The 144,179-nt window shown below is 37.0% G+C and overlaps 4 protein-coding genes across 12 annotated transcripts in view; 3 read left to right on the top strand and 1 right to left on the bottom strand.

Moving 5' to 3' along the window:
- LOC127170397 (titin) overlaps positions 1–32,619 on the top strand; it is a 74,295-nt gene extending 41,676 nt beyond the window's left edge. The window contains exons 76-113 of one of the 2 annotated variants that reach the window (XM_051118263.1): positions 1–6,894; positions 7,002–7,298; positions 7,389–7,976; positions 8,065–8,367; positions 8,470–8,766; positions 8,869–9,156; positions 9,304–9,603; positions 9,705–10,007; positions 10,120–10,425; positions 10,507–12,273; positions 12,380–12,673; positions 12,783–13,067; positions 13,182–13,481; positions 13,599–15,665; positions 15,758–16,060; positions 16,148–16,453; positions 16,566–16,856; positions 16,954–17,250; positions 17,340–17,645; positions 17,742–18,044; positions 18,184–18,465; positions 18,574–19,167; positions 19,254–19,541; positions 19,626–19,925; positions 20,036–20,338; positions 20,445–20,747; positions 20,845–21,429; positions 21,524–21,826; positions 21,943–22,242; positions 22,383–22,952; positions 23,036–23,341; positions 23,421–24,011; positions 24,106–29,288; positions 29,379–29,535; positions 29,653–30,149; positions 30,257–30,410; positions 31,029–31,313; positions 31,429–32,619. The exon at positions 1–6,894 is cut by the window's left edge and continues 10,263 nt beyond it. In XM_051118263.1, coding sequence (XP_050974220.1) covers positions 1–6,894; positions 7,002–7,298; positions 7,389–7,976; positions 8,065–8,367; positions 8,470–8,766; positions 8,869–9,156; positions 9,304–9,603; positions 9,705–10,007; positions 10,120–10,425; positions 10,507–12,273; positions 12,380–12,673; positions 12,783–13,067; positions 13,182–13,481; positions 13,599–15,665; positions 15,758–16,060; positions 16,148–16,453; positions 16,566–16,856; positions 16,954–17,250; positions 17,340–17,645; positions 17,742–18,044; positions 18,184–18,465; positions 18,574–19,167; positions 19,254–19,541; positions 19,626–19,925; positions 20,036–20,338; positions 20,445–20,747; positions 20,845–21,429; positions 21,524–21,826; positions 21,943–22,242; positions 22,383–22,952; positions 23,036–23,341; positions 23,421–24,011; positions 24,106–29,288; positions 29,379–29,535; positions 29,653–30,149; positions 30,257–30,410; positions 31,029–31,313; positions 31,429–31,727 — 27,395 coding nt within the window. In that variant the 3' untranslated portion in view covers positions 31,728–32,619. The remainder of the gene's footprint in view (positions 6,895–7,001; positions 7,299–7,388; positions 7,977–8,064; positions 8,368–8,469; positions 8,767–8,868; positions 9,157–9,303; positions 9,604–9,704; positions 10,008–10,119; positions 10,426–10,506; positions 12,274–12,379; positions 12,674–12,782; positions 13,068–13,181; positions 13,482–13,598; positions 15,666–15,757; positions 16,061–16,147; positions 16,454–16,565; positions 16,857–16,953; positions 17,251–17,339; positions 17,646–17,741; positions 18,045–18,183; positions 18,466–18,573; positions 19,168–19,253; positions 19,542–19,625; positions 19,926–20,035; positions 20,339–20,444; positions 20,748–20,844; positions 21,430–21,523; positions 21,827–21,942; positions 22,243–22,382; positions 22,953–23,035; positions 23,342–23,420; positions 24,012–24,105; positions 29,289–29,378; positions 29,536–29,652; positions 30,150–30,256; positions 30,411–31,028; positions 31,314–31,428) is intronic. The other variant, XM_051118264.1, reaches the window with a different exon arrangement.
- A 1,975-nt stretch (positions 32,620–34,594) lies between these two features.
- Positions 34,595–36,171, top strand: fkbp7 (FKBP prolyl isomerase 7). Its single transcript, XM_051118330.1, has 4 exons — positions 34,595–34,836; positions 34,973–35,124; positions 35,624–35,751; positions 35,876–36,171. Exons 1-4 carry the CDS (start codon positions 34,610–34,612, stop codon positions 36,035–36,037), a joined length of 669 nt encoding a protein of 222 aa, XP_050974287.1. The 5' UTR covers positions 34,595–34,609; the 3' UTR covers positions 36,038–36,171.
- Positions 36,172–52,433: 16,262 nt separating this feature from the next.
- Positions 52,434–77,924, top strand: col5a2a (collagen, type V, alpha 2a). The gene is made up of 54 exons (XM_051118292.1): positions 52,434–52,667; positions 63,111–63,332; positions 63,469–63,485; positions 63,579–63,611; positions 63,712–63,744; positions 64,047–64,100; positions 64,209–64,295; positions 64,467–64,544; positions 64,786–64,830; positions 64,915–64,968; positions 66,038–66,091; positions 66,211–66,264; positions 66,348–66,401; positions 67,065–67,118; positions 67,267–67,311; positions 67,458–67,511; positions 67,622–67,666; positions 67,749–67,802; positions 67,949–68,047; positions 68,134–68,178; positions 68,295–68,393; positions 68,544–68,597; positions 68,796–68,903; positions 69,007–69,060; positions 69,158–69,256; positions 69,368–69,421; positions 69,508–69,606; positions 69,675–69,728; positions 69,845–69,898; positions 70,007–70,060; positions 70,156–70,209; positions 70,300–70,344; positions 70,434–70,532; positions 70,821–70,928; positions 71,014–71,067; positions 71,412–71,465; positions 71,540–71,593; positions 71,690–71,743; positions 71,860–71,967; positions 72,057–72,110; positions 72,187–72,240; positions 72,334–72,495; positions 72,570–72,677; positions 73,114–73,221; positions 73,320–73,373; positions 73,459–73,566; positions 73,658–73,711; positions 73,813–73,920; positions 74,063–74,116; positions 74,198–74,305; positions 74,383–74,692; positions 76,332–76,513; positions 76,667–76,909; positions 77,280–77,924. Exons 1-54 carry the CDS (start codon positions 52,574–52,576, stop codon positions 77,424–77,426), a joined length of 4,488 nt encoding a protein of 1,495 aa, XP_050974249.1. The 5' UTR covers positions 52,434–52,573; the 3' UTR covers positions 77,427–77,924.
- A 1,474-nt stretch (positions 77,925–79,398) lies between these two features.
- On the bottom strand, positions 79,399–143,548 carry gulp1a (GULP PTB domain containing engulfment adaptor 1a). 8 transcript variants are annotated; one of them, XM_051118309.1, is made up of 13 exons: positions 106,669–106,870; positions 104,610–104,691; positions 98,363–98,442; positions 90,075–90,136; positions 87,093–87,164; positions 86,489–86,587; positions 84,348–84,485; positions 84,039–84,155; positions 83,864–83,950; positions 83,448–83,672; positions 81,709–81,841; positions 81,460–81,554; positions 79,399–80,203 (listed from the first exon to the last, which is right to left on the bottom strand). In XM_051118309.1, the coding sequence occupies exons 3-13, from the start codon at positions 98,388–98,390 to the stop codon at positions 80,132–80,134; spliced, it is 1,128 nt and encodes a 375-aa protein (XP_050974266.1). In that variant the 5' UTR covers positions 98,391–98,442; positions 104,610–104,691; positions 106,669–106,870; the 3' UTR covers positions 79,399–80,131. The 8 variants fall into 8 exon arrangements, with proteins under 8 accessions (XP_050974266.1, XP_050974267.1, XP_050974270.1 ...); XM_051118310.1 differs by having other exon boundaries at positions 104,610–104,688; XM_051118313.1 differs by lacking the exons at positions 104,610–104,691; positions 106,669–106,870 and adding an exon at positions 143,385–143,548 and having other exon boundaries at positions 81,394–81,554.
- Between the last annotated feature and the right edge of the window lie 631 nt (positions 143,549–144,179).

Below are 144,179 nucleotides of genomic sequence, written 5' to 3'. Positions count from 1 at the left end.
GTCTTAACTTCACCCAGCTTTCAATTGACTCCTGTGATAGAAGGGACTCAGGAAAATACACTGTGACTCTACAGAACAGCAGTGGCTCTGTATCTGAATTTGTTGCTGTTAAAGTGTTGGATACACCTGGAGCACCACTAAACTTTGTAGTTAAGGATATCAAGAAGGACTCTGTTACACTTGTTTGGGAACCACCACTTATTGATGGAGGTGCAAAGATCAAGAATTATATTGTTGACAAGCGTGAATCCACAAGAAAAGCCTATGCAAATGTAACAACCAAGTGCAGCAAAACAACTTATAAGGTGGAAAATCTTGTAGAGGGGGCCATGTATTATTTTAGAGTTATGGCTGAAAATGAATATGGCGTTGGTTTGCCGGTTGAAACAAAAACTGCTTCAAAGGCATCTGAAGTACCTCAGCCAGTTGGAAAGGTGATGCTGACTGATGTGACAAAAGTAAGTGCATCTCTGGCCTGGGAAAAGCCAGAGCATGATGGAGGTAGTAGGATTGCAGGCTACTTGATTGAAATGCAGCCAAAAGGAACTGACAAATGGGGTGTAGCAACAAATGTAAAAACATGTGAAGGAACAGTCACTGGACTGACTGGCGGTCAGGAATACTTGTTCCGCGTTTTGGCGTACAATGAGAAAGGCAAAAGTGAGCCAAAGCAACTTGCTGCTCCAGTTATTACCAATGACCTCGCAATTGAACCAAGCCTAAAGTTGCAGTTCAACACATATAGTGTCAAGTCTGGAAAGGATTTCAGACTTGAAATACCTATTTTTGGACGTCCAAAACCAAAGATCACTTGGTCTAAGGATGGACAGTCACTTAAAGTAACATCTAGAGTTACTACTGCCTTCACACCAACATCCACAATCCTGCAGATTACTGAAGCCTGTAAAGATGACCTTGGAAAGTATACAGTTACCGCAACAAACAGTGTTTGTGCAGTTACAGAAGATATCAGTATCATAATCCTAGATAAACCTGGTCCACCCACAGGACCAATAAAAGTGAATGAAGTGAGCAACAATTCTGTTTCCATCTCATGGGAACCTCCGGAGTATACAGGAGGCTGCCAAGTAAAACATTATATAGTTGAAAAGCGAGACACCACTGAAACTACTTGGCAAGTTGTTGCTGGATCAGTTGCCAGGACATCCCTCAAAATTACCAAGCTGAAAACAGGTGCTGAGTATCAGTTTAGAGTCATTGCTGAGAACAGATATGGTAAGGGTGCTCCTTTGGATTCAAAGTCCATTGTTGTGCAGTATCCTTACAAACCACCTGGGCCACCTGGTACTCCATATGTGAAATCTGCTACCAAGGATCAAATGATAATTGAGTGGAATGAACCAGTCAGTGATGGTGGCAGTTCAGTCATTGGATACCACCTTGAGAGCAAAGAAAGAACAAGTATTCTATGGACAAAACTAAACAAAACACTTATTACTGATACTGTTTTCAAAATTTGCAATCTTGAAGAAGGCATTGGATATGAATTCAGGGTATATGCAGAAAACATTGTTGGTATTGGCAGAGCAAGCAAAGTTTCAGAGAGCTTTGTTGCCCGTGACCCATGTGATCCACCTGGAACACCTGAGGCTGTTTCAATATCAAAGGACCACATTAAGATTCAGTGGACTAAGCCTCAATATGATGGCGGCAGCAAAGTGACTGGATATATTGTTGAGAGAAGAGATTTGCCTGAGGGCCGATGGATGAGGGCAAATTTCACCAATGTAATTGAGACAGAATTTACAATCACAGGCTTAACGGTAAACAATCAATATGAATTTAGAGTAATTGCAAGAAATGCAGTGGGTGTCTTCAGTGAGCCTTCAGACAGCACTGGACCAATTACTGCTACAGATGAAATTGAACCTCCTAGTGTTTCAATGGATCCTAAGTACAAGGATGTCATTGTTGTCAATGCTGGAGACAACATAGTTTTGGATGCAGATATACACGGTAAACCCACACCTGATACTCAGTGGCTAAAAGAAGGAAAGGAAATGGACAAGACATTGCGTATTGAAGTAAGAAGTACACAAAAATATGCTTCTGTTACAATAAAAGATTGTACAAGACTAGATGGTGGACACTATGACCTTGTATTAAGCAACAGTGGTGGAACAAAAACAATTCCAATAACAGTGAAAGTTCTTGACAGACCAGGTCCACCAACTGGACCACTACGAGTGACTGGTGTCATGTCTGACAGATGTCATCTGTCCTGGTCTGAGCCCTTGCAGAATGGTGGAGCTAATATTTCTCATTATATCCTTGAGAAAAGGGAAACTAGCAGACTATCATGGACTGTTGTTGATTCTAAGATTCCTAGTGTGATTTACAAAGTGACCAAGCTTCTGCAAGGTGACGAGTATATCTTTAGAGTTATGGCTGTCAACAAATATGGCATTGGTGAACCTCTGGAATCTGAGGCAATTATTGCACGCAATCCATACAAACCACCAAGTGCGCCATCAACACCAGAAGCAAGTGAGATAACAAAGGACTCAATGACTCTATCATGGAATGCCCCAGAGAGCGATGGTGGAGCAGAAATTACATGTTATCACTTAGAGAAGCGTGATAAAGATGGTGTGAGGTGGACAAAATGCAACCGGCAGAAGCTGACCGATCTGCATTTCAAAGTAACTGGTCTGTCAGAGGGACATTTCTATGAGTTCCGTGTGTCTGCTGAAAATGAAGCTGGTGTGGGAGAATTTAGTGACCTATCTCTGTTTTATAGAGCAATAAATGCCACAACTCCCCCAGGTCCACCTCATCATCCTAAAGTGACAGATCACACAAGCTCATCTGTCTCGCTGTCTTGGGGAAAACCTGCTACTGATGGCGGTGCATATATAAAAGGTTATATTGTTGAGATGAAAGAGATTTCTTCAGAGGAATGGATCATATGCACACCTCCAGCTGGTATTCAAGCAACACGCCTCACAGTTGAAAACCTGAAGGAAAATGTTGAATATAACTTCCGTGTTTGTGCAATTAATTCTGAAGGAGTTGGTGAGCCTGCTGATGTTCATGGATCTGTGACCACATCTGAAAAGGTTGAAGCACCTGAGATTGAACTTGATGCTGACCTCAGGAAAGTTGTCTCTGTTCGTGCAGGAGGATCCCTTCGTCTTTTCATTACAATTAGAGGTCGACCTGAGCCATCTGTCAAATGGGAAAAGGAGGATGGAACTCTGACTGAGCGTGCTCAGATTGAGTCCACCAGTTCATACTCCATGCTTGTAATTGACAATGTCAATAGATTTGACAGTGGAAAATATAACTTGACTCTTGAGAACAAGAGCGGCACAAAATCTGCATTTGTGAATGTCAGGGTGCTTGATACACCAAGTTCTCCACAGAAGTTTGAAGTGAAAGATGTAAAGAAAGATTCAGTAACTCTCTGCTGGGACCCACCACTCACAGATGGTGGAGCTAAAATAACCAATTATGTGGTTGAGAAGCGAGAATCTACAAGAAAAGCTTATACAACGGTCACAAGCAACTGCACACAAACTTCCTTTAAAGTTGATGAACTGCAGGAAGGAGGCATTTTCTACTTCCGTGTATGTGCTGTTAATGAGTATGGCTTTGGTGTGATGGCAGAAACAAAGAATCCTATTAAGGTTGCACAGGTACCTATGCCTCCAGGAAAAGTAACTCTTGTGGATGTCACAAAGAATAGTGTGACACTTACTTGGGTTAAGCCTGTCCACGATGGAGGGAGCAAAATCGTCTGCTACAACGTAGAGATGCAACCCAAGAACAGTGACAAATGGGGTGTAAGCTGCACAGTTAAGGTTCCTGAGGCTACTGTAAGCAACCTCACGCCTGGTGAAACATACTCCTTCAGGGTTATTGCACTGAATGAGAAGGGCAAGAGTGAGCCTCAAGAACTTGGTGTACCTGTTGTAGCTAAAGATATTGAGATTGAACCCTCTGTTCATCTGCTATTCAACACATACAGTGTTAAAGCTGGAGGTGATCTTACTGTGGAAGTTCCTGTGAGAGGCAGGCCTAAGCCAGTTGTCTCTTGGAAGAAGGATAACCTTCCTTTAAGGCAAACAACCTCTCTTTCAATTGTCAACACGGCGGTGTCAAGCAAAATCGTCATCAAAGAAGCTGCTATTGAGCATGTTGGTAAATATGAAATCACTCTTGCTAATACAGCAGGCACCAAGTCCACAGACATTGCCATTGTTGTTCTTGATAAACCTGGGCCACCAGTTTCAGTGAAGGTTGATGCTGTGACATCTGACAGTATTACATTGTCATGGGCCCCTCCAGAATATGATGGTGGATGCTCCATCAACAATTACATTGTTGAGAAGAGAGATACCAACACAACAGAGTGGCAGATTGTTTCAACAAATGTTGCCAGAACCTCAGTCAAAGTACCTCGATTGACACAGGGTTCTGAGTACCAGTTCCGCATCTATGCAGTAAATCGCTATGGAAAGGGTAAGCCAATTGACTCTCCAGGAATTACTGCAGAGTACACATTCAAACAGCCAGGGCCACCTTCTACGCCCCGTGTTGCTCATGCCACCAAGGTCTTCATGCTTGTCACATGGAATGAGCCAGTTAATGATGGTGGTAGCACAGTCCTTGGCTATCATTTAGAACGCAAGGAGAGAAGCAGTATTCTTTGGACAAAGGTGAACAGGACAATAATCAAGGATACTGAATTCAAAGTAACTGGCATTGAGGAAAGTATGATGTATGAATTCCGTGTCTATGCTGAAAATATTGCTGGAATTGGCAAAGCAAGCAAAGCTAGTGAGCCCATAGCTGCACGAGATCCCTGTGATCCTCCTGGTCAGCCTGTGGTTACTAGCATTACCAAATCCTCCGTATCTCTTTCTTGGACCAAGCCTGAGTATGATGGTGGAGCCAAAGTTACTGGCTATCTAATTGAACGTAGAGATCTTCCAGAGGGTCGCTGGGTAAGATGCAATTTCACCAATGTTGTAGAGACTTACTTTGATGTTACTGGCCTAACACTGGATGAGAAGTATGATTTCCGTGTCATCGCAAAGAATGCTGCTGGACTATTCAGTGAGCCATCTGACAACACTGGTCCTATCACAGTTAAAGATAATGTAGATCCACCACGCATTATGATGGATGTCAAGTTCAAGGATGTTGTGGTAGTAAAAGCTGGGGAAACCCTGAAGATTAATGCTGACATTGCAGGGCGCCCTCTGCCAGTTGCATCCTGGTCAAAGGACGGACATGAAATTGAACAGAAGGCAAGAATTCAGATAACTGGAACAGATACTAGTACTATGATAGTTGTTAAAGACTGCAAAAGGAGTGATTCTGGACAGTATACTTTGACTTTAAAGAATGTTGCAGGAAGTGTCACAACACCAGTAAACTGTGTTATTCTGGATAAACCAGGACCTTCAGCAGGACCACTATTAGTAACAGGCCTCACAGCAGAGGAGTGCACATTATCATGGGGACCACCTCAAGAAATTGGTGGCTCTGAAATAACACATTATGTTGTTCAGAAACGAGAGACAAGTCGATTGGCATGGACACTCGTACACGGAGAGGTCAAAACCAGAGCATTGAAGGTCACTAAGCTCCTAAAAGGAAATGAGTACATATTCAGAGTATTAGCTGTCAACAAGTTTGGGCTTGGTGAAGCCCTTGAAAGTGAAGTGGTCAAGGTCACTGAACCATACACTGTCCCAGGAGCTCCAACAAATGTGGAAATTACAAGTGTGACCAGTGAGGAAATGAGGCTAACTTGGGCAAAGCCTGCATCTGATGGAGGCAGTGAAATCCTTGGATATATAATTGAAAGGAGAGAGAAATCTGGTCTTCACTGGGTCCGTGTGAACAGGGACCTTGTGAAAGATCTAACAGCTGTGATATCAAAAATAAGAAGAGGATGTGAGTATGATTTCAGAGTTTATGCTGAAAATGCAGCAGGCTTGAGTCCAGCCAGTGACCCATCTCCTTCAGCAAGGGCAGAGGATGAACTTTTGGTACCATCCCCACCAACTAAACCTAAGATTCTGGATCATACCAAGAATTCTATTACTATTGCCTGGAAAAAGCCATTATCTGATGGTGGTGCACAGATCCTTGGATACAGTGTAGAGTATAAGAAATCTGAGGATGAGGAATGGATTGTGGCTATTCAGATGACAAAAAGCTATGAATTCACAGTTTCTGGTCTTACAGCTGATGTAGAGTATGTGTTTGCTGTTAAAGCAATCAACAAAGTTGGTGTCAGTGAACAGTCGCCTATCTCCGAGCCACAGTCAGCAGCAGATAGAAAGGAGGAACCTGTATTTGACATTGACATTGAGATGCGAAAAACTTTAATTGTCAAGCATGGTAATTCATTTACTTTGACAGCTCCATTTAAAGGAAAGCCAGTGCCTTCAGTTACATGGAATAAAGAGGAGGTCGATCTCAAAGCAAGGGCAAGCATAGAAACAACAGAAACATGTACATCCATTACTATTGAGAAAGCATCAAGAAATGACTCTGGACAATACATTGTTACTTTGGACAATGGTGTTGGAACAGCATCTTTGCCAATGGTGGTCAAAGTTCTTGATACCCCTGGACCACCAACTAATGTGAAAATTACAGAAGTCACAAAAGATTCTGTTACAGTTACTTGGGAACCACCAGAGAATGATGGAGGAGATGCTGTTAAAGCTTATCATGTTGAGAAACGTGAAGCAAGCAAAAAGGCCTGGGTATGTGTAACAAGCAACTGTCACAGTCTGACATACAAGGTTGAAGACTTGCAAGAAGGTGCAATCTACTATTTTAGAGTCACTGCAGAAAATGAGTTTGGAACTGGTGTTCCTGCCGAAACTAAAGATGGAACCAAGATCACAGGTAAAACCATTTCCATTTTTGTTTGTTTAAAAAGGACAAAATAATAGGTTTCAGAATAACTTTATTCATTTTGTGTTTTAAATATGATTTCAACTTTGCACCAACAGAAAAACCAAGTCCACCTGCTAGGCTTGGCGTTACTGCAGTAACAAAGAATAGCGTCACCATTGCATGGTCAAAACCAGAGTATGATGGTGGAAGCCGAATTACCAGCTACCTCATTGATGCCCTCGAAAAGGGCCAACAGAAGTGGGTTAAATGTGCCACTGTTAAAGCCAATACCCACTTAATTAAGAACCTAAGGGAAAATGCAGAATACTTTTTCAGAGTTCGTGCTGAGAATCACGCTGGACTTAGTGAACCCAAAGAAATGATTATTCCTGTGGTTGTGAAAGATCAACTGGGTGAGTCTTAATTCATTCAATTAATTCCATGTTTATCATATTTAAATAATCTATTATTGTTAATGTACTTCCATTTCCTATTATTTACAGATGCTCCTGAGTTTGACATGAAGAATTTCCCACACAACACTGTTTATGTGAGAGCAGGATCAAATCTTAAATTTGAGCTTCCTCTGTCTGGTAAACCAATGCCAAAAGTCACAATGTCAAGAGGCACTGCTCCAGTTAAGTGCGGCAAGAGATTCAGCTTTGAAGTAACCCCTGAAAGTCTTAATATCAACCTCAAGGAAAGCATTGCAAGTGATGCTGGAAGATATGACATTGTTGCCTCGAACACAAGTGGAACTACCAAGATGTTTGTGAACATACTGGTCCTGGATAGACCAGGTCCTCCGGTTGGCCCTGTTGAAGTTAGTGATGTGAGAGAGACAAGCTTGTGCCTCAAATGGCTCCCACCAGTGTATAATGGTGGCAGTCCTGTTACAAACTATGTTGTTCTTAAACGTGAAACAAGCACTCCAGCCTGGACAGAAGTGTCATCCACAATTGCAAGAAGCACTGTTAAAGTCACTAAACTTACAAAGGGAGAAGAATACCAGTTCAGGGTTAAAGCTGAGAATCGCTTTGGCATTAGTGATCACATTGATTCTCAGTCGGTTACAGTGAAGCTTCCATACAGTGAGTACCTAGACAATATACATTTGCAATTGTTTCTAGTTATGTCTTAACATTTGTTAAACCCATGCTCATTTATTGCATTTTGTAGCTATCCCTGGACCACCATCAACACCATGGCTTGGTTTTGTGTCAAGGGAGAGCCTCACCGTTTGCTGGAATGAGCCAGTAGCAGATGGAGGAAACCCAGTGGTTGGATACCATGTCCAAATGAAAGAAAGAAGCAGCATTCTTTGGCAGACAGTGAACAAAACAGCAATCCCTGCAACTCAAATTAGAGTTACAAATATATGTCCTGGAATGATTTACGAATTCAAGGTAGCTGCAGAAAATGCAGCTGGTATTGGAAAGTTCAGCAAGACATCAGAAGAAGTGCTAGCAATTGATGCCTGTGGTAAGCTTAAATAATAATAAAAATTATATGTAAACAATGTCGATATGTTGTCAAGCTTCTCTGAATTGTGTTGCCAAATAACAAATCTTTGTTTTGTTTTAGAACCACCGGCCAATGTGAGAATTTCTGAGGTTACAAAAAATTCAATTAGCCTTGTATGGCAGAAGCCTCCATTTGATGGTGGAAGCAAAATCACTGGCTACATGGTTGAGCGAAGAGATGCTCCAAATGGCAGATGGACAAAGGCTAACTTTACCAATGTCATAGATACTAACTTCACTGTGTCAGGCTTGACTCAGGATCAGGCATATGAATTCAGGATTTTTGCCAGAAATGCAGTTGGCTCGATCAGCAATCCATCTCTAATTGCAGGACCAGTAACTTGTGTTGACATTTCTGGTAAGTTTACTGCTGCTACTTTGCTGGTTATCTCATGTTATCATTGCCCAGCAGTACTATTCACACTTTATTACACACTTTTCTGTTTCCTCCCATTCTTAGGTGCTCCAGTAATTGACCTGCCCCCAGAGTATTTGGATGTTGTGCAATACAAAGCTGGTACATCATTCAAAATCAAAGTGGGAATATTTGCTAAGCCTTTGCCAACTATTGAATGGCTTAAAGACGAAAAGGAGCTAGTGTCAAGTGCACAGCTGTCAGTTGAGAGCACAACTGACTCATCTGCCTTCCTAATTAAGGATGCTACTCGTCTTAATACTGGAACCTATGAGCTCAAAATAAAGAATGTGTTTGGCACTGCATCTGCTTCTATCAGAATACAGATTTTAGGTATGTAATTATTTGTCTCAAATATATATATATATATATATATATATATATATATATATTCATATCATTCGTCATTTTTGTGTCTTTTTCACCTCTATTTCCTCATTGTACATTGTAAATTAAAAAATATTTTTATTCTGTAAATAGACAAACCTGGACCTCCAGCTGGACACATTGAATTCCAATCAGTCTCTGCTGACAAGATAACAATTGCATGGGAACCAGTGGCTGATGAAGGAGGCGCCAAAGTAACTCATTACATTGTAGAAAAACGAGAGACAAGTAGAGTAGTGTGGTCCCCAGTTTCTGAAGCAATAGAAGCACGTACTGTCACTGTCCAAAAGTTGGCCAGAGGAAATGAATATGTATTCCGTGTCAGAGGTGTGAACAAATTTGGAGCTGGAGATCCTCTGGAGTCTGAGCCTGTAATTGCCAAAAATGCATTCGGTAAGGAGACAGTAGCTGAAAATCTAAATTATTAGATTATATAATGTTTGATAAACCAGGTAATGTAAGATTATAAATGAACTATTTATTATTTTTTCTAGTTACTCCCGGACAACCTTGTACACCTGAAGCAACAGATATCACCAGAACATCAATGCAGATTGTTTGGGATAAACCTAGTGTGGATGGTGGCAGCATGGTTTCAGGATACTATCTGGAGAGACGTGACAAGAAGAGCCTACGCTGGGTAAAAGTGTACAAGGACCCCATTAGTGACACCAAAGCAAAGGTGCATCATCTCACAGAAGGAAATGAATATCAGTATCGTGTATCTGCTATCAATAAAGCTGGGGAAGGTCCATACTCAGATGTTTCTGACTTCTACAAAGCTGCTGATCCAGTTGGTGCGTATTACTGTATCATTTTACTGCAATGTTCATTTTACTAAATTCATATTTAATTAAGAGTCTTACTGCCTTGACAAAGTTCTAACCAAGTTTTGTAAATTCTCCTAAGACCCACCATGTGAACCAACTAGGCTCAAGGTCGTGGACTCAACTAAAACATCAATCACACTTGGATGGTCAAAGCCAGAGTATGATGGAGGCAGTGAAATCACCAGCTACGTTGTAGAAAAAAGAATTGGTGAAGAAGGAGAGTGGACAGTGATCAGCCATAAGGGTGAAGTGAGAACCACAGAGTATGTGGCCTCAGATCTTAAACCAGATGTTGACTACTACTTCCGTGTATCTGCTGTTAACTGTGCTGGACGTGGAGACCCAATAGAAATGGAAGAACCAGTACAAGCCAAGGACATTCTTGGTATGTATTCATCTTGAAATGCTTTTAATATCTTTTCCGCTGGTAACAACAGCATAAATCATTGTAATTGTTATTTTGCAGAGGAAGCCCAGGTTGATACGGATGTTGCAATGAGAACTCACTACATTGTGAAAGCTGGTAAAGATGTTGAAATTATGGTGCCCCTGAAAGGCAGGCCCACTCCAAGTGTCTCTTGGAAGAAGGAAGATCAAAACATTGACAATGATCCTCTATATAACATTCACAACACAGACACGTCATCATGTCTCATAATTACACAAGTAACTCGAAATGACACTGGTAAATACACCATTAATATATCAAATGGTGTAGGAGAACCAAAGTCCTTAACTGTGTCTGTTAAAGTACAGGACACTCCAGCTGCTTGTAGGAACTTGATCTTGAAAGACGTCACTCGTGGAAAAGTCACACTTTGCTGGGAGCCTCCTCTACTGGATGGTGGTGCTGAAATTACCAATTATGTTGTGGAGAAGAGAGACTCTTCAAAGCGTACATATGCCTGTGTAACAAATAAGTGCAAGGAAACCACATGCGTAATTGAAGAACTCTCTGAGAAAGCATCATTCTTCTTCCGTGTATTAGCAGAAAATGAAAATGGAGTTGGAGATCCATGTGAAACAGCAGAGCCAGTTAAAGCCACGGAGACGCCAGGACCAGTCAAAGACCTTTCTATGAAAGACTCCACAAAGACTTCAGTAACACTACAATGGAACAAACCAGATTATGATGGTGGTAGCATTATTACAGACTACATAATTGAAAAGAAACTGCAAGGTCAAGAAGAATGGGCCCCTGCTGGCACAAACAAGCACTGTGAACATGAAGTTACGAAGCTCAAGGAACTTACTGAAATGTTTTTCAGAGTTTGTTCCAAGAATGAAAAGGGTACTAGTGACTTTGTTGAAATTGGACCAATTAAAGTAAAGGACTACATTATCGCACCAGAAGCAAACCTTGAAGAGTATCCTGATGGACAAATCAGTGTACGTTTGGGACACAATGTCCACATTGAATTACCATACAAGGGTAAACCAAGACCAACCATTCTTTGGTTAAAGGACAATTTGCCACTGAAGGAGAGTGAAAAAATCCGCTTCAAGAAGACTGAAAACAAAGCCACTCTTATGATCAAAAATGTGGAGAAAGAGAATGAAGGCAAATACACACTTACTCTTGACAACACATTCTTCAGAAAATCTTTTCATATACAGGTTATTACCCTTGGACCGCCCTCTAAACCTGTTGGACCCATCCGTTTGGATGAGGTCAGAGCAGAAAGTATAGCTATATCTTGGGATGAGCCAAATGATAATGGGGGTGGAGAAATCACTTGTTATACTGTTGAGAAACGTGACACTTCTCAGACAGACTGGAAAATGGCTTGTTCAAGTGTGATTGGAACATCATTTAAGGTACCCAATCTGATCAAGGGAATTCAGTACCAGTTCAGAGTCTGTGCCGAAAACAGATATGGTGCAAGTGAACCTTTAGTTTCACAAAATGTCATTGCCAAGCATGAGTTCAGACCACCTGGCCCACCAGGCATGCCAGTGGTTTACAATGTTACAAATGATGGCATGACCATTCAGTGGGATGCACCTATTTTTGATGGAGGTTGTCCAATCCTTGGATTCCATGTTGAAAAGAAGGAGAAGAACAGCATAATGTGGCAAAAGGTCAACATAGTCTTGGTCAAAGAAAGAGAATTCAGGATTCTTGGTCTTATTGAAGGCTTGGAATATCAGTTCAGAGTCTACGCCCAGAATGATGCTGGATACAGTCGCATGAGTGATGTAAGCAAAACCGTTATGGCCGTTTCGCCAGTTGGTAAGTTCAACTTTAAGACTAATTTTTTCACATAGAAATTTTCAAGTTAGAAATATGACAGTTGACAGTGTCTAAATACTAAATAACATATGTATTTTCATTTCAGATCCTCCTGGTACCCCTGACTACGTTGATGTAACAAGTGAATCAGTTAAACTGAAATGGGAAGCACCCAAGCGTGATGGTGGAAGCAAAATTGTTGCCTATAATGTAGAGAAACGACAGGGCCAAGGCCGGTGGTTAAAGACCAACTTTACGACTGTGACTGACACAGAATTTACAGTGACTGGTCTTGCTTGCGGTGAACGCTATGAATTCAGAGTCATAGCAAGAAATGCTATCGGCACAGTGAGCCCACCCTCTCAGTCTTCTGGATATGTCTTAATCAGAGATGAGAGCTGTAAGTACATCCAGTTTATATTCTGTTTGTCGTTGTTCAGTGGTCAGCATTTCATATGCAATTTTATCCTGGTCTGTATATGTTAAGTTCATAATCTTATCTTTTTCAGTTTCTCCAAACATTGAGTTTGGACCGGAATACTTTGAGGGAGTCTCTATTAAAGCTGGAGAAAACATCAGGCTAAAAGTAACAATCACAGGAAGACCAACACCAAAAGTTACCTGGTACAGAGATAATATCGAATTAACCAAGAAAATGGTTGATATCACAACAATTGCTGGATCAAGTACCCTCTTTATCAGAGATGCTGACCGTAGTCACCGCGGTCTTTATACTGTGGAAGCCATAAATCCCTCAGGATCTAAAAAGGAATCAGTGAAAGTTGAAGTCTTTGGTATGAATAATTTTTGTAGCTTATCCCTCTTATTTATTCATTCCACCTTTTAATCACTATAATTTCTTGAGATCCACATTTTTAACCTATGCTTCTTCAATTTCTATCTTTCAGATACACCTGGTGAACCTGTTGGACCAATCACATTCTCAGATATCTCTGAGGGCAAAGTAACACTTTCATGGAATCCACCTGAGAATGATGGCTGTTCTGAGGTCACTCATTACATTGTCGAGAAGCGTGAAACCTCCAAAATTTCATGGACACTTGTTACAGATGAGTGCTTGGCATGCACATACACTGCCACCAAACTGATCAAGACAAACGAGTATCAGTTTCGGGTTTCTGCAGTCAACAGGTTTGGTGTTAGCAGACCACTGGATTCAGCTCCCGTGATTGCACAAATGCAATACAGTAAGATGATACAAAGCTTATATTGAAATATATTATAATATTATAATATATTATAGTATGTAAAACACTGTAAAAATAAAATCTTTCTGCAATTTCTTCCTTTTTTAATCCCTGCAGCTGTTCCAGATTCTCCTGGAACTCCAGATGCAACAGATGTTGATGGAGAGAGTATCACAATAAGCTGGGCACCACCAACACATGATGGTGGAAACCCAATAAAATATTACATTGTGGAAAGACGAGAAAAGAAGACTGGCCGCTGGCTGAAAGTCCTAACAAGAAAGCCCATTGTTGAGGCTGCACACAGAGTGACTCATCTCACTGAGAATGTGGAGTATGAATTCCGTGTGTATGCTGTAAATGATGCTGGAATTGGAGCACCAAGCAACATTTCAATGCCAATTAAATGTGCAGAGCCAACTGAAGAACCTGATGCCCCGTCTATTGTCAATGTGACTGACACTACCAATACATCTGTCAGCTTGGAATGGACCAGACCTGCATCTGATGGTGGTATGGAAATCCATGGCTACATTATTGAGAAGTGCAAGGGATCTGAAGCAGAATGGCACAGAGTCAATGAGGATCTTTGTGCTGTCACAAAATACAATGTTACTGGTTTGGAGACTGGTGCAGAGTACAAGTTCCGTATTTGTGCAGTCAATTCTGTTGGAAAGGGTGAAGCCAAAGAAATACCTGAGCCTGTACAGGCAGTAGACAGGCTCTTGGCACCAGAAATTGACATAGATGCATCCTTCAAACAGACACATATTGTGAAAAGTGGTGGAAGTGTATGTATCCGTATCGCCTTTAAAGGAAAGCCAACACCTACAGTTTCCTGGACGAAAGCAGATGGAGAACTTGGTGTTATGGCAGACATCACCACCACTGAGACATTCACAGCCTTGACACTGGAAAACTGCACTAGAAATGATACTGGAAAATATACTCTCACTCTTGAGAACAGTAGTGGCAATAAATCTATCACTGTTGCAGTCAAAGTGTTGGACACACCTGGTGTACCAAGGGCTCTCTCCATCAAGGAAGTCACAAGAGGAGCTCTCACAGTTGCTTGGGAACCTCCTGCCAATGACGGTGGTGCACGTGTTCATCATTACATTGTCGAGAAGCGTGAGGCAAGCCGTCGTACATGGACAGAGGCAGCACCCAAGACCACTCAAACAAGCTTGAGAGTTTCTGAACTCCTGGAAGGTGTACCTTATTTCTTCAGAGTCATGGCTGAAAATCAGTATGGTCTTGGTGAAGCATATGAAATGCCTGATCCAGTTATTGCCACAGCTGAACCTGCTCCACCAAAGAGGGTTGATATCATTGATACAACTGACACATCAGCAACCCTGGCCTGGCTCAAGCCAGAGCATGATGGAGGAAGCCGTATCACAGGCTATTGTGTGGAATCCAAGGCAAAAGATGCAGATAAATGGGTTGTCTGTGGTACAACGAAAAACCTAAGCCTCGTAATTGAAGGGCTTACGGAGAACAGTGAATATGAATTCCGTGTCAAGGCAAAGAATGATTCTGGGTTTAGTGTGCCAAGAGAAGCTTTCTCCTCAGTCATCATTAAAGAGCCACGAATTGAACCTACTGCCGATCTCAGTGGTATCACCAATCAACTCATTACTAGCAAGATTGGCGAGTCTTTTGAGATTGATGTTCCAATTAGTGGAAGACCAGCTCCAAAGGTATCCTGGAAGCTTGAGGAAATGAGGCTGAAAGAAACTGACAGGGTTTCAATCAAGACTACCAAAAACAGGACCACTCTCACAGTTAAAGAATGCATGAGAGGTGATGGAGGCAGATATTTCCTCACCCTTGAGAATGTCACTGGGTCAAAGACTTTCACTGTCACAGTCAATGTTATTGGCAGACCAAGCCCTCCAGAGGGACCTATTGAGATTTCCTCAATTACATCAGAGTCATGCGTACTGTCATGGAATCCACCTGAGGATGATGGTGGAACAGACATCACAAACTACATTGTTGAGAAGCGTGAATCTGGCTCCACTGCTTGGCAGCTTATTAACTCAAGTGTAAAACATACTTCTTTCCATGTTACACATCTAACTAAATATATGCAGTATACTTTCCGTATCTGTGCTGAAAACCGTTTTGGTGTGAGCAAGCCAACAGAATCTGAGACGATTGTTGCAGAGCATCCATTTGGTATGTAACAGCTAATAAGAAATTTGTATTTTTGAGATACTATATAAATAATCAAACATCAAATATTTAATTACATGTTTTCATTTTCACAGTTCCTCCAGGCCCTCCAACAAGGCCAGAAGTGTTCACTGTAACCGCCAACAGCATGAGCATTCGTTGGGAGGAACCGTACCATGACGGCGGCAGCAAAGTCTCTGGCTACTGGATTGAAAAGAAGGAGCGTAACACAATTCTCTGGGTGAGAGAAAACAAGATTCCCTGCTTTGAATGCTACTACAAGGTGGAAGGCCTTGTTGAGGGTCTTGAATACCAGTTCAGAGTGTATGCAATGAATAGCGCTGGCCTCAGCAAAGCAAGTGAAGCATCAAAGAGAGCTGTGGCACAAAATCCAGTTGGTAAGTACATCACAAAAGAGTAATTCATACCAGTCTAGATCAGTAAAACAATACTTACATTTATTTTTTGATGATACAAATTTACAGATCCTCCAGGAAAACCAGAAGTTACAAATGTATCAAGATCAACAGTGTCAGTCAAATGGTCTGTGCCCCTAAACAATGGCGGAAGCCCAATCACAGGCTACATTGTTGAGCGCAAGCCGTATACTGTCACTGGAGAAGGTCGCTGGCTTAAGTGTAACTACACTAATGTTACTGACACAAATTTCACGATCACTGCACTGGGAGAAGGAGAGGAATATGAATTCCGTGTAATTGCCAAAAATGCAAATGGAGTGTTGAGCCTGCCATCAGTTTCAACAGGACCAGTGACCTGCAAAGCGGAATACAGTATGTATCATACATTGTTCTTTCACTAAAAATGTAAGACAATTTTTTTTGTTTTATTAAAAACAACCTAAATACTCATGACACTTATTTTGCAACTACAATTATTTTGCAGTTCCTCCTAAAGCAGAGCTGGACAGCAAACTGCTTGTGGACACTGTTGTAATTAGAGCTGGATCTGATCTGGTGCTGGATGCTGCTGTTGGTGGTAAACCTGAGCCTAAAGTCAGCTGGTCCAAGGGTACAAAAGAGCTAGAGCTTTGTGAAAAATATGCTCTCCAGTATTCAAGTACCCGTGCTCTGGCAATCATCAAGTTCTGCGACAGAGATGACACTGGAAAGTATGTTCTGACAGTTAAAAATGCAAGTGGAACAAAAACGGCTGAGGTCAATGTTAAAGTGCTTGGTAAGTTTACAGCAGCAACAAAAAATAATGGTACCCAAATAATTGGCCCAAATATGTTGTCAGTTCATTCATACAATAATCTTTCTTCTTTTCCAAGACACACCTGGTCCCTGTCAGGAGATAACAGTCAGCAATGTATCCGAGGAAAAATGCACAGTGTCTTGGAAAGAGCCACTGGAGGATGGTGGTGACCCCATCACACATTACCTTGTTGAAAGAAGGGATACCAATAGACTTAACTGGGTTATCATGGAGGCTGAATGCAAAGCTCTAACATGTGAAATTAAAAGACTTTTCAAGAACAATGAATACATCTTCCGTGTGAGAGGTGTGAACAAGTATGGATCTGGTGTGGCAGTACAGTCTACCCCCATCTTTGCCAGAAACTCGTTCAGTAAGTGCCATGATTAATATTAAAAACATTAGCTGAGGTATTTTACAGTGTTACATGTTACAGTATTCCACCTTCATTTCCAATTACAGCTGTCCCATCACCTCCTGGAGCACCAGAAATCCTTGCAGTTGGAAAAGATTTTGCAACAATCGAGTGGCTGAAGCCTGAGAGTGATGGTGGCAGTGAAGTCACAAACTACTTGATTGAGTACCATGAACGAAAGAGTGTTAGATGGATCAAGGTCAACAGAGATTCGATTCTCAAGGACACATCCTTCAAAGTCACTGGTCTCCATGAAGGCAACATTTACCAGTTCCGTGTTACAGCCATGAATGCAGCTGGTGATAGTGAACCTAGTGAAGTGTCAATGTATGCAGTATGCAGAGAACCAACAGGTATGATTTTCTGAAACAACTTCATTGTTAACGTTTAAATGTATATTTTACTATTGTAACAACTGTTTACCTTCTTATGTTAAATCCTCATTTTAGGCACTCCAAATCCACCTTCAATTCCACGGGTTACAGACACACACAAAGATAGTATAAGCCTTGCCTGGACACGACCAGTTGAAGATGGAGGCGCTGATGTTATTGGCTACGTTCTTGAGATGCGGGAGGCTGGTGCAGACGAATGGACAAAGGTGCATGAAAAGAATCTCAGGGTGACAGAACACACAGTTACAGGTCTTTCTGCTGGCAAAAAATACTGTTTCAGAGTTGCAGCGGTCAACGTAAACGGAATGGGTGACTTCAGTGATCCCTGTGCAGAGACTGAGCCTGTGGAAAGAATTGGTATGTGTACACATATTTCAAATTGTTGTGTGCCGTCAAAGTTTGATATGTACAAATGCAAAAAAAAGAAGTATTGTCCAATGGCTTTGTAAATATCTTCTCTACTAAACTCTCTTGTTTTGTTTATTATTTATTCCAGAAATTCCTGACCTGGAGCTGCCTGATGAACTGACAAAGACAATTTGTCTGAGAGCAGGAAGTTCTCTTCGCCTCCATGTTACTGTTACTGGTAGACCGACCCCAACTGTAACCTGGACCAAACCTGGTGTGGACCTCCAAAATCGTGGCTTTATTGAAGTAACTAATACTGCCACAACACTCATTATTGACAAGGTACACCGCTATGATGCTGGTAGATATACAATTGAAGCTTCAAATTCGGCTGGAAAGAAGGATGCAAGCATTCTTGTGAAAATCTATGGTATGTTTTTTTTTAAACTCACATTAAATCATGGAAATTATTTATAGTGCATATAACAACATGCCGTGAAATGATGTCTAACCAGCATGTTTGTGAATTCTTTCTCAGATACACCTGGTCCAACTGGTCCAATTAAGATGAAAGAGCTTACAAAAGATTCTGCTCATATTACTTGGGATGCTCCTGAGGTTGATGGTGGAGCACCTGTCAATAATTACATCATTGAAAGACGAGAGGCATCAATGAGAGCATACAAAACCATCACATCCAAATGCAGCAAGACATCATACAAAATAACTGGTCTGACAGAAGGAATGCTGTATTATTTCAGAGTCTTACCAGAGAATATCTATGGTGTTGGTGAACCTTGTGAGACACCCGATGTTGTGTTGGTGTGTGAAGTTCCACTGCCACCAGCCAAGCTTGAGGTTGTAGATGTAACCAAAACCACTGTATCACTTGCCTGGGAGAAACCTTTACATGATGGAGGCAGCAGAATCACTGGCTACATTATTGAGGCTTGTAAAGCTGGTACTGACAAGTGGATGAAGGTGGCAACTTTGAAACTTACAGACTTTGAGTTCACTATCACGTCACTTAATGAGAATGAGCAGTACCTCTTCAGGGTACGTGCTGTCAACAGCAGAGGAGTTGGTGAGCCAAAAGAAATTGTAACAGCTGTGACAGTTCAAGAACAAAGAGGTATTTATTATGATAATAACAAAAACTACAAGATGCTGTCATTTATATGTCATGTCTCATTGTTTATGCCTTTTTTCCTCTTTCAGTCATGCCAAAGGTTGATCTATCAACTATTCCACAGAAGATGATAAGCGTTTTGGCAGGCAAACCCCTTGAGCTTGACTTACCAATTATAGGAAGGCCACCACCAGCTTGTGCTTGGTTCTTCAATGACAACAGGATAAAGATTGTGGAGCGAGTGAAGATAAAGTCAACTGGAAAATTCTCTAAATTGACTATTCTTGACACTACCATTGATGACAGTGGAGTGTATACTCTTGAGGTTAAAAACATAATAGGAGTAACTACTGAAAACATCAAAGTCATCATTCTTTGTAAGTACCAACTCCCAGCATTAAATAGATTTTTTAAAATAGTTGAGTTTTAATATTAACCTTAAACCTCTTCTCTCTTTATAGCCAAACCTGATGAGCCTCAAGGACCCATCCGATTTGATGAAGTTGATGCAACATCTGTCACAATAAGCTGGGATCCACCGACGAGAGATGGTGGTGCACCAATTAGCAACTATGTGGTTGAACAACGTGATGCTCATCGCCCAGGATGGGTACCTGTGTCGGAATCAGTTACCAGACCAACATTCAAATTTGACAGATTGACAGAGGGCGATGAATATGTGTTCCGTGTTGCAGCAACCAATCGTTATGGCACTGGGGATTACTTACAGTCAGAAGTCGTAATGTGCAAGAGCTCCAAATGTAAGAAAAATGTTTAAAAAAAAAAAAATAATATTTATGATTTATGATATATATATATATATATATGTATTATGGACCTACTTAATCACAATTTCAAATTGTTGTTACAGCCATTCCCGGACCACCTGGAAGACCCATTGTGTTTGATGTATCACGTGATGGCATGACTGTTGCATGGGAGCCACCAGATGAGGATGGAGGCTTAGAGGTGTCTGGCTACATTATTGAACGCAAGGAGGTCAGATCTGATAGGTGGATCCGTGCTAATAAAAATCCAGTGACAATGACAAGATACAGATCCACAGGATTAATTGAAGGCCTGGAATATGAACACAGAGTTACAGCCATCAATGCTCGTGGTATTGGCAAACCTAGCCTCCTTTCCAAACCAGCAGTAGCAACTGATCCAGTTGGTGAGCAAAATTTTACTATTAATACACTTTTGTGTGTACAAACTGACACAGAATTTTGGTACATTCAATTATTATCACTGATCAAACAATGACAAAATCCCTACAGATCCACCTGGGTCACCTCAAAACCCACGAGTCACAGATACCACAAAATCTTCTGTGTCTTTGGCCTGGAGTCCTCCAGATGAGGAGGGCGGTGCTAAGGTTACAGGCTATCTAATTGAGATGCAAAAGGTTGGTTCAGTAACCTGGATGAAGTGCAACGCCACACCTTCGCTGATCTGTGAATATACTTTGACACAAATGCCGCAAGGAGAAGAATTCAAATTCCGTGTTATGGCTTGCAATGCTGGTGGACCAGGTGAACCAGCTGAAGTACCAGGAGTTGTGACTGTAACAGAGATGCTTGGTAAGAACTTATGACCCTGTCATTTACTCCCTGTAATTATATGTGTGAAATGTTATATGTCTGGAATAATTTAATGATTTGAAATGTGCTGTTTCAGATCCTCCAAGTTATGATCTTGAGGCAAAATACAAAGATGTCCTTGTGGTCAGATCCAAAGGAGTAATCAGACTTTCAGTGCCCATCAAAGGCAAACCTACTCCTACCTGCAAATGGACCAAGGATGGATCAGAGGTGACCAACCGTGCAATGATTGCCTCCAGTGAAGACGTAACAGAGCTTGTAATCAAGCAAGCTGAAAGATCTGATTCTGGCGTTTACCATCTCCATCTGGAAAACAAGTGTGGCAAAAAGATGCTTCCTATAAAGGTCAAGGTTATCGGCCGCCCATTTGCACCTGAAGGCCCTCTTAGATTTGATGATATACAAGCACATTCTGTAAGAGTAAGCTGGAAACCACCAACAGAAGATGGTGGTTCCGAAATTGTTGGCTACATTGTGGAGAGACGTGAAGTAACAAAAGCAGCTTGGTACACTGTTGACTCGCGAGTGGTTGACACATCCCTTGTGGTTAAAGGACTAGAAGAAAATGCTGAATACCACTTCAAGGTGACAGCAGAGAACCAGTTCGGAATAAGCAACTCCCTGAAGTCAGAGACAACTGTTGTACCAAAGACTCCTATTTGTAAGTGCTTGTCAGTGGTCTCATTTCTAGGCATTACATTGTTTGTTATTAAACATAAAATCATTTTCTTTCATTTTTTATTATTAATATTTAGGTGTCCCAGAGGCTTCAGGCACTCCACCAGAAATTATGGATGTTACTAAGAATTCTGCTGCTTTGGCTTGGACTAAACCCAAAGATGATGGTGGATCTCGCATTACTGGTTACTTTATTGAGTACAAAGAAGTCTCGTCTGATAAGTGGATTCGTCATGAGACAAAGATTACCTCAACAATGTATACTCTTAGTCAGCTAACTACTGATGCTGAGTATCAGTTCCGTGTTATTGCCGTGAATGACATTGGAGAGAGTGAACCTGGACCTCTATCAGATTCAGTAATATGCAAAGATCCATTTGGTATGAAAGCACTCTTAATTTTCCTGTCTATTAATAATATGTTCTTTGTTCATTAATTGATTCTGTATTGTTCTTTATTGAATTAAAAATTTTATTTGCACTCTTGATTTATTTAGATAAACCAAGCCAGCCAGGAGAAATTGACACTATGACTGTTACCAAAGACTACATTACAATTAACTGGGAGGCTCCAGCATGTGATGGTGGAAAACCAGTCCTTGGCTACTGGATTGAATACCGGAAGTCTGGAGAGACTGCTTGGAAGAAATGCAATAAGGAGCGCACAAAGGACAAACAGTACACTCAGGGTGGTCTACAAGAGGCAACTGAATATGAATTCAGAGTATTTGCAGAAAATGAAACCGGAATCAGCAGACCACGCAGAACAGCAACTGGCATCAAAACTAAACTGGGTGGTAAGTATGGTTTGAAATAACATTCAAGTATTGTTGTGTGTATTGTGATTAGTTACGAGAATAATATTATCAAATATTTATCCCAATGGATGTTTTAGAAGAGAAATTTATTTGACTTAAAAAAATCTTTTTTATTTTAGTTGGAAATAAACCAGCTCTCAGGAAAGAGATGGATGAAGTCACTGCCAAACTAGGACAAACTGCAACTCTCAAATGTCAGATTATTGGAAGACCTGTTCCAGAAATTAAATGGTACAAGGGTGGAAAGGAAATCAAAGAAGGTCACAAATATGCAGCGACCTCTGATGGCCGCAATCATACACTGACCATTTCAACCGATCAACAGGAAGATGAGGGTCTGTACACTTGCAAGGCTGTGAATGAAGCTGGGGAGTGTGAGACCAGTGGACCTCTGGTCCTTGAAGCAGCACCACAGTTCCCAGTGCCACTGAAAGACAAATACTTTGCAACATGTGGTAGCACAGTGCGCATTCATGTTGTTTACATTGGTCGACCTCAGCCTAAGATCATGTGGCTTTATGGAGCCAAGGCTTTGGAGCCCTCTGAGAATGTAATAATTGAAAATACAGAGCACTACACTCATTTGATTCTCAAAAATGTACAGCGCAGAGTGAACGGAGGAAAATACAGAATCAGAATCAACAACTATTTTGGGGCTGCGGATACTGTAACTCATGTTGAAATTTTAGGTATATGCTTAATAAATTACATAAAAAAATCTGCTGGGTATTAGTGGAAAGTAGACCAATTAACATATTCTGTGTGTTTTCAGATAAACCTGCTATGCCAGAAGGTCCTCTTGTTCTTGATGCACTGTTGAAGAATTCTGTGATCATTAGTTGGAAAGCACCCAAAGATGATGGAGGATCTATGATCACAAATTATATTGTGGAAAAGCGTGAAGACAAGGAAGGAGCAGAGTGGGAACTTGTATCTTCATCTATCACTGGCACTTCATGCAGAATTCCTAACCTTGTCGAAAATGAGGGATACTTCTTCCGTGTTTCAGCACAAAATCGTTACGGCAATAGTGAAGTACTGGAGACTCCTTCTGCTATCCTCATCAAGAGTCAGCTAGGTAAGTGATTAAGAAATGACTACAATTTTGATGTTATTTTTTCAGTGTTGTTACTCAAATTAAAATGTTTGTTTTACAGAGAGGCCAGGAGCTCCAATAAAACCAGTTGTTTCTGCACTTACCAAAAACTCCTGTGTTGTGTCTTGGAAGCCACCTCTCAGTGACGGAGGCTCTAAAATTAAGAACTACTGTCTTGAGAAGCGAGAAAAGAAGGGTGAATGGGCTGCAGTTACAACAGATGAAATCCACCAGACTGTTTATTCTGTCAAGGGCCTGACAGAAGGTGTAGAGTATGAATTCCGGGTGAAATGTGAAAACCTTGGTGGAGAAAGTGATTACAGTGAAGTATCAGACCCTGCCGTTCCAAAGACTGATGTTGAAGTGCGTGCTCCTGCCTTCAAGGAAGACCTCAGAAACATGAGTGTCAAGTTCAAGAGCAACGCAACATTTGTCTGCAAGATAACAGGACAACCCAAGCCTGTAATAAAATGGTTCAAGCGTGGTAAGGAAATTCAAGCTGATGGCACCAAAATCAAGATCCAGGAATTCAAGGGAGGCTACCATCAGCTTGTTATTGCTGATTGTGAAGCAGAAGACTCAACTGTATATCAGATCAGAGCAACAAACCAGGGTGGATCCATTTCTGCTACCGTTTCTCTAGATGTTGAAAGTAAGCTTCCAATATTTTTCTATACTGTATCTGGCTATACATTGAGTTCTGTCTGTAGGAAAAAATGATGCATTAATTTTTACTTTTTTTTCAGTCCCTGCTAAGATTCATCTACCTAAGAATCTGCAAGGAAAGGAGGCTATCCCTGCCCTTCGTGGGGAAGTTGTCAACATCAAAATTCCATTCAGTGGAAAACCAGATCCAGTTATCACTTGGCAGAAAGGACAAGACCTTCTCGATAATGATGGACACTATCAAGTCATTGTCACACGATCCTTCACATCTCTTGTATTCCAGAATGGAGTAGAAAGGAATGATGCTGGTTTCTATATTGTGTGTGCCAAAAACAGATTTGGAATTGACCAGCAAACAGTTGAGCTTGATGTTGCGGATGTGCCTGATCCACCACGTGGCATAAAAGCCAGTGATGTTTCAAGAGACTCTGTAACACTCCACTGGGTAGCACCTGCCAATGATGGTGGAAGTAAAGTCACAAACTATATCATAGAAAAGTGCGCCACCACAGCAGAAAGATGGATTCGCGTTGGCCAGTCTCGTGACTGCCACTATACTGTTGTCAATCTGTTTGGAAAGACAAGTTACCAATTCCGTGTCATAGCTGAAAATAAATTTGGTCAGAGTGCACCGTCTGAGCCAAGTGGACCTGTTGTAACGAAGGAAGACAAATCAAGAGTTCTTAACTATGATGATGAAGTTGATGACACCAGGCCAGTTTCCAAAGGCAAAGCTCCTCATTCAGAGGCTAAGAATGTTCACAACAAGTACATGATTGCTGAAGAGCTTGGCCGTGGACAGTTTGGTATTGTTCACCGGTGCATTGAAACCAGCTCTGAAAAAACTTACATGGCTAAATTTGTTAAAGTTAGAGGTGCAGATCAGGCACTAGTGAAGAAAGAAATTGCAACACTGAATGTGGCACGCCACAAGAACTTCCTGTTACTGCATGAGTCATTTGACTGCCCTGAAGAGCTAGTCATGATTTATGAGTTCATCTCTGGCGTGGACATATTTGAGCGCCTTGGTACAGCCAATTTTGAGCTCAATGAGCGTGAAATTGTTAACTATATCAGACAAGTATGTGAAGCTCTTGAATTCCTTCACAGCAAGAGCTATGGCCACTTTGACATCAGGCCTGAAAATATAGTGTACACCACAAGAAGGGGAACTAATGTCAAGATCATTGAGCTTGGACAATCTAGACACCTTACACCTGGGGACCAAATTAAGGTTCAGTACACGACAGCTGAGTTTGCAGCACCAGAAATTCATCAAAATGAGATGGTTAGCACTGTGACAGATATGTGGTCTGTCGGTGTCCTTGTGTACGTTCTTCTCAGTGGACTTAATCCATTCGCTGCTGAAACCAATCAGCAAATGATTGAGAGCATTTGCAATGCTGAGTACAGTTTTGATGATGAAGCCTTCAAGCATGTAAGTGTTGAGGCATTAGACTTCATGGACCGCCTACTAACCAAAGAGCGCAAACATCGTATGACAGCAGCTGAGGCTTTAAATCATCCTTGGCTGACAATGAGCTCAGAGCAGCTAAGCACTAGGCCCATCAAGATTACACGTCATAAGAGATACTACCAAGCCATGGTTAAGAAAGAATGGAACACTGTTGTCTCATCTGCTCGTGTTGCCAGTGGTGGTGCTATCAGAAGTCAGCGAGGAGTAACACTCTCTAAAGTGAAGATTGCACCATTTGAACATGGACCAGTTGCAGGACAAATTAAACACAGTGTTGCCGATGAAGGTGATGATATCAAGTTCATTTGCAACATTGATAACTACGATAGTACCACAGAAGTGACATGGTACTGTGGAGTAAGACAACTGGAAGAAGGTGCTAAATACGAAATTACTTATGAAGACGGGCTTGCTACCATAACTATCAAGGGAATCAACAGAACTGATGACGGAACATACAGATGTAAAGTTGTCAATGAGTATGGTGAGGACAGTGCCTATGCTGAGCTCTTTGTCAAAGGAGTAAGATCCTATCGTGACTTCTACACTACGCGTGTTGTGAAGAAAGTAAAACGCAGAGTTGACACAGCAAGACTACTCCAAAGACCTCCTGAATTTACTTTGCCATTGTGTAACCGCACCGCTTACATTGGAGAGGATGTGCGCTTTGGTGTCACAATCACCGTGCATCCTGAACCTCGTGTAATGTGGTTGAAAACTGGTCAAAAGATTATGCCAGGAGATGATGACAAGAAATACACTTTTATTAGTGATAAGGGCCTGTATCAGTTAGTTATTCACCATCTTGACCCAGATGATGACGCGGAATACACTGTTGTGGCACGGAATAGATTTGGTGATGACAGTTGCAAGGCTCGTCTCACAGTGGTCCCTCGTCCTGCTCCTGCTGATAACACCTTGAGACCTATGTTCAAACGTGTTCTTGCTAACTTGGAATGCAGAGAAGGCCAGAGTGTACGTTTTGAAATGAGAGTGTCAGGGCATCCTTCATTGAAATGGGAGAAAGATGGCACGCCTTTGGCCTTTGGCCCACAAATTGAAGTTGTGCATGAAGGCTTAGATTACTATGTCTTACATGTAAGAGATACTCTTCCAGAGGATTCTGGCACATACAGAGTCATTGCAACTAACTCAGCTGGGTCAGCAAGTTGCCAAGCCACACTCAAGGTTGAGCGTGTGACACACGTCAAAAAGGAGGAGAGTGAGGAAGAAAAGAAGAAGAAATTCGATCTTGATCAGCAAGAGATGGACAAGAAAGTAAGACTGACTCAGATACTAGCAGGTGCAGATGTCACCCCACTTACTCCAGTTGCACAGCAAGCACTAAGAGAAGCCGCAACCATGTACAAGCCAGCAATCACTACCAAGAAAGTCAAAAGCGAAGCTGAGGAAGCCAAAGAAAAAGAGGAGAAAAAGAAGAGAGCAGAAGAAAAGAGGCTGAGAATGCCATATGTTGTGCCTCCACCTCGTGTAGTTGCTCCCACTGTTCTTGAGGAGGACATGGAAATCAAACACTTTGTACCTTTCTCTGATATGAAGTGGTACAAGAAAATCCGTGATCAATATGAGTTCCCAGAGCCAATGGAAAAGTTCCCCCAGAAAAGACTTAAGCGCATTCGGCTATCAAGGTGGGATCAGTTCTATGAAGTACCCCTGCCAAGAATTAAAGACCAGTACAAGCCCAGATGGCATATTCCTGTTTCACAGGATGACCTTGAAACTGTAAGGCCAGCAAGACACCGCACACCTTCTCCGGAGATGGAGGCTTACTACAGAATCAGGAGACGCTCTCTTGGTGATCTTTCTGATGAGGAACTCCTTCTGCCTGTTAAAGAATACTTGTCAATGAAGAGAACAGAGGAAGAAAGACTTAAACTCGAGGATGAACTTGAGTTAGGCTATTCTGCTTCCCCACCAAGTCTTAGCCCAGTACGCTTTGAACTCTCTGCACTGCGTCACCCATCACCTAAGAGAGCTGCATATGATGAGGAGGAAGGAGAGGAAGTTCCAACATATGACTCCTACCGTATTCCATCTAAATATGAGGCTGGTCCAAGCTATATAGACTTACGTCAGCGTCATGATAAGGCAACATACAGACCTCCAAGACAAAAGCAAAGGTTGTATGAGGAAAAAGAGGATCAGGAACTGCTTAGGTCTGTAACGACAACCACAAAGTTAACTTCCTACAAGAGCAAACTGCAGCACATTGAGTTTGAGGAGAAAACAAAGGTCAAAAGAAAGGAGAAAAGAGTTTCTGTGTCAGCAGTAACTGAGGCAGCAATCATAACTGATATACCTACAACATCATTCGCTCCTGGCTATGTTCCAGCAACTCATCCTAAGAAACCTTCTCCAACTCTGGCAGAAAAAGAAGTGGTTAGAAAACCTTCACCTGAAAAGACACGCCCACGTTCCCCCAGCCTTGAGAAAGCAGCCACTACATCAGACTTATCAACAAAAATTGATTATATGTCAAGGTATGAGTCAAGAAAGAAAGCCTTGAAAACTGAGAGGAAGTTTGAAATTGTGACCCAGGAGCCTTTTACCCTTGACCATGCTCCCAGAGTGACTGTAAGGATGCGCTCTCACCGTGTGCCAATCGGTCAAAACACTAAATTCACACTGAATGTCCAATCTAAGCCAGAAGCACAGATTAAATGGTACCACAATGGAGTGCAGATTGAAGAAAGCAGAAAGTACCGTATGCTTAACATGAGTGGTGTTTTGTCCCTTCAAATCATTGATTGTCAGGAGGAGGACAGTGGCACCTACCGTGTCGTCTGCACAAATGCAAAGGGAGAGGCCTCTGACTATGCCACTCTCGATGTTGCTGCTGGTGGATTTTCTGCATATGCCTCACAACGTAAAGATGAGGAGCCACCAACTCCCTTTGTCCCGGAGATGACAAAAACAGATGTTTATCATGTTTCATCTACAAAAGCAGCATCTGTATCAGAAACACAAGTGGAAGTATCCAAAACTAAAACAGGCAAGGTAGAAGAGACAATTGAGACTGTTGTTCAGGAGAAGCAAGTGACATCTGAAATCAAACTTGAAACTATGGAAGTGACAGCAGTTGAGGAAGTTGTGGTTGAGAAAATTTCTGAGACTAAATTTGAAGCTACAGAAGTGAAAACAGTAGTGGAAGAAGTAGTTGAGGAAAAGAAGCCAACTCGCCCAGCCACAATTGTGACTAAACCACAGTCACTCACAGTATCTGAGGGAGAGTCAGTTAAATTCACATGCGACGTTGATGGTGATCCTGCACCCTCTGTTACATGGATGCGAGAGGCACAAGTAATTGTGACATCTCAGCGTCACCATATTACCTCAACTGAATATAAATCCACCTTTGAGATTACCCAAGTAGAAACATCAGATGGCGGTAATTACACTGTAGTGGTAGAGAACTCTGCAGGTAAACAGGAGGCACAGTTCAGCCTAACTGTTCGTAAACCAACACCTGTACAGAAAGTTGTTGCTTCTCCTCCAAGAGTGAAATCTCCAGAGTCTCCCCGTATAAAGTCACCATTTGGAATTAGATCTCCACAGAGAATTAAATCACCTGAACCAATTAAATCTCCACCACGAGTTAAGTCCCCACCCATGGTAAAATCACCTACTCCAAAGGAAAAAGCATCCAAGCCAACCTTTTCAGCAGAACTAAAAGACATCTCAGCCTCTGCAGACACTATTATAAAGCTTACAGTGAAAGTGTCCGGTGAGCCTAAGCCATCAATATCTTGGATGAAGGATGGAAAAGTAAGAGAGATTTTTTTTTTGTTTACTTTTATGGAGAAAAAAAAAATAATGGATGAATTTACTAACTAATTTTGACATTTTTCCTCACAGAGCCTCTCTCAAGGTGGAAAATATGAAATCTTTGAAGAACATGGTTCAGCACATCTTGAAATCTATGAATCTGATGTCTCTGACAGTGGAGTATACACATGTACAGCGAAAAACTCTGCTGGATCTGTTACTACGAACTGCACTGTTACTGTTCAAGGTACTGTAATGCACAATTGAGTGGACAAACTACATTATGATTTTAGTAGCTATAATTTTGTGTAATTTTGCATGCACAGTGGTACTTTAATAAAGTTACCCTCTCTTTCCTCTACAGCACGAACAACAATAGTTGCCATGGAAAGAAAAGCAGAGTTGTCAGAGCAAATAGTAAAAAAGGAGATTGCCTACGAGGAAGTGCAGTCCTTCACAGAAATTAAAGCATCAAAAACCCAAATGACAGTGAGCCAAGGTCAAACTGCTACACTACAAGCAAACATCCCTGAAGCCTCTGATGTGAAATGGATCCTGAATGGAGCCGAGCTATCAAATTCAGAGAACTACAGATATGGTGTGTCAGGAAATGATCACACCCTGACAATTAAAAGCATCAGCCACCATGACCAGGGAATTCTCACATGTGAGGCCAGAACTGAACATGGTGTAGTCAAGTGCCAGTTTGACATGACTGTCAGTGCAATGCGCCCAAATGCACCAAGTTTCCTAGTGCAACCACGCTCCCAAAATGTAAACGAGGGACAAAATGTCACATTTACATGCGAAATCACTGGTGAACCTTCTCCTGAAATTGAGTGGCTCAAGGATAATACAGTGGTGAGTAGTTTGTCATTATATTTTGGGGGAAGAAAAACATCTGCTTATTTGTGTTTTCCCTCATAGCAGTCTGTTAACTTTATTTAAACTTCTTTTCATCTTTGCAGATATCTATTACATCAAATATGAAATTGAGCCGGTCTAAGAATGTGTACACACTTGAGATTCAGAACACTACCACTGAAGACAGCGGAAAATACACAGTGAAAGCTAAGAACAAATTTGGACAGTGCTCTGCAACAGTATCACTGAACGTCCTCAGTAAGTGTTTGATCTATTCCTAAGGATAACTTAACACACTACTGTAACCTAGTATGAGCATCCTGTCCATAACATAAAAGGCATGATCAAACCAATCATGTATGTCCACGAAGAACACATATTTCTCACCAATCAAGCTAACAAAATCTAACAATACCTTCTACAAATGGACCTACGTTCTTTTGATCTTTTTGACTTTGTTGGACTGCATTTTGACCTACTAAATTTAACTACCACAGTACATAATAAAAAGGCACTAAATAATATGAATGCATTTGCAGTTGGCATAGTGATATCATGTTAACAGCATGAATTTTCAAGGATATCCATGCATCACATAGTTTGCTTCTTTTGACAAAAAATGTTTGAGATTGAAGTCAAAATCAAAAGACTGTATTTTTTTATTAGCATGACCAAATGAATTTCCTTAAAGGTACAATCTGCAAGTGGTGTGAATAGAACATTCTTTATTTTAGTATATCAAAAATGTTCCAGTAGACTTTACATTAAATGTTTTAAACAGGAAACAGAGACCAGTTGCACCATTTGAACTGCCTGTTGTACCTTTTTTATGAAATAAACTGCATCAATGACATGGTATTTGATGTACTCTCACAGCTCTGGTTGAGGAACCTGCCCAAATGATAATTGTGGAGAAAGCCTCTGATGCTACGAGCATGCAGGGCAGTTATTCTGCCAAGCATGTTGTTTCAAAAATGCAAGAGTCATCCTTCAGCAGTTCCAGCATGGCTGAAGTTAAGTTTGAGAGCATGTCAGCGTCTAGCATGTCCTCCATGATGTCTGAAAGAATGATAGCTATGAGCTCCAGCAGTATGATGGCAATGTCCAGTCACTCGCATGTTGAGGGGTCATCCTTCAAAGCCATTTCTCATGGCCGCAAAGGTGAGATGGAAAGTCTGTGCATCTTCACCAAACAGCATTTTACAGTTCCACAAAACTGATATCAGCAGAGCTATATTACCATGATAACAGATTGATTTATTTGTCCTTTAACCAGGTATACCACCAAAGATTGAGGCCGCCCCTCAAGATATCAGTATTGAGTCAGGGAAGGTCCTGACTGTAGCCTGTGCGTTCACTGGAGACCCAACCCCTTGCATAGAATGGTCACGTTCAGGGAAGACACTGTCCAGCAAGGAGGAGAGTGGACGACTGCAGATTGAGACTTCTCAAGATGTCACCACTCTTGTTATAAATAGAGTGAAAGAGACTGATGCTGGTGCATACACCTTAAAACTTTCTAACGAGTTTGGATTTGATACCACTACTGTCAATGTCAGGATTCGATCGATGTAAAAAAAAAATATATAATAGTAATACAATCCTCTCCCCATTTCCCTCATTCAAATCCTTTTTATTTATAGAATGAGAAAAAAAATACTTGATAAAGACCTGGATTTCTGTTCTTGTAAATATGAACTATTTTTATACCAAACTTGACATTAATTTATGCCAAACTAGACTAAAGTCTAAAGCTGTTATAAAATGTGCCATATTGGATAATTATGATCAGAAGTTCAGCACCATTTTGTGACATGTACATAATGTATATAGCCGAAGTTACCGGTTATGGAAAATGTATGAATTGTTATTTATGACAATATTAACAAATGAAACAAATGGAACTAAATGTTTAACAGGAGAAAGTTTCACATGGAACGAATACCCTGTTAAACCTGAAAAACAAAACTATGTGCCTCAACAGTAAGTTGAAGTCTTAAGATTGCCTCAACAGGTAGAGAGGCTCCCTGTTGAAGTTAACTAAAATCAGAGAGACTAAGTTACGCACTGTACATTTGTGTGTGCAGTAATGCAGTACACAAGAATTTATGACTTGAACGTAAGGCCTTGAGTGCTGTTTGCATTACCCTCATGTAAGCAGGGCGACTAGGCCTTGTGTTCAGACTGACGAAGTCATACCGCCATTTTAATGACAAGCTCAATGTGCGAGCGGCCTGCACAATGAGCTAATGATATTGTTTGTGCACAGTTTCTGGCAACGGACTGTTTGAATTCCGATTTTATGAACGTAACATCACCTGGCCATTAATTGTAAAATCAATTCAAGTGCTTCTTTGCAGAAGCTGTGCCAACTCTTGGAGGATTGCTAGGTTATATTTTGTGTGTTTGTGTGTGTGTTAGCGTTAGAATCTCACTTTGTCAGCAGCCAGGGTATCCACCAATGTACCACAGAGACTTCATGTGCTGTGCAAAGAAAACAAAAATACATGGATGTAATACCCTGCACATTGATTTATTAGAACTAATTTATGTAGTTTTACCCATATATTCAGCCTCCTTGAGTTTTATGAATTACTGATTTAATAAAGCATGTTTTCAGCACCATAAAATCTTTGTCTGTGTTCTATCAATGAATTACTTAATTTCATAATTGATGTATGCATTATGTTTACTCAGTCTTTCAGTTTGATCTGATTTTACTCAATATTGTTTAATCAGTGTTTGTTCTGATTTGAAATAGGAGAGCAGCAACAATGCCAATTTCTTGCACTACTTGAAAAAACACTTTGAAGGGTAAATAAACCCATAAAATATGGTTCATCTGATGTCTAGTAACAACTAAAGGAATATTATCGGTCTTATGTTTTACTCAAAAATACTTGACATTGACATCCATCAAACATCATCTTAATTCCTACAACTGCTGGACTTCTTTCTTGCTATGAGGCAACTGATTATATATACACATGTTTGTACAGAATAGCCTGAATCTATTCTAAATCTAAATCTATTCTAAATTCACTGTGAAGCTTATACTGGCAAAGTACCCAAGAGAAAAGGATTACACATTAAGTGATCTAATTTCAGAAATGAGAAAAAAAGCTTGCTGTTTTGCAGAACATCACAGTTATATGCGATATGAGAATAGTTTCATAGTTTTTATTTAGGGAAAATATATTTTCAGAATGACAATTTTATTAATTTGATTTATTTTCCCCTCAAAACTAGTCTGTGGAGTAAAATGCCCACTTGGGCATTAAATCATGATTACTGTATATGTTCTGAATATCACATCCTTTGCTTGTTCCATAAAATGTAATCTATCAAGATGGCTGAATAAATATATATGGACTTTATATTTAAAAATGACCTCAGGTTACCACCATCTTGTTAGTTAGCCAGTCAGTATCAGCTAAAAATCTTGGATAACTAGAAATCTACGGCAACTATTCTAGACACACTTAACTTTTGTTTCACTAAATAAATTACATGGTCCTTAAGGGGACTCTTTTCTAAGGTGACCAGATTTCTGAAATGGAAAAAAAAGGTCAAAATATCACTAAAGTCTCACTTGGAAAAATACACGGATGTAATATCTACAAATTAAAAAAATATATATTTTTGGGTGGGTTCTGTATATTAATATCATAATCAGTAATTAGAGTGATGTTTGAGGATCAAACAATTCAATTCTCCAATTCACCAAAAATCACATTATGAAAAAACTACCGTTTGCTTGTATACAGTGAGGCGTGAATGGGTGTGGGATCATTTTTCACACAATATTAAACATTTCTGAAACGTCCGTCGTTGCAACTCCAATAATATGAAAATAATAAACTAAACAAATACAATGACATTTACAGAACTGCATTTGCGTACTATGTGGCCAGCCTAAAATAAGCATAAAATCAAAAAAAAAAAAAAAAAAAGCCTATCCATTTCCATAAGCATAAATATAAAATGACATTTAACATTTTGTAACTACTGTATAGGCTACAGTAATGAAAGCCGAAAATGTCTAATACAGTTACATATTTGTTAAACACGGTTTTATATATGTTCTCATAATTTACTGTTTTATTTTTGTAATGAGTTTTTGAAAAGTCATAATGTAAAGTTTTGATCTGTTTGCTCTTTTTAATATTTACTGATCCTCAACCATCATTAGAATTAGTAATTACAATATTAATATATTGAACCCACAACAATACAAAACAATAATTTTCCCCGGTTTTTAATTGGTATAAAGTGAGATTTCAATGTCAACTATTCTGACCACTAAAGTAAGAATATTTTCCCCGTTTTCATTAAAAAAGAAAAAGAAGAAAAAAAAGAAATCTGGTCATTTAACAGCCCAAAAGTAAAGTTTGAAATTTGAGTACTGGGCGGCACTGACGCGTCAGCTGTCCAGCCCCCCCTCGCCACGCCGACAGATGTGCAAGATGTCCCAGCGATTTACATTTTACTTTTGTTTGATTTTGTTTTTGCAAACCCTCAACCCCTTCATCGTATTGATTTGGGCAAATGAATCCAATCAAGATGTTAAAATTGAGGTTACGTTTCTGCCAGAAAACTGCAGCCAGAAAGCCAAGAGAGGAGACATGCTGAATGCTCATTACGATGGATATCTAGCTAAAGATGGATCTCAGTTCTACTGCAGGTAAACGCACTTTAAAGAATAAAGTTGTTGTAATAACCATGCAATGTAGGTTATATTTATCTGCTTCGAGAGCTGTAAACAGTGTATTTAGTGTTTAATGAAGTTGCAGATAAGTCTGTTCATATTTATTTTCTAGTCGTTCGACAAACACGGGTCACCCACACTGGTTTGTGTTAGGCGTTGGAGAAGTTATTAAGGGCCTCGATTTAGGGCTGGACGGCATGTGTCCTGGTGAGAAGAGAAAAGTTATCATTCCTCCGTCTCTGGCATACGGCGAGAAAGGAAAAGGTAGGTCTTTCCACTTCATACCTTACACTTACACAGGTGGCGCTGTTTGCATTTTTTTTTATTCCGAATAATGTTGGTTCTTGATGTTGTTGATGCTGTTGCTTTTAATTTAATTTAGATAACAGTTAAGCAGGAAATGAGCAATCTTATTTATTATTTTTAAGATTATTTATTAAAAGCCCAACTGTACTGTGTTTTTGTACTGATTAATTACGTGCTATATAATTAATATTATCTGAAAATATTTGCTTTGCATGTTGCTTAAAAGTAAAATATTCTTTCTCCCCAATATTAGGATATTATAGAAACATTTTCAATTTAGCTTACATTTATTTGTTAAGAGTGTTTCAGTGATTCCAAAGCTGCATAAAAATACCACAGACACAGAAGAGACACCTTTGTAGTTTTCTTAATGGACCCCTAATTTAAAAATTTATTATGCAACAACAAAAAAGTTAAGATTTAAGCCATTAACAATCACCTTTCTGGGCTGGAATAGGTCCTGTACCACCAAATGCAACAGTGGTCTTTGAGGTGGAGCTTTTACACATAACCAGAGGACCACGCAGCATAGAAGCCTTCAAAGAAATTGACGCTGACAACGACAAGGCCCTGACAAAAGAAGAGGTAATAGACATCAGTTAATGCATGTAAATTGATGCATCAGGACTTTTATTTTGCATGCCTCGTTTTTATTTATTCATTATTATTTGTTTTTGAAAATTCACATATTGCCATTTTGGATTTACAGATTAAAGAATACTTGAAAATGGAAGCAAAGAAGTTAAATACACAGAAAGATGAATCCTATTTTGATGATGTTGTGGCGGATGTGTTCCATAAGAATGATCACAATGCTGATGGGACCTTATCACTAAAGGAGTACAATGTTTATGGTCATGATGAACTATAAACACTACTAGAGAGACATTTTTATACAGCTGGTGCACTGGACATTCTCTACAAGACACTCTTCAAATTGTAGAGTTGATTAAGGATTTTGCTTTGATGAACACCACTAAATTTTGAATAAAGTTCATTCAAATACTAACTTGTAGTGATTGCATAATCCATTAACAATAACCAACACTACCAGCTGGAGGTTTTTGGACAGAACGCTTTTTTAAAGAAGTCTCTTCTTTCACCAAGCCTTCAGACCTTAAGAATGCTTTAAATTAATGATAAAGACATTTATAATCTTACAAAAGATTTCTGTTTCTGATAAATGCTGTTCTTCTGAACTTTCTATATATCGAAGAAACCTGAAAAAAATCTACTCAGCTGTTTTCAACATAATAATAAATGTTTTTGAGCAGCAAATCAGAATATTAAAATGATTTATGAAGGATCATTTGATTGCAGTAATGATGTTAAAAATTCAGTTTTGAAATCACAGGAATAAATCAGATTTTAAAATATATTCAAATAGAAATCAGTTATTTTAAATAATACAAATATTTAATAATTTTACTGTTTTTGCTGTACTTTGGATCAAATTAATACAGGTTTGGGGAGCAGAAAAGACTTCTTTAAAAAACATTAAAATCTTACTGTTCAAAAACTTTTGCCTGTAGTGTAATTAGGGCATAAAAATTTGTGCTTTTCAAAATTGTTCAGACCTTTTCTGAAAATGTTTGCATCTTCTCAAATTTAGCATTATCATAAACACACACACACACACACACAAAAAACGTTCTTTTAAGAACTTCACAGATAGGTTCTTCTATGGCATCGTTGCGATAATCCACTTTATTTTTAAGAGTATTAACAAAAAAACAGCACACACTGTTAAACTATCCACACATTTACAATTAGTTATAGACCAGTATAACCTATATCGGTCAACCACTATTTAAAACCAAACAATTCAGGCATATGAACTCATAGATTGAATTTACAGTTTAAATCAGTATCATAATAAATGCCATTTAGGTGTTGAAAAAATTACTTGAACAGCATATTCTAAACAAAATGTTGCCTAAACAAGATTTGCTTAAATAACATATGGTCACCCACTGTGAAATAATAAGTTTCCATGACACAGGGTTCATATGATTCCATAAGGGAAAAAGGCACATTTCATTGACCAAACCTAAAATTGCAAATTAGTTTGACTATAGACATTCAAATCTTGCTATACCCAATAAGAACACCAGGTGGCTGCATAATACAAGGTAGAACAGACTTTTCTTGAACCTGCTTTTAAAAATTAGATGTAATTAAGTGTAATACAGTAATCTTAATAAATAAATAAATAGATAAACAAGTGGTGTGACTTTTTGATTGGCAAATTGGTAATAAAGATAAGGAAGAATCTATTTGGGGAGAATTAAGAGTGTTTTATGATTTACAGACAAACATAATATGCTAAGAACATGTAAACATGCATTTGAACCATTACACATGCATTTCCCAAATAACCAGGTCAAAGAAATTATTAAATGATCAAGCAGAGAGGTTTTTGAGCACAGACTCAAAACTTGGTTTTTGTGTAAAACTCTAACTCTCTCAACTCCCCCGCATGCCAAAAGTGACGTAAACCATGTCCGTGCCAATATTCAGAGCAGATCCAGACAGTGGAGGGAGAGGGGTTAGAAGACGACGTTGAAATGACTGTTTTACTTTCAGTGTAAATTGTACAATTTCAGACAAGTCATAGCGGTTTTGCCAAAGCGTTCAAACAAATCACCACTGGAGCATGCGTTGAATTTTAGCTATAATCTGAAGAGGAAAAAAATGAGCAACTCATCCTTTCCTGAAACCGCAATTTCAACTCTGGCATTGCTAGTACTCTTTATGCGTTTGACTGTTAAAGTTGGGCTTTGACAGACGGATATCTTACAGTACTGGTTAGGCTTAGGATGGATGTCCAGTGTTTCTGCCTTTAGGGCTTGGTGATTACAGGTCTACCAGAAGGAGTGCTGTTTAAAGACCAGTAGGTACAGTTCTCTCCAAAATAATCATTTGTGTTACACTGTACTTCACCCATGTCAAGTTCCCATGACTTAGCTGATGTTTAATTGTTGCAAGAGTTTATGTCATCCCTATACATTTAATTCTGTGTATATGTGTAGAATAATGTGCCTGACTTGTGCCTCAACAACATATAAATGATCCCACAGAATGCCAATAAAACATATTTATAGTTGCATGAATTTGAACAAAGCTCCTTTGTCTGAATCTGAAATGCGTTTATTGTGCTCTGCATTATGGGCTCGATAAAGCAGTCTCAGCATTAAGAGAAAATGAAGCTCTTTATGAAATCTGATGCTTGTCCCTGCCCTTCCATTTATGAAAAAAAACCCATGAGGGCATTTTACAATGATGAACTCGATGGACAGAAAGATTGTGCTCAAAACTACCACCCCTCCCTTACATTCCCAGTCATTATAATATTAGAACATTGCATACAGACTATCATGGTATAGCGATAACCTATTTAACAAAGATCTATGTAGTAAACCACAAATGAACAACGTTTGAGCTTCCTTTGGGCATGTCAGACTTTTTTTAAAAATTATCAGTCCATGCAACAAACACACACACACAAAAAAAGATTGGTCAGAATGTTATAAAAAAAAAAAAAAAAAAATCCGGAGAGCAACTGACACACATATGTTTTTGTGTACAAGTGTAATAAAATGCTAAAACTACAGGCACAGATCAGTATTGCAGTAAGAAATAACACGGCAAAGCATACAGAATAGCCAGAGGAACAGTGACCCTTAAATCCAACAACAGCACAAACAACATCTGCATAAAGTCAAGCCAAATTCCAATCCCAAGAGTTCACATACTGCAGCACTCTACAGCAAATGGCAATACCACAACACTAAAGAGAACATGTTCAATCCATTCAGTCTCTTCAGAATGGATAGTACACCATAAATCCATTTCCAACTTTTTCTATTAACTGGTTTTACAATTTCCATCTGTCCTCTATGTTTGCTGTGTTTATTCTGGTCTTAAAGCATTTCTCTCCTTTTTTGGCATGTTCAGTTTGGATCACCAACGTTGTCCTACAACAGTGTTGTAGCATGGGTTTAAGATTTGTCTGCATCCTGTTGTTTCCTTAAACAACAGCAGCATGTAGGTGTTTGATAGTTTACAAGTGTTTTATTTTTACACATGTAAGCCGTATGTCAAGTCGGCACATTCAGACTTGACAGGTCTGCACTTTATGAGCATGGCAGCAGAAAGAACCCCTGAATAAACACCTAACCAGACGTGTTTACATGGGAGGATGGCCTAGAGAGATGCAAGACGATCTAAATAAATACAACAGTTTTTTCTGCAGTGATACAAATGTGTCTCTTCTTTCAATATCCTTGTTATGGGTAAATATTAATTAGAGAGTGAAAATATAAATTATTTGAAAAGCCCTGCAAAGAAATCCTGTATGGATGCAAGCTTGCGTTTAAAAATAACTTTTAAAGCACATACACTACCAGTCAAAAGTTTTTGAACAGTAAGGTTTTTAATGTTTTTTAAAGAATTATCTTCTGCTCAACAAGCCTGCATTTATTTGATTTGAAAATACAGCAAAATCAGTAATATTGTGAAATATTTTTACTATTTAAAAAAACTGCTTTTTATTTAAATATATTTTAAGATGTAATTTATTCCTGTAATCTACGCTAAATTTTCAGCATCATGACTCCAGTCTTCAGTGTCACATGATCCTTCAGAAATCATTCTAATATGCTGTTCAAAAAAACATTTTTTATTATTATTATCAATGTTTAAAACTGTTGAGTACATTTGTTTCAGAATTCTTTGATGAGTAGAAAGATCCAAAAAAAACAGCATTTATCTGAAATAAAAAGCTTTTGTAACATTATACACTATACTATTCATACTTAGAGTCATAATTTTTTTAGAAAAAAAATTCTAGAAATTAATACTTTTATTTAGCAAGGACGCTTTAAATTAAAATTGATGATAAAGAGATTAATAATGTTACAAAAGATTTCTATTTCAGATAAATGCTGGTCTTCTGAATGTTCCATTCATCAAAGAAACCTAAAAAAATTCTACTGAGCTGTTTTAAACATAATAATAATAATAATAAATGTTTTTTGAGAAGCAAATCAGAATATTAGAATGATTTCTGATGGACCATGTGACTGGAGTAATGATGCTAAAAGTAAATCACATTTTAAAATATGTTCAACTAGAACAGTTATTTTAAATGGTAAAAATATTTTAACATTTCTGTATTTCTACTCTATTTGGATCAAATAAAGGCAGGCTTGGTGACCAAAAAAACAAACAAACAAAAAAAAACATTAAAAATCTTACTGTTCAAAAACTTTTGACTGGTAATGTAAAATACATTCAGTGAAATCTCCACAGAAGAATGTATTGTAAGTCAAACAAGGTTTAGAACAACATGTGAATTCTATGACAAAATGTTCTTTTTAAAATAAAACTAATCCCGTAATGTTTCTAAAATACATATGGTTTAATCCAACAGCAAGCCCTCACTTCTTCCAGAAAACAGTTCAATTAGACAAGCAACACGTAGCCAATGTGGAGAACAGATCTGAGCACTGAGGTCATACATATCCTATTCATCATGGCTTTAGCATTTCCCTTTCACACACAAAACCCCAGCTCCCTTTACAGCAACCCCCCAGACAGAGTCACTGCTTTACATCTGCATTTCTCACTATGCTTCTCAAACCATGGAAAACTGTTGTTTGATTTGTATAAAAAGCTTTAAGATCCTCCAGAACGAAGAGGATGTAAAAAAAAAAAAAAAAATTACATTTTGTGAACGCCAAACAAGTACTTGACATGAGAACGGGAGTTTTTGAATAGATTTTGTTACTTTAGTGAAGAAAACGAACTTGTGCCAAACACAGGCAGTTTTGAGAGAAACTAGAAACATGTGTCTCAGCTCAATTTTGCAATGGTTTCACTAACCAATAGTGCTTTTTATTGGAGGAGGAGGAGGAGACGGAGAGTAATACTTGATCCCAGGATTAGAAATGGCGGCTTAGAGCCATAAACACAAACAGTAAAACATATAATTTCTTGATATGCCAAGTCACAACTTTTCTCTCATAAATGCTAAGTAATTGAGGGAGTATGTAAAGCAAAAAGAAGCTATGCAAATATGCAACGAACAATAGATAAGACATTCAGCTGTTCCAAACCCCTAATCCTGAACCGAGAGAACATAACATGCAGAGCTGCAAGTAGCGACACACATATGCTAACAACGGGCCAAAAAAATAATGCTATGCTTGGCTGTCATTACTCAGCTAACAGCTATTTGAAAGAAAACTTGCTTGGGGCTATCTTTTATCCTCGTTCTGCCATCAATCAGCCACATAAAGAATAATAAAGACACATTTTTGAATGAATCAACTTTCTCTGCACAGACATGCAGTGTTTAAGCATGTAATCATCAATTTCAAGAGCTGTAATCAAAAAATCAGCTGTCAGAATAACACAGTGTGACATCAGCTTGACATTACCAACATTTTGCACAACAGTCTAGTATTTAAAGATGTCAAGATTCTTTTTTTCATATAAGTTTTCTTAAGATAAAACTGCAAATGCCAGTGTTCACCCCGGGAATGTTTACACAAGGCTATCATAGGTTTTTGTGCTTTTAAACTTTCAGCAGCACTGAAGTTATCAATCACACCCCCGCAACGGGACAGGCAAGAGACCATCTACACTAACCACACATTCCTGTAATGGAGGGTGGTGGGGGGAGGGTAAGGGGTGTGACTACTTTTGGAGGTGGACACTGGTACTTTTAACATGACATCAGCAGCATGACTAGGGGTTTTATAAAAGGTTTTAATTTTTGGACCGTTTGTCTGTAGCAACGTGACCGTGAAATCTGAATCCTACCAGTAAAGGCCATTTACTTTTTTATCATTTACTCAGTTAGTTTTACAAAAAATTTGAGCCCAGGAAAAATGAAATGAAATGAAATGAAATGAAATGAAATGAAATGAAATGAAATGAAATGAAATGAAATAAAATAAAATAAAATAAAATAAAATAAAATAAAATAAAATAAAAAAAAAAAATATTGCAGGAAAAATAAACCTCTTAAACATTTTATACACAAAATAAGAATACACACAGCATACACATTACAGCATATAAGCCAAGCTAAATTATTTAATAATGAAATTATTTTATCATTTGAAATTCATTGTTGATTAAATGATTAAATATGATTATATTACAAAATAAAGAAATAATAATAATAATAAAAAAGCATTAGATTGGTGACCTTTTTGGTTGGTCCACATGGAAATGCCATAAATTACTTTTGCTCATGAGCAAACCAGCAAACTCAGGTTCAGAAAATGTGGTTCATGCTCTGAGTTTGACCTGTTAGTCATAACTCTTGTGAGCATTTAAGTGTGTGACACTATTTTGTCTGCCTTGAAAAGCATGCATACTTCTAAAACCACCTGTGTGGGCCTTTATTCTTGAGATCACAGCTGAAAAAGAGCAAAATGTGAATCAGAATATTATTTGACTATTCCATCCCCTCCAGAGTGTATTTCTATACTAAAACCATTTTGAAGCGTCACCCCTGACCTTAGCCCTCCCCTGTTTTATGAAGCTCTGGAAAATCATGCTCTCCGTGGCGGTCCCCTTTTGGAGCCTCCTAGCCAAACTGTCTGGAAAGTAAACAAATGTCTCAGCCCCACATTCAAGTAGACGACCACCATCCTCCCCCCAAGATATCCCAGCAGTGAGTCATATATATCCAGCCGTCTTGCATTTGCTAACATTTTCCAGTAGGTGCAAATCATTTCCCCTGACCAAGAAAAACCAATTTCATTTGTGGTTCCTGAGTTAGAAGCACAAACCTCAAGAGTTCTCCCCCTATTTTTCCTTTCTTCTAACACTGCATGAGTCTACAACAAAAAGTATGGGTACCTCAAGTTTTACTGAATTGATTCTAAAGCTTTCTTACTTTTAAGTGATTTTTAGTTATCATTGACTCCTTACTTATCTTTAACATTTTGTTAGAGATTAAGCCTCATGTTTTAGCGCAGTGGAAATTTGTTTTGGAGGTAGTCATCACTAAACCATGACTGCAGGGCAAAAGCAAATGGAGGGAACACCCTAGCAAGATGGTCAAGACTGATACAGCTTTGGGTTAGGCAAGACATATCATGCCTGAATAAAGATATTATTTTACTCTATTTTATCTGAGGCTGTAGGCTTATGTGTTTCACATTTATGAACTTGAAAACATTATTTTGAAGATTCAAGATTCAAGTCCTTAAATGAGTCCACCAAAAAATGAACATTTGCTAAAAATTAACTCACCCATCCAAGATGTGTGAGTTTGTTACTTCATCAGAACAGATTTGGAGAAAATTAGCCTTATATCAGTTGCTAATTAATGGATCTTCTTCAGTGAATGGGCCCCAGCAGAATGAGTGTCCAAACAGCTGATAGAAACATCACAATAAACAATAAGTAATCTAACTGACTCCAAAAAAAATGTATTTAAATAGACCATTTTCATATTAAGTGTATTATTAATTTGTTACTGTTCCTTGAAAAAATGTACATCCATTAATGTTTTTCTTATTTTCAAGATATATATATATTGGAATTCTTTAAATAACTTTTAAAAATCAGTATATTGTAAGATTTTTTATGGAATGATATTTTCCTTATTGTATTTTCACTACCAAGTTTTTGAACTGTAAGATTTTTAATGTTTTTTAAAGAAGTCTCTTCTGCTCACCAAGCCTGCATTTATTTGATCCAAAGTACAGCAAAAACAGTAAAATAACTGTTTCTATTTGAACATATTTTAAAATGTAATTTATTCCTGTGATTTCAAAGTTGAATTTTTAGCATCATTACTCCAGTCACATGATTCTTCAGAAATCATTCTAATATTCTGATTTGCTGCTCAAAAAAAATTATATTATTATTAATATTAGTATTATTATAACTATTATTAATAATATTATGTTGAAAACAGCTGAGTAGAATTTTTTCAAGTTTCTTTGATTAATAGAAAGTTCAGAAGAACTGCATTTATCTGAAACAGAAATCTCTTGTAACATTATAAATGTCTTTATCATCACTTTATCAGTTTAAAGCATCCTTGCTAAATAAAAGTTAAGTAAAATTCTTTTCTATACTAGACTGGAGTAATGATGCTTAAAATTTGCCTTTGATCAATAAGTTACATTTTAAAATGTATTCAGATAGATAGAAGTTCTTTTAAATAGTAAAAATATTTTAAAATGTTTAATGTTTGTGTTGTATTTTAGATCAAATAAATGCAGGCTTGATGAGCAAAAGAGACTTCTTCAAAAAACATTCAAATCTTACTGTTCAAAAACTTTTGACTGATAGTGTACAGTGCCATGCAAAAGTTTGGAACGCCTTGCAGAATCTGAAAATGTGAATAATTTTAACAAAATAAGAGAGATCATACAAAATGCATGTTATTTAGTACTCTCCTGAGTAAGATATTTTACATAAAAGATGTTTACATATAGTCCACAAAACAAACAAACAAAAAAAGCTGAAATTATTAAAACAACCCCCTTCAAAATAATACTGGTTGTTGTTATCGGGATGGTCTACAATGTTTTTTTGTTTTGTGATGGTTGTTCATGAGTCCCTTGTTTGTTCTGAACAGTTAAACTGAGCACTTTTCTTTAGAAAAATCCTCCAGATTCTTCAGTTTTCTGGCATCTTTTGCATATTTGAACCCTTTCCAGCAGTGACTGTATGATTTTGAGATCCATCTTTTAACACTGAGGACAACTGAGGGACTCAAACACAACTATTAAAAAAGGTTCACAGAAAAACACTCACTGATGCTCCAGAATGAAAACTTTTGAACAGGCTAAGATGTCCAAATTTTTCTTGCTTTGTTGAAATATTTTTTTCATTTAGTACTGTTCTTCAGAAGCAACAGAACATACTTGGATGTTTCCCGGAAGACAAATTAAGTACAAATTACCTTGATCTTCAAATCCAAAAACCTTTCACCACCCGGCTTAATGCATCACGTTTTCTTCTGGAGCATCAGTGAATGTTAGAATCTTTTTTTAACAGTTGTGTTTGAGATCCTCATTTGTCCCCAGTGTGAAAAAATGGATCTCAAAATAATACAGTAACTGTTGGAAAGGGTTCAAATATGCAAAAGATGCTGGAAAACTGAAGAATCTGCAGGACCTGGAGAATTTTTCTGAAGAACAGTGCTCAGTTTAACTGTTTAGAACAAACAAAGGACTCATGAACAACCATCACAAAACAACAAAACTGTCGTAGATCATCCAGGTAACCACACACAGTAAAAAGAACCAAGGGTTCACAAACTTTTTGAGTTATTTTAATAATTTCAGCTTTTTTTTTTGTCTTGTGGACTATATGTAAAATCTTTAATGTAAAATCTCTCTTAATTTGTCAAAATTATTCATCTGGATCACTAAAGATGCATCCAACACCAGGTTAGAGGTTAGAGTTAGTGTTAATATGTAAAGTTGCTGTATTTTCTAATGCTAGAAATAAAACCTATTTCAAGGGAGGAAATTGAATTGATTCTTGACAAGAAACTCAAGAATACGTTTGACATTAAAGACCACGCTTTTTATGTGGAAACATTCTCACATGCCATGCAGAATGTTCATGCATGGAAAATACAGACAACCATATATAACAGGAACTTCCTCAACTACATATGGTGGCAACATGTTTCTGGAAACAAAACTGTCCCAGGAGACCTAGCAGACTGCAGATCATAGGATCAAAGTTATCAGTTATTTATTAATCAGTTAATCATTAATGAGACTAAGGTCATGAATTTTGTCTTCTCATGACATGTTCAAAAATTGTATTTAAGTTCATTTAAATTGTACAAATCTACAAATTCATGAATTCATCTCTTTTTTTTTTGTCTGTAAAAACATGTTTGGTAAACAGTTGTACCTTGAATGGACAGACTGCGTGCTCTGTGTTTCCGTTGCTTATTTGTGTTTTGATTTGATGCAGACCTATCTAGTTAAGATGATTTTAGCAGGAAAACATGGCTCAAGGTTTAACATTAGAGGGATTATCACAGCTTTGCCTGGGGATCTCCACCATGTGCAGAAATAGTTAGTGCCGGCTAACAGAACATAGCATGTGGGAGGTTTCAAGCAGGAAAAGGTCTTTGTTCAACTTACATTTCAGCTGCAGAGATCCTCTGACAGTAGTACATTCCCACTGCTAGGGTAAAAGCGAAAACAGAGCAAATCAGAAAACAGAGCAAAGAAAGCGATAAAACCAGAATGGGCTTTAAGGTTAGGGGTTTGTTCAGTCCAAACAAGAAATTATTTAAATAACATATTACATTTTTTTGTATTATGTTTATTTCTGTCTTTTGTGCACATGACAGAATGTTTGAAAGGAGAGGAGGGATATAAAGAAAGTGGAGGTTTTGGGAAATATTCATTTTTGAGTTGTGGTGCAGCTGTCTACAGCTTCATTTTATATTGGAGTATACGCACTGGCTGGAAAATTTGTTTATAGCTGTATTTGGCAGCTGTTTCCTTGGAGATCTGAACCGGACTAATTATTTCCATTCTCTGTGAGCCTGCAGTGGGTCAAAAGCTACCTTGATTAAAGTTGATCAAACAGCACCACCAGCATGTCTCTGCAAGGTTACGGTTTATTATTTCATGTGCATTTATAGTTTTAACACATTTAACAATGTACAAAAGTGCACTACAGCATGATTTAATAGGTGCTGCTACAGATCCAAAATGCAAGTCAAGACAATGAGAAGACTGTATATAGATGTGCGGGGGATTTTTAAAAAGCAACTCATGTAAGGTCACTGTGAGGTTAGGTGGATTGTGAAGAGGCGTGTCTTTATGCAAAAATAACCATAAAAAGTTGCAAGCCTGAGAACATTGTGGAAACCACTGGCACCAATTGTTTCAAGGATCTAGCTCATTCTGCTTTCGGGAAACACAGCTCAGTTATATCACATTAGAGATTGCTCTCAGATGAGACTATCGAAATCAGTTGACATTTTTTTTCTCAAGAGTTCAATTATAGATATATATGCATATATAAGAGTTTGTGACTGATCTATATCTATATCATCTATATCTACAGTGGCATGCAAAAGTTTAGGAACCCCTCGCAGAATCTGTGAAAATGTGAATAATTTTAACAAAATAAGAGAGATCATACAAAATGCATGTTATTTTTTATTTAGTACGGTCCAGAGTAAGATATTTTACATAAAAGATCAAAGATAAAAGCTGAAATTATTTAAATAACCCCCTTTTAAAAGTTTGGAAACCCTTGGTTCTTAATGCTGTGTGTGGTTACCTGGATGATCAAACTTTTGCATGCCACTGTGTATCTGCATGCATGTATGTATATATTTGTGTGTGATGATAGATATCAATAGAGATGATATTTAATCAGCTTCTGACACAAACTGCTCTACCAGACCCTATCTCAGTTTATTCCACATTTCAAAAGCATGAAAAAAAAAACCTTCAGCTTTCTTAACTCATCGTCCTGTTTTGGAAAAATGTGTCTCTGTAATGGATCTTGGAAGGATATTTCCACTGTCATGGTAATGTAAAATTTCTGTTATCTATGTTTTTCATTTTTAAACGGTGTACAGAGTAAATTTTGCGGAAAACTTTAATTGCAAAGATAACAGTGCGTATAAAATTAGTTCTGTCTCTGGAGTACAGAAACAAACATTTGCGTATTCTATCTTAAAACAAAAAGCTGGAAAGAAGATTTTTATTCTTCTATCATAACTTTAAACTACCATGCCAGTGCCTTGAATTTTCTCTCAAAGAACAAAATCCCAATATCACATTCAGTGTTTCTGTTCTGTCAATTTACTTGGGGAAAGTGAACACAAAAAACAAGCCAGTACAAGTCAGTATCTGGCTATTTTCCAAACAAGACATTCCTTTGAATAAATCAGTCATTGTATTTGAGTGGGTGGTGCAATAAAGAGTTCAGCATTTGTCACCATTTTCAGTGCCTTTCATCACAGTCAATAAAGCATGCATCTCCCGCTAAGCAATGAAAGACCAAAATGGAGTTTTTAAATAGATATTAAATACATTTCAGTTTTCACTGTTTCGCATTTCAATAGAAATATTAAAACAATTGAAAACACTAACTTTGGCCGCCCAGCACTGCCCCTGTTTGCAGCAAGTATTAAGATTGTACGCATTTCACAATCTGTTGCCAACAGTGCTCATCATATTGCATATTACTATATGTAATTCAGATTTCAAAAGCAGTTTGCATGCTTTCATTTTTGTGTATACTGTACTTTTACTTAAAAGTTCTTATTCAAAAGTCAGAAGTCTCTAATGCTCACCATTTGCATCACCAACGCTCATTCAGCTGCATTTATTTAACAGCAAAAACAGTATTTTGTGAAATATTATTATGAAATGAAATAACTGTTTTCAATTTTAATATATTTTAAAATGTAATTTATTCCTGTGTTGGCAGCTATATTTTCTGCAGTCATTATTCCAGTCTTCAGTGTCAAATGATCCTTCAGAATTCATTCTAATATTGTGATTTGGTGCTGAAGAAATATTAATGTTATAAAATGTGAAAAACAGTTGTGCTGCTTAATATTGTTGTTTGTAGATTTTTTCAGCTTTCTTTGATGAACAGTAAGTTCAAACAGCATTTATTTGAAATATAATTTTTTTGTAACAATGTAAATGTGTCACTTTTGATCACTTGAATGCATCATTGCTGAATAAAAATATGTTTAATTAAAGGAGAAGTCCACTTCCAAAACAAAGATTCAAATATAATGTTCTCACCCCCTTGTCATCCATGATGTTCATGTCTTTCTTTCTTCAGTCGTAAAGAAATTATGTTTTTTGAAGAAAACATTTGATCATTTCTCCGATTTTGAACTTCCAAAATGCAGTTAGAATGCGGTTGTAAATGATCCCAGCCAAGAAAGCAGGGTCGGTTATTTTAACAAAAATAATACTATTGATATACTTTTTAATGCCAAACGCTAGTCTTGTTTTACTCTGCCTGGACTATTTTTGTTCCGATTCAGAACAGTTAGGGTATGTCAAAAAACTCCCATCTCATGTTCTCCCTCAACTTCAAAATCATCCTATATCGCTGTTTTTGTTTGATCTTCTTTGCATGTTTATTTTGCAAAGAAAGTGTCGGTACTTCTGCAGCGATGTAGGATGATTTTGAAATGATTTTTGAAGTTGAGGGAGAAAATATGATTGGAGTTTTTCGACATACCCTAACTGTCTTGAACCAGAATACACAGAGTTCAGGGAGAGAAAGGCAAGACGAGCGTCTGAGATTAAAAAGTATTTAAATTGTATTTTTTTAATGAAAATAACCGATCGTTTCGCTAGATAAGACCCTTTTTCCTCAGCTGGGATCATTTGAAGCCACATTTAAACTTCATTTTGGAAGTTCAAAATTGGGGCACCATATCAGTCCATTATATGGAGAAAAATGCAGATATGTTTTCCTCAAAAAACATAATTTCTTTACGACTGAAGAAAGAAAGACATGAACATCTTGGTTGACAAGGGGGTGAGTACATTACATTTGAATCTTTGTTTTGGAAGTGGACTTCTCCTTTAATCAAAAAAAAAAAAAAAAAACATGGTAACCCAAATTTTTGAACAGTGGTATAAAAAATTATTGACACCATGTGGAAAGAAATTGAAAACCACACTTGCTGTACATTGTACAGACACACATCCGTAAGCAGCAGACTTTTGGCGTGTTTGACTATACTGAGCAGATTTCTTCCATGCCAGTGGACCCAAAGCAGCCAGACATGAGTGCAAGCAAGCAATGAAAGCCCTATAACTCATTGCAATGTCTGCCCCTGCAGCTTTTACCTTCCTCTGGGCTACATTCTCTTATGACCCAATACTTGGCAGCCTATTGTAAGAGTGTGGAAAAAAGGCCTCCCATTCCTGTTTTTGGCGTGAGTCTGCTGCTTCTTGCAAGCGATGTTACAGTGGTTTGGAAAGGCTATTGGCCACTCCATAGGGCTGGGCTACATGAACAGAGCTGCCTTGCAGCTCATCCCACCCCCTCCTCACCTCTGCTCCTCTGTGCCGTACAAGCATTGGAGATGGAGAGTAAATCAAGTGCCTGAAGAACATGGCTCACAGCTGTTTCCTCCCCTTTCCCTCAGAAGTTTTTAAAAGACTGAAGAGGATTCAAATAGAACATTAGTCAAGCATTATTTTGAACACTTTAAGTCCTCTGATTCACCTTATTGCAAGACATTCTCATATTTAGAGAACCATAGCTTGTTTTACTCCCAAAAGGTGGAAAATATTTCCAGTACATATGAAGAGCATTTGTTTTACATCTAAAAAACCCTTGAAGTCGGATTACAGACCACCTGACATTTAGAATCAATTTCCTCAGGAATATGCTAGTGAACTAGAAGCTTAGTTTGGCAATGAGTTTAAATTAGTCATACACATGACTAATTCAAATACAACTTCAACGCCGTCCCAGAACTGTGCCGTCTGCCAAAATGGTTCCGATGAGATGAAGGAGTGAAAATAAGAAGCTAATCAGTAGTGAAAATTATTTTTTCATAAAATATATTTTAGCAAATTACTATCTGTTTTCTGACGACTTAAAGTTATAGTTATTTTTAGTAAACAGCACTAGCATATCCATATATGTGACCCTGGACCACAAAACCAGTCATAAGGGTCAATTTTTTGAAATTGAGATTTGTACATGATCTGAAAGCTGAATAAAAAAGCTTTCCATTGAAGTATGCATGTTACAATATTTGGCCAAAATACAACTATTTGAAAATCTGTAATCTGAGGGTGCAAAACATTTAAATACTGAGAAAGTTTAAAGTTTAAAGTTGTTCAAATGAAGTTCTTAGCAATGCATATTACTAATCAAAAATTAAGTTTTGATATAAGAAATTTACAAAATATTTTCTGGAACATGATCTTTATTTAATATCCTAATGATTTCTAATGATCAAAAAAAAAAAATTGACCCATACAATGTATTTTTGGCTATTGCTACAAATATACTTGTGTTACTATAACTGGTTTTGTGGTCCAGGGTCACACATATATCAGGTATATCTGAATATTTGATATTTGTATACATTCGGAACTTGCTTTTGTTAACTTCCTCTAGAATGAGACCACCCTACCCCAATCCCACACACCCTCTCAGCCAAACCCTGCCCCTCCAAAGACATTTCAGCCAAGCTGACGTCAGTAAAAAGCACAGGCTGCTTACCTGACTCTAGATGTGTCACATTTACAGGTGTGATTCCTCAGGACATCTAAATCAGTGAAATCTTTCAGGTAGTAGAGACAATTTAAAACACTTTCAGAAAATATAATCAGATGAAATACAACATATAAAAGATGGCTATAAAAGCCATTTCTCCTTTCTCCACTAAATATATTAATTCATACTTTAACTTGCATTTATTATCATGTCATGATACAATCAAATCATGCTACAAATGACAGCTTTCTTTTACTTTATGGCGCTATATACAATTTTACTGAACTTGAAATCAAATAAAAACCTTTTTCGTGCAATAATTACAGAACAGAGCAAAACCTGACACTCTTCAGCCAAACCACATGCAAGATCTTGGTCATCTTTTACATAAATGTTTGTGTTCATGAGGGAATACATAGCAACATACCCATGTGTCCAGCATGTGAAATACGCTTAATAAAATGTAGAACTGGACAAGTCAGTGGAACTAGAAAATGTCTGACCAGCAAAAGCAATGTTTACAGCCAGATCCTCTTGTTGAGTATTTACCACTGAGATGATGAAGAACGGGAGACAGTGAATTTAAATTCCTGAAAATAAGTAGGTTTTTGACCAAAGTTTACCTTTGGCCATTGTCTTTCCTTTTTGTTTTCCTACTAGGGGTTTAAACCTGTCATCTGCAACTGAAGACAAATGGGATGTAAACCCTTTTCTTGTTCCCTTGTAAAAAAGGAGCCTATGAGCAACAGCAGTAAAGTCAGTGCAGTTAAGACTGTCATAAAGCCAGTTTACTGTCCTTCTTAGCATCTACACCAAGCCAAACAGACTTAATCAGCAAATGATAACCAAAAACAAAGAATTACTGTTACAATACACACTATTAGCAAAGAACAAACTATCTCTAAAGAATAGTCATGAGGAACATGCAGTAATTCAACAGAGCCAGAGTGGATGCTTATGAGAGAGCACTGACAAAAGGGGGAGGAAAATTAGGGTTGGCAGCATTCTTCTTACTTAAGGCTGTTAAAAAAGAGAGCGGGGCTGGGTCTGATTGCTGCTCTGAGCAGGAAAAACCTCAGTCTGTCTTCATGGTGCAGCGATAACCTGGACTCTTTTTTCCTTCCTCTTCCCGGTTACTTTGCACACAACAACAGCTCATGTCTTTGATATGGGCAAGATGATCTTTCAGCCTTATAGGACTGTCCTGTTTCTGGCTTTATCTGTGGCTTTTTTACAATTTGTGAAATGCCAAGACGACGGTGGTAAGTTGCTGTTTATTCATGAAGCTAATTGTGCTGATGTTAAAGCTGATGCTTTTGATTTTTCTGTAAAGACTCGTCCTTTTATTATTACTATTGTTATTTTTTTTTTTTTTTTTAAAAAGGTTTACTTAGGTATACATATATAACTCTAAAGATGACTTGAAAGGATTGAATATAAAGGATGTTGCACACATCTGCATGAGTTTTATGACCAGCAATTATATCTAGTCATGCTTTAAGTTGACGATTTGGCTGTACTTTTGACCAGCAAGTTTCATTAGTTATGCCATGTGGTTACCATACTGTACTGTGGTTAACGGTGATGTCACTTTGAGGTTTGATGGTCAAAGAACAGAGTTTACTCTTAACTCAACATGCACCATTAGGTTTGTTGTCTACCCACATCAGTATCCACATCTCACATCTGCCGAATCGATTTCAGCTAGCACTGCGCTCGCATGTCTCTAAAGGAACACATATTGCATCTTAATGCAGAGCAGATGTGTGAGGATATTATGAGGGAGGCACTGACTCTGAACATGCAGGGAAGAAAAAAAACACCCAGCCTAGAAAACACCTGAGTGCCATTACCTCAGTCATGCCCCGGTTTAGATCATTTCAAACACGTGACGTAGATTTTTCCCTAAATGATGTCATCAGACAAAACACTCCTGGGGAGTGTTCTCTCAGGTTCTGTTGATCTTGAATGTTTAGCCGATTTTGATATATGCGTATCTGAACAACATGTTTTACGTCTGTCTCTTGGATTCAAAGCCTATTGTTGAGGTTTTACAAAAGGGCGCCGCCATGTGGTAAATGATCATTACAACTGGAATAAAAAAAAGTAGAGCTTTTATTTTTCACACCAGTCTGTAGAATCTTGGGCTAAGAAGTAATAATGTTCTTCAGGTGAAAATTACTAGAACTTTAGAACTTTATTCTCTTTTTTTTTTGAGTGCCATTATCACATTACCATTAAACTGCATGTTCGCATTTTAATAGGCCCTATGAACAAGTCATAACTAATCCCATTAATATGATAATCAGTACATTGAAAGTATAATACGTTTTGCACAAAAAAAGTAAGTGAATCTGTGTGCTATTTATCACTTGAAGAAAACGGCTGATGTTAAATAGTTTTGGATTCGAGCTACTTAAAGTCAATAACTGAAAACAGCTGTTTTTTTCTAAATAGTTTGGTTACAATGGTAATATTTATTCAACGTAAAGAGAAGAAAATGACTCTAGAAAAACAAAAGAAAAAAAGCAAATGTGGTTTGGTTGGTGTTTAATACACAATGCCTAAAAGTTGCAAATTCTCTCACCCTGTCCTTTCACACAGACATATGCCAGCACACACCACATAAAGTCCAAGTGAAGTTGTTCTGTTCTTCTTCTGCTCCACGTGACGCATCTTTTCATCTGAGCATTGCCCTAAACACCCTTAATCTTTTGGATAATGTGTAATTTTATGTAAATTTGGTTAAACAAATCAACACAAATTACTTCTCACAGTAACACTGTAATTTCTCTCTGACCCAAATAGAAGATCATCTTCCTAGCATTATACTATTCAGTTTATTTTTATTATAAGGTTGAGCAGTTCTGTTCTACACTACTCTATTTTTAAAAATGAATTTGCGGTATTTGTTTAAAAACGGGTTCCAGTCATTGTTGCCACATAAATGATATTACAACAAATAGGGTGTTTTTACTTTACAGCTAAATATCCAAATATGTGCATTCAACCAAGTCCACAGCTTATGTGCTGATGGAAAACATGTGCTGCATTTTTGAGCTATGACTTGATTACATGCCTCTTTGGTCCTGAAAGAGGGAGGGAAAAAGAGAGCAAGAAAGAGGGACAAGGAGAGAGAGACAATCCTATTCTTTCTATGACACCAAGTTTTAACTGTATAACTTTTACTGTATAATCAACTGCATCTTTGATCACTGGACGTCTCTATGGAATAAACAATTTAGAGGATGGATTTTTAATGTTGAGCGCACTCTTGAGCCTGCTCCATGGGAACTACTTATAAAGTAAATTATGGCAGTCAGCAAATGCAAGCCCGGGGGATGACTTCCAGATGTTAAACTGGTTGCTTTGGCAGTATTTGTAAAATATTAAAACAAATGTTGGCTAAAGCGTGGTTGTGAAGGAAGTCATGTTGCTGATGTAAAGAGCACTGTGTCTTCGAACAGCAAAGGCTGGAGAGCAATTAGGGTTGGAAAATGAGAGCAAACACATAGACATTTTCCCCAACTATAGCTCAACAAAGTTCTATTGTAAATTTCATTCGTCATGTGCAAACTCCTACTAAAAGCAAGCCTTTACTCTCATGTACAGCAGATGTAGTGAAAAACATTCAAATATTCTTTTGGCAGTCTTACAGGATCAGGAAGCAAGGAGGATGAGACATATGCCAAACATGACTGTGTAGAGAATGCAGAGGTTGGCGTGTGGAGAAAATGACGAGAACTCCCCTTGAGATGGTTTATAAGCTTTATAAGTTTGCACAGCTGTTCCAATTGGTCTGGAGATCAGCTGGATTTGGCCTATATAAAATTTTAGTCCTAATTTTTAATCTGTTTGTGTATTAGTGCTTCACTGGTCTCCAAAGTATGTCTTGATAGATTAAGGAAAAAGCTTAGTTTTGCATAGATTAACCCGTTTAGAGCAGTGTCAACAGGTTAATGGATTATTCAGCCAAAAATTAAATTGTGTCATCATTTACTCACACTCTTGTCATTTTCAAAGCTTTCTTGTTTCTGTGGAACACAAAAGAAGAAAGTTTGAATAATGCAGAAGTTGTCAACAAATCATTCAGGCAGGTTTTAAAAATATATATATAATCAAAAGATTTGTTTAAAAGTGCTCAAAGAATGATTTTTTAGAAATTTGAATGATTTTCATATGACTTTAAAAGTCATATTGTCATACTAACTACTTTTTGTGACATTTTTTCCTTTGCAAACAAATTTTGAGTTTGTAATTTTGGAGCTTGACATTCCCACTTCTCAGGCACTTTCCTTACTCTACATGGCCAAAATATTCTTCAAAAACTGTGAGTAAACGGGATGAGTAAATAACGCCGTTATTCTTCTTCAAACTGAACCATATTAGCTCACCTGTCTGGAAAACTCTGGCCTTGCAGAACAAAAATCAGAGACAGATATCTGGAAAAAGGTAACACAATTTTCCACCACTGTAGTGGGTCTCTGCAATACCTTAATTTCCCATCTGGTTAACTATAACATACAGGCACTGAGAAGCTTCGCATGTTCTACTTCACATATAACAGTATCATAATGACATTGTTAATACTGATACTTATTAGTACATAAAGTCTTCTGTGGCTGGCCAGCTTGAAAATATATCAAGAGCAATTTTCGATTTCATGAGGAAAATGTGGTTTTCTGGTCTTTTTGCATCCAGCATTCAGACAGGATAGTTACTGTTCTCAAAACCAAAACTAGTAAGGAGAATGCGATGACATTTAGTCTTCCATAATGACAAGATGAAATGATACAGGTTTTGGATTCAGTCCATAAGATCAATGCAAAGTAGACCAAACTATTCAATATAAATATTCAACATTACTTTTGACTTTTGCCAGTGACTAATAGAACACAGCCCTATAATTATAACTACAGCGTGCTGAAAATGAAACAGATGTCACACAAGCTAGAAAAGGGACTGAGGGCTGAGCAGAAGAGTCGGTTTTTAATTCAAAGTGAGTTTGAATGTATACCAACATATTTAGAGCTTTTTTTCAGAACTTTTTTTATGTGAGAGATCCCTACATAACTACATATACACCCATCATAGCATTTGTTATACAGCTTCAGTTATTGCGCAAAACTGCATCTCGATACAGCTGAGCCCACTCTAGAGAAAAATGAGAAATTCAACATGAGAACACACTGTGCTTTTCAACACAAGCAACTCTCCTGCACTTCATAGGCTCATAACTAGGACATTTGAGTCAGCCCAGTTTATATGGAAACATCTGCACTGTTTATTGAGTCATAGACGCAGTGAGATTAGATTCTAATAGCGTGTGAGAAAAGACCCTGGGATCCTGAGATGCCATGTGGCAGTCACATTTCAGTTTATGAATGCCAGAGATGTATTAGAAAATTACATATTTATTCAGTATTTCTTTGGAATATCCACTGGATACACAAGAATAACTGGAGTTTGAAACAGGGTGGTTCTCTATGAAAATCAAGGACTGATACTAAATTACTGTTACAGTACTTGTTCTATTACATTTGTATATCCAGTAAAGTATTATAAATATTAGGTTATTTATACCAGTTATTCCTCATGCTATTTTTAAATTCAAGATATGTCTGAACTTTTTACATTAAACCAACGTTAAACATTGTTTGTGTATACGACATTAACATACTGTTGTATCCTTCAAATAAACTAGCAATATACTTTATTTAACCAATGGATCAGTACTGTTGAAACATTCCATTTATCAAACTAAAGCAGAAAATGTGTTCCAGGCACAGAACTCCATTCTGGCAGGCGCTTAAAGTTTAAAAACACATTCACGAGAGAGACTTTTTTCCACCTTGTAAGTCAGTTCATTTTTGTATCTTCACAGCAGGAAATCTCTCACACTGGCATTTCCTTTGGAGAGAACGCTGAGTAATGTCTAGGTCTGAGCAATGATATCATAATGCTTTGAGCAAATCTACCTCACCTTATTCAGTTACCTTTTAGTAAGCCACAAAGGAGGCTGTTATTGTCATTACAAATATAGTGGATGCTAAATGATGACTAAATATGATTTCTTTTTTCTAGAGTGTGATGTATTTCCAGATACAGGAGATGACCAGTTAAATGATTAGGAAGATTGAAATTACCTTGATGATAATCACTTAGATCTAGACCAGTGTTCTCAGCAGTCAAACCAGCTGTTGATGACTAATCAGACATATTCAAAACCTCTGTGGGGAAAAACCGTGCAACACTGGAACTCAACCATGAAAACGAGACACAGTATTGACTCTCATCTAATCAACGATGAGTCTGTTGTTTGCTATTTGATCATTTGAGTTTGGAAAGATTCACTCAGTCCCTCGCTTAGTTTGTTTTCTTTAATTTATAAAACCAGACAAGTAAAATCTGTTTCCATAATGGAGTATGTTGTAGAACACTAGTCAGTAACTGTGTATCACAGTTATTTGTTTGATTTTATTGCACATGCTGGATGAGTTTGCAATGCATTATTAAAGCTCTACAATACACAACGAAGCAGTCAAGATTTATCACCTTTGGAAGAACTGACCCTTTTGCTGACCTTCTGACCATTACAAACGTCACGCTTTAAGAAGATATAAGACTCTATAAACTTCAAAGATTTTCTCAGAACGAACAGGGTGTTTGGGGCAGACTGAATTCTTGCTTTCATCGAGTAAGATCATGCATATTGCAACTGATTTAAAGTATCTAAAACAGACAAATGTGGATTTATTCATCACATCTGAAGCACGTCATTTCTGGTTCTCGATTTTATACCCAGAGAAACTTTAAAACAAAATGTGTTTCCAGTCTATTTACACTTGCTTGACAAATGTTAAAGCTGATGGTTGAGGCTGTAACTTAATGAAGGAGAGAAAACGAGAAAAAGGCAAGAGGATGATCTGAAATGCACTACAGTGTGGGGTCACATGGAGTAAATGTTTACATAAATCCTCTCCGCTGATGCCTCAAGGTTCTCCATCCAAAACAGTGTAATATAAGCTAGAATCATGACTGACCAGCTGTGGAAGCTCTGCAAGCTCTCACAACATCCAAACAAAGCAAAGAGGAGGAAACATGCTACAAAGTGAAACATAAGGGAGGGATGTTTCCAATCCCTGGAAAGAGTGAGTGGGGTTGCTCCTCACAGGATGCAGATTTAAAAAAAAAAGTTAAATTCACAGCCTGGAAAATAATATATTTACATTAACTCTCAAGAATGATGAGTCATTAATAACTTCAATTTACTTTTTTATTAAAAATTAAAATTTAATTGACTTTTTAGCTCAAGATGTTCCGCTCCAGAATATCCATAAAAGGAGATCAGGAAAGCAATGAGTAGACCTATGTCAGGTCATGAGATGTTGATCTTAGCCAAGAATGTAACTGGTAATGACCTGCATAAATTAAATATGTTGCCTGACACTCACACAGAGAAACATTTACCCTTCAACATCTGAATGTATATTGAGTTTGTATAAAAGTGCAGAAGTTCAAGTTGTGTAAATATTAAAAAAGCAAGCTAATGAATCCTGGAACATCACTTTGTTATGGATAGACAGCTGTCTAGTCTGCTGGCAGGATAAACAGAATTATAAAAATAACATTTAGGCTTGGTTTCACAGACAGGACTTAGTATAAACCAGGATTAGGCCATAGTTTAATTAGGAGATTTAAGTAATTGTTATAAACGTGACTTATAAAAAACATTACTGGTGTGCGTCTTGAGACAAAACAAAGGCGCTTATCTATTTTAAGATCAGCCAGTGCAAGGTTCTTTTGGCTGAAACAGCTCAGACTTACATTTTAGTCTGGGAGTAGGTTTAAGCCTTGGCTGTGAAACCAGGAGTTAAAGTTTAAATTGTGTGTAAAATGTGTGAATTGATAAAAAACACATGCATATTAAAAAAAACATTAGTCACGCCTTTGAAGTTCTTGTTTTAATTCTACACACCCAGTAACAGCTTATACAGACACAGATGTGGTAGACATTAGTTGTGCCTTATTACACTTACATATATCTGAATGCAAACACAACTCTTACTAAAGATGGCTTTTTCTTTTTTAGTGTTATGACATCTTTCATTAATTTCTTCTTTGCAGCAAAGATTTATACCTACCACATGCCCCTATATACTAAAAACACAAGCTCTCTCCTTCTAGCCAAGAGTATTATAACACCCTGAATTTAATGATATGAATGTAGTGAAATCTTTGGTTTAAAAATAAATAAATAAAAAAAACTTGTAGATAATGTGTACATTGAAGATGCCAATAGAAACTTGTCTTTTTGTAGTTTATGTAACAAAATGTATTTTAAGATGGTTTTTGATATATTTTAGCATTAGAAATGTAGTTACCATACATCTAATCTGACATGGTGTTAATCAAGTCTAATCAAGCGTCCAACTACAGATTAAACAGGTTAAATATTAAAATATGTTTATTAAGAACTGGTGGTAAGAGATTTAGAGCAGTGTGATGTGGCAATGAAATTATGTAGTCCAAAAAAAACTTCCTGAGCCAAGTTTCTCACCGCACATTATTGAAAGCATAAAAAAGAAAAAAAGGTGGAAGACATGTCCAAACCAGAGGAAAACATGTTTCCTTGTTGTACACACAAGTTTGGTCTCCCTAGACTGAAATCAGTGTGACTCCTCATTCGAAGATCCTCATTTGTATCTCAGTAAAAGATAGCCACAAAGACAGAGTCAAGGCTTGAATAATCATAGGTTTCACAGTCACTTTGAGGTCTGTCTGTCTGGAGTGACAGTCTGAATTACAATGTGAACAAATCACTAACATCCCATTTTCACACAGATTCTTCTTCAAAAAGGGGGAGTTGTGTGTGAACTGTGGAGAACTCTATCAGTTAATTACAAGAGAGGTCAGAGGTCTGTGAGACACGTGATTTATTTGTGTCCTTGGCTTTTAAAAAAGCAAGACTGGAGCCCCTTTTAAAGTTTCCCTGGAGTTTGAATGCAACTTATCTTGTTTAACTGTAAAAACAGATGCTTCCTTTATGGAAAAAAAAGAATTTTCCTATATAGTGTGATATAGCAGCATTCAGCAATAAAGTTCTCAAAAACAAGATATAATCAAATGACCATTTCCTATTGTTTGGGGTTCAAATGAATCTCACATTGAATTAGAGACTACTTTCTCACACACAAACACATATATTCGGTGTTGGAGAGACAGACTCGGATGAGTCATTGTTTCCATAAGGTCATTTTCTAACCCATACAGCTTTGTTCCAACAACTAAGTCCCTGAACACAGCAAGTTATGAGTATTTCCACATAAACCAAAGGAAAATACACGTGATTTATATTATAGTTAATCTCGCACGATGCAGCATCATGGTGGAGATGTAAATTGTAAAGAAGAAGCTGCCTATTGTTATCCTAGACCGTTTCTTCGGAAGTCTGAGCATTTGGGAGGGAACCACAGACTTTAGCTGACATGGAGTAATGCTGAGCATGTTCAGTGCGGTCAGGTCAGGCCAGACTGGAAGACTGGTGGAAAATGCACGTCAGAAATCCACAAAGGACCATGTTTTTGCTATCATCATCACTAGGCGATTTTAACCATTGCTCTAGAAAGTGCAGAGTCTGCAATGAATTAGCTAACTGAAGGAAAGAGTGAGCTTTCTCTACACCTTTACTGGTAAGGTTTTTATGGGTGGCTTGTGAACGATAGTTCCCCTCCTATAAATTTAGAATGGCTCATACACATTCTCTGTTATTCACAGGGGAACAGACAGTTCCAGCTGTATTGCCTAAAATTCTTATCACTGACCTATTTTATTACCTTACATGTGAATTCTATCTGGATTACATCTGTTTTTTCATGTGTTGCAGTTTCATATGTTTTCTGTAAATTGCGCAGAATACCATAAACTGTGAAAAATTAAACGTTTTTATTTTGCAATATTGTTAGCATATGCTGCTGTAACTATTCACACCAAAAGCACAAATTTGAGTGCAACATTGCTTTTGTGCAACACACCTATAATGTGCATGCTGACATGGCCTGCTCGAAGGGAAAACAAAGTTTGTGCATCAAGCAACATTTAAACTGGAGCATAACTGCAAAAGCAATTGCCCTCCATGTTCAGTGCATAAAGTAGCTAATTATTCTGCTTCAGCTCTACTCTGGGTTTTCCTGCTTCAGATTTGTTCATCACTCGCTAGTATAAGAAACCCAGTTTGAAACAAAGAAAAAAGAAAACATTTGTCCAAAAACCAGAAATCCTGTTCCTTGCTTGTGCAAACAATTAAAAATTAATAAAGAATGAAATATAGGCTAATAAAAATCAGCAATCCAGGAAAACTGGTACAGTATAAAACTGCATAAAACTAGCATGTTTGCTGGCGGTCCTCTGAGGTCGTCAGCAGCCATGTGTTCAGGAAAAGACATCTCTTTTCTTTGGCATCCTTCCCTACACATTCATTCCCTGAGGTCAAAGGGGTATCAACAATTTCCAATCAACACCCTCCTAATGCATCCGTTTCATTCATTTATGCCATATTTATTCATTAGCTTCTCAGAATTTAATATCTGTATTTCCCCGTTAGCTATAAGGTGTAGCCACATTTGATCTGCGTCCCAGAATCAATATGTGATGAACATTATTTATGAGCACAATGCAAAAACCTGGGGCCAATGAGGGGCCAAAGTTCATATCCTTATCTGCTTTGCTGCTTTTTACTTGCTTTGTCGCTAGTATTGCAAAGTATTAAACATTCTCAAATAGTGGGGTATGAAACATCTTTTTCAGGGTGGTTTCAGGTGAGTACAAAAACCAAAAGATTTCACTGAAGGCAGCTGGATAAAGCTCAAGGATGCCACCTGGTGTACCGGTACTAGAGCAGCAATCTGTATTGCCGAACGTGAACATTGAAACGTTTGCCACAGCTGTTCATTATTTTACAAACTTCATAGCTTGAAAATGTTATTAGGAAATAGTTTATTATAAATAGTATAAAATAGTATTTTAATGATGAACTACAAAGCATATTGCACTAGAGGTCTGCTGGAAACAGTATGTATGAATCAGACTTCCTGGAGAGCATTAGCTCATGTCTTCCCACCAGAGCGTTTTCAAAAGACAACAGAACATCTTTTCCAGTACTTTTCAGCCAGTTTCACAGGGTATACCAGCGCTTTTACACATCTGTCTGGCCTTCTGGGCTGATTGCAAGGCATAAAGGTGATTCCATGAGTGCTTTTCCGTTTTAAAAGAAAATCGAAAAATATGAAGAATAAATACAAACGTTTGACTTTTAATGTGCATATCTAAATTTGGAAGCATAAGGCTGGGAATAGACTAAATGGTATTCTCACATGGAAAACAAGAGAAGAAAAAAAACTTTTAAAGGGATAGTTCAGCAAAAAAAGAAAACTGGTATTATTTATGCAACCTTAAGTTGTTCCTTACATGCATGAGTTTTGTTTTAACATTAAAGAAGGAATTTTGAATGTGGGTAAACTATGGGTATATTATGAAAGTCAATTGAGACCAGAAGCTTTATATAGCTTTAAATATAAAGTTACTGTATTATGGTGATGAGTTTAGAAAAATACATATAATAATACATGTTAAAACTAATTAAATTCATAAAAAATGTATGTGTGCGTACACAATATTTATGCATTATTTACCTTTTTTCCCCACAGAGGATGAGTTGAGCTGTTCAGAAAATGGACAGGTGTACACAAACAGAGACATCTGGAAACCTGAACCATGCAAGATCTGTGTTTGTGACAGTGGGACCATCTTGTGCGATGAGGTGCAATGTGATGAAGTGACCAACTGTGCAAACGTAGTAATCCCAGAAGGAGAGTGCTGTCCTGTTTGCAGGAGTGACACAACACACACCAGTGGCAATGGCAGACCAGGTGAGGATGAGCACCACAAAAACCTTCAAAACGAATGAATATTAAATTAGCATCTTCATGCACATCTACATCTGTTTTGAAATTTAAAAAATGGTTAAACAGCAACTATTGTTGTCTATTTCTTTTTTCTTGTCAGCGGGCAGAATTGCCAAGGTTAGTGAGTCGACACTGCCAATATTCAGTTTTATTTAATAAAAATGTATCAGTCCAGTGACTTCTGCTCTGTTTTACTATTCTTGATTTCAGGGTCAGAAAGGAGAACCCGGAGATGTCCCAATTGTATGTTTGATTGAACATTTATCTTACATTTGAAGATGAGGATGGATAATAATATTTGTACAGTCTGAAAATAATACAAAAAATTACATCTTGATTTCAGGTTACTGGAATAAGAGGTCGTCCTGGACCAATGGTGAGATTTCTTTCACTTTCGTAGTAGCTTCTGATATCTGGACACTAGATGGGGACAGAGTACAGCTCTAGTTATTTGCTGTACTGGTTGGTTTGGTCTTTATTTGAACTTATTTTCATGTAACCTTGCTAGTAAATCATTCTAAAACTTTCTACGCTGGCAATTCATAACTCATCCAGTCTTCTCACAATCAGCACTTTATGACAAATACGATGACAACTTTAACAGACTAGTGCAATATTGCTAATGCTATCAAGACTGTTTTTATTTACCTTAGTTATGTTTTTATGCTTATTATACAGGGGCCTCCAGGAGCTCCAGGGTACAGAGGAGACAGTGGACCCAAAGGTCGACCTGTAAGGAGCAAAATAATTTCAAGATGTGATTAAAGATGTGAAATACTATTGTATGTAAAATTATTGCAATGTTATGTTATTTCAGCCTGATTTTAATTTCTCCTGTAGGGCCTCAGGGGTCAACCAGGATATGACGGAGAGCCTGGTGTTCCAGGACAGCCAGGAGAGCCAGGGCCCCCAGGACATACCCCAGGGGTGAGTTTATAGTATATAGCTGCATTAATCATCACAGGCCAGTTAAAAGTAGTACTACAAGACAGACTATAAAAAACAGAGGGATGAAGAAGAAGAAGAAGAAAAAAAAACACAACAGTTACAATATACATATAGTTTTAATTAATGAACCCCATGTCCTCTCTTACTTAGGGTGAGTTGTCTTCACATATGGCTGGAGGATTTGCTGACAAAACAGGAGCCCAGCATGCCATGATGCCTGGAGTTCGGGTAAGTGGAGAACCTGTCATTTAAACACAACTATAAATCATATAAGCCACACACTTATAAGGAACATTACAAGAAATGTATCATACATCACTGTATTAAAAGAATAAGCTGGAGTAGTACAGAATGAGACAATTGCATTATTTGATTTATATGCTGTGTTGTGACATAGTGCTCAAAAAAGTGCTATTTCATAAGCCCTCTGTGATTATTCCAGTAACAAAGCTTTTTTTTTTTTCAATAGGGGGAGGCGGGAACAAGGGGACCACCTGGGCCAAATGGAGCACCAGTAAGTATTTATTTGATAAGCATTTTTTCTTCAGGTCAAAAGAATATGGCTTCCAGCAGTAGCATGTTTTTCTATTTCCTTTAGGGGGCGGCAGGACCACAGGGACCTCCTGGTGATGTAGGCGATCCAGGGCCAATGGTGAGGGAACATGATTAATTGTCTACTGTCTCTGAAGACTTCATAATTTACTGTAGGAAGACTGGCCCACACTTTTTATTTCAAAGCACACATCAGCCAGGATAAACTCAAAAAGTACTAGCTGTTTTGCTTATCGCAGGAAATTTTCATGGCTCATTTATTAGGGAACCACAACTTTGGTTATTCACATTCTTAAAGAAAATGAATTGTTGCAGTGGTTTTTAATACATGTAGACCTACTTAGCATTCCCTTCTTTTTCTAGTTATCAAATACAACTTGAAACTGTAACATTTAAGAAAACTGGTACATTTTACAATAAAGTTTCATTTGTTAATACATTAGTTAACATGAAATAACAATGAACACTGCTAAAGCATTTATTAATCTTAGTTAATGTTAATCTCAACATATACTAATGTATTCTTTTAACATTTCGTCACTTTAGAATTATAAGGTTCTATCTGCATTCTGAGCACTTTTGAGATATTGAACTTCAAAGTTTTTACGTTCCATAGGCTTATGTAGATAAAACAATTTTTGTTTTCTAAAATTTATATAATCTATATTTAGAACCTTATAATTCTAAGGTGACGATTTGTTAATGCACTGTGAACTAGCATTGTTAATTAATGCTTTTTAATGCATTAGCTAATTTTAACAAATTAGACCTCATTGTAAAGTGTTACCAGAAAACATTTCTTTTGCTCACAAAACCAAATAATTTTTGCAACTTTTTGCAAATGATTTGATGTTATATTCTTATACTAAGGAAAGTTTGAGGCACAGAAAGTAGCAGGATCTATTCTTAGCAAATTTGTTTTAACTCAAGTGACTTATTAGACAGGAATTAAGAACAACAGTACTTTAAGGGTGTGCACCAGTTATGAGGTAATGAGATTGACTAATTGCTCAGTTACCCCTTTCAATTCTGCAGAATCAGCCAGAATCAGTCACAAAAATTATTGCATTATTGCATTGTTTTGTTGCTAAATGAGAACACTGTGTGTACATTTTATCATTGTTTGTGTTTTAATCATCTTTTAGTAATTACTGTTCTGCATTGTATAGGGTGGTTCTGGCCAGAGAGGACCAGAGGGTCCTCCGGGAAAGCCTGGCGAAGATGTGAGTACTCTATGCTGTCATCATGAGCATCCTCACATCAATGTGGAAACAGAATCAAATTTTTATATATATATATATATATATATATATATTTTTTTTTTTTTTTTTTGTCGTCATAGGGAGAACCAGGGACTGCAGGAAGTGCAGGAGAAATGGGATTTCCTGGATCTCCGGTAATAATTGGCATGCTTTATTAACAGCTTTTATCATTGGATGCTTGCATTTGGATTTATGTGTGAAAAACTTTTGTGCTCAGGGAGCAAGAGGATTTCCAGGGACACCAGGGCCACCAGGGTTAAAGGGTCACAGAGTGAGTAAATTCTTAATTTCAATGCCTCATTTAGATTTTTGACATACATTTAGTCCAAAAGTCTGAGATACTGCAGGTCACTAATCAATTAAGCTAATTTTTGACTTTGACCATGTGAACTCATTTTGCATTAAAATACGAGAATACAAAGTAGAAGCATTGTTATGATTCTCAGATTCTTTAACCTTGCTGTTTGATATGCTCTCACTTTTGCCAAGTGTGAGAATTTCTCTTGGTCTGGGGATGCTTTTAAGGTGCTAATTTTTTTCTTATTGAGCACACTTCAGTTTTCAAAGCATTGTTTTGGAATTACTTACAGATCATCCACCAGGACACCAGTTTTGTCTTGAATACATCACAATACATTCAATGAAATTCCTGTAGGCCAGAGAAGAAATTCAAGTCAGATTTCACAAACAGAATGTGAAAGAACAAAATATACAATCATCATGTTTGACAATACATAATTGCAGCTTACTTTGCACAAGCACCGATCAGCTATTCAGCACAAAGTTTCCTTGGTTGAAAAGAGTTTATATGAATACTAGAATAGAATGCAAAATGGACAAAGAATGATTTTCAAATAGTATTCCTACTTCTAGGCTTGTAGATGGAGTCTAACAAAATAATTTTCCTGTTATGTCTTTATGTCCCATAATTTAGGGTCACCAAGGTCCATCTGGTCTTAAAGGAGAACGTGGAGCTGTGGGATCAAAGGTTCAGCTTTTGCAAATTTACTTCATTATTAAGTAACCACTTACTATAAACCCTAATCGTTAATACTGACAAAGCTTGTTAAATATGATTGTAATAGCCATTTAATGTTTTGAAGTACATTTTCATCATATATTATTTATTATTTTAGGGTGAATCTGGTGGAACTGGAGCACTGGGTGCCCCTGGTCCTATGGTAAGAAAACTAATACATTGCAAAGTTCCATTAAAGTATAATTACTGATGTGAATCCAGTGAATAAAAACAGATGTTTATTCTTACACTGACACAAAAGCTTCTATCCTAATTTCCAATAAAATGATGGCCTATTGCTAAATGCAGGGTCCCCGGGGAATGCCAGGAGAAAGAGGACGCCCAGGCCCAAGTGGCACACCGGTGAGAGCAAAAACATTAATAATTGATAGCACTGATCAGATTTTAAGTATAATAACAGTAGTGTTTTTATTATTAGTATTAGTACTGTATCTTTTTCTTTTGTATTTCAGGGTATGCGTGGCGCTCAAGGAAATGTTGGCAAACCAGGTCCAATGGTAAGAAAAAAGGATAATATGTGACATACCAATCAACTACAAACCTTATGATTCTAATTCCTCGTGGTTTAATTGTTTTAAGGGTCCTTTGGGAATTAGTGGCGCCACAGGGTATCCTGGAGGCCCTGGCATGAAGGTGGGTAATGATAACAAGAATTTATACATATCATTTTTCAATATATAGCTATTAATCCTATATATCATAATAGTTCGACTGAACTTTAAAAGTACATCAAATTGCTGTTGCATCTAATAATAAAAAGGAATATAATTGCTTTACAGGGTCAACCAGGACCGACAGGTGTGAGGGGTCCAGAGGGACCACAGGGACAAAGAGGAGAGACAGGACATCAAGGCAGATCTGGACCACAAGGGCTACAAGTACGTACATTAGTACATTATTGCAAAATCTAAGTCAATTATTTATTACTCTGTGATGCAAATTAAGCATGATTTTAATTTTTCAGGGACCTATGGGCACTGACGGTGGTCCTGGTTCCAAAGGCCCTGTGGTATGTTAAGGAAAAAATATTTATGTAACATATTAATGAAAGAGTCAGCAAAAACATTACAATATTTCACAATTAAATGCAGATGCTGGCAACTAACACAATATAATTTTCTCAAGGGAGCTGCTGGTCCTCAAGGTCCTGTTGGTCTGCTGGGCCCAACTGGCCCACCAGGACCTCAGGGAAGCACTGGACAGCCTGGGATCAAAGGTCAAGGGGTAAGGCATTCTTCGCTCACATTGTAGCATATGCATTTATGAACTAATGATTTGTTGTGTTCATATAATGTAAAATAGTTTGCAATGTATGTACTATTGCATCCTAAAATGTGTAGGTAATAATTAAAAACTGTTTTGTATTGTGTTTAGGGAGATGTAGGTGTTCCTGGATTTAAAGGAGAGGCTGGACCTAAAGGAGAACCTGTAAGTTTTGATTGAGTAATACTGTAGACCTATATATCTTTTTTTTTCTCACAGGTGTAGTATGCAATTTCTACACCACGTCATCAGATGTAACTGCAAAAATAGTAACTTTTTCTAACAGGTAAAAAAACAGAAGGTTTTTAAGATCAAAACAAAACAAGAAATTACTATTGAGTGTAATGCATTTCTTTGTCATAGGGTCCACCAGGAGCACAGGGAGTAATTGGACCACAGGGAGAAGAAGGAAAACGTGGGCCCAGAGGAGATCCGGGTTCTGTAGGCCCACCCGGACCTGTTGGTGAGAGAGTGAGTCTAGTTTTTCTTTTATCACCTTTACAAAAGCAGACTGGTATGATTGTAATTACGAAAACCACCTCACTTTTCATTGGGTTTTTATTGCCTAATATAGGGGGCACCTGGAAACCGAGGCTTCCCTGGTCAAGATGGCTTACCAGGTCCAAAGGTAACAAAAGAGATCAATTAAGTCCAAAGCATTAGCAAGTTTTTCAGCTATAATTAGCTGAATACAGAAATAATACATTTGTTCATAATTATTTAAGGGTGCAAATGGTGACCGTGGAATTACAGGAACTTCTGGTCCTAAAGGCTCTACTGGAGATCCAGGGAGAACAGGCGAACCAGGTCTACCAGGCGCCAGAGTAAGTGAAATTTTTCATGTGTTGTGTCTTTATCATAAAAAAAAGTTAGAGCAGAATGCAGCAGCTCCTTCAAATGCATCACTAATTAATTTTTTGTATCCTTTTTTTCAGGGTTTGACAGGTACACCTGGAGTTCAGGGTGCCGAAGGAAAACCAGGACCACTGGTACATTAATCAGATTTTTCCATTCATGACTGGAATACAATATCCACTTTTTAAAAAGAAAATAATGTACTATTGAACTTCTACAGGGTGCTCCAGGAGAGGACGGACGCCCAGGGCCTGCAGGTTCACCTGGAACAAAAGGCCCTCCTGGAACTATGGGAGCATTAGGACCAAAGGGTTTTAGTGTGAGTGGAATTTTTATTGGAATTTATTTCCTATAAGAACATGACTTATCATTTAAATTATAATTTAGGGGGATCCAGGAAAGCCAGGCGAGCAGGGATCTGCAGGAGTTCCTGGGCAAAGGGTGAGTAACAGCAGTAAAATGCATTAACTCTTTAACTCATTAACTGCATACTTTTTAGCAAAAAAACTTAAGAAAAAACACATTTCAATGCCCTGACCACTTTGACTTTTTCGTAGGGTCCACCAGGCAAAGATGGAGAAGTAGGCCCAGCTGGTCCACCAGGTCCACATGTAAGTGTGCTAACATCTGTTTATGGTATTGTGTTTTACAGCCATTAAACTTTAAATGAGAGAAGTGCAATTAGAGTACAATCAGTGATTTTATTTCTTGATTTTCAGGGTTCAGCAGGTGAGAGAGGAGAACAGGGACCTCCTGGAATGCATGGCTTCCAGGTGCTTGATTTATGACTATTTAATCATTCAAAGTTATTTTTTTCTTTCTGTTATCTGGCTCTTTAATAAGATCAATATTCTTACCTGTTTCTCAGGGTTTGCCGGGACCAGCAGGTGCTCCTGGAGAGGGAGGAAAACCTGGTGATCAGGTACAGTTAGTTCACATCAACACACACCATCACTAATTCCTAAGAAAATGGATGACAAATAGTTAATCAGACATTTGTCTCTTTTTCAAGGGTATTCCTGGTGAAGGTGGCCCAGTAGGTCAAACTGGACCTAGGGTGAGTTGTAGTTTTATCTTTAAATGCTTCTAAACACATGTTGTTAATATGAAGACGTTCTGTAAATGGTCAGTAATTTCATTTAATAGGGTGAACGTGGAATTCCAGGAGAAAGAGGAGAGTTGGGTCCTCATGGTTTGCCTGGAGCAAAAGGCATCCCAGGAGCACCTGGTTCTGATGGCCCAAAGGTGAAACTAAGTATCCATTATAAGTACTGAGACACATTTTAGAGACATTAGTTTAGAATAGTATGGCCCACACATTTGAAGTATTTGTTTAACGACCTGAGAGACAAGTCAGAATCATTTTCTGTGGTAAATCTGCAACATGCCTAAATGTTAGTGGATCTTATTGTACTGTAGATTAAGCATCAGTTTCACTATGCAGCTACTTCATAATCCTGACATATTTAGTAATAACAGTTGTTATTAATGCTTTTAAAATGTTAGTTTATTGTGCTTTTGAATTATTTTTAGGGTAGCCCAGGGCCTCCTGGTACAGTAGGTGATCTAGGCCCTCCCGGTCTGCAGGGAATGCCAGGTGAAAGAGGAATCTCTGGCCCATCTGGTCCAAAAGGAGAGAGAGTGAGTAGCAATGCAATTAGATTTACAGGGTGCACATAGATATTTGCATATTTGTAGTTCTTTAATTACCTTTTCCAACATTTAGGGAGCTCTTGGTGAGAAGGGGTCAGAGGGCACTCCTGGAAGTGATGGTGCAAGGGTAATTATTTGTATTTTAAAACATCTGAACTGAGTGGTTATCAACTGGTGTGTTACAAATCCTGTTAAGATACTATCATTTTGAACATTTCTCTTTAGTACAACTAGTTGAGAGCCATTAATTCATCTCTTAGTCGTTTTCAGTGACAAAAATATATAAGAAATAGACAATAGTTGAGATAAAAGCATACCTCTAAATATCAAGCATAAACAAATGTAAGAGACATGAACTGTACGAAGACTTGTTCAAGCATGTTATAGATATGCACACAAAATTCTTTGAAGATGATGCTTAATGTGCTTGAAAGAATAATCTCATCTTGATGTGTTGTCTTTCATATGTAGGGTTTGACAGGCCCAATTGGCCCTGCAGGACCTGCTGGTCCAAGTGGTGAAAAGGTACAAGTATTGTCTATATTTCATTGTAATATTGTTTTCTTTTACTACATCATTCTAACATAGTGTTTTAACAGGGAGAACCAGGCCCTAAGGGACCACCTGGACCTCCAGGATCAAGAGCAATGCCAGTGAGTTAATATCTGACATTTAGATACAAAAGGCAACAATGTTTTAAATTAGCTAAATGTTTTGATTTAATAACAAATATCTTTGTTAAAACCAAGGGATCCCGTGGTGAACCTGGGCCAATAGGTGCTGTAGGCTTTGTTGGACCGGCTGTAAGTATACATTTTGAAATCTGACAGAAAAGTCATGGTTGTTTGATATTATATGCAAAAGAAATATTAGATAATAATAACTGGTTCTGAATTTGGTAAACTTTTTTAAATTACAGGGTATTGACGGTCAGCCTGGTGTGAAAGGACCCCCAGGGGAGCCTGGACAAAAGGGTGATGCTGGATCTCCTGGCCCTCAAGGGTTGGCTGGTCCTCCAGGGCCACAGGTGATAAAACACTTCCATAAAATTGATTTTCAGAAGGTGCTGTGAAGATGCTAGTAAATTAATAATCTCCTCAATGTGTGTGACTACAGGGTAATATTGGTGTGGCTGGACCAAAGGGTGGTAGAGGAACACAGGGGGCACCTGTAAGTATAGATGTGGTAACAAATACTTTATCATGCATTTTGAATGGCTAGTCAGTTAACATACCTCAATGTTTAGGGCCCAACAGGTTTTCCTGGATCTGCTGGAAGAGTTGGCCCACCTGGTCCAACGGTATGTTGCATGGACTACAGAAGTTCACACCACAAATCAGAAATTATAAAAATTCAAAACTTTTTTCAAACCTGTAGGAAATTATTTTCTTAGGGCCCTATTGGTGAGCCAGGTCCAATTGGTCTTCCTGGGAAAGAGGGTCCTCCTGGTCTTCGAGGAGACCATGGACCCCCAGGACGCCAGGGAGAGAGAGGTCACCCTGGGCCTGCTGGAAGCCCTGGAGACAAAGGAGATTCTGGAGAAGATGGACCACCAGTAAGTGCACCAGATGTTTCTCAGGTGAAGTACTCAAAGTGTAAAAGCAGAATCTTAACGGTTATTTCCATTAGGGACCTGATGGTCCACCAGGTCCTGCTGGAACCACAGGGCAAAGAGGAATTGTAGGCCTTCCTGGTCAAAGAGGAGAACGTGGCATGCCTGGACTCCCTGGGCCAGCTGTAAGTATCCAAAACAAAACATTCAGAATTATTAAAAATTAATTAATTAATTGATTCATTCAGTTTGTTGTTATGTGCTGAAACTTTAAAATGGTAAATAAATGGTAAATAAAAATTTAGCTTTGCCTGAAGTAATTGTTTACCGTTCGTCAGCGCCAATAGCTTTGTGGTTAGTGCGCCGACATTAGAGCGCAACTGCGCTCACGGTGACCCGAGTTCAATTCCCGTCTTGGGATCCTTTGCCAATCCTGCTCCCCTCTCTCCTCCCACTGTGTTCCTGTCATCTTTCAACTGTCCTTTCTACAAAAATGCATAAAAAGCCCATTAAAATGTTTACCATTCTCTAAGGTGTACATACTGTACTAATGGACATTTGAGACCACCTTTATTTTATAAGACCACCACTTATCTGCTTGCTCATGATTGTCTTATGTAGGGTCCTCCAGGAAAACAAGGTACATCAGGAGCCCCAGGAGACAAAGGACCTCCTGGCCCAGTTGGGTTGCCTGGCGCTAATGGACCTCGAGGGGATCCTGGACCTGATGTAAAATAAATTTAATATAATTGTTACAGAATTAAAAAAAGTCAGTACAACTTTATTACTTATAAATAAATATACCACATTTTGGTATTGATTATTAGGGACCTGCTGGATCTGATGGCCCACCAGGAAAGGAAGGCGTCATAGGAACCCAGGTGAGACCCAGAAACATCAAATGACCCATGTGTAAATCTTCAATTCAAGCTGTTTGTGCCTCACAAAGCTGCTTTATTTTTAAAGGGTGATCGAGGAGATCCAGGCCCAGAGGGTGCAGCTGGATCTACAGGACCACCTGGTTCCCCCGGTCCTGTTGGTGCATCTGGAGGAATTGGAAAGCGAGGAGAGCCTGTAAGTCTCAGAATTTCTTATAATTCAATATATACTAGAATGCCTTCTTTAAAGTATTTTGGCTCACATTTTCCTCACACTGTCTTGGCAGGGTTCAAAAGGACCCTCTGGCCCTCCAGGTCCTGCTGGAAAACGAGGATTCATAGTAGGAAACTTATGATATATCTCAATATAGCGTTCCAATCACCTTAAAGTTGCAAATAAAAACAACTACACAACTGCTCCATTTCCATCTATCTATTTAAGGGCCCGCAAGGACCAAGAGGAGATAAGGGAGATGTGGGTGACCATGGAGAAAGGGGACAGAAGGGTCACAGAGGATTTGCAGGCTTGCAAGGTCTTCCTGGACCACCTGTAAGTTATAACAAAGATCCCCTCTAGATTCAAAGAGGTTATTTCATGAGTCGCATAATTCATTAAGTATAGAATATCAAACAATATAATATCAGTGAAGCTTTTTTTCATCATAACAATTTACATTTTACTGGCTTTTTAGGGCACAACTGGAGAACAGGGAGCCCCAGGCATTATTGGTCCAAGTGGACAAAGGGTATGTCTTCAACTTGCTTAAAGTGAATGATTTACAACTACTCAAATGGTGATTGACATGAAATAATCATTTGTCTCACAGGGACCTCCTGGGCCCATTGGGCCACCAGGAAAGGAAGGGTACATTGGACAGCCTGGACCAATGGGACCTCCTGGTTCAAGAGGAGTTAGTGGTGATATTGGACCAGAGGCAAGTTAAACTTTCCTGGCACTTCACACAGCATTAAAACGTAAGACACCCACTTATTTTTGTGTCATCTTGATTAGGGACCTCCTGGAGAACCTGGCCCACCTGGCCTTCCCGGACCTCCCGGACCTCCCACTGCAGCTATGGAAGATCTGTTTGCTGGGCCTCAAGATTATGATGCTGGTCCTCCTCCTCCTCCAGAGTTCAGTGAGGATGAGGCTCTTCCCAAGAGTAACTCAACAAGCGTGTTCCAGGCTGATCCAGGAGTTCAGGCTACTTTGAAGGCTCTGGGCAGCCAGATTGCTAGCATGCGTAGCCCTGATGGCACTAGAAAGCATCCTGCCAGAACTTGTGAGGACTTGAGACAATGCTACTCTGAAAAAAAGAGTGGTAAGTTAACATTAGAGTATTCCACAAGCAGGTAAATCATTAGAACCAACTGTACTAAGTAGGCCTACATATACCAACTCAGGCTCATTAGAAAAACATGCCATCTTGCATTTCGTGATACTTTTAAAGTGAAATGTCAAGTAAATGTCACTAAAAGTACTTTCAGTTTTATCCAGATTAGTTGAACAGAGACCTCTGAAATAAAGTCTCTGAGGACTGGTGCTAAAAGTTGAAATTAAAATTATGTACCACCTACGTAATACCTACCCTAAACCCAACCAATAGTGTTAACAAACACAAACTTGCTGAAGCAACCATGGCATTTGAGCATGCTTCTACAAGTGTTTGAGGTCTATTATAGTGACTCATGTTTCACAGGACTGGGACCAACGTACCAGGTGAGCTACCAAGCAAGTTTACTTCATCCGAAAAGCCATACATATGGAGCCAATTATGTGAAGCAAACATCAAAATGTATTTGTTTACAAATCATACACAATAGAGCAAGTATTTTGAGGTCATAACATAGTAGTGTGCAAGGAAAGGTGTGGAAAATAAGTCTATTAATCTGTAATAGACTAACTGTAATCAGAATTTGTGTAACCAGGAATAAAAGTTTTTACATACACTTGATTCTTAATACAGTGTTGTTACCTGAATACACAGATGTATTTTTTTTGTTTAGTGATAGTTGTTCATTAAGTCCCTTGTTTGTCCTGAACAGTTAAACTGCCTGCTGTTCTTCAGAAAAATCCTTTGGGTCCCACAAATTCTTTGGTTTTTCAGCATTTTTGTGTATTTGAACCCTTTCCAACAATGACTGTACAATTTTGAGATTTATCTTTTCACACTAAGGACAACTGAGGGACTCATCTGCAGCTATTACAGAAGGTTCAAACACTCACTGATGCTTCAGAAGGAAAAACAATACTTTAAGAGCCATGGGTGTAAATTTTTCTTATTTGGTAACAAATAACATTTTTTCATTTAGTACTGCCCTTCAGAAGCTACATGAGATACTTACATGTTTCCCAGAACACAAAATAAGTTACTTTTACCCTGAACTTCAAATTCAAAAAGTTTTGAACCCCAGTGTTTCCTTCTGAAGCATCAGTGAGCGTTTGAACCTTCTGTAATAATTGCATACGAGTCCCTCAGTCGTCCTCGGTGTGAAGAGATGGATCTCAAAATGATACAGTCATTGTTGGAAATGACAAAAAAATGCTACAGAACCAAAGAACACAGCTGTGGATCATTCAGGAAACAACAAAATATTAAGAATCAAGTGTATGTAAACTTTCGAACAGGGCCATTTTTCATATATATATTCAACTATTATTTTCTCTTGTGGACTATATGTAAATGTCTTTTATGTGAAATATCTTATTTAGGACAGTATGTATGCATGTAAACTTTTGACCTTGACTGCATATGTGGGAGAGAAAGACGTGAGACAAATACTAAACAGTGCTACAGTTTTTACAGTATGTTTACAGTTGTACTATTCATAGCATCGTCATAGCAGCTTTGTAGCTACTATTTTTGAATAAGAACCAAAACTATTCCCATAATTACCAGAATATCAAGAGTTATCAACAGAAATCAAACAAACTTAAATATTTAATCCTTTACATCATAGGTGAATACTGGGTGGATCCAAACCAGGGCAGTGCAGAGGATGCCATTAAAGTTCACTGCAATATGGACACTGGAGAGACATGCATCTCCGCAATACCCTCCAGCATCCCCCGGAAGTCGTGGTGGAGTTCCCCAGGAACTAAACCTGTGTGGTTCGGAGCCAACATGAACGGAGGAACATATGTAAGCATGTTGAGCTACTCTTACTAAAATGATTTTGTTTAATCATGCAAATTGTGTGAGCTCAGTTAGAATACAAAATAACTTAACATACTCATCTATCTCACAAAACTATATCTGCCTATTATTTATTTCTCTTTTTATGTCTTTGTGAAGTTCACTTATGGGAATAAAGACCAGCCGGCGAACACTGTCACAGTTCAGATGACTTTCATCCGTCTGCTCTCCAAAGAGGCATCACAAACCATCACTTACCACTGTAAGAACACTGTGGGCTACAAGGATGAATCAACTGGAAACCTCAAGAAAGCAGTCATCCTCAAAGCTTCAAATGATCTAGAGCTCAAAGCTGAGGGAAATAACCGCTTTAGATACACTGTCCTTGAGGACAGCTGCTCAGTAAGTACCCTGCAAAACATTATTTGTATCTGTAAGCCCTGTTTCAAAGCCTAGTGAGCTGTCATCAACACAAACAGCACTAGTTTATTTTAGCACATTGCTAGGGTTATTAACATATAGCATATAGGTTATAGCATATTGCCTTAGAATTCATCTAAAATGTGGTGCTTACCTGCTTACCTTCTGGAAGAGTCTTTATATTGAGAAGCATACATATGATGCAGTCTATGCAGACAACTCTCTAGGTTTTAGAACAGAGCCAAATAGGGGGAATCTGAGTTAGATTTAACACACCTACACACTGTATTAGTAGTTCATAAGCTATTACAGTTGCCTCCATACAAGCCTAAATGAATGTCTTTCTTCACAGCAAGCAAATGGTAAGTGGGGCAAGACGGTGTTTGAATACAGGACCCAGAAAACAGCAAGACTACCTATTGTGGATATTGCACCTGTGGACATTGGAGGTTCAGATCAGGAGTTTGGCATTGATATTGGGCCTGTGTGCTTCTTGTGAATCAAGGAGTAGAGATGCAATGAAGAGATTCCTGAGACTCTTAAAGTGACTGCTGAAAAGATCAGCCTTGTACATACAGAGCATTGGACTTTTCTGGCCCTGTAGCAAAATATTTATTGTGCCTTCCAAGCGTTTCAAGAAAACAACCGCTCCATAAGGTTTTTTTTCTTTTTTTTTTTTTTTTTTTTACTGATTGACCCCTTTTTATACTACAAGACCATTCATCAACTGCTGTTTTAAATAAAGATGGCCATTGCAAATAACAGTAATGATGCTACACACTGTACCAACACTAGTTGCAATTAAAACGATTTGGATTTGCCTGTTTTCATTACAGTATGTTTTTTTTTATTTGTATTATTACTTTTACACAAAAATGGTGCTATAGAGGAAGTTTGCATTCAGTTGAGTGTATTTTGACTCCTAAAACTTTACTCTTGTACATTCACCTTGTAATTACTTTCAAACCGAATTTACAATTAAAGATGAAAACGGTGACTCAGTGCAAGCTACCTCGTTTCTATAAACCGGCAAAAGCTGACAACAAACTTGCTGTACGTGAATTCTGATACGACTGGTTGTATTTCTCTCATCAAAAGGTACAATGCAGGGTAAGGAAATGCAAATAAAATGAAATGCATCTCTGATGCTAAAGGTGCATAATTATTTCTCTTTCCCAAACTGAAAACCAAGTGCAATGCAGGAGTTATTTTTTATTTTTTTTTTAGCCCATTCGTTCTATATTTTAAATGCTTTTCTAAAGGTAAAAGGCACGATGTAGTAAAATGCTGGTGTAGTTAAATTGACAATATTTTTGTGTCATATTTTCTAAAGCATGCAGGTATACCTATCATTCTTGCACTTTTTCTTCTATCATCATTTTATCCTATTTTAGGAAATTTTAAATCTTTTTATATGGATTTGAAGCTAATCTCATGTATTTGCTTTGCAAATTAAACATATGCTCATTACCATTTATCATTTTATTGAATCAAAGCGATATTTCTTTCTTTTTTCATGACTTTTGAAGATGCGTATGTTTCATTCCACAACTTTTAAGCATGAAATTATATTTTTAATTAATAAAAACGTAAGATATTGCTTTGCTTTATTATATCCTCTGTAAGTTGCTAGTGATTTATTTATGCCGGAATGTTTATTTTTATTCTTCCGTTTATTTTTGCCTTGAGTAAATAGTAAGAAATGGCAGGGGTAATACTAGTTTAAAATATTTTTGGTACTATTTTAACAAATATTGTTAAAATATTGTCCTTTCTGTACATTAAAATATTAGACTAAAATATGTTCAGAACTGTAAATGCCTACAGCGAGGACTGCTCGTTATTGCTTGTAATATTAGTAGTATTTAATGGGGAGCATAAAAACGGGTCTTTACTGAACACGAAGTGTGCTTTTATGAATCATGCTTGAATGTTATATTACATGCCTTGTATACATGTTCCTCAGAAAGGCTTTCTACAGGTTTCTACAAGAATTGCACTGATTGAAATATGAGGCGAATGGAAAAAAAACACTTGTTGAACATACAAAGAATGAGAAAGATCAGCTCACCTGAGCAACGACGTGAGAAGAATGAACTAACGCAATCAAAGATGTGGTGCTCTTCAGAAAGAAACACTTACGAACAGTACACATTACATGATTGAGCCAAATTATATAATGACTCACTATTATGAATTATAATAGCGAAAACTAACATTTTAAGCTTTTATATTTTACAAGAGTAGATTTAAAACACTTTAAATTAAATGGTACATTAACTGTACTCAAGTTCATAATGATCATTTTACTGTAATATTACTATACCTTTACATTGTATTTTCAATTTGAAATAAATGAATAAAACACTATGCACGTGGCTGAAGATTTGTTGAGCCAAAAAACAGTTCTCTCATTTAAAGCAGGTAAAATTTAAGAAAGACATGTTACAAAACATAACTTACACAGAGAATATGTACCATTTTCTTTTAATGACTACAACAGCAAAGGCTAAATAATGCTTACAAAACAGAATTAACAGTAATACATGAACAGAGCTCTTCCAAAGTGCTTCCTTGTGCAAGAGTATACTAAAATATATAATATAAAATTAAACTGCAATACAGGTACGTTAATGTGGAAATAGTCCAGTCCTGCAATTTATGGCATTGCTGTTCAGTTAAAAAATACTGTATTTTAATGGATCCATTGCTATTAACATATACTGTATCATAGTTTTACACATGATCTCATACAAAAGGAATGTGATTATGACGTATGGTAACGCATTAAGTGTTAAAAAAAAAAAAGTAACGTAAAACTCCATAATGCTAACATTGTATGCATTTATGAATTATAATATGCTATACAGATTAAAAACAGCAGCTTGTATGTTACACAAGCTTTGATAATAGTAATGAAACTGACACAGACTGTGCAATTGGACATACTTTCTACATCCTTCATTGCCTGTACAAGCAAACTTGGGTGTTAAAACTACATTGCTAGTTTTTTTTTTTAGTTCTTACAAAAATAGTGATCTACTGCTTTTGATTTCTCAATATACTTTTTGTAAACCAAATTCAAAATGCAAATACATAAAAAAGAAACGTAAGATAAGACATTGACATCTTGACTGTAAACCCGAGTTTGGCACTTTAATACAAATGGTTTAACATGAAAGTGACAAAACTTTCTTCTTGGCATCAGCAGCGTCCATCTAACGGATCAAGGGAAAAGACAGTGCCCTCTACTGTTAGTCCCATTTTGAACCCCTCCTAAAGACAAAAAAATAAAATAAAATAAAATAAATAAGAATGAACCATTTAACACATGCACGTTTATCTGAAATACACAACCACATTCTGCATTTATACAACTCTGTTTAATAACTACAAGGATTTTAAAGGCTTAAAGTCTTAGTGTACATAATCGATCTTAAAGACATTTACATGGATAGTTCACTTAAAAATGAAAATTTTATCATCATCGTTTAGCAAAATGTTGACACGGCATTTTTGCCATACTATGAAAGTGAATGGTGACCAGGAGCCATAAAGCTTCAAAAATTAGAAGGTTTAAAAAAAATTGCACACAGTTTATGAAAACCAGACACCATTTATTTTCAATATGTGACCTTGGACCACAAAACCAATAATAAGGGTCAATTTTTTGAAATTGTGATTTATACACCATCTGAAAGCTGAAAAAATAAGCTTTCCATTGATGTATGGTTTGTCAAGACAATATTTGGCCAAGACACAACTATCTGAAAATCTGAGGGTGCAAAATAAAAAAATAAATACATGAATAAATAAATATTGAGAAAAATCACCCTTAAATTTGTCCAAATGAAGTTCTTAGCGATGCATATTACTAATCAAAATTATGATTTTTTTAATTAATGATTTTTGGCATAAAACAAAAATAAATAATTTTTACCCATACTATGTATTGTTGGCTATTTCTACACATATACCCATGCTCCTTATGACTGGTTTTGTGGTCCAGGGTCACATATATGGAAAAGATGAAGGAAAGGCAAAAATGAGAGGAAATTTTCATTTTTGGATCTCTTTAAAATAGTTAAGCAAGCAAGCATTAGACTTAAGCTACAAGTCATTTGAAAAAAACTCAAGTTGTGTTTAAATACAAACCATCTTTGCCGCTGCAAGCAGAAAGAGAGCAAAAAGACGGAAAATTGAGGTTGTTAGTTAAGCAAAACTGGCAAATGATATAAATATTTCAAGTAACTGCTCTGTATGCAAGATTTACTGCATGTTAGTCTATTTTAATCAGGTTGAAAGCATACATAAAAAGCAAACTTTGCAGTTTTCTTGAAAGTTTTCCATCTATAAACAGTATAGCACTCCCCAGACAAATCCAAAATGAACATTAAGCCAAATATAATCATCGTATTATTCCCTTCTTATTCCCTTCTGTACTTCACAGCTGCAGCAGTGCCTACCGTCAGCTCCATTAGCTGCTCATTTACACCAGTCCATTTGCTAATAATTCACAGACATGCAGTCACCTGCATCTCATCCAGTTTGGACTGGATGTCAGGAGGGAAGTCAGCTGCCCCGCAGGTGAATGGGTCAAATGGCTCTGCACCAAACAGGTCTCTCCCTGAGGAAAAAAAGGGCAGTCTTTTTCCCTTCATTTTACAGGCCACTGAAGCTAACATCCATAAAATATGAGCCTATGCAACCTGATCTTACGGCCGAACGAACCAACATTCCTCAACTTTTGATAAAGAAATGAACAAAAAAAGACAACTCACTCATTTCTGTAGGCCTTGCAGGGGGTGGAGGGGCTGAGCCATTACTTGCTGGTAATGGAACCAATGGAGTCATTGGAGAAAATGGAACCATGTCGAATACATCAGTGGGCATCTTCGACGACATGCTGTTTCCCTGCAAAAGTGAATAATGCGTGAAGTACATGAGCAATCTGAAGAACCACTCATTTGAAGACCATCTGTTAAAACTCGAAAATAAAGTGTATGTTAGAAAGTATCATGTATTATACTACATCACACTATTTAATAATAACGTTAAGTCAACACGAAATCAAAAACAGACCCATTTCACGTTTTTGCGAAATTTTCATTATGTGCTTTATATAAATAAATAAATACATATTGACCCTATTCTTGTTCAGTGTTTCTGTGCATTTCACTGTGTGCTTTATGAATGAATGAATAAATGAAAACTTGACCCATTCACATTATTCAAGTTTTTGTGTATGTTGTGTATGTTTTATTGTGTACATTATTCCAATAAATAAATCAATAATTATATTTCAAATTCTTAATCAGTGAGTCTTAAAAATATTTTTAATAATATATACAAGCCTTATAAAATAAAAATGGACCCTATTCACAGTCCGAATGTTTTTGTGCACGTTTCACTGTGTGCTTTAAATATGTATGCAAACCTGAACCACAAAACCAGTCAATTTTGTGAAATTGAGATTTATACATCATCTGAACGCTAAATGATTTAATTTAATTTGGCTGAAAATCTGGAATCTGAGGGTGCAAAAAAATAAAATAAAATAAATAAATAAAAAATACTGAGAAAATCACCTTTAAAATAGTCCAAACGAAGTTCTTAGCAATGCATATTACTAATCAAAAATTAAGTATTGATATATTTATGGTACGAAGTTTACGAAATATCTTTATGGAATATGATCTTTACTTAATATCTTAATGATTATTGGCATAAAAAAAAAACACCTTTTTTTGTGCTAAACTCATTTGGAATTATTTAAAATGGGTCGTAGTCAAAATTCATGGCCCTTAAAGGGACAGTATACCCAAAAATTTCTTTCATTAATTACTCAACCTCAACTCGTTCCAAACCTGTAAGACCTTCGTTCATCTTCGAAACACAAATAAAGATCTTTTTGATGAAATCCAAGAGCTTTCTGACCCTGCATAGACAGCAACGCAACTATAACGTTTAAGGCCCAAAAAGGTATGCTATGAGAATACTTTTTGTTCGCAAAAAGAAAACAAAAATAATGACTTCATTCAACAATTTCTTCTCTTCCGCGTCAGCCAGAAAGTATTCTTGTAGCTTCATAAAATCAAGGTTGAACCACTGATGTCACATGGACTATTTTAATGACGTCCTTATTACTTTTCTGGGCTTTAAATGTGGTAGTTCTGTTGCGGTCTATGCAGGGTCAGAAAGCTCTTGGATTTCGTCAAAAAAATATCCTAATTTATGTTCTGAAGATGAACAAAGGTCTTACGGGTTTGGAATGACGTGAAGGTGAGTAACTGATGACAGAATTTTCCTTTTTGGGTGAACTATCCCTTTAATGCTAGTTCACACTGTCCCAAACCAATAGCAACAGTGTGAACAAACCGATCTAACAAAACCCTGCAACCACTAGAATCTAATTGTAGGTGTTTGTCGGAGCCATATGAATTAGTAAGCTTAGCAAAAACCACTGAAAACAACAAACGAGACCACAAAGAGAGAAAGAGTAAACAGAAAAGTGCTTTACAGGAGGACGAGGAACACTGGCTCCACTGGGAGGCCTTGACAAAGCTGGTTTAGCAGGTGGAGGAGTCAGAAGACCAGCAGAAAGGTTAGAGTCAGGTGAGCTCATTGGCGTTAGTGTAACAGAAGAGATTTCGAGGCAAGAGAACGAGGTCACGTTGTGACACCAGAAGAGAGATGAGGGTCTCTGAAGCATATAGGCCTCATTAGAAGAGTTAATGTGAAGAAGCTGTGGAGAGATCAGAACTAGTCAGCACTAGTTTTACTGCAGTGTTTTTTTCTGAAAAAAGTGAAAGCTCATGAGTTTAGAAGAGGTCTTTAGGCATAGCTGATGTCGGTTTTGTAGCCAGCTAATTAACAGAATGGTGAACGGCAATTAGATGCACTCTACTGACGACAGGAAGTCCATGCGGTGCTTACAGGAGGAACCTGAGCAATCATCAGCTGTTCCTCTAAAACTTGCAACTGCTTCTTCAACTCAGAATTCTCAGTTTCAAGATCTTGAATCTATTAAGAAAGACATTTGTCATTAACAAATGGTCCATTTTGAGTTATTGCAATGTGTTCTTCAACTGTAGTTGTACATCATACTCACTCTTTTCTGTAGGCCACCTATCTGTTTCCTCGTCTCTACGTCTTTTCCCCCAGACTCCAGAAACTTCTTGTATGCCAAGTCAAATGCTTGGCCGATAGTCAAAGTTATCTCCTCTGCCTGGAATCGACAGATACATGACAGATCATTTTCCTAGTAACATCGTCGGCAGTGTTTTGTTTGGCCATTTGTCTTCTGAGCCACTTTTAAGCATCCATTTAGTTTAAAAATTCAATAACAATATGTGAGAGCGACAAATCATTTTGTTAAAAAGAATTAGGACTGCTAATATGACATTATCTGTAGTCTTACACATTTTTCACTGTCAAACACATAGCAGAGATGCTTGTTGGACTCTGAATCTTTACAAATGAATGTGAATATCCTTTTGTCTGTCTTATCATCTGCACAGAAGGATATCCGGTGCAACTGACAGTTGTGCTGTACTTCCTGTGAAGAAGAAAACAAGATAAGAGACGGTATAGACAAAATATAGAGTCTATAGAGATACGGGCATGCAGTGGCACCAAAAAGTACTTGGACACACTTAAAAACATTTTTTTTAGACTAACAACAAAATATCCACTGTCCTCTCAGATTAAGATAGGTGTAGTATATCATTAACTACAAACACATTTGACAACCCGAAAGTGTCCAAATACTTCTTATAGTCCCCCAGCTGGCTTCTACTTGAAGGAGAAGTTCTTTTCCAGAACAAAAAAATTCAGATAATTTACTCACCCACTTGTCATCCAAGATGTTAATGTCTTTTTTTTCTTCAGTCGTAAAGAAGAAATTATGTTTCTTGAGGAAAACATTTCAGGAATGTTCTCCATATAGTGAACTTCAGTGTTGCCCGTGAGTTTAAACTCCCAAATGCAGTTTAAATGCAGCTTCAAAGGGCTCTAAACAATCCCAGCCAAGGAAGAAGGGTCTTTTCTAGCGAAACGATCGGTTATTTAAAAAAAAAATATATAGTTATATTATAGTTTATATACTTTTAAAATTCAAATGCTCATCTTGTCTAGCTCTGTGATGTGCATGCATACTCTGTGTAATCCGGGTCAGTGCAGTTAGGGTATGTCGAAAAACTCCTGTCTCATTTTCTCCTCTAACTACAAAATCGCCCTACATCTCTGCAGAAGTAACGAACCAGTGTTTACAAAGTAATTACACAGAGTATGCATGCACATCGCAGAGCTAGACAAGTCAAGCATTTGAAGTTAAAAGCAGACCCTCCAGTTTTTTGACTGCTGAACCCAACGCAAAATCAGCAACATGTGGCATTTTTTTGTGATCCTGCATAATTTGCCATTTCACCACAAAAATAATCGCAAAAATGAATGTCTCACACACACACACACACACAAAAATAAATTAATTAATTCAAAAACCCACTAAGTTATAATTACTAACTGAAACATACAACATTTTACGGAAGCTGTAATGTATTATTTTAAAGCTACATATGAAAACAAACTTTCGCTGGAGACTGCCATTGGACCGGCAAAGCAATTTTCCTGAAGCATTTGATCTGATCTGTCATATAGCCTATTAGGGCTTACGGATCACAGTCGATCTGTGATATGTACAGACCAGGTCAAGACCCCAATGTTCGGGATGTGACTTTGCAGATTAATTTGCCAATTTACACATTCAAGCTATTTTAAAAATCACAAGAAGAAACAGAACGCGCTTCGTTACTTACGCGCTGTTCTCACATACACGAGCATAGAGACGTGTTTCAGACAGCGCGGCACACCAAGTTGATTCCTCTTTCACGTCTCCGTGCATTTAAGATGCATATGCATGGGGGTTTGTGGTTATGATGCAATATTGGACGTATTTCTGTTTTAAACCATGAAGGCGAGCCAATGGATATCAAACTTTGCGCAATAGGTATGCCGTTGAACGTCTTAACTTCAGTTTTAACTTTACAATTCACTATACAGAAATGTATATATGAAATTAAATAAAAAACCAACTGAGTTTTCTAACGCTGTAATTATGGCGCATATTCTCTCAGAGACTAATCTACTTCAACGTGCTGATAACGGTATATAACTGTCTAATAGTCTTAATCATTTTAATTTCAGGCCTATAATCCCCACGGTCCACGAGAATATTTTCAAACCGTAACTGGTCCATGGTGTAAAAGAGGTTGGAGACCCCTGCTGTAAGCCTACTAAAAACTGCATTTTGGAGGTTCAAACTCATGGGCACCATAGAAGTCCACTATACAGAAAATAAACTCCAGAAATGTTTTCCTCAAGAAACATAATTTCTTATCCACTGAAGAAAGATAGACATGAACATCTTGGATGACAAAAGGGGTGAGTAAATTATGGTTCTGTCAATTTTGGTTCTGGAAGTGAACTTCTCCTTTAAGTAAAATGACTCATGTGAGATACAATTGGTTTCAAAAATCTATTTGTTAGGCTGTATACACATACTTTTGATTTAGGATCTAATATTTTTACTCCATAGATGGAGATCTGTAATTCCACTTTTGGGATCTTCTGTCCCTCTGACTTCTTAATATGTCTCTGAAACTTTAGAGAGAGAGAGAGAGAAAAAAAAAGAGAAAGAACAATTAGATTTAAAGACATCAGATATTCTTAAGTTAAAAAAAAAAAAAACATCTTGTATTGTCTGAGTTGATAAAACAGAAAAATTCTCTATATACATATACATTAATAAACTGTACTACTAATAAAGTACTACTACTACTACTACTAGTAGTAATAATAATAATAATAATAATAATAATAATAATAATAATAATAACAACAACAATTATTATTATTATTATTATTATTATTATTATTATATTAGCATTATATAGCATTTCCCATTTTATTGCAACCCCATATAAGTGATAATGTAAGACTGGGAGTGAAGGGCTAATAAAATAAAATTCCCTATGCATCATTAAATAGGTAAATTGTGATGCACCGCTGAAGGTCTGAAACAGCTGGAGGGTTCTGATATTACATCCTCTCAGATGGAAACACAGCACCTACAGCGTGCAGGCAATGTAAAACTACAGTAACTTACCTTGAGCTTTCTGACAGCATCTCTCACGACCTCTGTACCTTTGGGTTGATCAACTTCTGTATGCCCCAGAAACTGTGGGAGAAGCATGAAAATCATACGGTGTGTAATAAAATAAAATAAAATAAAATAAACTGAAAATAAAATAAAATATAATAAAACAAATTGAAATAAAATAAATAAAGTAAATAATATCTAAGGTGTGTCAAAATGATGAGGAAAGTACTGCCACATCTATGCTTTGTTTTATTGTACACTTTTTTATTGTGGGCTAAATAATAAAGTTAATTTGATGACTGATACATATTTACATTAAGGAAAATCAACACAAACATGAACAACACTACATTTAGCTTCCAACAGATGGAGCTATTAACCTTTACCCAGTCCTTGTGGTCAAGCATCTGTCTAGACGCTGTGCTGGCTGATTTAACAATAGTTCTTAAGACACCTTGCCATTACTTCTCTGGTCTAATGGCTACTCTATTGAAATGCATAAATGAACAATAATTTGACAGCAACCACAAAGATTTCTAGACTATACTTATGTGATTTTCTAGTCTGTTCCATTTTCATTTGTCACATAAACATTTCTTATATTCATGTTATATAGTCTATAGAGGCTACAAGCATAATCTTTTAAAAGGTTCCTCCACCTTTCAAAATGTTAATTTCTGGGATTCAGTCATTACTGTTGGTCCGCCTTTTTCCAAAAGTAATGGATTCATGATTAGGCTTTCATTATACCGACACCTTCATACAATTTTTGTGATCAGAGAAACTCTTCTGAAGGAAAAGAACTGCATTATCTTCCAAACTGGAGTTAAACAAATAAGACTCCATAAACGTGTCTGCAGCACATAGTTATGATGGATGCCATCCACACTCAAGGGCAAGTGAGCACGGTAGGACAGAAAGTGAGGCAGGAGTGATAGATACACTACATTACACTGGGTGGAGAGTCTCTTGTTCCTGACGACTGTCCCCTGCCGGTCTGTTCGAAGATGTTTTTTTTTGCCAAAGACATCCAGTATTTGCTCATCTATCACCTGCTACCCTGGCAGAATACCTCCCTCCCCTTCTTTAATTCACTTTCTTTGTCTATTCTTTTCACATCTCAAAAGGCAGACAACACAGCTGAAACTTCGGCAGCACTGAGAATCACAACTGTTTTGTTTTTGTGAAGAATTCAGTAAGACATCTTAGAAGCACCGCTCGGGTACAGACAGCTTCTCAGCCATGAACAGAAGATGAGTCTTTGGTGAAACGGAGCGTAAAACAGCACTGACAGTGTGTACGAGATGTTCTTGCCCACAAGATGTTTGATGAATAGCGAAAGAGACACAAACAAATTCATTGTTTTGTGAAAAGACTGTGCAAAAAAGACCGTGAAAATTGATATAGCATTTGCATTGATCCATCCATTTAAGCTGTCTCTGTTTAGACCTTTAGATATTTATTGTTTTTTCTCTTTCTTTTTTTGTTTTTTTTTTCTTAAGTACAGTTGTTGCTTGTTACGCCAACAAGCATTAATGTCAACATCAAATCAAAGCTGACCTGATTTTCCCTCTTTATACATCTTCCAATAAAGTCAAGCTATTTATTCTCAGTAAAAAACTACTGAGAATAAATAGCTTGACTTTATTGGTACATTATATAAATCTATCTATCTATATCTGTGTGTATATATATCTATATATATAGATATAGATAGATAGATATACAGATATAGATAGATAGATTTATAATGTACCAGTCTCATGGTGTAAAAAACTACTGAGAATATGTATATATATACATGTACGTGTGGGTGTGCATATGTGTACATATATATACACACACACACACACACACGTCTGGTTTATTATCTTTGTGGGGACTCTCCATAGGCGCAATGGTTTGTATACTGTCCACACTGTATTTTCTATCCCCTTACCCTAACCGTACCCCTAAACCTAACCCTTACAGAAAACTTTCTGCATTTTTACTTTCTCAAAAAATCTCATTCTGTATGATTTATAAGCATTTGTACCCATGGGGACCACAAGCCAGTCCCCACAATGTCAAAAATTTCAGGTTTTACTATCCTTGTGGGGACATTGTGGGGACACATACACACACACACACACACACACATATATATATATATATATATATATATATATATATAGACAGAGATAGAGAGAGAGAGAGAGAGAGAGAGAGAGAGAGAGAGAGAGAGAGAGAGCAAGGATTTATTACATTGAAAAAGTAACTAAACAGAAACAGAACAAATGTTACAAAATATTTCAGTTCAAAAGAATTCAGTTCAAAAGAATTCTGTTAATTCTCCAAGAGGAGACTGGTTTTCCTTTGCTAAAGCCAGGAAACGTTACTTCCTTTGCTTCTGTAAACAAACGTTGGTATCGGAGCAGCTTTCGTGGACAACAGTGACCGCAAGCTAGATTAAAGTGATTAATACATTTTAAATATGGATATTTTTCTTACAAAAACACATTGATTCACTACAGGAGGCTTTTATTCACCAACCGGAGGCACTTTTTATTATGGATGGAAGCATTTTATTGGACTTGTTTTGGACTGATGAAAAGAAACACCTGCCAATTGCATTATAAAGCTTGAAGGAGGCAAAACAATTTTTAATATAACTCCAACTGCATTCATCTGAAAGAAGGAAGTCATATACACCTAGGATGCCTTGAGGGTGAGTAAATAATGGTCTAATTTTCAATTTTGGGTTAACCCTTTGATAGTTACTTGCAGTTTTTTAAATTGTAATAATATTTCACAATATTACTGTTTTTACTGTATTTTTGAACAAATGGAGCCCTGGAGAGCATAAAATTATTTCAACAAACTTATGAACAATAGTCTGCGCACACAATAGGAATTATAAAATATACCAAAAACACAAATAATACAAAAGATTTGCAAAACAAAAAAGCTTAGAGGAAAATATTCAGTAAAAAAGGTTAAAACACATACCTTAGCATTGTATGCTATAAAATGCTTGGCCAGTGCTTCTGGAGTGTGCATCCATGATTTATCTAGAAAGAGACAGAACACTATTAACCTAATAAGGTTCTTTATGAAGTACGCAATATCTTAACGATAATCTTAATGATTTAGACAAGCAGTATATAAATAAGCAGTCCTTTAAATCAGCTGTTGTTCAAACCTCTTAACAGGAAAAATTCTAGTGCAAATGTATATAAACAACAAACCAATTATTACAAATGATTTTTCATTAATCAACCACTGTTCAGACCTCTTAGCAGTGCAATTCATGTAAAAGTGTTTGAACAACAAACCATATGATTATAAATAATTATTTTTTCCTTTACAGTCCTTACGTAACTGTTAAGTAAAGCAATTTCAAAGATGAACAGCTAAATGCCTGTGTACAAGAAGGATTTCAGCTAAAGCTGCAGTGTAGATCAAACTGGCTTGTCAGAAGGTGAATTACTGAGATTGGCCTCAAAGGAGTGCAGACAGGGGGTCAGAAGTGACGGACAGGAGACACTGCCGTGCCTGTGCTCATGTGACAGCTTAGAGGAAACTGCAAGGCCTAACTGTGACAAACAAGCCGCAGGAGTCACAACATTCGGAGCGCCTGCCGGTTTGCTCGGCATCAACACCCTGAGTTCATTAACAGTGTTAGCCACACCATTGCATGTGCAAAAATTGCTTTCTATGCCCTATATAGTACATATGTGACCCTGGACCACAAAACCAGTCATAAGGGTCATTTCTTTTAAATTGAGATATTATTTACATCAGCTGGCCGAAACACAACTATTTGAAAATCTGATATCTGAGGGTGCAAAAAGATTAAAATATTGAGAAAAATCACCTTTAAAGTTGTTCAAATTAAGTTTTTAGCAATGCATATTACTAATAAAAAAGTAAGTTTTGATATATTCATGGTAGGAAATTCACAAAATATATTCATGGAACATGATGTTTACTTAATATCCTAAGGATTTTTGGCATAAAAGAAAAATCAATAATTTTGACCCACACAGTGCATTTTTGGCTATAGCTACAAATGTACCCGTGCTACTTAAGACTGGTTTCGTGGTTCAGGGTCACATATGGAGTGTCAGGCATTTGGCAATGCACATTTGTAATTCTTCACACACTTTTTTCTTTCTTTAAACTTTGTTTTAATGTACTACAACTGAGAGGATGTTATGCAACGGTATTCTGGACGATTGCCATACAGCCATTTACAGGGAAACAATGACCAATTAATTTCCCATTTAGCCAAGTATAACTCAAGCAGATCGAAACAAAAGATCCCTGAGGACTCAGAACCTCTTCTGGTATTTCAAGAAAGCAATGATCGATTTTAATTAGCAGATATAATTGTAAATATGGATGACTCTAGGATAAATGGTCATTTCAAAAGTTAGCAACATTTTCTGAGGCATTAACTGGTGAGTTATAAATATAACATCGTACAGGAACTTCAGAAATAATTATAAAAGTGAATCCAAGGAAAGTTGTAGATTCTAATCTCATCCTCATGAATCCATCGCTTATTGAAAATCTGACAGTTGTTCTTCTTCTACAGACCGTCAGGATACAGTGTTTGCCCGCTGAGATTCCTCATAAAGTGGGTGTGATTCATAGGTCAACTAAAGAGCGTACACCTCAAAATGTCACAGTGTTCTTGTGTACATCTGTGTGAAAGAATGGTAGGTGTTTCATAGAGATCACCGTGATACTGAAGCTGATGACAAAGTGTCTGGAGAAATGCATTGCTTATATTTTCAGAAGAGAAACCAATATAAATGGAGAAATGGAGAATGGGTGACAAAGAGGAAAATCTATCAAAAGGTCACAGCATAAAGCACTGAAATGTTGTGGTGCCATCAAAGCATTTCTCTGCATATTTGAGCATCTCGATTTGACTATTAGCAGGCTGATGGAGTGTTTTGCATTTAATTTAATGAATAGTATGATGGGAAGAGCGGCCAAATATTGATAGTTCCCAGACTAATATCTAATGATCATTGACTGAATATCAAGTCTCTCAGATCAGAACATCTTGGCATATTCTTTGTAGGATTCCTCTGCAAGGGCTTTAAATGAGCGTAAGAGCCTTGGTAGTCTCCGCATCTAATTTTACAGCTCACTGCTTTGATTCATAGAGCACTGAATGGCAATAAGAAGACATTATAGCAGAAATAAGACAGGAATGATCTATTACAATAGTAATGCTTCTATACGCCACTCCAACAAATAGTAAAGAAATGCCCTGGGCACTAAGCCTTTGTATTGTATTTCAATTGAAATAGATTAAGTGTTGAATACGCTTTTTAATACATGGACTGGGCCACAGGTTCCTGTAAGCACATGAGCAATTTTTCATTAAAGAAAGATTATGTTTTATCCATAATCTTGGGGTATTTCTGTCATCTCCCACTATGCACTATGAAAAGCCTGGAGGTATTACCATTGTGATGATGACACATTCAGAAATTTTTTAAAGCATTTTACAGGAAAAAAATTGAGACGGAGAAAGAAAAAAAGATGGCACAACAACTACTGTAAAGTGAGTAATTAGGTAGTGGAACCGTGTATAATTTAGCTAAGGTTATTTATGGGATACTGGGAATACTAGATTGTCACTAATTAACCAGCCGCACTCACCAAACGCAATCATTTTTGAGCTTAAAAGCATGAAAAGGAAATAAATAAATAAATCAAGGGCACAAATCACATTAGAGACTATGCTAAATCATTACTCAAAGTTTTACGACTGAGAAATCTTTTGTGCTGTTGAGGCTATTCGAGCTGATCATGTGTGGCTTCAAACTTGATTTTATTATGCTCTATATAACAGACACTGTTGCTTTTTCATGTTCTGTGTCTGGTAATTGGATGCATAAGTCTGGAAAGAATCTGGGTCCAATTATTTCTTTGTCATCACGCAAACAGCGTTTCTGCCTTCGGCTTTGTGGATTACCAACCATTTAATTTAGAAACTAACAGTCTATACCTGTTGAGTATGTGAACAGTAATTTAACCGCTAGCTTTACATTCTTCTAGATTTTAGCAGATAACCCTGAAAAGCTTGACCTTTTCAGCATATTATTGTTATATAAACTTACGGTTTATACCACAGCCTGTCTGACTTGGCTAGTTGGATGCACTGAGCTTTTGTCTATCCATCCATCCTCTATCTATACTTAAAACTACACTACCAGTCAAAAGTTTCTGAACAGTAAGATTTTTTAATGTTTTTCGAAGAAGTCTCTTCTGCTCAACAAGCCTGCATTTATTTGGTCCAAAGTACAGCAAATACAGTAAAATTTGGAATTTTTTTTACTATTTAAATAACTGTTTTCTATTTGAACATATTTCAAAATGTAATTTATTGCTGTGATTTCAAAGCTATATTTTTAGCATAATTACAGTCACATGATCCTTCAGAAATCATTCTAATAATCTGATTTGCTGCTCAAAAACAATTATAATTATTATTATTACTACTATGTTAAAAACAGCCGAGTAGAATTTTTTAGGTTTCTTTGATCAATAAAATGTTCAGAACAACAGAATTTATCTAAAATAGAAATCTTCTAAAACATTATAAACGTCTTTATCATCACTTTTGATCAATTTAAAGCATCCTTGCTAAATAAAAGGATCATGTGACACTGAAGACTGAAGTAATGATGCTGAAAATTTAGATCTGATCATAGGAATAAATTACATTTTGAAATATATTAAAATAGAAAGTTATTTACATTTTCTGTTTTCGCTGTACTTTGGATCAAATAAATGCAGACTTAGTGAGCAGAATTCTTTGAAAAACATTACAAATCTTACTGTTCAAAAACTTTTGACTGGTAGTGTACTTTATACAGAAAAGGCCTATAACATCTTGATAAACTTTTCATTTATAGTTTAATTTATTAGGCTGAGTTTTATGATTTTTTTAATGATCATCCATTAACTCTGAATAAGAATAATAATTTATGACCACATATGAACGCTACCTTACTGACCATTGACAAATCACCCATTTAATTTCAACGCAAGACGACATTAGTCAGACTTCATTAGACAGAAACCTCTCTGTGAATCTTCTGTAACGTCACATCACCACTCACACCCCACACTGTCGCTAATGAATGCATGGCCATAAAATGATTACTGTCTCTCTGGTAAATGTCCTTATTGTTCATAAGTGGCTTGGATAGACCTTTTTGTGTTAGTTGGAGAATTTAATGCTGTCCTTCAGACAGATGGGCTATTGGTGCTCTCCACGGTCCAACAGCACTGTCCTGTGCGCCAGAAAGAAGGCAATTGTGATGGCAGGAACATCCGTGCAAGGCAGTGGAGGGAAATGTGTTGTAGCCGCAAGAGCTTCGCTCTCTTCAGTGCCAAAATAATTACTTTGCTATGCCTAACCTCTTTATAAAATCAGATTACAGCTTTTTCTGGGTAAATGAGCAAATTATAAATGAATTTGCAATGTAGTACACTAGAGATACGTAATGACGCAATACAATGATGAACTGGTTTGTTTGCATATTGAAATAAACACCAAAAATTCAGTGTCCTTGGTTATCAGCTATTGTGTCCTGCCACTTCATGCTTTTAATATTAGAGATAACAGTTCATCAAAACATCAGAAAAGCTACTCTTGAATCATGATGTACTTATAAAAATACAGTTACAGGTAAAGGCAGAGAGTACTTGTTCTTGAAAAATCTCTCATTTACATAAAAACCAGATGAGTTACATTCACCTGAAAATATCTCTCTGAACATCATCACATCCTTTGCCATCCCTAGAGTTTCAGCACTGGACACTACTTGTGATTATAATCTATATCTTCAAAGCAAGCCAGACAGGCCAACAGGAGCTCCTAACACAGAAATATTACCAGTGCATTCCCTGCCATCTGGGATCTAAGACTGGCCAGTAGGGTTTATCACATCAAAGACCCATTAATTCATTTTGGAAAGAAGGGTGGGACAGGTGGTTGTAAATACATGGAGGAAAAAAACAGACCTCTGGAGGCAGACAGGTTGTCTGCTCCAAGCCACTGAGAAATGACAGAAAGGGTGGAGAGACTAGGTAAGGAACAAAGAAGGGCAGAGAGAGACAGAGATACAGGCAGACAGATATGAGTATGAAAAGGGAGAGTCTGAACAACAGAGTTTTGAAAGGGTTTCTGTTATAAGGGTTTCTATAATTTAATGTGAATAATTATAATAGAAATAGTGCAATAAAAATGTATAATATAATGTAAAATAAAGTATATAATCTAATTAATCTCTGATCTGTATTTAATTCCACAGTAAAGCATTTCTAACCAGAGGTACATTTCCCAAAAGCATCGTTAGCCAACTATGGTCGCAAGTTCCGTCATTACCAACATAGTTCAATGATTCTGTGTTTCCCGAAACCACAGTTCAAACGTAGGGCTGTTCGATTCCGAAAATTTTGGAATCGAGTCCGATTCTGATTCCTGGTTCTGGAATCGATGAGATTTGATTCCAAGAATCAATTCCTCACTGTTGTTTTCGATTCTTTTCGATTCTTGTTTTTTATAGAGTGGTGGAGCCTAATTTCACCATGACTGTAGGATATAAAAGTCTTAGAAGGTAGTAATTTTGTCTGCATTGAACATGAAATTAGTCATAGCCCACAACGCAGCAGTGGACATGCGTTTATTGCATGAATGGAACAAGGCGCCGTTAAGCTGAATGATGTGTGCTTCAATGGTATGCTTTGCGCAAAATTAACTAACTGTACACTGAAACAAAATAACCAGAACTACAACACTGGTATAAGAGCTTGTGGTTTATCTGTCAAATCAGATGCGCTCTCAGCCACTGATCTGTGCTCTCTGCGTTTCTTTCAGAATTATCATTGGCTGATAGAAAGGTTAAAAATAGCATTTTATTTAAGATGGAAATAGAATCATGGCATGATCTACTCTACCCTGCAGCACTCAAGACTGTGGACAATATAAGGCCATTTCACCATAAAATAACTTTTGAATCGTCTTTGAACTGGTTCATTAAAACAATCTATCCAAAAGAGCCTTTTCGTGAAAACCAATCACTATTAGCGAGCAAGGCTGCATCCTCAAACTCAGACGTACTCAATACTAGAGGTCGACCGATGTATCGGTTTTGCCGATTAATCGGCACCGATAGTTGATTGGCGGAACTATCGGTTATCGGCAAAAATCCATGCCGATAGTTTTTTCCAGGTTGCGTCCGTTGCTGGAGCGGCTGAGAATGTCGTCATTATACAGCAAAGTCCCTATAGTCTTTGTTATACAGCACAAGAGCGGCCTCTAGTAGCGGAAATCACTGACAGCACGTGCTGTTTGTTTAGACGCGTGACACTGCGCACTGCACAGAGCGGGACACTTCAAAGGCAGATTTAAAACATCGACAACGAAACGGTGTGTACTGTAGTGCATGTTTTCATGTCATTACTAAGCGATGAATTTGTTGACTAGATGCTGCATTAGTAGAGAAATGACAGCAGTATACTTTTGCCCATTTGATGATCAAATAAAGTCTTGTAGACCGCCGCTTGAATTGAGTGCGACGCGTCCAGTGTGTGTGATACCGGATAGCTGCGAGTTCTTCTAGACGCCATGCTGTACTTTTGCCCGTTGTGTGACTAACATATTTTATATTTTGATTAGATAACCACAAATGTTCTAGAATAGAAACAGTTAAATTGTGACAGTACACAATATCCATATGCATGCAATTTCAGTACTGTGGCCTTTGTGTAGATATTTAAAGATGGCCATCTTTAGCTTGATTGTTGATGTAATGGTAGCACTTTACAATATGAGTCCATTTGTAACATTAAGATTGATAAAAGCTGTAGAATAGAAGTATTGTTCCTTGTTAGAATGTGTTAATTTCAGCATTCACTGATGTATTTTAAAAAATTTTGTTGCTTTTGTTAACATTAATGAACAATGAACTAACTGTAATGATCAATGTATAATTAATATTAATATTTGTATTCATTTACAAAGTATGGTTCAGTAGGCTACTTTTTTTTTTTTTTTTTAGTGGAGCACTATTTATTTTTCGTTCAGTATCCTTTTTTTAAAAACTATCGGTCGATTAATCGGTATCGGCCAGTGTGGTCCAACCTAGTTATCAATATCGGTAAAATCCAATATCGGTCAACCTCTACTCAATACAGACTCTTTTCATTCAGTCTATATTCGTGAATCGATGTTCAGTGACGTTTGATGACAACAGCCGAGATATGCAGCCTTCGTATGATGCAGCTGTTCGTTTGAGTGGCGCCCATAGATAAGCTTTGTTGAACTGAAAACGGCTATGAATGGAGAGTCGATTCCCCTTGATGGGATCGATTCCCTTTGTAATCGACTCTTGATTCCCAACACCTTGGAATCGATTCTTTTTGTAATTGACTCCTAGCCCTATTTAAACGAACAGCATGACAAACTTACGTGGTTGGAACTACAGCTCTCGACCTGTGGTTAGAAGCATAGTTCCTTGCTAGTAGGACATATGGGCTTAATAAATAATGCTCTTGGGCACAATAAGCAAGCTAACATGCAATGCAATCTATATTTTTCACTCGATCTAAATATAAATGCATTTTAATCAATGTATTTTTAAGCTTCCTCTGCAAGCGACACTTTTGAAGCAAAATGACATGGAACAAAAAATAGTAAATTAGTCACCAGGTGCCATGTTTAATATAGCTGCATTTTAGAGATCTCTAATAAGTTAAATAACACAAGTTATTACTCAGTGACGTCATTAACAACGGTCCTACACTGTTGAACTAATGTGGTTCAAACAACGGAGATGCACCCGTGTTCGGGAAACAGTTGTGACTAGCTAGTTCATTTTCACAACAAAGCATTGTACTATGGAGGTTAATCAGTGAGTTACATTGTTGTACGGAAAACGCACACCTCAGCAATTCAAGCTTATAGTTTAGTTATAGTATAGTATTCACCTTTACATTTTTATGTTCAATGATGAGGAATTAAAATCAACATTTAATATTTGACTTTTAAAGCCACATTTTGTCTATCCAATGCTTTCACATTCAAAAGTCTTTGAATGATTTTAATTTTAAAATGTTTTTAACAAATATTGATATATGCTAATTATAATAACAGTACCATGTTATTCCTATGATAACATTAGTCTGACAGCCTTATAGATTCTAAACTGGACAGACAGAGAAAAGAGAGGAAAGCAAGACAAAATCTGGTACAACACACATACCTTTTTTTCTGTTAAATGCCCGGTTCATGCTTGAAAACGCTCCGTCTCAGCTGCGATTTCCTGGAATGTGCCACCTCTACCTGATGGGATAAGAGCGCATATGGAAATTTACTCCATGGAGTCTGAGAAACAGGACTAGATGTTTCAAAAACAAAATCCTGTGAATTTGCCTCTAAGGTTAAGTCTCCTGGGGTGTGTTGTTGCACAAAATGTTACTGGGTTAAAAGTTATTGGGCTCACAAGAAATAGCCCCTTTAAAAAACAAATACCTCTGCACAAAATTATTTCTGGGCGGGTAAGCCAAAAGTACTACAGCAGGTAGGAGGGTTAACAAGCTAAACTATAAATATTATGGGTAAATATGGCCTTCATGCATGGTTCAAATATTTGAATGTGTATTCATGGATGGTACGCAGTGTGTTGTCTAAAAGTCAGGCAGTGACAGTTAAATTAAAGGTGATGATTTCTGTAAAAAAAATAAATAAATAATAACATGCTGAAAACACGTTTCCGCTACTGAATTAAAATAAATAAATAAATAAATAAACATAAACATGCATAAGGCTTTTTTTCCCCTCAGAATTGCATAATATAAACTTGCAACTGCAAGTTATAAAGTCAAAATTGTGAGATATAAACTTGCAATTCTGAGAAATTAAGTCATAAATGCTTGGTATTAAACTCGCAATTGCAAGTAATAAAGTAAGAATTGCGAGACAAAAACTTGCAATTCTGAAAAATAAAGTCAGAACTGCGACAAACTCACAATTCTGACTTTTTTCTCTGAATTGCGAGTTTATATCACAATTGTGACTTTCTTAGAACTGCGAGTTTATATCTCGCAAATCTGGCTTTATAACACTGTTGCGAGTCATTGGAATTGGGAGATATAAGCTTGCAATTCTGAGAACATAGCTGTCTTTTCCCCCTCACAATTGAACTTTATAACTTGCAAGTTATAAAGTCAAAATTGAGATATAAACTCGAAATTCTGAAAAATGAAGTCAGAATTGTCTGATTTAAAGGGGTCATCGGATGCCCATTTTCCACAAGTTGATATGATTCTTTAGGGTCTTAATGAAAAGTCTATAATATACTTTGGTTAAAAATTCTCAATGGTTGTGTAAAACAACACCCTTTTTACCTTGCCAAAATGAGTTCTGCAAAAATCATCCTGTTCTGGTCGAGGCTGCTTTAAATGTTAATGAGCTCTGCTCGCCCCGTCTCTCTATTCTCTCTGTGGAGTGACGAGCCTGTTTACTTCAGCCACATTTAGCCACTAAACTTGCTAACTAGCATGTTATTAGGAAAGGCGATCGCAAGGATTCATTAAAAAAACCCTTATACGGATTTCTGCTGTAAGTAAAGCTGGATCACGAATGATTCGCATTCCATTCACAAACAAACGTAATCCACTGAATCGTCAGCGGCTCAGATGTCGGGAGTAAATGATGACCACTATGTTCATTATTACATCCAGCAACACAACACCTCAATCTCTCAATCTGAGATATTCTTGTCTAACTTACATCCCTGCTCCGGCATCGAAACAATGGAGGTTGGAATGTTACAGCTGATCTGAGGGAAGACGCTCATGTCAATCAACTATCGTGGGAGCGGCCTCTGTCGGTGTGACGCCACACCGTCAGGCATCTGAGAATGGCTCAATTTGAAAAAGGGGATATTAGTTTTACACATTAATTAAAAGCCACTGCATGGATTTTTATCATTATAGGGTAGATTTTTACATACACTGCCAACATATATTAATGTTCAAACAACATGTAAAAGTGAACTTTGCATCCGATGACCCCTTTAAACTTGCAACTGCGGGTTATAAAGTAAGAATTGTGAGACAAAAACTTGCAATTCTGATATAAACCCGCATTTCTGACTTTTTTCTCAGAATTGTGAGCCATTAAGTCAGAATTGTGAGATATAAACTTTCAATTCAGAGAACATATCAGTCTTTTTCCCTCTTAAAATTGATTTTATAACTTGCAATTTCAAGTTCATGTCACAATTCTGAGTAAAAAAGTCAAAACTGAGAAAAGTCAGAATTGCAAGTTCTCTCGCAATTCTGACTTTTTTCTGAGAGTTGTGAGAAAAAAAACCTCACAATTGCAAAGTATAAAAATCAAAATTGTAAGATATAAACTCGTAGTTCTGAAAAATGAGTCAGAATTGTGTGATTTAAATTTGCAATTGTGAGTTATAAAGGATTGCAAGACAAAAAAAACATTACTTTCTCACAGTGAGTTAATATTACACAATTCTGACTTTATAACTTGCAATTCTGAGAAAAGAATTGCGAGCTATAAACAAAGTTTATCTTGCAATTGTGACTTTTTTTTCTCAGAATTGTGAGTTTTTAAGATTGTTTATAACTTTATAACTTTTAAGGTTTATAATTTGCGAGCTATAAACAAAGTTTATCTTGCAATTGTGACTTTTTTTTCTCAGAATTGCGAGTTTTTAGGATTGTGAGCTATTACATCAGAATTGTGAGATATAAACTTACAATTCTGAGAACATTTCAGTCTTTTAAAACTAGACTTCATAACTTGCAAAGTTATGAAACTTTAAAACTGCAAAGTTATAAAACTTTAAAACTTAAAACTTTACTTTCTCACAGTGAGTTAATATTACACAATTCTGACTTCTAACTTGCAATTCTGTAAAAAAAAAAAGTCAAAATTGTGAGTTTGAATCACACAATTCAGAGAAAAAGTCAGAAGTGAGATAAAAAGTCGCAATAACCTTTTAAAATATTTTATTCAGTGGCGGAAACAGGCTTCCATAGAAAACAACTGTTTAAGAATGAATAATAAAAAAAAAATTGACGTGTGGCTTTTAGTCCATGTCTTTGAGGCCATCCATACCTATACCCAAACAAAACTGAAAGCACACATATGAAGTTTTATCCAGTAAAATATTTTCTACAATAATAATAATCTCACGTTCCGCCATGCTATCATGTAAAATTGAAGTCTACTGGCTATTGAAAAAAAGAAAAGGGAGAGCTGTATGTACCACTCAGAACATCACGTGTCGATGGAAAAAAAACAAAAAAAAAAACAATGTGACAGGACAGAAAACTGCACTCATTTCATTAGGTCCTTAAGCCTGGCACTACAGAAGAAAATAAAAATGAGAAAGATATTCTATAGAATTTCTTTTCTCTGCATGCTAGCTCCTAAGTTTCTCCCTCTCAGGCATTGTCAACCATCAGGAGATAAGCTTAGCCAATGACTTATACAGGCTATGAAACAAACTAATCAAATGTTACACCCAATGGGCAGACATATTACAATTGTTATTGTCGGCTGGATGGATGCTGAAAGAAGAGATCGCAAGATCTCCCCAAGGGGTCTGTGTGCGCATTACTGATTTCCCTGATGCAGGGGAGACCAAGCTTTTCTGACAAATACGTCTTCAACTTCACAGTGACTTCAGTGGAACTCATCACTCCCACTGCCCGTCTGTGATTTAGCCATCTTGTTAATTTGAACATGATACAGAACAACTTTCCTGGGTATGTTTATCAATGGCTTCCTGAATTTATTATGCAGAGCTAAATCACATTCATGGTAAAATGCAATGAGACAATGAAAACATTGGAGTTTTAATGCTGTACATGATTTATCAAAGCATTTTATATTCCTGTTATGAATAACTGAGCTGCTTTCATGCTAGTAAATATATTGTTAAACATTCAAGGTGAGTATAAAGCATATGTTCTTTTTGTCACCAAATGTTCTCTCTTCTCAAACATTACGTCAAGACAGCAATGAAAGGTTGAAAAACAGATATTGTGCTGTTCTAAGAGGAAACGCTAAGCTCCATTTAGACAATATTGTATGAAATGCTATTTCGATACAACCAAAAACACTTTAAACAAGTCCTTTCACACAATGTCTTGCAAAATACGCAATATGATGCCTATGATTTTTACAGTGTATTTTCATGTGAAGGGTGTGGTGCCTCACTGCAGGGAAGTAGTAAATTATAGTACTTTGGGATGACATCTTGGCACAGAAGAATATGATTTAAGGTTTCATAACAAAACAATGCATTTATGCTCTCTTTAAACCTTAAACATATGATTCATCTAACTTTGTAAAATTTACATGATGATAACAATATGTGAGCTGCTTACTGGTTTGAGCCAATGAGGCATCAACATGCAATAGAATTGTTTTGCATCTGTGACAGATGAATCATAACACATCTAAATTATTGCAAGAGCCCTGTGAAGAGCCCTCAAAGTTTTAGTCAGAAAATGTGAGTATACAAAGGCACCAATATTTATGCACATGCATGCATTTTTTTTACATTTACATTTATGTATATAATACAATATACATAAATGAATTTTTATAAATTAAATCAATTATTTTAATATAAAGGATGTGTTGATTATTATTTTGTATTTATTATATATAATGAAATATAAATGAATACATTTAAAAAAAAAAATCTAAAAAAAAAAAAAAAACCCTTAAGATAATAACAGTATCCTAATTTGTTCACATCTGCAATAAAAGCATCAAATAAATGTGCTAAGTATACAGACATATTAAGGTTTTGTTGCCTCCCAAGAGAGCAACGCAAACAGGCTTCAGCGTGACAGACTGCCAAATTTAAAAGCAAAGGGGCTGAACAGGAAGGCAGCCACTTGTATTTTTTTATTCACAGGCAATTTAGCTGTCATAAAGAGCCATGGAGAGTCAAATGTACAAGGACAGCGGACATCACTGACTGAGCAGGTGAAGTCACAAGTTTGTTGCGTCACCTCTGCCAGCAGCCTAAAGAAACCAAGAACTGGAACAACTTTGAAAGAATTCATAAATCATTAGGAGTTCTGTCACAGTTCAGAAAACTTGTGAAAAAGGGTTGACATGTATAAACTGAGTCATATTTACCGTCAACACTACACAGGTTTCCTAACCTATTAACACATTTGCTCCATATCTTCATAGGAAAACCGCCCAGACCATTTCATCACAACATTCCACAGAGAGTGAACAAACTCTGGGTATAATGCCCACTCAGTTTTTCTGCTAAGCAATATCATCTGCTGCCCAGTCACACCTGGGCTAACACCTGGCTGTTCCGTCCGCCTGCCTGACTGACAGCAGCTGTGTTTGTTCTCCGTTTATCACATCCTGGCTGGTCACTCTGTCCCACAGGGAAGACCCTAAGACCTTCCTTTATGCTGAGCTGCAAGTTCTGCTGATAATATTTAGTATCTTCAAAGTGAACTTCAGCTTAGGCATGTCTGAGAAAATCCAAAGCAATTTATAACTGTTGGGTGGAGAAGCTACGCTCCCCCAGATTTGAAGTCTGACATTGCCTAGGTCCTTTTAGCTGGATTTAAAGTTGAAAATATAGTTGCAAATAACAGTTATTGGGATTTAAGTGCAATTTTTATTTCAACCCAAAAGCTCACAAAATATTCTAAAATAATAACTGCTGTCATTTCACTGACACGTTCCATTCAGGTTTTATGTTTTAGTGAAATAAGCCATTTTGACAGAGGCCCTACAATGTTCTGAAATCTGTTAAATACAAATCGGAACATTCAAGGCATGAGATTTCAAATCCCTGATAAAAAAAACCTGTGTTTCCATGATGTTTCATGCAATTTCATATTTTTTGGCTGACATTTAGGCCTTCTGGCCAAATTTCTACCATTTATAGTTTGTTTTGCACATTCCATTTTTAAGGAGAAAAACAAAGCATAATAATATTCTCTAAATAACACTAAAAATGGCTTCAGAGAAGACCGAAAAACATGTTTTACTCCATGCACACTTTAACATGCACTTTACACATGTAATTTTCAGGGGAATTCACATTCACTTAAGACAGAAGACACAGCAAAAGCTTCATTTCTTAAAGGGGTTATTGGATGCCCATTTTTCACAAGCTGATACGATTCTTTAGGGTCTTAATGAGAAGTTTCTAACATATTTTGATTAATATTTTTCAGTGGCAGTGCAAAAAACACCCTTTTTACCTTGTCAAAATCAGCCCTGTTCAGAGCAAACCGTTCTATTGCATGTTTCTTTAAATGCTAATGAGCTTTGCTCACCCCACGCTTTTCTACTGTGGGGTGACGAGCCGATCTGTTTACTTTAGCCGCATTTAGCTGCATTTAGCTGCATTTAGCCGCAAAACTTGCTAACTAGCACATTATTAAGGCAGGTGATTTGCAAAAATGCATAAAAACCCTTATACTCACTTCTGCTGTAGGTGAAGCTGCATCACAAATGATTTGCGTGAACATTGACACATTTATGTCAATTGTCGGGTTGCATTTCCTTCTAAAACAAAAGTAACGTTAATCCTCTGCATCTTCAGTGGCTCAGATGTCTGTAGTAAATGATGACTGCTATGTTCATTATTACATCCAACAACAGAACACCTCAGGCGCTCAATCTGAGACATTGTTAACTTCTCTTGCACCGGAGTAGACAGAATGGTGGTTGGATTTGGACTGTTACAGCTCAGTCAGGGCGGGTCTAAGGTAAGACGGTCATGTCAATCAACTATTGTGGGAGAGGCCTTTGTTGATGTGACGTCACACCAACAAGAAGCTGAGAATGGCTTGATTTGAAAAAGGGGATATTTCTTATAAAGTTTACAAAAATACAACTGGGTGGATTTTTATCATAATACGGTAGGGCTGGGCGATGTGGCCATGTGAATAAACCCTGGCTTTTCCACAGTGCATATGGGCATCATATCTTTTGCAATATACATTGCGACTGCATCCGTGATCGCTTTCCACCAGGCCCCATTCTTATTATACCGGATACAGTTTGTAAATGTTTGTAAGACCCCCTCAATCCAAACGCGCCACATCCCAATACCGTGTTCTATGGAGCCCCAAAGGGAATAAATATGAAATGGGAGGAAAATACATATTTTAATGCTTTCTCTTGCAGTTATATTGTTGGGTAATTACACTGTATATAAATTGCAGGCATCAGGGAGATTATGCTATTATTATGCTGGGCATTAAAACTGCTTTTGAATGCACAATCGCTTTTTCACTTTCACTTTCAAAATCAACATCGACAAGATTAGATGCTTGTCAGTGGTGCTCGGGATCTGCAAATCATTCGCCATCGTCTTCAGTCATCTCTCTTTACTCTGTTTATGTGGTAAGTGAAATTGTATGCACTGTAATATAACAGGCTACTGCTAGCAATAAGCTAACCATGTCCCTTTAGTGACTTGCGTTATTTGTTTTCTGTGCCTTTCTGAATACAGACACCCCACAAAACCGAACCAATTCCAAATTACGAATGACACTGTGCCTCTCTTGGGAATGAGTTCTTCCCTGCTCGCTGCCATGTTATTTGTATATCTTCAATATGGCAAATGTGCGGGGGAAGGGCTGAGCCCATTTGGAACTACGGGAGCCCAGAGGGGAGCGTCGGCAAATGTTAAAGAGAAAACCAATTTTCATTCTAACAAGTCGACGTAAACTACACATTCGAGTTCATCGATAAAATCGATTTATCGCCCAGCCCTATAATAGGGTGGTTGTGTACACACACTGCCAACACACATTTATGTTTAAACAACATGTAGAAGTAAGTTATACATCTGATGACCAGTTTAAAAAAAAAAGGTTTAAAAAAGAAAAATACTGAAATGACTGTAAATGGTGATTCTTTGAATACTGTAATCAACTATCAAAACAGTTTACTAAATAATTATAGCTTATAGTTATTTCAGAAATTCTTCATATAACATTCCTTAACAATGAACTGAAAGTAAGTATGACAACAGATATTCACATAACCAGACTATTGTTTGGGGAAGAGGGGTAATCTGCTTTATAACTGCAATTTCTGTTATTATCATGTTTAAAAAAAAAAAATCTAACCTTTTCAAAAGCTCAAAAAGCATGCAGCAGCTTAGGATGAACAGAAAAATGTAAACATCCACACAAAAAAAAAAAAAAAGTTAAGGCTGTTCAAAGCTGATGAGCATTCCACTGATATGACCCATATCAGAGTGAACCCTGCCAGCATTCAACAAAACTATGCTTCACCACCACAACAACACTGAGAAACACACAGAATGAAATAAAACTATCCTTTGTTTCCAACAAAACCCTATTCACTAAGCTCAAATAGCAGCCATTCTAAAACAATGTTTATTAATTCAAACCCTCTGCATTCCTTACATGGATCAGTTGTTATTCTCCGCTGAGCTCGGAGCCATACTGGAAACACTCCTGTCCTTTCTGTCAGTCCTCTCCACATAAAAAAGGCCAACATTCTTACCAATAATGAGAGGAGATTTCCAAAGCACCAGCCAGTGTCTTCTGCCAAAGACGAACCAAATGAGAAAACCAACAGAAAGAGAGCCTCTAGACGAAAGCTAAAAGATGGGTGAACTGTAGAGCCGGGCGACTTATTCGCTTTCACACAAGCTGGGATACTAAGGAGGAAGTTCCAGCAGTGCTTAATAGTTTTCAGCTGTGGGCCAGATGGGGTTACGTGAAGTACTAAAGTAACAGGGGCGGCGGGTTTGCGAGCAAAACGAGGTGTCTCATGAGTGTGAGAGAACCTCTTGAAAGAAAGAACAGGAGAAAAGGAGACAGGAAGAGAGAATGACAGAAATAAGCAGTGCTGTTTAAGGGCAAAATATTTAGATTTATATCTCTGGAAAACTTGATTCTGATTGGCCACTCACAGAGTTGAACAGTCAAATATCTCATTGTTCAATGGCAACATACTTATGCTTTCTTTTCATTTAGATTTTTTTCACCATTAGAATACACAAATGGCACAGTCTTCCAACTCAAAATGTAGTAACTGAGACTTTATTTTGCCTTTTTAAAACTGAGGCTGCAAGATGCATGTTTTAAATTATAATATTATTTTTCCAAAAAGAAGTATCAGTGTTAGCAGGGCATCTGCGTTAGTAATTTACGTAAGGACATTAACTCACTGAAAACTTGCTGAACATATGAAAACAAAAGTTTCCACCACAGGAAAAAAAAAAAAAAAAACATCAACCACAAAAATTCTGGTTCATACTTCAGCCACAGAGCAACTTGAGTGCAAGACAGTGGACTATGGCAGCTAACGGTGTTACGCTCACTGAAATCTGACACCTATGCCTTATTCAACATGTCACAACTGTTACAGATGACCAAGACACTAGACAGACAGCAGACATGGAAATGTACAGCTCATATAGATGGTGAAAAGTACAACTATTCTCATCTCCAAAAAAAAAAATTTGAGTGGGGTGGGGCTGTGTTAGTCTTGGCATCAGCAGGTCTGAAAATATTTTAAAGGATTCTTTTGCTTTATTATCCTAAAATTTGTTTTCCTTTCCATCATCTTGCCCCCTCCTCCTTGTGTGGACAGATGTGGGGAGGGGAAAGTAATGCGTTTAAGACTTTGGCATTTTCCATTTCGTGAGGTAAAAGTACTTATTCTGTGGTTTGGACCATATGTTTTAAGAAGTGCAGAAGTAGCCATAATCTTACAAGCACCTGGCCGACATTAGCAAGAAATGTTGACACTTAAATGTTTATCTTTAGGAAATCTGATAACACTTTCAGATGGGCAATGGAAAAACAACAAATATAAGCAACATCGAAAGACAAATGTCATACAAAATTAATTTTGGTGAATCAATTCCAAATTCTTACTCAACCAATAATATGTGCTACTATTAAAAACATTCACAGAAGTGTGGGTTTGCACATTCCAGAAAGACTGTCTGTTAGTGCGATAGTTGTGAGGAATTTCAGTGACTTTTTCTACATCGTTTCAGCAGTAGGTGGTGACAAGTGGAAGGCTTTATGAGTTAGTCAGTGAATTATTCGCTCAACTAATTCTTTCAAAAACACTGAATTACTTAGTGTTATTTTAAGAAAATCTGGAACTCTTTTGTTTGAAATGGTTTTCTTTGGTGGAATGAACTAGCAATGCTGTCTCTAAAATGTCATTTATTTAGTACGCTAAAAAATGCTGGGTAATTTTTTTTTAACCCAAATGTGGGTTTAGCCCATTGGTTCAATTTATTAGGTTATTTTTTATATTTTTTACCCAGGTGTTGGGTAGTTTTTCCTGTAACTAAGTTGCTGGGTCATTTTTAATGCTGGGTTGAGCCTGTCTATGATGAAACAACTCAGCTACAGAGTTACAGTCGGAGCGCAGGCTTTTTGAGTCCTCTACTCAGCGCCGCCGATTTGGTGAAATTCCTCAGTGAAATAAAGGTTTGTATACAGTTTATTTCATTTATAAAGTCTTATCTGTGCTGTAAACTGTATTTTTACACAACGCAACATAAGGATGAGATGTCAGTCAGCTGTATCAGCAGTGGTCACTTCGCATGATGGAAATGCCTTTTGGCTTTACGTAAAAAAAAAAAAAAGTACACTGTACACTGAATTATTAATTAAGATGTTATGATAGTGTTTGGTTCAATGTATATTCAAACTAATGAATCCTTAACTTTAAAATCAGTGTGATTAACTTCATGACTTCTACAAAGAAAAATTGGATTCAAAATATAAAACAAATCTCATAAATCACACTTGAAATATTGTTCAAAGTGTAACTGTTATTGACTTGCATCTGAAAAAATGTAATAAAATAAGAAAACAATTTACAAGGTAGGTGTAAGCAAAATGTTGATAGGACAATTATAGGTAACCTTCCGTTATTAAATTACATTTGTTTGGGGAGAGGACAAATATTCCGAAACTTTCTGAAAATACAATATGAGAATTAACTGCTCAATTACTAGAAATGTGTACCTTGGATATTATACAATTTGCATACATACAAAATTAGTGGAAAAAATACATTTTTAAGATGTTTCCAACTCTGCCTTTGCACCAATTCTGTAGAATGAGATACATATTTAAATAACTTCACCAAACCTACTACCTCAAATGTGAAACTGAGAGAGATTATGTATGTAGATACATTGACTCAGGGACTTGCAGAAGATGAAAAGAAACGGAGTGGGTGAGGAGATCTTGGCTGGGAGAAAGAGGAGCACAATCTTGTTAAGGTCGGAAGCTAGCTGAAGTAAAAGTCTTTGCATTTCTATTTTTGCTTTACCCCACGCTCTCTTTGCCAAGAAGATACTTGTATCTCTATCTGATCATGGCCCCCAAAAAAACAGTCAAAAAGCAGCTCCGTTTCAAAATTCCTACATAGGGAGCATTTTAAGGCATCACTGACAAGCACTCAACTTGTTTTCGGTAGTACTGGCTCACTAGGTTCCCACTTGCCTGCTTATTTCTGCCTGCAAAATAATTTGAACGCTAAAGCCTAAGGCATTGCAAATCAGCCACTTGTGAGGTTAAAGTGGTTTGCTTCATTAATTGGGATAAACAGGTCTTGATGAGCTATAATTACAGAAAGACTCTTCAAGACAAACCTTACCATCAACTAATAGCACAACACCAAGGTCGACCAACAGAGTACTTTCCAATAGGTCAGCTTTTGACATTTCTCTCTGATTCAAGAGCCAGAGGCATCCAACGTAGAAACAATTAAAACAGATAATAAACCAGAGCTTGGTGTCAAACAATAGGTGAAATGAGCAAAGAAAAGATGGTCTACACTCTTCAATAATTTAGGGTTTAAGTTAGTTTACCAGAATTTATTCAGGACAGCTTGAAAGGCCAGGGTCTACTGATGTCTCTTGATGTTTCTATAATGACTCATGCTGCTTCACATAAAAAGAACACTAAAACGACAGAGGAACAATGAATAAATAATTTAAGAAATTCGAGGCCATTTTGCTGCAGAAACGTTTGAGTGCTTCATAATTAGAGAGTATTTATAGACGAATATCAGACTGTAGGTTAGAAGCCCCAATCTCAAGAGTGCAATGTCCAAAGTTAACATTTTGCAACAACTACTAACAGCGGGCGAATTGAAAAAATGACCAGATATAAATATTTCTTAGCAGCTATGAAGCTGCATTATTTTTGGGTTGTTTTGTCCTTGCACATACACTGCGAAACGGTGAAGGTGATTTGTTTTCCCTTGCAGCACCTACCCCCCACTTGTCTCTCTGCGAAATTGCATCTCTCAAAAAAAGTACATCAGCGGAGTTCAGACTAAAGTTCTTACAATTCAATTCAAAACCATTTATTAAATTGCAGTCCCAATTTTTACTTGTATTCGCCACTGTTAGTTTTGTGTCCCACTTTTGAAATACACATCAGCACAACACTTCAGATATATGCTCAGTGCTAGATGAGCTAGAGTGCTTATGTTTACACAGAAGTATTACTGTAGGGGTCATTTGGACTATTTTTTTTCCCACATCCCCAGGTCATTCACCTAAACCAACAAAGCATGGCTTTCTGGAGTAACCACATGATGATCTTTTGAGCAAAAGCCTCAGCTGCACTTCAAGACAGGACATGTGTTTACAACCACCAGTGGATCTTGAGCAGGAAATGTGGGATTCGGTCTCAATGATACCCTTACAAATTGTTGCAGCTGAGAGCTGAGAAAATTGAGCTGACCTATCTGCCCATTCCAACTATAGCATGCTGGAAATGAAGTCCTCATCCATTCAATTTAAATAGCACACGCTCAATGCAATATATATGATTGCTTTGACCGGGCTGACACTAAAGTGGCTTCTGTCAGAAAACATGTAGGCTTTTAAAATGGATATGCAACAGGCAGAAAGGAGAAGGCTGAAAAGTACTGAGAAATTACACTTAAGTGAAAGAATGAACACTGTATTAAAAGTTTAAAAACAATCAATATATTAAAATAGAAAACAGTACTTTTAAATTGACTTTATACTACACAAAATACTGTTTTACATCAAAAAACAAAATTTGCTTTAATGTTTTCTGAGATTTTATGTATTTTAATGCTGTATATCAGAGTGCTGCCTTTGTACTTTTGACTTTTATTTTTAACCTTTTTTTCACATTTTATTGTACACCTAATTCTACACTAAATTTAATAAATGTATTGTTTCTACGGCTGTCAGTCGAATAAAATTTTTACTCTAATTACATGATGTGTCGATTAATTAATCTAATTAATCTCAAAATAAATTTGACTGTCAAAATACCCACAAAAGATTATTTAAAGCTACTTTTTGTGTTAAATAAGAAAGTATTCAGTAGACATTACAAATTGTAGGTTTAGAAAGAAATATTTTATTTGATTCATCATAAAATGTATTACACAAACATTTATGCTGCAGCAGCCTAACGTAAACTATGGAACATAAAAGATCATTTGAGAAAGTATCTCAGTATGTTTTGCTCATACAGTGAAAGTGAGTCATTCAGTCATTTGATTCAATTAATTCAAATGGCTGATTCATTCAGGAATTAAGTAAATGGCTCTCTTTATAAGTGGGCCTTTGTATCATTGATTCACATGATTAGCTCAAAACGCAGATCCATTTAGAAACTAAACACCTGTGTTTTGGTCGGAAATGTGCAACAATTCCGCAATGGCTTCAAAAGGTAATATGTTCTCTGCAAAACTGAGCAAAAACGCATAACATAATGTTTAAAATATAACACAATATCAACTTCTAATTTACTTAACTGTTGTATAAAAATCACATTAAAGCTTGTGATATATTGGGACAAAATCGGACCTTGTGTCATATTGCTCTTGCTGCCTGTGTGATATTGTCTGATTTGTGATATATATAAATATGAGACAAAACACATACAGGGGCATTTTTTGCACCAATATTTTGAGTTTTAGGACATAACTGCATTTATGGAGTTGTTGCCCTGCATCATATTTGTCAACAGTCAACTATATGAAATATAAGATGATCTACAGGTCTGGGGGCGGGGCTAGCCTGTTAACTACGTTAAAATATTTGAATTGCGTTATTTTTAATAACTGATTAAAGGGGTCATCGGATGCAAAGTTCACTTTTACATGTTGTTTGAACATTAATGTGTGTTGGCAGTGTATGTACACATCTATCCTATAATGATAAAAATCCATGCAGTGGTTTTTAATTACTCTGTAAAAATAATATCCCCTTTTTTAAATCGAGCCATTCTCAGATGCCTGACGGTGTGGCGTCACATGTAATAATGAACATAGTGGTCATCATTTACTCCCGACATCTGAGCCGCTGAAGATGCAGTGGATTACGTTTGTTTGTGAATGGAATGCGCCTCCCAATCTACATATATCCGTCTATGGTCACGCAAATCATTCGTGATCCAGCTTCACTTACAGCCGAAGTGAGAAGGTTCGCCTTTCCTAATAACGTGGTAGTTAGCAAGTTTAAACACAGCTAAATGCGGCTAAAGTAAACAGGCTCGTCACTCCACAGAGAGAAGAGAGGGGCGGGGCGAGCAGAGCTCATTAACATTTAAAGCAACCTCGACCAGATCGGGATGATTTTTGCAAAGCTAATTTTGGCAAGGTAAAAAGGGTGTTGTTTTACACTACCATTGAGAATTTTTAACCAAAGCATATTATAGACTTTTCATTGAGACTCTAAAGAATCATATCAACTTGTGGAAAATGGGCATCCGATGACCCATTCAATTGTTAACGTGTTAAACTGACAGCCCTAATTGTTTCAAAAAACACAGCAGAAAAAAAAAAAAAAAAAAAAAAAGACGATTTGAGAATGTTTCCTCTTTCCAACATACTGGGGGTCTGACAGCCCCCAAAAATGTAGCCTCTCACATCCCATGATTACCTCTCTCTCTGCCTTGCAAGGTCGCATAACGTGGCCCATCAGTGAGAGAATCAGAGGCTCCTGCTCTATATCTGTAAAAACTGAATTACAGCCAGCTCACTCTGTCAAAGCCAATGTACCCGTGCCTACAGAGCCAATGGATCATGATCAAGTGAACCTAGAGCATAAAAAACCCACCAATATCTAACCCTCTCCCTCGCTTACACGCACCTCTGTCTAGACCACAGATGGGAATATGCTGCATTTCAGTTTCAACAGTTAACGCTAATGAGAGAGGAATATAGGATCTGTAAACACAGCACTGAGGAGACCTAATTGCCAATTAGAGTTTGTTTGCAGTGGAACCAACTGAAGTTACTCTGCAAACATGAGACGGACCTTTCAACATATGAAATGTCATTTTTGATCATCTCTGTGAGCATCTGATTTATCACACACCATTGCCTTTACTGAAATCTGTTACTCTTATACATATTTATAGGTGAAATTGACAGTATCAAATATAATATCAGTGTCAAAATTGGAAGTTTAAGTGTCACCAGTTGTGTTACTAACAGTAGAGTTGGCAGATATAGGTCAAAACTTTCATCATGCTAAAGAAGAGAAGAATGACACATAATTCCTATGGGACAAATGTGCAGAATACAATTCGACTTCAGATTGCATGTCACTGGAACAAACCAAAAAAACATGAAATCAAACAACTCTACACTGAAAGTTGAGTGCAGCACCACTGCACTGCCCAAGCCACTGAGGACAAGACCTAGTAAAATTGTAAAACTTTGCATCACTTCAACAAAGTAATGAAAAAAAAAAATTCTAATGCAAAGATATAGCTCTAAAACAACGCCACTTGAGACTCATGTAAAAGAAAAATCAAATATCGCAACTACAAACTAGCTCAGTGTTCATCCCAAAGGGTCAAGAAAAAGAAATCACAAGCAAAGAGGATCAGAAGAATCTGGTTCCAAGTGGTCATATGAAACTCAGAATAAAATCGGACTCCATACTTTCTCAGTTCTGGGAAGAGATATTCTAAATATAGTGCTGGACAAAAAAACAAAATGTTTCAAGGAAAACCACCTAGAAAATCATCAATCCTTCACTTATTTAGAAGCAACGTGAAGCCTCTGGGCCTACGTGCATGAAACCTACAACACAGAGCAGAATAATCAGGTCTCATCTAAGCAAGATCGTAATCATCTGTAAGTCAACAAATAATTTCTTTGATAGAAAACAGCATGATTGCAAACCATGGGAGGTAAAGATCCTATGTGACTACCAGAAGCTGCAGTCAAAAAGTACATTACCACAAAGAACACAAAAGATTTCATCAGCTAATAAAGCGTGAGATGGGATTTCATGGTCTTGAGAGCAAAGCAGGCAACTTGCACCTCTTCTGAGACAAAAAAAAAATTTCCATCGTTTTTTTTTTTCCCCATAAGTGATTTAAAACACTCCGTAGTCAGCAACGAACACCACAGCACTCCCAAACTCAAGAGCAAACATCACATTGCTGTATGCAAACAGGAAATGAGATTTGCTGATGATGATTCTGTTTAAACACTTGAAGGTATTCAACATTCCTATTTAGAGTGCATTTGAAACCAAGCTAGAATCCTTTTTTGCTTCCACACGTTTCAACCCTTGGAGCTTTCTTCTCAGGAGTTGCACCAGTTGAATTTTTTGCACATTTTGGGATTAAAAAAAATCCATAGACAGACTGTACTGCCAATTACAGCAAACCCAGTCTTAAATTTAGCATTCACCCCAAATATTAAGTAAAAAACACTGTGTACATGCTGTGAGAATCCAGAGGAATGCAAAAAGGCCTTTTTGACTTCCTGCCCACAGAAACCCAACGTTCCCTCCACATCTGGTGAAACCATATGCACCTTAAATGTAAAAAAATGCACAGGCAGGGGGCAGAATGTTTTATAGAGAGAAAGCCGGATGGCCTTAAGCATGGTCAACATCAAATACAGGCATTAACAGAAATTAGCTGAGACGTGACCTTAAAGTAGAATAGCTTAAAAAGATAGCAGCAGAGATCGTTGTGATTAGTGAAGACTGTTAAGGTCAACTGTAGTCCTAAATATAAAATGCACACATCTAATTTATTTTAAAGATCATTAGGTCAGGTTAGTGTAAATTCAAAACTGATGGGATGAAGACGAGCCAGTGAAATATCAGCAAAATGAGAAGGAGTTTCTGTGCAAGTCCCTTCTTGAATTGAGAATGGTTAGCAAACAGTTTGCACAGAAATGTGTTTTGCTCAGGCCTCATACAAATATGTATGAAAAAGATTGTTTAGATAAGTCAAGGAGGTGCAAAAATTGAAAAGAGCAAAGGCTGAGATTATGAATCAGGCACAGGCCCTTACTATGACACAGGTGTCGTCCTGAGGACTGTTCCAGACAGATTGATCTTTCTGCTGTCATCAGCAAAAAAGGCCCTTAGGACATGACAGGCATTTTGTCTTCATTTGCTTCCCATGAAGTACTTTGAGGCTTTACAAACACACCAGCAGAATGTTCAAGAGCCTTTTTAATACTACTTGAAGTTGTCAGCACATCAAAATTTCTATACTTACAGATGGGAGGAAAATGCGTGTGACATTTAGGACAGAGGGAAATTGTCCTTCAGCTCTTTTCAATGGACAAGGCTTCCTGCAAACACTGAAAGGAAACTAATGGATTCAGCGAATGATGGACTCGCCACATGCTTCTTTTAAAAGCAGGGATGTGAAGACGTGCCAAAGCGGCACCATGCTTAGAAAACAGGGTTAAAGAAACAAGGCAAAGCATTTGTTGTTAGAATCCGCCATAATTTTACAAGGTTTTAAATGGAAAATGTCCTTATTCTAACAGCTTTCTCACTCTAAAGGGACACTGGCTGAGGTAAAGCCCTTTAACCCTACTAAGTGCTCCAAGCCACATTTCACAATTCTCAATGCCAGTGTTCTGCCATGGGCAGATAAGAGCCTCAAAACCAGCCACAGAGACTGCAGCAGAATGAATTTTGGGAGCTGTTGGAGACAAGCTTCCAAGAAATAGACACAACCTTCCAATCTATTAAACCAGTTACAAATGCTTGTTAAAACTGAGGTCAGCAGAGGCGAACAACCATCCCCCACTGAGCAACCTTGGGGAGCACAATACGGACAATTCTGACTGTAAACGGTTTCAAAGATTCAGCCCGAGAAGGAAACAAATCAGCCTGAATCTTAATATTCCAAGAGGCCCTACTCCATTATTGTTCTTTTAAAGCCAAAGCTAATAAGTCTAGAGTGCTGAGAAAGAGGGAGGATAGAAACAGAGGTAGGGGCTACATTACTGCCTGACCCAGTTAGAATAATTGATTTCATGTGTCAACTGAGTCAGGTTAAGTTGAGCAGTATTTCCAAGGAAGCAGAATGGAATTAATCAGGCTTCAACCCTGAACTGCAGACAGGGAGTCCTCGGATAAAAATTCCACAGGCACAAAAGACAGGGGGCATTGAAGTTATCGATTACACCATACTTAAAAAAATCAGTGTTTCGAATAGGTGAGTTTAATCGCAACTAGACAAAAAAGGGAATTCTTTCAGTATGAATAAAATCACATAACATAATGAACTCAAAAAACGGTATTTTCTGTAATATGTGACCCTGGACCACAAAACCAGTTTTATGTTGCACGGGTATATTTGTAGCAATACTCAAAAATATATTTGATTGGTCAAATTTATAGATTTTTCTTTTATGCCAAAAATCATTAGGATATTAAGTAAAGATCATGTTCCATTAAGGTATTTTGTAAATTTCCCACCATAAATATATGAAAACGTAATTTTTGATTAGTAATATGCATTGCTAAGAACTTCATTTGGACAACTTTAAAGGCGATTTTCTCAGTATTTAGATTTTTTTTGCATCATCAGATTCCAGATTTTCAAATAGTTGTGTCTCAGCCATACATCAACGGAAAGCTTATTTATTCAGCTTTCAGGTGATGTACACATCTTAATTTCGCGATTTTTACACTTATGACTTTTTGGTTTTGTGGTCCAGGGTCACATACATCCATATCATATGTCTGTATTGTCCATCAAAAGAAAAAGAAAAAAAAAAAAAAGTTTTAGAGTTTACTGTGTTAAAAAATATTTCTGAGAAGGGACCAGTGGCAGTCCAGGCTTATGTGGTGCTTTAAGCGAGAGAGACATGGCAAAATAAAATGAAATAAAATAAAATAAAATAAAAATCAAATAAGTTCAAATCAAAATTCAAATCAAATCAAATCAAATCAATAAATAAAAAATAAAATAAAATAAAATAAAATAAAGACAAATAAAAAAAACAATAGTTTTAATTGACTTCAAAATACCTTTTTTGAATAAAATAAAATAAAATAAAATAAAATATAAAACAAAACATTTCAAACAATAGTTTTAATTGACTTATCCATTTTAATGCAAATGATATACAAGACTTAAATGTTGTTTGAACCCAACAACCTTTAAATTATCTTTTTTTGTGTTCAACAGAAGAAAGAAATGCATAGTTTTAGAACGAAATGATAACAGAATTTTTATTTGTGAGTTAACCATCCATTTAGGGTGTGCTAAAAGTATAAGGTTGTACCTTTACTCTCGCAGTGACAAGGAGTTAGTTCCCTAAAGGTGCAATTTTTGTCATTTTTTTCCTGGCTTTTTTTTTTTCCAATCTAGAATACTTAACTTAATGACATCATTAATATACGAATTGTCGCTTTGGTTGCACCATTGCTGCAAGTGCTATTCATATTCCACTTGGCTCAAAAAACTGTTTGAATGAGCTTGATGCTTCTGTAGAATTAAATTCCACAGTATACGCTTGAAGAGCACAAAAAAGGAAATAATTCAATATAAGGTCTCCCCTGATAAGTCTAAGTGGACTCAGTTAAAACGCTTCAGCAGTATGTCTGTCTGGTTGTTCACAGCAGGATGTTCACCTGCGGTGAAAAACAAGAAAGAAGCATTCAGCTTCATTTTGCAATGATTCCAGCCTCTATAAATAGAAAGCACACTAAATTAACAGTAGAACTACTATGCAAGAACATGCTATATTCTCAAAAGCTATTGGTGATTGAGCCATTCAAACTGAAAGCCATTTAAATGCAACTATCAATCACTGTCTGCAGTCCTCCCTCCATTTCTTTTGATATGAGCAGAACATTATCAAAGTAGAAAATAGGTCTATTATTAATCATAGGCATATAAAGCTGAAATTACAGCTATTTCTCACATATAGTGGACTGCCGACCCAATATATTAACTTGTGTAAATTGATCACTCAGACGTGTACAGCTACAATATTTTCTGTTTAACATGCTCACCAGCCATGCATACATTTTCTTAGATGCTTGTGCTCTCAATGGGAGCTGGTGATAAGAATCGGTTTAAAAAAAAAAAAAATGTGGTGCTACCTTTCAACACTGAGTCCTTCATACATGGAGAAAAACAATCGCTGCCATTTTCTGTGGCAGTGACGCTACTCCTTATATGAGTCTTGTGATATTAAAGCTCTCATATATATAAAATATATATATATATATATATATATATATATATAAACAGTAGAAATATATATATATATATATATATATATATATATATATATATATATGGGAGATGGAGATTAAAATGACCATATTACAAAAGGCAGTTTTGACACAAATTCATAACTATATCCATAGATGAAAGCAATCCTATTGTCAAAGGAAAATCCTAGAATATATTGCATTATAAAAGCCCTTTGATGTACTTTCTGCTAGGGTCTCTTTTATAAAACCGATTTTCTAAGGCAATGAATTGCACAAACAGCATGTAATATCTCACAAATTGAATACCAATTTTGTTGGAAAAGCTTTATTTCCTTGAGGAAATTAATTGGTCTGATTAAATTTAGATTAATTAGCGTGGTAATTAGATTAATCACAGACTATGCCTAGTGGAAAATAATTACATATTTGATAAATGTCTGCTGGAGGCTTTAGGCGTGTATACATTGTGCACATATACTGGTATTCAGTGCAGAGCTGGCAACTGAAAGGTTGTAGATTCAAACCCCAAAAGGGACGATCAATAAACTATCTTCACTGTGCCCTTGAGAAAGACACTTAGACACTGCAAGACACTTTGGATAAAAGTGCCAACTAAATGACAAAGTAGTAAACAACAGCAACAGCTGTCAGAAAGCGCAGAACTGACACCATATCCCATATAACTTTGATTTGTATAGATGAAATTACTGTTTACAAACAAACACTCAACATCAACACTTCAACACTCCAGAAAAAAGCTGGTTTAGATTAGCGCTTCATTTAAACTGAGCTTAAAATGAACAAAAAGTGGTGTGTGGGGGGTTGAAACACCATTTCCAAAAGATTAATGGGGATTTGAGCTTCTTTAGATTACGATCACGATCGATGGATCAGGATCCAAGACTGGTGTAGAACAGTACCACACAGACCCTTGTTTTTAATAATCCGATGACGTTATATGACATCATGATAATCTATGCAGAGCATCTGACTTTTACTCCAAAGGGTCTATATTTGGGGTGAGATACAGGATAAGATAAAGGCTCAACCACAAACAACAAAGAAGATGGGCACTCTTTTCATCATAATGCATTCTTCAGGCATAAAGACAGGCAAGGGCAGAACGCATGCAACTGAAATCAATACATAAAATAAGACTGAGAAATGAAAGACAAAGAGACCGAGACAGACAGAAATAACGGAAACCCCCTTAGCGCTGAAGATTTGATTGCACAATGCTTGCCTGTGTATACTGAATTAGCCCTTAAGTAGATTTCCATGTATGTCATAAAGTGGTGTAGTAAAACTGCTGTAGTAAATGCTTTGAGCCTTGCTAAGCAATTATAAAAAGGATATATAACGGATAGTTCTGGTTCTAAATTCTCATGGAATGAGCCACATTTGTGACTATACATCTATATTAATAATGCCAAGCTGCATTGTTTAACATGACAAATTGCACATAAGTCATACAGACTACTACTACTGCATAGAAAGTTTTACCAGACACATGTAATAAACCAAACTAGGCTCACTGAAAAAATATGCCTCTACCCAAAAAAAAAAAAAAAAAAAAAAAAAAAAAAAAAAAGTACCTATACATACAATTCACTGCAGTTTTCAGTTGAAATAAAGATTAGTGCCAGTAAAACACAAACAATTTTTATTCCTTTTCACACAAATTATGATTATAAGGCAGATTACACTTCTATGCATGTGGTTCTTTCAACTATTTTATGTCATGATCTCAAAATACTTTAAACATAGTGCACGACTTGTAAACTAATACATTTGACATTTGCATCATATGACCAGCTCCAAATATATGTCTTTTCTGACATAGTAAACTATATAGTAAACTAGTTTTTTTTTTTACCCTCAGAAACTCTGTGTTGTGTATTTAAAATGTTCTGGATATCAAATGAAGGCATAAAACATTAATTTCATTTATCTTTTAATTATTGAAAATTAAGCAAACATATTTTTGGCAAACAAAGGGGAATTTACTATTAAAAGTAAAACATGGAAGAAATGTTGTGTGATTATACCTTAAAAATAATGTTTGTTTCATTTTAGTAGTAGTATTAGTAATAGTATTAATATATTTCTGGCACAATGTCTTTGAGGTACACAGGACTTTTATTTAGACGTGTTTACCTTTACATTTCTGTGTGTATATGATATTACGTTTTTTTTTTTTTTTTTTTTTTTTTCTTTTTCGTTTTCCTAAAATAAAACGGTCAAATGCTGAAATCACCGCAAGTGTCACACGCGCTTTGGTGTGTGCAGTAAACACAACCACTCGTCTGCTCCATTCATTAATACAGAGACATGTAGAACATGCACAGGATTCACTTTTTTTTTTATTCGTTTTTTCTGCACCTCAGAACGGCTCATTTCATAGTGAATGAATGCAGTGAACTTGAAGAGTTCAGATGCAAAAGCCTAAGCCCATCTGATGTTTTTCTTTAAAATAAGCATTTGGGGCTGAGGCTCGGGTTTAGTGAGTGTGAGTGTTTGGGAACACAACGCCACCAGTAATGCTTTATTTCATGGCAGATGATTACAGCATTTTACTAGATTTGCAGAGAGACGTGTTCAGTTTTCACTGAAGCTGGAGTTTCCTGCCAAAATAAAAGCTCTACTGCCGTTTCTGTCAAAATAAACAAAATTCAATATATACAAAATATTTCTTTCAAGAGTAGAAATTAGGAAAGAAGTATTTTAATTTCCCTACTGTAGTGCAAAGCAAAAATAATATACCTATGAAATATTCATTTTCATTTATTCATTTATTATTAGGGCTGAGTAAAAAATATTGATATCTCAATATTAATCGATTCTCATTTTTATGAAACAATATTGATTCTTTAATATATAACAGTACATAACAATACATAAGCATATAACAGCTTGTAAACAATTCATGTAATATCACATTTACTTCAGAAGCATATGATCAAACTCGTTAGTCAGGCAGAAAAATAAACTGTAGAGGAGGAGCATTTTGTCAAATACATGCACCATATATTCACTATAATTTTTTTTTTTTTTTTTTTGCTGTTCTTTAATGTTTTGTTTGAATAAATCCACCCAAGTTTTTATGATGTTTATATGTAAACATCTATTTAAATGTTTATATGTAAAAAGAAAGCTAACTCAAGTAATTGTAACTTTATTATATAAACTTAAGTTTGATTTAAGCAGTTGTATAGCACAAATCAGTCCATTTTAACCTTCAACATTATAATCTAGTACCAACAGACTCTCTTATATATTTTACAGCATTAGTTGAGAGATTTTTTTTTCCGTGAGAAAATTTGGTATGTACTGTACCTGATATATATCCAAAATAATCGATACTGAATCGAATTGGTAATCGAATCGCAGACTTGTGAATGAGAATCGAATCGAATCGTGAAATTTGTGTCAAAACCCAGACCTATTTATTATTGCAGTGCAATTGTTTTACAATATATGGCTGTTACTGTCGTTGTTATTGTTATTATTATTATTATTATTATAATATTCTAATTTGTTTGGCTTCCTAAAACACCAGTGTAAATGTAATTTAAACTGAGACAGTATATCACAAATAAAAGAGGGTTGAGTCCCCTTTAAAGTTCAGGTACAAGCCAATTCACTGACCTTTTTCTGACTTAAGTTTTCTTAGTTAAGTACATAGGTTGGAGCTCTTATTTTGAATGCTCAAAGTGCATTAGATAGAATAATTTAACTTTAAAATTTACAAAATGTTCAATAATTTGTCTTTTTTTTGTTAAATAATCACAATAAATATTATATCATGGACTTCATATTGTGATATTATCGTATTGTGAGATTTTGATATCGTTACATCCCTACCAGCAATTTAATTTTTGAACTGCTGCTTAATAAAGTGTTGCCAGATTTGTTGCCAGATCTATTTCGGTTAAAACTTGATTTTAGCACAACTCATTGGACATTTCATTTTAAAAGAGTTGGAAAAAGCGCTAGAAGCAATGTAATATTATTTTGCAGAAATGCCATCACAGGCACATTTTTACAGTGAGCCTGGATTGCAATAAACCAAAACAAAACACAAAAAAATGGAAACAGCACATGCCATATTGCTAGACTAGCAAGGTCACATGAACAGAATGATTATCATCAATCACTGTCTTTTATCCCAAACACTAGTAGAGCTCTGACAGATGAAGGGGACAGTAATGAGGCACATAGCCCTGGCTGGCAATAAGGGAAAAGAAGACCACAGCCTATAAAGTACAAGATAAAACCAGGCTGCCAAGATGTCTTACAGCTGCTCACAGCTCATAGTCTCCACAGGAGCTGCAGAAAGCAACCAAGGTCAAAAAAATGAGTGTGCAAAAGACCTAGACATTGGTGAGAGATTTGGTGCATTAGACAGCATAGGCTGGAACACACAATGTTTGATTGTGATTTCAAATGATTTGCTGTTTTGCTGTCCCAAATCCTTGTCAGTTGTCTACATAGAGAGCGATAAAACCTTCCAAATGAAGGCTTTTCAAAAAGGTAAGCAGCGAAGATTTCCTTTCTTAAGCCTACAGTACTCATATCCTTTGTAGAGAAGGCAATCTCAATGTATTGTGAATAGCTAAGTGAAATATTATTATAGAATTTATAACAAAATTGTTCCCAATGATTAAAATAGTTTTAGCTTAGCAACATTTTAATTCTAATGAAATCAACTGTAAGCGCTATTTAAATGATATAGGGATCTGCCTATGCAGTGTTCAAAGGCAATCACTTACAAGGTTCCTTTTGAGTTAGAATACTGTCTTAGAAGGCAAATGCCCAAGCAACTCACTAGGTTTTGGAACAGAGTCAAAGTGTGCACAATAAATAACAGAAAATAGTGCTCAGCGAGCGTGAATAACATACTGTGTATCTTTTACATCCTTTCATTCTCTGTAACTCAGACACTCATTAATGTTAGCCAGCTAACAAGAAGCAGTTTTTCCCCGAAAAACAGGGAATGTAGCTTTAGAAGTAAAATCCAATATGCACAAACCGATATGTATTCTTACTTTGAGCACACATTTTTCATGCAAATGTAAACAAGGACAGGCTATTTAGAAAGTTGGTACACAAACTAGAGAAACTAATTTTGGAAGAACGAAATCCACAAGGGGGAAAAAAAAAATCTATCACACCATTAGGTTGAATAACAGGGTTTATCTGAGAACGGCATTGATTGAACCGCATTTGGGTTTATTGTGCACCTCTGAGAATACAGAGGCATTTATCACCTAATCGTATCATGGCATGACTCAAATCTATTGACTGAAACATGATGAATCTCTTAAGATTCAAGCTTTGACTTTATCAGAATATGATGGTAAGATAAAAGAAACTGCAAAACTGAACTGCACAAAATAAGAAATAACTAAAATATCACTCTTGAAATTACATCATACTATTTCTTACAACCATCACAGAATCACATCATGAAAATGAATGCTAAGAAAACTCATAAAACCCCTTTCTGTTATTAATGTGGATGTTTTTACATGAAAAAAAGAATTAATGCAGCACCTTTTTTTTTCGTTCCTGAGACCACACTAATGTTTTTCTCCATTTCCCATGGCTAATTACACACTCCTTATCCAGCACGAAAAATGTCAGTCTGTAAATGCAACCGGCTCCTGGCAACATGGCTGATCCTGCCAGCAACATATGCTTGTCTCAAAACTTAACTCACAGTGGTCTAAGTTCACAAGGTCAGTAGAGTTAACTGCTGCATAACATGCTGCATATAGCTACATTTTAAAATCTATTTACCGTCTCAATAAAAATGTCATGCATATAAATTTAAAGGATTAGTTTACTTCCAGAAAAAAAGTTACTGATAATGTACTCACCCCCCCATGTCATTCAACATGTTCATGTCTTTCTTTCTTTAGTCTTTTGAGGAAAACATTGCAGGATTTTTCTCCATATAGTGGACTTCAATGGGAGCTAATGGGTTGAAGATCCAAATTGCAGTTTCAATGTGGCTTCAAAGGGCTCTACACGATCCCAGTCGAAGAATAAGTGTCTTATATAGCTTTTTAACCACTTGCACTAGCTCGACTTCATGCATTACCTAGTCATGTTGGAAAGTTCCAACCCAGTATTTACAAAGCGAATGTGCAAAGAAAGTCAAACTCCCTTTCCAAAAAAGGTAAAACAATGATGTTGGTCGATTTTCAAGTTGGAAAAGAAAACGAGACTGAGTTCGCTCTACCCAACCTTTTGTACCGGAGTACACAGACGAAGAACTAACGATGCATGACCTTTCACGTTTTATTTTCATACACTTTTTTTTATTTTTTTCTAAAAATGATCGATTGTTTTGCTACATAAGACCCTTATTCCTTGGCTGGGAATGTGTAGAGCCCTTTGAAGCCACACCGAACCGAAATTCAGACCGTCAACCCATTAGCTCCCACTGAGGTCCACTATATGGAGAAAAATCCTGGAATGTTTTCCTCAAAAACTTTCTTTTTTTTTTTTCAACTGAAGAAAGAAAGACATGAACATCTTGGATGACATGGGGGTGAGTAAATTATCAGGATATTTTTATTCTGGAAATGAACTAATCCTTTAAACAGCTTTTCAGAGTACATCTTTATATATAGAACATTCTGCTATTCATCTCTCCAAATACATATTTTCTTTTTGACCACTGATACTACTTTTAGAGAATTGAAATTAATTGTAATATGGTATTGATAATGTTGGAATGGACAGAAAAACAGGGCATAAAAATAAAGATTTTAACCATAAAGTCAATTTTCCAAGCTCCCTCAGCACAATCCTCAAAAGGAATAGAAAAGAAATCCCGTTCTGCGGTTATAGAATTAAACACGTATGTCCAGGAGTACATGCAGTATACATGTGTCAAATCAAATGACTGGAATAATAATCCAAACGCACAGCAATGTATGTACACCCTGCCCAGCTGTCTTCACAAAGGGCAACAAAGGTAAAACAAAATGTCCTGGCTCAAAGAACAAAAGAAGAGAGAGTAAGCCAGGCCAGCTAGAGGGAGCATGGGGACAGAAGTGAGATGAAAGGCTAGAAGCATAAAGCAGCAGTGGGTGGTGATGGGTTTCTTTATCTTGACTCTGCAATAAAGAAGCAGCAATGCCATAAGTGATCTGCTTTTCTGACAGAATACTAGCTGTGTCAATAGCGGCAAAAGGCCATGCTGTACTAAACACTACGGCTTTAAGAAAACTGCCCAGTAACAGGGCTGACTGCTGTCGGATAGCAGGTGTCAAAAGCACAGGTCTCTTGTGGTTCAACTCTATTCTGCTAATGGACTAAAGCATAGAACATTCCAGCAGACAAAAAGTGTTGGCAGATCTTTCTGAACACCCTCTCTTTCTCTGTATGTCTCTGTGTTTTATGTAAAGGTGAAGCGTGTAATTTCTATGCCACCAGTGTCATCAAACTAAATTGAAAATTTCTAAATTGCTATTGGTCTGACAAATAGACAGTTCCAACCTTAACCAAACCATTGCTGTGTCAGGCTGGTCAGAATGTAAAAAAATGGACACAAGCAAAAAAAAACCAAGGCTAGCTTAAAGGGGTCCTATTATGCTGTTTTACAAAGCCTTAATTTTGTTTTGGGGGTGTACTACAACATCCTTTCATGCTTGGTGGATCGAAAAACGCATTATTTTTAATATAATTTATTACAATACATTTCTCCCAGCCTGGCACATAAGGCTCGATTAGTTCCAGGTTTAATGAAGGCCCGCCTTCTGAAAAACGAAATGTGTTGTGATTGGTTAGCTCTCCCACTGCGTTGCGATTGGCGTTTCAGTACTGCCACGCCCCTTGTCAAAGAAGCAAGTTCCCTGTACAGCTGTTAGAGCAAGCTAGATTAAAGTGATTCTTACGTTTTAAATGTGGATATTTTTCTTACAAAAACGCATTGATTCGCTACAGGAGTCCTTTATTAACCCCCGGAGAAGTGTAAGGCACTTTTTATTACGGATGGATGCATATTATTGGACTTGTTTTGGACTGCTGAGGAGAAACACTGATTGCATTTGTCTGAAAGAAGAAAGTCATATACACCTAGGATGCATGGAGGGTGAGCAAATAATACGCTACAGTAGTGTTGGGTCCTATCATCAGCCTGCGAGATCGCCAATACATGATATTATGTATTTATTTATTTACTTACATAAATTTTACAGCTCCAGCATAAGGGTAAAAGCAGCCTAACATTATCAAAGAACATCATCACTGATTAGCCTAGCCTATTCTAGTGCAAGTTTATGCATTTTAAAAACCACGTTATAAGTGAAGCTATCTACACTGTATGATAAATAAATCTCTTACTGAGGCGTGTTATGGCTCCGACGCAGCAACCCGAGTAGATTGTGGCTTCGGCATGTGTTTCGACCCCCCTGTACTGCACACATCTGCGTTCCGTTACAGCTCTGAAGTGGCCACTCTAGTCAATGCTTGTGTTTATACCCGCCGCACTGTGGCTCGTTGAAGCGGTTCTCCGCACTGCATAGCTAAAATTAGGCTAATCCCCCACCTCATCCCTACCCTCCCTCCAACAATTAGAATTTCCGTAGGTGGGATTTATTTTAATGATATTCTAATGGCCCGTGTTTTGACATCATTGCATGCGGAAAACAAACGTTGTAGTCCAAAGGAGCCGTTCGTTGTAGTTCTTGAAAAGGGTTTTTTTTTTTAAAACGAAATATCTCCTTTTGGAGTGGACTTTGAGATTTGTCACTTCGTAGATTTTTTTATGCCCAAAGATACACACCACACACTGACTAAAGTTCATAAAAGTGAAAAAAACATAACAGCACCCCTTTAAGATTTTTTTTCTATTGTGTCGGCTTAAGTAGTATTGTAATGTCAAGTATTGTAAATTACACACATCACCTTGACTGATTAAGGACCCCCTAAAGGTGAAATATGGCACATCTGATAAAACTCTTTAGGGTAGCTGCGGGACTCTTGTCCAATTTCTCGAAGGTCAAACACTAAGTGAAACAGAGGGTATTCACACAGTGCATAAACACTGTGATTATGCATTACTCAGGTTTTCCCACACTGTGCCTTAATTATACCGTAGCTTAGAAAAGCAGATGCAAAAAGCCATCTAACTGAGATACTCAAATGCATATGGGCCTGGGGCTAACTTGCTACGCCATTGATAACATGCACACACACACCATTCAAAACTTTGGGGTCAGTACTAAAATACTGTTTTCTATTTTAATATATTTTAAAATATAATTTATTCCTGTGATGACAAGTCTGAATTTTCAGAAGCCATTAATCCAGGATTCAGTGTCACATGATCCTTCAGAAATCATTTTAATATGCTGATCTGGTGTAACATGTCTTATTATTCTCAATGTTGAAAAGAGTTACACACACAACAGGAGAGTGGTCAAGGTTAAATATGCATAAATGTTATTTAAACATACTCGTGCATCAAATTATGCAAAATTTAGTTCTACCATCTCATAAGTCACATAAAAGCACCCTTTTCAGTTCAGACAAAAGATAAAAGAAAATCTGAAATCGCATTTAAGTGTATAAACCATTAATCTACAATACAATCAGCCACCTCGTAATATATGTATGAATTGGTTATGAGATAGCGTTGGTGCCTCAGGTAAGCATCACATGGATATCCTAAAACGATTACGTTTCAGAAGCAGCACCACGGTCCAACGCAGTCCACATCAACTGAATCATGTGGCAGGCATGACTTAAAGCCTCTTGGGAGAGACTTTGAAGGTAAATAGAGCTCAAGTTCAGGGTTGAATGAATCTAATAACTTTGTGAGTGTCTAGAGCTATGAGACTCTCTTGCCTTGAGTAAGATATGAACCTGAAAAGACATTACAGCTGCAGTTTAGACTGCTAATCCTCTGTACACACAAAGTACATTTTACACTGGTGGCTTGTCAGCTAAGTTTGGGCCTGACAGACTTAAAAGTTTTTGGCTACTTAATAAGAGGAAAATGTGAGCACATCAAAATAAATTCCCATGAACTCATCTCCAAAAGTAAATGCAAAAATGCACATTTGATGTAAAGCTTGAATTTTTGATTCTTGCATGATTTGGCATAAGAAAAAAATCTAGTTGAAAAACTTGAGCTTTCAATCTGCCAGCATCAGATTTGTCATGCTAGATATTTTAGATTAGATATTGATTTTTTTCCCCCCTCACCCACATTTCTTGGGGAACAATATACAAACACACACAACAACATTTATTTTGATTACATTCACCTGTAGCCATTATCTTGATGTAATTTCTTGGTATACTTAAGGTGTTTTCTGTTTTTGCAAACTCCTTTTCAACTTATATGGTGCTAACTTAAAGGTATACTTCAACCAAAAAAATAAAAGTTTGTTATTATTTATTTGCCATAAAATTATTCCAAACTTGTAGGCTGTTATTCTTTCTGTGGAACACAAAAGGCGAAACTTAATGTTTGTTTTCATACAACAACAGTTCTTATTGACCATGCCTGTCAATATACAGCGGGTAAAATAAGTATTGAACACGTCACCATTTTTCTCAGTAAATATATTTCTAAAGGTGCTGTTGACTTGAAATTTTCGCCAGATGTCGGTAACACCCCAAGTAATCCATACATACAAAGAAGAATTTAAGTTTTATGTAATAAAACGGAATTACACTAGAGAAAAGTATTGAACAGGCATGGAAAGCCAAGACACCAACTGAAATCCTTCAGTAATTAGAAAGCAATCCTGCCCCTTGTCAGTGGAAATTAATTTTAGCTTGTTCAGTCCCAACACCTACAGTACCAGGATGAAAAAAGATGAAACAAGGGTGGACATTTCAGCAGACTGTTGAATCCAATAGAAAATAAGAACTAAAGTTCATAGAAAAGGCCCACAGCACCTTTAAGATTTGAAGACTCTGTGCAAGAATGGGCCAATTCCGATTCCAATTCCGATTCTGCTTATCGATTCCGATTCTTTTCGACTCCCAGTTTAGATTCCAATGTGAATTAAAGATGTTATAAAGCATATTTATTCTGTTTCTTTTTTTGCTAAACATTTAGTTGCAGCTGAACACCATGAACAAAAATCAACAGGCTACATAAAAACAAGATTCACTTAAGAGCTGTTAGAAATAGAGGGGTGTGATTCTGGATAAATTGGGTTGTTGTTGTTTTTTTTTTGTTTTTTTTTTTAAATGGAACTTGTGGTTCTCTTATGATTCTGAAGGAAAAAAACATTAGACAACTAAACAAAATCACATGTAGGCCTAATTTATAAGTAAATGATTCAGTGATTCACACATTTACTTGGTTCATTATTGGATGAATCAGTGTTTTTGAATAAATGATCAAAGACAAATACATTATTAACAGTCCCCTTTTGCCATCTACTGGCATAAAAACATAATCGATAAATCTTTAATGTTATTTGGAATGTCAGATTAACTTTCAAAAGGATGATTTACTCTATTTTGATCTCTACCCTACATATCAGAGTTTATATCCAGACTATGAACTTTTATCCCAGTACTTCTGTGATTATTTGAATGTTTGTAACACAGAAATAATGAACTGTGTGGTTGAAAAGACTGTGAAACTGTTTCATTCATATACATGACAGGGGCTCTCTTTAGGTCAGCGGCAGCACGAATGCAGACTTGAATGTTCAAATAACACTAGTTTGATCGTATGCTGTACGGAAGAAAGGTTGAGGAATCAAACAGATGAATCATTGTAATTTAGGAACAGAATGACGTTGGTATTTGAATTGTGTTTGTGATCTTTAACGATCTGTTAAATTAAAATGCTTAGTCATATTGGTGGTTACACATCTTTTGCAACATATTTAGCTTATCACACATATTATAGGCTAGTTTGGTTTTTTGACTTCTGATCGCAAGTGTAGCCATACTTTGGAGTGCTATGCGCTCAGATTAGTGAGCAAGGTCCTGGCAGATCACTAGGCTGGGTCTTTACAGATAGAGGAAAAAAAAAAAAAAAAAAAATAGGAATCGATAGGCAGAATCGAAATTTTAATTTCACAAGAAGTATCCCAGATTCCTGACCTTAAGTATCCAATTCTGGAATCAGAATCGATTTTCGATACCCAACCCTAGTGATGTGTTTAACACTTATTTCAGTCGCCGTATATGTATACATATAAAAATTTAAAAAACAAAAAAAATGTAGATGCAGTCCATTACATTTGAGCTACAGTACATGTGGACAAAACTGAAGTACTGTCATTGTTTTGCTGCTAATCTTGCCTCCAGTGCTGAAGACAGAATCAATCGAAATGACAAACTGGATCAGCTTGATTTGTGACTCAATGACTCATTTATCTGGTCTCAGCAGTTCTCAAGTTAACAGCTCACTGAAGGAGAAAATTATCAATGAATAACGCCTTAAATTGCAGTCTGTTCCCCATACAATCAAACCCACCTCAAGTTCATTGGAAAAAAAAAAAATGTACCTGTGCCGACAATTATGTTGATTCTTGCAAGTTTCGTGACACATTCAAAGTGAAATGTCCACTGAGTTGTCTTAAAGGGGTCATGAACTGCCTTTTTTATCATCTTGTACTGTTCTCTGAGGTCAACTTATAATGTTATCAAGATTTTTACCTCAAAATACATCATAATTTAGAAGTAAGTTTCTGTCCTGTTTTGACCCCCTTCATCGAAACGTTTGAATAGACTCAGAAGTAAAAGCCCATTATGATTGGCTAACAGCTGTGTATGTTTGACAGCCTACATCATTCACAGATGGACGCTGCTGTGATTTAGGTTAAAAATGCATAAATATTCAGTACATATCAAACGATCTGTAATAAGAGACAATGAAATAGTGACTACCTAATAACAGTTACTCACACTTGTGTTGTGCAACATCAGTGTTGGATCTAATATAGTCGGCACAGCATTGTCGTTTAGATTCAATCTTACTGAAAAACCTTTGTCAAATTGCACCTTGTTTGTAAACCAATCTGCGGTAAATTGACATGAACAAAGGACAGAGTTCTTACTGACGCAGTCTGGAACTTCATTAAAATTAAAGTTCATCCACTGTTTCCTAATACTGGGATCAGATGGAAGGCAATGCAAAGAATATTTTTGCAAAACCTGGCACTGAACAACAACATCTTGACTTGGGAGCCATCTTTACCATATAGTTTCTGCGTAGACAAGCGTTCGCCTCTTGTTATGTACCTAGGCTACTAACGTGCAAATCTTTTATTGTGATGCGTTTCACAAGACTCCTAGTTGTGCAAGGAACTGTGCGAAAACAAGGTGTTGCTGTTTTACCGCCATTCCCATTTCAGCTGAAAAGTTTGGTGAATTGTTTTACAGAAATGTAGGTAGAGGTATGTTTTTCCAATGCTGCAAAAAGCCACTATACTTTAGAAGTTTTTGCATTGCAATATAGCACCCAAGTTGTATGAACTACTTTTATGGTGTTTTTTTTTCCCCCAAGGTAACTATGACTATCATTGTATGAAAAAGAGCAGTGTGAAGACATCAAAATTCTCCTTTCATGTTCAACTGAAAATACCTTTTTCATTTAAGGCTTTATACAACACAAGGGTGAGTAAACAATGATAGAACTTTTATATCTAGGGTCCTTTAAGGTATTTATTCTATTATATATACACTATTTTTGTTCATTCCTTCACTCTAACCTGGCACTCCAGGTGCTGGCTTAGGTAAAGAATACCTAAAGCACTGGATGAAACACTTGCTGACTGGCATACACTAAGTCTAAGCCATACCTGTCACAGAAAAATAGTGTCCTGTGGGAGAGGTATTCAATAATCCATCACCTGGGGTCATACATTCTCCTCACACACCAGTTCGCCCTTTTTCTTTTCTCACGCGAGTCGCTCCAGCATCTTACACTTCCCATGTCGCACAAGCTTGCACAATTCATACATCCCTTGCATATTATATTTCAGAGAATTCATTTCTTCTCCCTTCAACTTGACCTTAATCAACTCCGCACTAAAACAGTGCACCTGCTCATGCGAAAGACTCAATTTAAAAGGGCATTTTCAAAAACGTAAATTAGGAACTACGTGGCAACAAGTGTGCATATCACCAGTGTGAGCCATTTCAAAACAACAGAACTGCAAGCGCAATTTAGTTTGCAAATAACTCAGCGGTGCTTTTATAGAACCTGGCCTTTTATTGCAAAAGCGTGACATTAGACATGATAATGGCTTCACTGGTTTGGGAAATTACGTGGCACCGAACAGGCACTCAGATGAAATCAGAGTGGCATGTGAATTATCTACAGTCAGGTTAAGAGTGGGGAAAAATGACTAGAAATCGCATGTTCAGCACAGGGTTGCTAATACTGTGATTTGTGACATTTTAAGAAGCTTTGACAAGCACTTGCTTTATGCAGAATGTGTCTGGATACAGTTTGTTTCCTTGCCACTGTCGCCTCTGGCTTGCAACTTGATTGCACAGATACTATTTGAATTGAAGGCTGGACAATGACATCACTGAATCGATGAATTGTTTTTAACTGAAAATTGAGTGTTTACTGTTATCCTTTTGCATTATTACACACTATTTTTCCTATTTAAAGGAGAAGTCCACTTCCAGAAAAAAAAAAAAAAAAAAAAAAAAAAAAAAAAAAAGTACAGATAACGTACTCAACCCCCTTGTCATCCAAAATGTTCATGGCTTTCTTTCTTCTGTCATAATTTGTTTTGTTTTGTTTTTTTTTGAGGAAAACATTTCAGCATTTTTCTCCATATAATGGACTTCTATGGTGGCCCGAGTTTGAACTTCCAAAATGCAGTTTAAATGCGGCTTCAAATTATCCCAAATCCAGTTGTAAACGATCCCAGCCGAGAAAAAATCCAATCGGTTATTTTCAGCCGATCGGTTATTTTCATAGACTGTAAAAAATATGGACATAGTGTCTTTGATGTCACCCGTAGGTTTCTGAAGAGCATTTTTGAAGCTCTTAGTGGTTGGGAGTCGGCCGTCGCCATCTTGGAATCGCGTCACTGCACATCACTCCCGGATAATGGAAAATGGGCAAAGAGGCGGGACGAGGGTGGAGCTGGTTGCCAAAACCATGCCTAACTAGCGCGACGGTGGTGACAGCAGTGGCAATCCACCTGTCGCTCAAGTGGCCACGCCCTAAATTATGCAGAACTTTAAGGCTTAATATAATTTAAAAGGATAAGTTACAAAAAAAATTCACCCCCCTCACAGTTGACATGAAGGGCAAAATTAGCTATATAGACCAAAACCACTTTTTGTACCAGCCTGTAAACATTTTTTTCTGCTGTAAAGTTGGGCATTTTAACATGGGGAGTCTATGGGATTGACTCCCTTGTCCAGTGGCCAGTCGATGAACTGCAGTTTAAGTCACTTCTGTGTTGGTTTCAATAGCGAGAGCGGGAGGTTGCCGCTTGGTTATTTTCATAAAAATAATACAATTTATATATACTTTTTAATGTAAAACACTCATCTTGTCTTGCTCTGCCTGAACTCTGTTTTTTTCCCGGTTCATGACAGTTAGGGTATGTCGAAAACCTCCTATCTCATGTTCTCCCTCAACTTCAAAATCATCCTATATCGCCGTTTTACCTTTTTTGTTAAGGGTGTTTGATCTTCTTTGCAAAGACTGGGTCGGTACATCTGCAGCGATGTAGGATGATTTTGCAAAACAAGACGAGCGTTTGAGATTAAAAAGAATTTAAATTGTATTTTTTAAATGAAAATAACAGATCGTTTCGCTAGATAAGACCCTTCTTCCTCGGCTGGGATCGGATACAACCACATTTGGGATCGTTTGAAGCCGCATTTAAACTGCATTTTGGAAGTTCACACTCGGGGCACCATAGCAGTCCATTATATGGAGAAAAATTTTAAAAATCCTTGAAAAACAATTTCTTTACGACTGAAGAAAGAAAGACATGAACATCTTGGATGATGATGGGGTGAGTACACTATATGTGAATCTTTGTTTTGGAAGTGGACTTCTCCTTTAATACTGAAAAGCTGCTTTGACACAATCTGTATTGTTAAAAGCGCTATATAAATAAAGGTGACTTGACTACAGTAAAAGATCCTGCATCAAGTAGCCCAGACTTCAGAGTATGCCTTGAAATAAACACAATCAATAAAGAGCATAAACATCGGATGGACTAAGCTGTCCAGCAGCACAACAACTGCTTCTTTAGGCACACCGATCATCTCTTTATCGTATTAGGAAAGGGAAAGTAAATTGCTTTGTGTTGACATCAAGACTGGGCATCAACAACTGCATAAAATCAGGGCAAATCCCATTCCAGCACAATTGTCAATGGAGACAAGCCTTGTAATGAAGAAAAATAAATCTCTTCGTGTTTCATGAGAATGATTTTTATGGGTCTAGCTGGGGAAGAACTTGGCACATAATGATTAGGGCACCTACATAAATAACTTCAAATCAAGTTATATAGGCCTAGCAGAATACTTAAGATACAAACTGTTTGTTCTTTTTCAACAAGCTGTCTTCAGTCTTCTAGCGAATCGTAACGATTCACAAATTTCTAAAATCGATTTTCTAGTTAACATAATATTAATAATAATAGCATTACGTTTTCGGAATAAAACAGCAACAGCAATGGAGAAGGAAAAACAAATACATCCTGCCCCATTTTCAGCGAGGGCAAAAAAAATATATATATATATTAATTATTGATCTTTCATTATTATGGGAAGTAGGGGTGTGCCCAACGGCACAGAAAACAGCCGCTTGCTAGCGGAGCCTGTTACATTAGAGTACATAATATAAATTTCACTTACCACATAAACAGAGTAAGGAGAGAGATTGATATGATGTCGAATGATTTGCAGATCCTGAGCCCCACTGATAAACATCTAATCTTGTAAAATATGTGGTAAGTATGTCTACTTCCACTCTGTGTGATCACGAATCTCGAAAGTGAAAGTAAAACACAAGCGCACAATTTAAAAGCGGTTTTAATGCCCCACATATTAATAACGGCTCCCTGATGCCTGCAATTTGTATACAGGATATTTACCAAACGATATAACTGTGAGAGAAAGCACTGCAATATATTTTTCCCTCCCATCTTGTATTTAGGGGTTTCGTAGTACGTAATTTCCTTTCCGAACACGGTATGATTGGATTCAGTCACATCCCTAATGGGAAGTGTAAACTATTTTTGATGTATTAAGAAGTTCATAGTTAATAGAAAACACTGATTTCTTGAGTAAGGACTACCCATACTATGGACTGGTATGGACTTTGTATTAAAGGGGTCATTGGATGCAAAGTTCACTTTTACATGTTGTTTGAATATTAATGTGTGTTGGCAGTGTATGTACAAATCTACCCTAAAACGATAAAAATCCATGCAGTGTTTTTTAATTTATCTGTAAAAATAATATCCCCTTTTTCAAATCGAGCCATTCTCAGATGCCTGTCGGTGTGACGTCGGTGTGGCCGCTCCCACGATGCCTCAGATCAGCTGTAACAGTCATTGTTTTGATCCCGGAGCAGGGATGTAAGTTAGACAAAAATATCTCCAATTGAGCGATTGAGGTGTTGTGTTGCTGGATGTAATAATGAACATAGTGGTCGTCATTTACTCCTGACATCTGAGCAGCTGAAGATGCAGTGGATTGCATTTGTTTGTGAAGGAAATGCACCTCCCGATCTACATAAATGCGTCTATGTTCGCGCAAATCATTCGTGATCCAGCTTCACTTACAGCAGAAGAACAGGTTTTTTATGAATCTCTGCAATCACCTTTCCTAATAAAGGCTAGTTAGCAAGTTTTGCGGCTAAATGTGCTAAATGCGGCTAAAGTAAACAATCTCTCAAGGCAGCACGTCACTCCACAGCGAGTAGAGAGGCGCAGGACGAGCAGAGCTCATTTTCATTTAAAGAAACAGTCCTTCAGAATGGGATGTTTTTTGCAGAGCTCATTTTGACGAGGTAAAAAGGGTGTTGTTTTACACAACCACTGAGAATTTTTAACCAAAGTATACAGGCGCATCTCAATAAATTAGAATGTTGTGGAAAAGTTCATTTATTTCAGTAATTAAACTCAAATTGTGAAACTTGTGTATTAAATAAATTCAATGCACACAGAAGTAGTTTAAGTCTTTGGCTCTTTTGATTGTGATGATTTTGGCTCACATTTAACAAAAACACACCAATTCACTATCTCAACAAATTAGAATATGGTGACATGCCAATCAGCTAATCAACTTAAAACACCTGCAAAGGTTTCCTGAGCCTTCAAAATGGTCTCTCAGTTTGGTTCACTAGGCTACACAATCATGAGGAAGACTGCTGATCTGACAGTTGTCCAGAAGACAATCATTGACACCCTTCACCCCTCACAAACATTCACTGCCAAAGAAGCTGGCTGTTCACAGAGTGCTGTATCCAAGCATGTTAACAGAAAGTTGAGTGGAAGGAAAACGTGTGGAAGAAAAAGATGCAGAACCAACAGAAAGAACCGCAGCCTTGAGAGGCTTGTCAAGCAAAATCGATTCAAGAATTTGGGTGAACTTCACAAGGAATGGACTGAGGCTGGGGTCAAGGCATCAAGAGCCACCACATACAGACGTGTCAAGGAATTTTGGCTACAGTTGTTGTACAACATCAGAGGCATCTTACCTGGGCTAAGCAGAAGAAGAAATGGACTGCTGCCCGGGAGTCCAAAGTCCTGTTTTCAGATGAGAGCAAGTTTTGTATTTCATTTGGAAACCAAGGTCCTAGAGTCTGGAGGAAGGGTGGATAAGCTCATAGCCCAAGTTGCTTGAAGTCCAGTGTTAAGTTTTCACAGTCTGTGATGATTTGGGGTGCAATGTCATCTGTTGATGTTGGTCCACTGTGTTTTTTGAAAACCAAAGTCACTGCACCCGTTTACCAAGAAATTTTAGAGCACTTCATGCTTCCTTCTGCTGACCAACTTTTTAAAGATGCTGATTTCATTTTCCAGCAGGATTTGGCACCTGCTCACACTGCCAAAAGCACCAAAAGTTGGTTAAATGACCATGGTGTTGGTGAGCTTGACTGGACTCACCAGACCTGAACCCTCATAGAGAATCTATAGGGCATTGTCAAGAGGAAAATGAGGGAAAAAAAGAGACCAAAAAATGCAGATGAGCTGAAGGCCACTGTCAAAGAAACCTGGGCTTCCACACAGACTGATCACCTTCATGCCACGCCGAATTGAGGCAGTAATTAAAGCAAAAGGAGCCCCTACCAAGTATTGAGTACATATACAGTAAATGAACATACTTTCCAGAAGGCCAACAACTCGCTAAAAATGTTTTTTATTGGTCTTATGAAGTATTCTAATTTGTTGAGATAGTGAATTGGTGGGTTTTTGTTAAATGTGAGCCAATATCATCACAATTAAAAGAACCAAAGACTTAAACTACTTCAGTCTGTGTGCACTGAACTTATTTAATACACAAGTTTCACAATTTGAGTTGAATTACTGAAATAAATGAACTTTTCACAGCACTTTAATTTACTGAGATGCACCTGTATTATAGACTTTTCATTAAGACCCTAAAGAATCATATCAACTTGGGTATCCGATGACCCCTTTAAAATACTGATGTCCAGTGTGCAGAAAAAAAAAGATGAAAAATTGAGAATCATGATTAAAAATCGTAAAATCATGAATCAAGTTTTAATCGAATCATGACCCCAAGAATCGATCTAAATCAAACTGTACCGATTCCAACCCCTAAATAATAACTCTAAAAAACAGACAGAGAGAGAAATAAAGAGCAGGGACATTATACACTTTTTAAAACACATCTTTAAAGCAAGATAAATTCACTTGAGAGTCATAAGAAAACTGCATAAAAACAGATGATACATTTTGTTGTAAAGTTTCATTAAAATTCAAGCATAAATCTGTGAAACTAACAGTTTAGAGAGGCAAGTAATTTGTTGCTGGCAAAATAGCTAATTACTTCGATAAGAATCTTGTATCAAGATAAATTTGATGGAAAACAAAACAAAAATGCTAATTAAGAAAATGACTTTTGAGGTACAAGAACTTTTCATTCACAGCTATAAGGTCATTGTCAAATTGCTGGTGAATTGCTTTGGAAAAAGTCAGCAAACATGTCACTTGCCATTTCAAGTGGAAAGTGAAAGGGAGAGAGGTTTCCAAACTAATTTGCAAACTAATAGAAAATAAACTTTTAATTCACAAAAACTCCACATGAATGACATGGAGAAATGCATGGCTCTCTTATTTATATCTTAGAAGTGTATCATCAAACTTTAGTTTAATTTAAAAGTCAGTGTAGACACAGTATTTCAAGACACAATAATGGGCTGCAGAATAAACTGGCCCATGAAGTCAGCAATCTTAAAGATGTATAAATCCTGAAATTCCAAATAGTGGCTGTGCCTAGAAGCAACCAATGTAATAAGATTTATCTCCCATGAGCGATGTCTTATGCCCTCCCAAAGTTATGCTTTAGAGTCAGAAGTACAACCAAGTGCTGGGGGGCATGAACTTTAAACCTCCTCCACAGTCATTTGGTAAAAGCCACAACAATAAGAATAGATTAGAACACTCCAGTGACCATAACGTGCACCTGAGTATAAATATATCCAATATTTCCTCAGGGGAGCATTTTCTCTGAGGTCAAAAAAGGTAACAACTTCATTAAGATATGACAGATTTATAGGGGGAAAAAATGCTGGGTAAGCAAATGTTTGTCACTGGGCATGAGAAATGCCATGAAAGGCTAAAAGGTCTGTTAAAAACCAAAAGAAAAATCACCACCAGCATTAGTGGGAAATCTAAATTAAATAATTAACTCAAAATAAAAATTATCATAAATTCCTTTCTTCCATAGAGCACAAAAGGTAAATTTATCTTGGTTGCTCTTTCCTACGATCAACCTCCGAAACAATGAAAAGCACCATAAAAGTACAGTGGTCTGCACAACTGCAATGTTCCAAGAGTTTCAAAGTCTTTTAAAGGTGAAAACAGGTAGTCCCATTCCAAATGCATGCTTCTGAGCCAATGTTACAATTATAATTAAAAATAATAAAAAAAAAAAAAAAAATAATAATAATAATAATAATAATAATAATAATAATAATACAGAAAAAAAAACAAATCTAAAATGACACAAAACACTTTTTTAAGTTTCAAGCTAATTAGTATTATTTCAATCAATCATGCTAAATTGCACTTCTAAGTTCTAATGGTTTTCATCTAATCAGGACTTTTAAGTTGTTGGGAAAAAAATGATGAAGTAAAAAATTCATGCCGTTCATGACAGAGCCATTATATTCAGACAATTCACTGCCTGTACCAGTAATGAGGTCACTGGATGTTTGCCTCATCCTTTTCTATGTATGCCCTCATTTGCAATTTGGTGCTTTCAAAAATACATCTGGCAGATGAAAGATCTCTGTTTTTTTTTCACATTTAGTGATGCCAAAAACTGGAACTGATTGTACTGTTAAAACTGCTCTTTAACAAGAAGTTCTCTGTACATGAGCACATAGAGGAAAAAAAAAAAGTTTAAATTGAGAAATCAAGAATAGAGTCATGCCATGAATAGCAGTGAGCATTAAAAAGCTAGATACTCTTTATTCAAGCATGATATTTATTCTAAAAGAACGGCAGAATGGTAGAGCCGAACACCCCTGAAATAATCAATTTGTAATGCAATTACAGTTATGCATTGTAAGATATGCTAGGCCTATTAACAGATTGTTAATTAGATTTTTTTTCTTTCTTCAAGGTTTCTAAAGGACTAATGTACGCCAAAGAATGCTCATCTAATATATGTGTATGTGGATTTACTTAGCTATACTTTGGGGACACATTTGTCCTTAGAAGTGAGCTCAATCTGACAAACTCTTCCTTGGGGATATTCAGGGACGTCCTCAATTGGAAAAATTATTCATGCATAAATAATATATATATATTTTTTTGCAAACGTTTCCATTTAGGGGTCAAGGTTAGTCAGTAGTATTTATAATTAGCTTTATATAAAAACAATGCAAGTCTAAGACTTGTCCTCATTTAGATAAGCTAAGTTAACGTGCGTGAATCTTCAATTCTTCAGAGCTATGAAACTTGAAGATCAGCAAATCATTGAAAATGAATAGTTTGCACACTTCCAAGTTCTGAGGACATTTTAAAAACAGTATTTTCAAACATTTAAAAAAAAAAAAAAAACTCCCCACTTCTTTTATAAATTGTATATCAAAAGGAAAACCATCTCTCTTGAATAATGAACTACACTGGGCAATGGGCATTTGTAATTAAAGAGCTTTGGAGTCTCATGTTTGACAAAAACAACATGTCTTTAGAGCAGTAATCAATTCAATGCAATCTATTAAAAAAAAAGACAACATGCTTTAAACTGAAAAGAAACATGTCATTACGCATAAAAGCAGGACAGCAGAACTTGCAAAGTCTCTGGATACAGTATATAATTTCCATCACACTAACAAAGTCCTACATACAGTAGCACACATATAAACACAAACCTAGAAAGAAACAGAGAACTGTGAACATCAAAATGTTCCTTTTGGTGTGATAATTTTTTTCCACTGTTCAAAGGAATAAATTCAAGGAAAATAAAAACTAGCCTTCATTTACCCCTTTCAGCTACAAAAAAAAGTTCATACCGCTATAATAAGACAAAAAATATAAATAAAAAAGTACTCATATTCAAGGTCTTCTAAAGCTATTTGGTAGCCTAGTGTGAGGAACTGACCAAATACAAGTTGCTATTCACTGCAAATCCTTCCCTCTGTTCCTAAACATCAAGCCATTTCACAGGGGAAAGCATTTGCCATCTAAAAATACATACAGCACCATTAAAAAAAAAGTTACAATTATGTTTTTAGCAACACTTTAAATTCGGATAAGTTCTCACTTTATTCCAAATTTTAAAGTGCCAATTATTTTTGATCACTGTGAAGCAATTTTGCTTGAACATGGAAAACAAATAACATCTCTGAGGGACATTAATTAAGATCTTTGAAGGTCATGACTTGAAAAAGCACAATTTTTATTTTGTTAAAAGTCATTTTGAGCAAAAATATATTTTAAAAATATATTCTTAATTTTGAGCACTAGTCGAGTATATGTCTTTTCCATTTTCTGTTTACTATCAAAAGGTTTTACATTTTTGTTTGCCATTTTCATAATAAATTTTCATTGCCTATCCAAGGTGCAACAAGAAACTGAATAAAAATATACATAATAGGGAATATAAAGCCTTTAGGAAAAGAAGAAAAAAAAAAAACGTGCAGTAAGCAATGCAGTCATTTTCTTCATTCAGCACACTGGCCGACAGCAAATATTACGAAGTCACGCATTGGCACCTCACGCTGCGCAAATGAATGAATGGACAGAAAACGGATGGCAGGAGGAATTCATTCAAGTCTCTTTACTGGCAGAATATTTGCTATAGCAGAATGGTAGACGTTTTGAAATTCAGTGATCAGTTTGCCTTTCTCAGAAAGGGACTGTAAATCCAGTAAATCTGACTGGCTCACATTGAAGGAAAAGGTATTGTCATGCAGATTACAGCCTGGAAATGGCCTCTAGAGGTATCCATGGACAGACCTCGCAAGTCCTTCCCAGGGGCACTACATGGCCAAAAAGGAGTTTTAACTACTGAAAAAAAAAACTGCAGTAGGATGAAACCCTTATGTAAGATATAGAAAATGCAAAGTAATACAATCATGATTTACCTATGCATAAAATACAGAACATGATATTCAAACAGACAGACAACATCAAAAAAACAACATCATTTGAAGATGACAGATATACAGACAGATAAATAAACAGACATGAAATAAAAGTCAAACAGACTGAAAGGTAGCTAAACAGACACGCAGATTGACAGGAAGATACAGTAGACTGACAAATAAACAGAAAGACAAGTAGACAGTATCTACAGCACCTATCAGATGTGAAACAAACAGCTAGAGACGAATGTAAACAGCTAAGACAGCTAGATAGACAAATTCACAGACACACAGACAGAGAGACAAATAAAAAGACATACAGACTTTTTCAAGTACAGTGAAGACAGGTGAAGTAGAAAGCTGCTAAATATATTTTCCATCACAACAGAGAGAGAGAGAGAAAGAATATTACATGTAACTGTATCCCACTGTATTCAGCTTAAAGGCGGACAGATTTTAAACCAACAATCCATCGCAATATACTGTAACTATAACATCAGTCTGCAAACAAAAAGACTGAGACGCATCAATAATCTGCACTTTTTCTGCAAATTAAAAACCAAAGCAAAGCTTTAGGAGATGCAACCTCTACGTCCAGCACCAAATACCAACTACATCATCATTAAATCCACTTGTCAATTTCAAGATCACAGTACAGAGCCGAAAGATCCCGCCTGCTGGCACTCGTGCATCCATGTAACAGAGGGAACCTGTTCGAGCGCATTCCATCCTTACAAATTCCGTCCATAACATTCCTCTAGGATACAGGTTTAAACAAACCAGTGTTTACATCATGGCTGAAACTACTTCATCTGACGAACAGAATGTAAAAGAAAGTTTTACACCCGTTCTCTACAAGAGCTGACTCACTTTCCAGGACTTCAAGTTTCTTTTCAAAGAGCAGCGACGTAACAAACACAATCCACGTTTCCGAAACGCGTACTTTCCAAAGCAAAAGTACGATCCACTCACCGAAAAACAAGGAATCCTTCGCGCGTCCTGAGCAGAGCAGTGCACGCACACGCTGTCTTCTACACACACTCACTCCCTCATCTTCCCCACATACATACGCGTGAGCGCGCGTACACACACACAGCCCGCTGGAAAGTTTAGTGACGTCACCCACTCAGTTAAATGCCACCGCAGGAGTCTCGCCAACCAGCTGGAGGTTTAAAGGGCCAGAAGAGAGGTGAGGAGTGCTGCTAGGATGCAAACAAACACTCCATGTCCAATTATTCTTACACATTTTAGAAACTGTAGCTTACTTTTTAAATATATATACATAAACACGTTTTAAACTCAAAATGGACATTTTTCAGGTTTCTTGTCTTGTAGGAAGAGCAAACTTTGAAAGAATAAATTGTAAATACTGATTAAAGTTTATTTACATGTTGATCACATCCAATGGAACACGTTGTCTCGATAAATAAATAAATAAAAAACTGCTACTAAGCATCCTAATATAGTTTTTTCAGTAAGTAAAACAATTATGAAATATAAAATTATTAACAAAATAGCAAAAATTTAAAAGCCAATATACAAACATTTTAAACCATTGTTTTGGGCAATAGCATTCTAGCATTTATATTGTTTAAAATACTTTTGTTTTCAGTTAAAATATATTCTAATAATTTAAAACAATATTGAAAACAGTTTTATGGTGTTTTATGACCCAGTTGTTCACCCAGCAGATACATATAGCAAAAATATGATTTCAGAATTCAAAATATGTATTTTTTTTTTTTTAGGTTTTTTTGTTTTGTTTGT

This window comes from Labeo rohita, chromosome 9, assembly GCF_022985175.1.
Source record: "Labeo rohita strain BAU-BD-2019 chromosome 9, IGBB_LRoh.1.0, whole genome shotgun sequence".
Lineage (NCBI taxonomy): Eukaryota > Metazoa > Chordata > Actinopteri > Cypriniformes > Cyprinidae > Labeo > Labeo rohita.
This window is presented reverse-complemented; position numbering and strand designations above follow the sequence as displayed.

Coding starts and splice junctions, on each gene's coding strand:
- col5a2a (XM_051118292.1), top strand. CDS start 52,574: ATGGGCAAGATGATCTTTCAGCCTTATAGGACTGTCCTGTTTCTGGCT. Junction 70,533..70,820: donor CTGGTTCTGATGGCCCAAAG/GTGAAACTAAGT, acceptor AATTATTTTTAG/GGTAGCCCAGGGCCTCCTGG. Junction 71,968..72,056: donor CTGGTCCTCCAGGGCCACAG/GTGATAAAACAC, acceptor GTGTGACTACAG/GGTAATATTGGTGTGGCTGG.
- gulp1a (XM_051118307.1), bottom strand. CDS start 98,390: ATGAACCGGGCATTTAACAGAAAAAAAG. Junction 84,486..86,488: donor TATTAGATCCTAAATCAAAA/GTATGTGTATAC, acceptor TCTTCTTCACAG/GAAGTACAGCACAACTGTCA. Junction 84,156..84,347: donor TGTTTGACAGTGAAAAATGT/GTAAGACTACAG, acceptor TGTCGATTCCAG/GCAGAGGAGATAACTTTGAC.
- fkbp7 (XM_051118330.1), top strand. CDS start 34,610: ATGTGCAAGATGTCCCAGCGATTTACATTTTACTTTTGTTTGATTTTG. Junction 35,125..35,623: donor ATACGGCGAGAAAGGAAAAG/GTAGGTCTTTCC, acceptor GGGCTGGAATAG/GTCCTGTACCACCAAATGCA. Junction 35,752..35,875: donor AGGCCCTGACAAAAGAAGAG/GTAATAGACATC, acceptor TTGGATTTACAG/ATTAAAGAATACTTGAAAAT.